This window comes from Buteo buteo, chromosome 4, assembly GCF_964188355.1.
Source record: "Buteo buteo chromosome 4, bButBut1.hap1.1, whole genome shotgun sequence".
Lineage (NCBI taxonomy): Eukaryota > Metazoa > Chordata > Aves > Accipitriformes > Accipitridae > Buteo > Buteo buteo.
The window spans coordinates 50,210,553-50,352,764 of NC_134174.1; the positions used below are offsets into that span (position 1 = coordinate 50,210,553).

The window sequence follows — 142,212 nt, forward strand, 5'->3', positions numbered from 1 at the left end:
TGCACAAACCCCCGCTGGAACTTCTGTGCAGAACATAGTCCACTGGAGTCAGGTACTAGTAAACTCCTGGAAGCAAAAATAGGTAATCACCTCTGGCTGAAAGGTAGAGTGGATAGAGTTGATATCCTGCTGTGAAGCCATTGCTAACTTCTTGGAAACACATGCAACTTCTTTACAATTGAAATCTCAATTCAAAACACTATTTTTCATTGACCCTTCTTTTGCCAGCAGTATAGAAATACCGTATGTGATACAGGCACATTTGAAGCCAACAATGAAATGCTGTATTTGTGTAAAAACATGTATGCTGGATGCTGTGTGTGCAGATGTATATATCACTCTTCTTATTGTATATCCAGTACCTTTTATATATTATGTCCACAGTTCTGTACAGAGCTTACCTTGAGAAATTAGGTATGTTTCCAATGTGCCGTCAAGAAATGAGTAAGACATAGGCTGCTTTGTAAAATACTAAATATTACTAGTAAAAGCCCTTGTATTTCCATCTCTTGCTTTCAAAGGTCTCAGTGTCAGGACAGCAGTAGAACTATAAATAAGAAACTCTTTGTTTAGTAGGCTTGTTATATCCCTTCCTTACAAGGTACTATCACAGTACATCCTCAGCAGCAGTGCTGATGGAAGTTGCCTTTCTGTCTTTGGGCTCACACTTTCAGGATTCGTGAAATCTGGGCTTAGTCACAGAAGCTGCTGCATGCAAGGCAGGTTTCCTGGCAGCACTGCAGACTCTGGAGCAGAGCAGGAAGCAGCTGTGAGCACAGTGAGCTTGCAAGAACGTTAATGCATTTTTCAGTACAGCAAACACATCGATATGTGTAAGTGACATCTGTGCAGGCATTTCCTGAAAATCAAACAATACTTTTGGCTGTGAATTTACACAAAGCATTAGATTTGATTGAGTTGGTTTTGCAACCATGGCCTACACGTGTAAAGAAAAAGAGTTACAAAGGCACGGGGGGGGAGCTCTCCAAATTGACTTAGGTTTAATGCAGCACCTAGGCACAGACTGGAAAGTACAAACTTGCAGGAGTAATACTCCTAAGCCTTTGTTGTCATTGCTGTTATTACTATTAAAGGAGTTAACAGACACCTTACCTTCAATATTAAGACCCATTGATGGTCTCTCTCACAGTAGTAACAACCCCTGCTGCAGGGAAAGCCAAGGAGCACAAGGGAAGAACTAGAAATGGTGACTTCTGTATTCAAACCAGAGAGGGAAGAGGAAACATAAAGAGCCACTCACAGAGCTGAGTGATGGCAACATGGCTGTCAGAAGAAGACACAGCAGCAGCAGGGAGGGGAACTTCCTGGAGTCAGTTGTTAATAGCAATTTTACAAACTAGAACAAATTGCCTGCAAGAGCATCCCTGGGTCTTTCCGCCGGAGCCACAATTTTCTTGGTGCTGACAAAAACATTTGACTCCTTTTCACTGATTGAGACTTTTAATTAATTAACTGTTGGCTCTTTCGTAGCACTTAGAAGAACTTCCACTGAGCCTTTAGATGGGAGTCAGAGGCTCAGCAGGGAAGAACCCACAAACTTCCTGAATGATGGCTTTGTAACTACCCTTTTCTTGTTCATCCTTTTAGGAGGCCCATTCGGGGAAGTTACAAGCTTATGACTGGGGCAGTTCAAAGAAGAACATGGGAAAATACCAACAGGTATATTTTGGTGAAACAGTATTATCACCCTTGGACAACACAGAAGCACACAGGAAGAGAGCAAGGATGTAGTAGGAGACACATTTTCAGAATACAAGTAGATGAAAGTATTACTACTTTCCAGTTTGGAATTCAACAGAGAAAGCATGCAAGCACTAATGGCAATAATAAATTTTTAAAATAAAAAGGAGAGAGAGGGGAAGACCAAAACTTTTCAATTAAATGATCAATAAGAATAAGAGTAAGTAAGGGCAAGAAAGATAGAAAATTAATTTTGAAAAAGAACAGTACATCTAGTAGATAGGACCAAAGAGGCATCTTGCCTACTAATGTGATTGAAACAGTTGCCAATATATGAGAGTTCAGGGAAATATTATTAGTAAGAGGGCAACTGGAGAGCTAGTAGCTAACCCTAGATTCTGTCAGCCAGAGAGAAAAGAACTTTGTCCTCAAGAAGTCCCTGAGGAATCTCTCCTCCATTCAAGACTCTAATCCCATCCTTGACCTTCCTACTCTTTAGGTCTCCACAGCAGCCTATCATTATGAGTTACATGTTTTAATGATGGCTTGCATGAAATGCAACTTCCTTTGGTTTGTCTTGAATTTGCTTGCCCCTGGAAAGTCACTGGATGCCTTCTAGGTTTTGTGCTATGAGAAGTAATGGGATAATTACTTCCTGTGCTCTGTCTTCATACAATTCGTGATTGTATAAGCCTGTCTCCTGTCCCTGCTCTGGCCTCTGTTTTCTGAACTCAGGAGTCCTAAGCTACTTTTCTCCTACAGAAGCCACTCCATGCTCCTTTTCATCCTTTTCCTATGTTTCCTAACTAGACCATATATGTCTTCCGCGACTGACCAGTACTCCAAAAGGACCAAGATGGGGGTTTATCCAGAGGCATCCTGACATTTTCTGTCTTGTTCCAGGTTCTTGCCCTATGAATTCCTCTGAGAGGGCAAAGACCCAACAGTAATTCTTTGTCAACTCAGGAGGCATTTTTCCTTTGGCTGTGCTATCAGATGTGTCACGCCTGCAAGCACAGACAGAAAAGGCAAGCAAAGCGACTTTCTTCGTTTGGTTTAGGCACCTCTACTTCGAACAGTGACAGAAGAAAACCCCAAATGCATGTTTAAAGGTTGCTGTGCTTTCCTGGACATTCATTCCTGTACTGCTTCATGTTTTCCAGGCTACTCCTCCTCTCTACAACATAGAAGAGTTGACTGTACCAACTGCGGTATGGACTGGGGAACAAGACTTGCTCGCAGATCCCAAGGATGCAGCCGTTTTACTGTCTCAGATTAAGAGGCTTATCTATCACAAGAGGATTCCTGAATGGGCACACCTGGATTTCATCTGGGGAGTGGATGCACCTTTGCACATGTACAATGAAATTATTGATCTGATACATAAGTATCCTTAACCCACAACCAGTAGCCATACCTGGTTACAAACAAAACCTTCTTTTGCATCAGATGATAGTTTCTGGTGGTGTTAGAGAAAGGGTTCCTCCTGACACTATTTTCATACCACATGTCACTGCAATGCCTTTTGCATCCTGATGGTGCGCTTCATGTTTTCTGGCAACCTTATGGGTTAGTAATCACTTTTTAATTGATACAGCATAGATTCTGCAATAACCGTACTTTGCTAACAGCAGATAGGGTTCACTTGCAGCGTCCTTTCTTCTTTAGACCCTAACAGTAATGAAAGCACTGACTTTCTCTGGATACAGTCAGTGATCTCAAGATGTTTTCTATTCTTCGTATTATTTCTCTGTTTATTGGGCTGACAGTTTTTGAAAGGCATAGTGTAATCCAAGACTAATTCTAGCAGTTATGATATTGATTAATTTTATTATTAGATGAGACAATGACCAGAAAGTAAAAACTGAGTTCACACAAAAAACTCACTTCTGAAAAGAAGATGGTTTGTCTTCATTTGAAACAGGGCTGCTCACTTTTTTTATGAGGAAGAGCAAGGGAGGGTAGACCCAGCAGAAAATAGTAACCAGTCTAGTGGTTCAAGCATGTCCCTGGAAGATGGGAAACTTGGGTTCAAGACCGCTGCTGAGATAGAGAAATCTTGGCAGACTCAATCTCTGCTGACAATACTTTCAAGATCTCTGTACATGAACTCTCCAGGGTGGGTTTATCATGACTCTGAGGAGCCTCTTTGTGGTTTAAACACTAAAATGAAAAGTACCCAAACATCGCTAGAAAGAATCCATTATCTCTGTCCCATGGATATTTAGAGCACTTTGCCCCCTAGTGGGAAGGGCTGCTTTGAAAACAGGGCTGAAGAAACTGTCATCTTATTTAATTTCCTGGGGGAACTCTGGCTTTACCAGTCTTGTTTCAAATAGGTAGTTATTGCGCAAAGACACTCACTTGAAGGGTAGCCTCCATGGTTATTAGGTTACAGCATTATGGGTCACTGTTCCTCCACAATGAAATGCCTTAGCTTCACTCTGAAAAGAAACAAAGAGCATTTAGGGGTTTCCTTTCAGCGTGACACCCTCATTCTCTGTTTGAATCAAATGTTAATGTGGGCCAAGTCTGGGATGCTAACCAGGGCAGGTACAGCTGTTACACTAGGACAGTTCAATGGTGACACTATATGACCAAAGGGTTGGTGTCTCACTTTGTGAAATGATTCATTAGCCGAACAAATTAACGATGGTTAGCACCACTTCTGTCCCTTTCCCTTCCAAGACAAATAACAGGCCTCTTCTGTCTCCTGAGCCCACTGCTGAAGCCTGTCCTGTTTTCTTGTGCTCCATGAATGTAAGTAGAGCTTTATCCAAACAAAATAGCTCCCCTCCAGACAAGGACATTCCTTACACCCAATACAAACTCCTGGGGACAAATACCTTCCATAGAGTCAGCCCTTCAACTAACTCACTGCTTGTAGGTGAGACACATGAGGACTTGAGACCTACTTTATGAGTTTTCAATACTTACAATGGGAAATGCAATAGTAATATACCTGAAAGAAGCCAGAGCATCCCCTAAATTCAACTATGAAAGAGATTGCAGCTGTGCAGCTGTCTTGCAACCTGGGAGACCATAGAGGAGGCAGGGTGTTGAATTTTCTGGAAAATCAGTAAAAAAAGGTTGGGCAATCAGCATTGGAAACATCATGGGGACTGTTGATCCCACCTTGGGACATGAGGAGGGACTAGACGTCATGTTGCAGAAGCCCTTCTGGGTGATTAAGTTATGGTTTGAAGAAAGTTATTGTCACTTAGAGACATCAGGGCAGCCAAGTTATAATGCTTTTCACTGAGAAATTACCAAATTACCTTTTTCACTATCCCAAACAATGTTCTCTGCTTTGTATGTAAAACAGAACTGTTACTGTGGCTTCACTGACATCCTGTTCTTAGTTCACTCCTTTCCTTTCCCCACCAGCCAAAGGCATTGTACCATTTGGAATGCTGTTCCCAAGAACACATCCCTTTCATCTGGTGTTCTTCTAAATGCTCACCAGTCCATGATAAAACACAAGTTCTTCTGAAGACACTTATGAGTTAATCGGCTGAAAAGGCTGGTCCTTGTGTAGGAGTATTCTACTTTGTTTGTAGCCCAGCTGCCTAAGGACACAGATGTGTCCTTCTGCCCATGGTTGTCAAGCCAATTTCAGTGAGGACTGAGCCCTCAAGCTCACTACAACTAATTCAGCAGTTAGGCAAAGGTCTCCAAAGATTCTGTGTTTTCAGAGTTGATGAAAATGGCCTGGGAGAAGGAAGAACCCTTGTTTGTTCCCTCAGTGGGAGAAGAGTTCTATGATATGTTCAAGCCTTCTTTGACACCAGAGGGTCCTTACAGAAGCCGTGTCAACTCTGAGCACTAATGTAGAATAAGATGGGTTTCATGAGTTATGCTGCTCACTGAAGAACAGACTTAGGACAATTTGTAATGTTAAAGTTAACATAAACCAAATGAAAAGCAATAGCAGAGACAGTGTTCTTGATAAAGTCTGTTAAGAGAAGCTGGACACTTCCTTCTCTTCATCTTAAAAGATTACATTTGGAGCAGTCCCTCAGTTGGGCAACAGTACAGGTCAAGGTCTGCCACAGCCTCAGGGAACTGGAACACCCAGGTCCCAGCTAAACATCCTAACCACTGATTTGTAGGTACTTCTTAAACTCTCCTGCTCCATGGTGCATTTGGGGTTTGTGAATTTAACCAGAATATCTTTTTCATCACAAAGATTTCCCCACTTCTGAAGCACTGCCAAATCAGCGCTTAAATATGCTCTACAAAACATGCTGCCAACTCATGACACTCGCTGCTGCTACTCTGAAGCGTTCACTGCGTTTTTACTTCCTTTTATCGGCACAGGTTTCTGCCAGTGAATCAGTCTGCTAGTGGAGACAGACTGCGGCAGAAGACACAAGCAGGGCAGTCAAAGCAGAGGTAAGGTGCTTGTACATATGTGTTCATGATCTCTTTCTCTGTTGTCTGATGAACATAAAGATTTTCAGTCTTGCTTTTGTGCAGTTGCTTGTAAGAATAGACAGCTTTCTGCCTCTCTGATCTGTAAGCCTATTGCTATGCACAGAAGTGCTTGTTTGCTAAAGTTTGAAGACAAAGAAGTTTGACCTGCACAAAAGGAAGAAAAAGAGCAACTATTTAATTTTCTTCTACTTGTTTTATTCAGTCTGAGAACAAGGGAATGACAGTCCCAGTATTGCAACAGTGTGTGTAAACTGGCCTCCTGCTTTTGCTGTGTAATGCACACGTATGTTTTGTTAGTGAGTAAGGCAGCAGATTGTCATATGCATTTAGTCACAGTTGCTTTTCTGGTTGGTGTGTGTATGCCTTACAGCTTATATGAAATAAATTTTAGGCTGCTTAAAGCACAAGGGTAGATGAATGAATTTCTGAAGGGCTTATATCTTAGTTTCACTAAATCTTAAAGGTACCTAAAGAACTTTCAAGGGCATTTCTCTCTCTGACCTCTTTTCCTTCTAAGTATGTTCTTTTATGACAGTTTATGATGCCCAGTATTTCCTTACAACTTCATCTCACTAGATAAAACAGCTGTTAGCGTCTCCTAATTGTCTTTACTCCTGAAGCTTAGGGGAGCAGTGGCCTGCCAAGACTGATATTACTTAGCCCGCTGTATCTGATTTAAAAGGCAAATACCTGGAAGTCCATGAGCCATGCCAGCTAAGCCAGGTGATCATAGAGTGCATTGAGAAAAGTTTGCCCTAACAGGAGGGATAATTTTGCCTCTGCATTGCCTCAACTAGTCTTGGTAGTGACTTGAAAACAAGCTGAGACATTAGCAGAACTTTTTCTTCCCAAATGAGATTCCCTGTGCAGGGAGAGGGAGGCATATTTTACCCCCATCAGAACAGAGTGAAACAGCAGAAAGCAAAAAAGACTGTTGTGCTGACTGAATATTTAGTTGTGAGGCTTCCTTTTTTGACAGTAAAAATTAAGAAGTATTTGATATCCAAAGGGAATTGAATGAAGTGTGTTTTGATGCCAAGTTTAAAGTTTTGGGTGTTTCCAAACGCTGCTTCATTCCAACTGTGTGGTGACTCATGAGGTTTGACTTCTTTAAATTTGTTCAGTCAAATTTAAATGTTAAACTGAAGATCAGAAAAAGTCAAAACTCCTTCTCCTATAAGGAGATTCAGAATGCAAAAATCTCTTGGTTACCCCTCCCTCAGTCCCACAAATGCTGCTCATTTTCCCCATTACTTGCCAGGGAATACTCTTACTTTCTCTTGATCTGTAGTTCCAAGTCCAAATAAACTTCATGGACCAGCACATCTTGTCATAGCAGACGTCTTATGCCAGAAGCAGACTCCAGAAACATGTGGCTGCATGAGAACCTCTGTTCTTCATTAAAAATTGGATTCTCCATGTCTAGTGGACCTAGCAATGCCTGGTTTCAGAAAGACTTGTTTCCTGAGTCTGCTTAAATGCCTAATGCAAAATATAACATAGGCAGGTGTCCTACCAAATTCTCTCACAAACCTTGATGCCCAGCCTTGCATGCTGTGGCTACTTTGAAGCTACATGGACACTGACTAGTTGGCTAGTTCACTCTTGTTGACTGCTCACCTGGTTGTAGAACATACAACAGCTGCCTTCAGCCTGCCTTCCTGTCAGCAAGGCACTAACCCCGCTGAATAGTCCTCCCCCAGCAAATAGTCCTCAGGAGCTCCTGCAAACCCCACTGCCTTACAGGCTTGTATCTCAGTGCTGAACTTGGCAGATATTTACCAATGACATCAAAAGTTAATTACAGGATGGACAGAAAGGTGAACTAACATAAACACACCGTGGTCATAGAAGAATGCCCTCTTCTTCTGAGGAAACCAAGCCTACAAGAACAGTAATGTCTCCAGTCATTACTGGTGAGGCAATCTTACAAGACGCCTTGACAAGTTGAAGCCTTACATTGCATTACGTGTCCCTTTTGTCCCATCGATTCTATTTTTGAACATTTAGGTAGCCTGCCTGATCTTTATGGTCTTTATCCATATGCAGAATGGCTGCTACTTTTCTCTTCGCAGCCTTCATTCTCTCCTCACACAGGTAGGCACAGCATACAACAACAAATAGATGTATAAGGTCTTTTCCAGAATGTGTAAGCACAGTCCTGAGCTTCATGGATGAATTCTTTTTGTACAGTTGTTCAGATTGGAAAGAAAAATCCCATCCTTCCCATCCTACCTACTTGCAGCTCTCTTGTAAGCAAGGAGCACTGAACATGTCAGCACTTCTCTTGCTCTCTAGTTTTAACTCACATTCCCACACCCAGTAACTTTCAGGGACACAGAACCTGCTCTTCCCTTTTCTAGCAAGCATTTGAGTCAAAATTTCCATGTTGAAAAAAAGGTCTGGGAAGCTCACAGAGAGGAGTGTTCCTGCACTCATTGACTGTGTTCTGGAAAATAAAGACTAAAACCTGGAAGCATATCTACTGTAGGTGGAGTCGGCATAAACTGGTGCTAGATAGACTGTACTCTGCAATTTCTATTCAGAAAAGCTAATCTGGTACCACTACTCAACCAGGAAAGGCCAAGGTCTCACCTCCCCATGACCAAGACAAGATTTGCAGTATGGACAGCCATTTCTAAGAGGTAAAGGAGACAGGCCCTTGGCAACATGAAGGCAGTCTCAGGATCCATCACTGACTGCTCTAAAACCAAATCATTCCATGGTTTCTCAGCTGGTGGCAGACATTGATTTTGAGACACAGAAACTTCGAGCTCAGAAGTAGCAGTAGGAATAATACAATTATCTGGGGATAGCAGAGCAGGTTCTTGGAAGAAGTGGGCAGCAAGGGGATGGTGGAAAAGCCTGAAGGATGGTAAACGGGGACCTAGATGATTCAGTTTCCATCTGAAAGACAAGGTTGACTGGGAACTGACTCATGGGTCTTCCAGGGAGCCACACATGGTCACCTTGTTCACTGCATAGTCCCAGAGGAACTAATTTCAAACAGAACTTGACCCTGGTCTGGGGCACATCACCCCATAGTGAAAGCACAAGCTGGCACTGATTTGGTGCACACATGTTCCCCTAAGCCTGTTACATCTCCTCCCAAAGTCCCTGAATCACTCCTGACTTCTGCACAACCCTTCATGAGCCTCATTGACTGATCCCTCGCCCCGGCACGCCACTGACCAGCACAAAGAATGGTATTTGATCCTAAAGGAGGAGAGGGCAGGTGGAAAGAGAGACCATTCCAAACCTCTCTCACCTCATTCCTGAGGAGACGAGAAACAAACAGTGCTTTCTTCTCCTTTCACCTCTCCTGCTGGCAGAGAAGCAGAGGCAGATAAAGGCAGACAAGCGGGGTGATGGTCATCTCAGGTACTCATGCTTCTTTGTCAAACTTCTGCTAGACTCACACCAGGAGCTGGCCCTATCTACCAACCACAGCTCCCTTGTCATCTGCAGAGTGCTCAGGCATATTCTCGCATAGTATACCCCAGTGTTTTCCTCACCTGTTCTGCAACCCTCCCTGTTACACAGCATGAGCTGTAGACAGTCCCTCCTCACACACATCCTTCTTCTGGCAGCCCCTTGGGGAATAGACCTTGAGCAACCTCCAGGAGACTCCCCACTTGGGTCTTCCTGTGGAATTTCACACCACTCTCTTCCTAACACAGACACCCCTGCATGTGCTCTTTCACACAGCCCCGAGATGTGGTGCCTCCTCGTGCTGTTCTGCTCCCAAGGAATTGCCTTTTCAGCAGGATTCACAACACCCTCCACTCTGAATTCAGACACAAGCCAGCACAGGAAGCCTCGCAACCCTGAATGCTTTATGAATGTCGTAAGTTGGGTCGCTTTCTCTCCCTTTCTTTCTACAGCATCTCTCCCAGTACCACTAACACTGCCCCATCACTAACAGTCCCTGTCAGGAGGCTAAGAAGGGCCCCTTCCACATTTCCCATTTTCCCATCCTGCCTTTTCCAAAACCACTGCATTAGAGTCACTACTGTAATGAGGGCCAGCTCTGAATGTGCCAGAGACAGATGTGACTCTTGCACGTTGCATGAGGACACATAGCACTGCAATGAAGAGTGCTGGCTGCTACTTTTGGCTCCAAGGCCAGGCAACTCCCCAGAGCATCGAGGGGCACTGGAGATCCAGGCTACTGAATTTTGACCCCAGCAACAGGACTCAGCCCTGGACTGTGGCCGGAGCACAGACTACATGCTCCAATCCATACCAACCTGAACAACAGACATTCACTGCCTGCATTTAGAGTGAACCCCAACAAATATATGATGAACATGAGGCTGGGCCATGCCTCATGACGCTTGTTTGCAGTCACCTTTCTCAACACATGTTGGTATTTCGGGCTATTGCACAAAGAAGGGAAGAGTGCAAACCTGGCAAGAGGACAAAGATCCCTCCAGCACTGTATAGGGAGCACCTGCCTAGAAGAACCCTTGATGCTCCTATCCAAACAGTCCATGCTCCCAGAGAGAAATATTCCTTTGCAGTGGAGGCAAAGGCTGGTTTCTTGTCTGAAGGGAAGCAGAGTCCTCCCCTTCTGTAACAACCTGTGTGCTCACTACAGTGGTAAGGGAGGTTGAACCCCTTCTTCAAACAGCAGATTCTCACAACACAAAGTAATCCAAGATGAGATACCTTGCTCTGAATCACCAAAGATTTCCCCACAGTACATGCAAAATCAGGTGTAGGTGGTCTCATGAGTTCCTTAGCGACAAGAGCTCCACCCTTGTTTGCCTTGCCTGCATGGCTTGCCTAATCACACTTTGGCAAGAATGGATTCATTATGGCCCAAAACCCACAGCTTTTGGCACTGGCATATACAGATACTGCTACATATTTAGTCTGTAGAAAGGTATGATCTGTATCAGTCTTACAAAACATGACAAACTATCTCCTAAAAGGTTAGTCACTCAATACAGTTCTGCTTTGTCCCATCATATGGGGCCAAATACCAGACAACTACCACCTAAGCAGGTCTGAAGAAGACTTTGATGCATCTTTGTACAAGACCTGTAATATTTATTCTCAGCCATGGTCCCAGTGGCTTTGCACTACCATCACAGAACAGCCCGCATCCACACTGCTTAGCTTGGTTACCCTCCAAAACAGGACAACTTGCGTGTTAACAAACTCTCCCTTGGCTTCCCACAGAGTGAAATTATCAGATATCATGGATACCCCAGTGAGGAATATCAAGTTACCACGGAGGATGGATACATTCTTGGTCTTTTTAGAATTCCTGCTGGGAGGAACAGCCAAAATACAGGTGTGACACAGTTATAGCACATAAGGAAATTCTGAGAGCCAACTCTTACATGGGGTCCCCACCTTTCCCCTTTGCACATGCAACGGCATGTTCCACAACTTTCCATCTCAGGAAGAGCACCTAGTCAGGTGTGTGGAATGTGGCCTGAATTCTGTATCCATCTGAAGTTCACATATTCAGTGTCTCTGTCCTTATTTCAGACTTTTCTAACAATTTTGTCATATCCCAGTTTTTTTCCCTCATGTGGGCTGGGGGAGGATTTAGTAGACTGGATTTGGGGAGGTTTTGCATTACCACCCTAAGTAATATACATTTAAAATAGAAGCCTGACAACAAAGCCTCTCAGGTTGGGCATATGAATATTAATTCCCAGCCTTCTGAAGGACAGAGTTATTCTTGAGGAAGGTGATAAGAAATCAGATCATCAAAGAAAAGCAAATGCATTTCATCTGTTTCATCACATTTTCTGAATGGAATAAAAATTTCTACCTGGAATTTGAGGTGCCCTGGATACTGCTACTTTGTTTATTACTCCTTGTTAGAATTAGAGAATAATTTGTTTTGGATGCCTCCTCCTATTTGGATCTCCTCCTTCAGAGATCATCTGGACCAGCATCACTCTCAAAGTAAGGTTAACCAAAGTTAGGTCAGGGGCCTCTCAGCCCTGCTCAGTTGGTTACTGAATAGACCTAAACGTAGATATGCTTCTTTGGATAAATTATTCTTTGTCTTCCATACACTATTATGCCTTCAGCAGTTTTCAGCAGTAGGCAAATGGTTTCAATATGGTTTCAAATGGTTTCAACCTGTAAGTTGGCTTTCCAGTGCAAAAGGAAGTGGGGACAGGCCTCCTCATTAAATTCTTTATTTGCCAGTCATGTCATGAAATAGTTACGAAATGTCATGAAATGGTTCCTGCTTGAATGGAACAAATCCCTCAGGTTTCTCAGACCAATATCTATGCATAGTTTTCCTGGGAGCTTCTTGAAGAAGGAAAGATTTAAAACCTCTCACAAACTAAACTCTGCACCCCAATCTTAAATACACATTAACTGCTGCTCCAATGTAAGAATACTTTCATCTTTTCCAGGGCAAAAGCCTGTAGTCTTCCTACAGCATGCTTTTCTAGGAGATGCTACCCACTGGATTTCTAACCTGCCCAACAACAGCTTGGGCTTCCTGCTCGCAGATGCTGGCTATGATGTCTGGATGGGAAACAGCCGAGGGAACACTTGGTCTTTAAAACACAAGACCCTTAATCCCAGCCAGAAAGCGTTCTGGCAGTTCAGGTACTCTGTAGAGGGAGAATTACTTAAGATGGAAACTCCGAGGGGACTAAATAGCTTCAGCCTGATGGTTTTTACCTAAACCAGCATCAGAGCAGGGTCTACACCGACCAACAAGAGTAAAGAACCAGATGAAGAAGGATGCTCACTACTACTCAGAGTTGGGAGCATTGACTGGGGAAGAGATTTCAGACACTGGGAAATGAAAAGGAATGCTGGGGAAAAGGGAGACAGTACTGTGAGAGTGAGAGCAAGAACCTCAGCTGGAACAGGCTGAGCAGCCTTGTCTAGAAATCTCTGATCTCTCACAGCTAAATTCAACCAACCTATGCTAGTGAAAGCACTGATTAAATTCCATTCCCCAAGGGCTGCAAGTGACAGGTGAAACTGGCACCTCCTCTGCAGAAAGCCCAAAGCATCAGGCAGCCTGGCAGTACAGCTGCGTCTCCTCTACCCCTTCCCCAACTCAAGCAAAATGCAGACAAAGCATGCAACCTCGTCTTTCAGTTGGTCCTGCTTGGTGCAATGAACAAAACTGACATTCAGTTACTCACACTGTGATAGCTGAATTATCTGCTAGCTTTTTGTGTTTTTCCCCTGTAGCTTTGATGAAATGGGTAAATACGATATTCCAGCAGAGCTGTACTTCATCATGACTAAAACTGGACAGAAGGATGTATACTATGTTGGTCACTCTGAAGGCACAACAGCAGGTAATGTTAGGACACTCATGGTTCACAACCATTCATGTTCCTACCTGATCAGTAGGTGTTTCTCGCCATTGATCCAGTTGTTTTTCTTGTTTGTGGAGAGCTAGCAAATGTAGAAGTGCCTTCTGACTTGAGATTTGGAAAATATGCAAAACTTTTCTAAAACCAGCTTTGTTTACCCTTAATAAACAAAGAACCCTAATCCAAATGTAGTTCAACTTTTTAAATAATTAGAGACATAAAAAGTGGTTATTTACTGGGCACTTCAGGTACTGGCACTGGGTATTTTTCTTAAATTCTCAGCAACAGGAATTTTCATTAAGTTCATCTTTTGTATTAAAACATACAATTATTTTCCTTGTGAACAGGAAGGAAAAACTAAAAAAGTAAAACAGCACATATAACATATAATTTCAAATAACAGAAGACAAGGAAAAGGAACCTCAACATTACTAAGTCATGTGACTTAATGGCAATCTTACAATTTAAAGCACAGTTCATGAGTGGCTATAACTGGCCATATTACTGTTTAAAAATGTATTACCGGAGACTGAAAATTAGGAAAGAAAAAACATTAGTAACTTATTTTCTCTTAGTGCCAGCCTTTAGCATTAACTCACTTCATGGAGTCTGAATGCAACTAACTTTCTTTTAGCATCAGCTGAAAGTTCCTGATATTTATGGTTTATGTGTAAGACCCATGAACGGTCATTGATTAGAAATGAGCAACTGCCAGTTCATTAGTGTAAACAACCCAGAAAAAAGGGAAGGAAATGTGGGAAAATCATATATTGTCACAGCTCCAGACCTTTTCTTTCTTTTCCTCTCATAAGAGTATTTAAAGACCTCATGGCAAAACAAACTAACCATCTAGGCTTTCTTCAGCTGACTTTGATGCAAACAATCAGTTGAAAACACTGAAAGATGCCAGTATTCAGCTAATTATTCTACAGTTTCATGGAAGCATAAACATACATAGACCTTTAGAGACTATAATCTGAAAAACTCATTTTTTATGAGAGTTTTTTGAACTTTAGTGGGAATTGATTTTATCACAAAAACCTTATTGATATGGTGCCTACAAAAACTGTTCTGATAAAGGCAACGTCCAGACGTGCTCTAAACCTCAGAATGAACTTTGTCTCCCAAATAAAATTTATTTCAGGACTTAGGTTCAACACTTGCCTTCAGTAAAATATGCAGCACAGACAAACATGGACAACAGACAATGGGCTGCAAATCTAGTCTCACTTCTTGTTTGCTACCTGCTGCTGATTTATTTATTTTGTCTGTGAAAGATGTCACCACTAACTCAGGCTGTCCCTTCTGTGTTTGCAGGCTTCATAGCATTTTCTACATACCCTGAGCTGGCTAAACGGGTGAAAATGTTCTGTGCTCTGAGCCCAGTAACCACAGTCTCACATGCTACAAGCCCTCTGATTAAGATAACAAGTGTTCCTGAACCACTGCTCAGGGTATGTTATTTTTCCTTCTAAAAGAGGCCCGATGCCTGACTTGCTTTCACAGGGTTCACTCAACCTCAAATGAAGTGTTCCCAAACAGGTGACATGCTGATACTGAGCTTGGGATGAATCAAGGGCTCTTGAAAAATCTGTTCCCAAACTCTGTGGGGAAAATACTGGAGATATAGGGTTTGTAGCAGCAAGTACGAGACTTGTGAAACTGTCTCATCATAGGACTCTTGCTCTTAACTAATATTTTGCTGGCCTCATGCAGGAAGAACTAAACCAGAGCTGCAATAACAACCATGACAACCTCTGGGACTTCATAAATGAGTGAGCATTGAGGTCACTACACTAGAAATGGGAGGATGGCTTCCTCCAGGATTGATGGCAGTAATATGAAGAAGGAAGGATATGTGATGCACAATGGGGAAGAAAGTGTTTTAAGGGGTACTGGGAGGGCAAGCTCTTTCAGCAATCTTTGAATACTGAGTTAGGAGGCTAGGCTATTAGCAACAGTTTCCTGCATAAAATGCCCCTGTAACAAGAAAAAAAGTGTTGCGCTTTTCCATTCCCTCAGTTAGCATTTGGCTGCAAAGGAACCATGCACCAGATTGGATTTCTGAAAGGACCTGTGACGCAGTTGTGTACAAGCCTGGATAAGTTCTGTGGCCATGTACTCTGTTACATAGCTGGAGGCAATATAAAAAATCTGAACACTGTAAGTATATGCAAGAGCACCTACTCAAAGTAAAACTACAGTGATTTTGGAAGTTACATTTGTGCACTCTATCCTTATCTAGTAACTGTCATGCATGTAAATGTACATAAACCACAATGTAGTTCTCAGCAGATCGAGGGAATGCCAGGGCATTGTGTGGTGCAAACACAGGACTAGAGCTAATGATGGATGGGACCAACAACTAGGCACATTCCAATCCCAGAAAGAAAGGACTGAATTAAGTCTGGAGCTATATTGCATATGTAATAGATGTGCCCTCTTTTGGGGCTAAGCCAACCAGATTTTGGTCATACACAGATGCTCTTTAAAAAGACCCAATGGATGATGGAGTCAGACTTCTTGGTCATACAGTTCCCTGTTTCCTTCCTTAGCATGCAGACACCAAGGTCCTCTGAACACTGGAATAATTAAAAGGCAGGAAAAAGCTCCTTTTCCCTTGCCACTTTTCAGACTACTTCCACCAGAACTTGATCCCAAAGAACTACCATAAGGAGCATTCTCCCATTTTTATTGTCCTTAGAACTGGGCCCAACAGCTCAATCCACAACATGTAGAGCTACAGAAAGTCCTTCCACTGTGCCTGAGGAGTGCAACACAACTACAGTACGATTCACAAAGACTAGTGCCTTAGTCAGTGGGGACAGGAGAGACAAGAGGGTTATCCCTATGCTTGCTGACATATGGGCACTGTAGTGTGTCTTAAATCCCCTTTACAGTGGCCAAAGTATGCAGAAGTTGGCCTGTGTAATGTTTATTACTGCAATATCTGTAAAGTCTGGGGCCTATTCTTCTCCATCTATAACCACTGCAAAAAGCACATACGGGAAAGAAATGAGAATCAAAGGTTCAATGCAAAAGCAATTGGAGGCATTGCGGCCCTTTTGAATTGCAGAGCTAAACCATTAAGGATCTTTCCTGACTTGGGTTAAGTCACAAATGTGGTTCTCAGGGCAAGATACCAAGTCTGAGGAGGAATGCAGGGAGATGGAATTGGAACATCTCCTTAACAGAACTACAAAAACGCAAATAGAAGAAAAATCAATCTGTTTTGTAATCTGCCTTCTTTAGCACTAGGAGTAAAATGAAGATAAAAATAAATCTTCAAAAGACTTCTACATGCATGGGGGTTTGCTGTCAGGTGAGTAATCTACATTGAAAGGACTGGAAGGTTTTTCACAGGATCCCACAGTAGTACTATCTTCATGGAACAGACTAACTTTCATGGAAAAAGTGTGCAGATGCATACTCTTAACCAGCTATCCCTAAGTCTGCTTCTCAGTTTTCTATCTGATATTTGAAGAACATCCTATAAAAATGGGGTTTTAACACAGCAGCAGTATGTTGCTCAGGTCCTTCACAGCTTTATTCTGTCACAGCACTGGATCACTGCCTTTATAACACTTCTGCTTTCTCTCCAGAGCCGGATAGATACCTACGTAGGACATTCCCCTGCTGGAACATCTGTACAGAACATTATTCATTGGCATCAGGTATAACTGTGTACTGATGTGTAAACAGACTCTTACTACTGCTTTTTATGCAACCAACCGCCTACAGGGAATTCCAGAGGCAGTGGATCTGGGAATCTGCCCATCACATCTTCTCACATGCTGCCATGAGCACCTGCCACAGAGGGAGCACTCTTTCCCATGGCTCACCAGACCATCACCCGAATTGCCCCTTTGGTATCAAGCACCGAGATTTCCCCAGGGCATATCAGGCCTCTCTGCATGTTGGGCTCTAATGGCTTCCAGCCTTCATTTTTATTTATGAAGACATTTGCCTTGAAAGCTGCAGAAGTGAGTGCAAGCACAGCCTAGGCACTTGGCAGGCAGTAGGAGGAGAGTGGAAATTGAGCAGCCAGGGGATGAGCTAGACAAAGGAGAGATCCAGGTTAAAGCTTTTCTCCCAGAGTGTTAATTGCAGCCTGGATCACTTCCCAAAGCCAGCTGACTCACACAAACGCTTCTGCTGGCACCAGCGGCAGGTGGGGAACTGCCTCTTCTGCTGGCTTCTTACGTTACTCTCAGATCTAAGCTTGTTCTGCCCGTGCTCCAAATCAGACCAGGGCAAGAGAGCGCCGGCTCAGAAACGCATCACTATATGTGCACAGAATTGTGGCCACTTCTGCCAGCACTTAAATATATGCATGCTCCTGCACACACCCCTGACTAAAATTCCAAGGACCCAGACTGCCAGCACCCAGACCCAGAAAACAGACAAGCTAGCAGATTTCTAGCATATCCTCGGTTACTTAAAGGCTTGGATAAAAAATATGCACACACATTTTCAGTAAGACAGATTCATCTTTTTTTTTTTTCCTTCTAGACAACATCACAGCCTGCTCCCAATAGCCAAACTCTTGTAAGAGGTACAGAGCCTCTGGAAATGTCGCCACTACTGTGAGCCGACCAAACAAAACTGACACACACAAGTCAAGGTGTGTGAGCAGGTATCATTTGTTACACTAGACTAGTAATAGTCCTGACACACCTCTGAGTCACAAACAGGGACCCCAACTTCAGCTAACTAAGATAGTCAAGCAAAATGTTAATGATAAAACATGCCAAGGGTGGCGGCTGAGAATCAGGAGACAATGGTAGCAAGAGGAAAGGCAATGAAGCCACTCACCCTACGATCCATCCTCAGAATCCCTGGAAGCCTGCCCACTGCCTGAGCCTTGGCTTCAATCAAAGGCAAGAAAACACCTCCTGCACTTTGCTCTGTCTCTTAACACTTTCATTTTATCTGTCCTTGTTACAATATTAATAGATAATACGTGCAGACCAATTTCAAGCTTATGACTACGGCTCTAAGGAGAACATGAAGAAATACAACCAGGTAAGGCAATACAGATTTCCAGAGAACTCATCCTTGGGTCCCTGCAAAACTAAGAACAGAAAAATCCAGATTTCAGCACCTGTGAGCGCTAAAGAGGGGGAGAGTGGTCTGAGGTAATGTTTCACCCAAATCTAACACTCATACATGTAAAAGTCTATTCACAGACAAGGCATAGACAGATCCTTGTGGACAACTAACAGAAGTTCGTTTTGCCTCCCCTACTGATGCAGGCATGTGTCCAATGACATGTCAATTTACCTGCCATTCCCAAAAGGCTGAGAGCCACACCCAAGTCCTAGGACTTCATGAGTATGGAGCTCTTTACTTCCCCAAAAATCCTCAAGGTCTGCCTTTCAGTTAAACGCTAGACTGGCCAAAGGGGGAATGGAAAAAAACCACAAACGGGGGTGGGGGGAGAAAAAATGGAAATGCATACCTTGGTTTTGGGAAGCTACTTACCACAAAAATAAAAGAGAAGGGATGATTCAGTACAGCACAGTGGAGACTACTGCTGCGGTGAACTAATATGTCCTGTATGGAAAAAAGGAAACGGACAAAACTTGGTCACTAGGAGCTTTGGTTACCACCTAGTCAACACTCAGAAATGCTGCGGTTCTCCTGCAACACCGATAACTTGCCTGACAGTTTTTTAAGGTTTGATCAGATCAGTTGACATGTTGTGAGCTTTTCTGAGTCAGGGCAGGTTCTTTTATGGGTGGCACGTTATTTTACAGGTGGAGAAGGACTCCAAAGAGTTCTCAGACACCTTCCATCCACACATACGGTCTTTAAATACTGAAGTGTAAAGTTTGGAATGGGCAATGTTGTAGTCCCAGTACTTTGGATGGTTAGGAAACTGCCCCAAAAAACAGTCAATGAGAAAAAGAACAGAACCACCCTTAGATACTAGGGGTCAATTTAAAAGCATCTTGTGCCTGGTCCCTTACCACCCCGTAGGCAAATAATCATCCTGCATTAAGTCATTTGGTTCAGGTCTCAGAAGATCTCCATTCCACTTTTCCGTGTTTCTTTGACTTCCTCTGTGATGACGGACAAGGCAAGTGTGCTCACGGGCTATTACTCCATCAGTAGCAACACTGTGACCTAGAGGGAGTGTCAAGTGAAGTCTGGAACAATACCACTAAATATCTTTCACTCCATGCCCCATAGAAGCATGAAGAGGACTGTATATAAGCCGGAAACGGAACACCCATGAACAACAACTCTGCGGTCCTTGCCTGGTAAACACAGACGCTGCTCTTGCCATATCCCCACCTCTGAAGGGCAGGAGTAGGTGTCAAACTGCAGGACAACTCTTAGCCATGCATTAAGGAAAGACACAGGAATAGGATGGATCAGTTCCTTCCATGGTCAACAGGGAATGGGGTTAGGGCAATAGGCACTAAGAGGGTGGCCTTCATCCTTACAGTTTTACTGTAGTGAGTGCAGAAGGGAAAGAGATGCATGCACAGAATCCTTTCTCTAAACACAACTTCTGATACAACAGCATTCACTCAGGTCTCCTCCCTTTCTTACAGTCTACTCCTCCTGCATACCCAATAGAGAAGATAACCACACCAATTGCTGTTTGGAGCGGTGGATGTGACAAATTTGCAGATCCCAAGGACATGGCAAAGCTACTTCCTCGGATTACTAATCTCATTTACCACGAGCATTTCCCTGCTTGGGGACATCTTGATTTCATCTGGGGCCTTGATGCAACTGAGAAAATGTATTGGAAAATCATTGAACTAATAACAAAATACTTTTGAAAGCACATGCCAAGTGTTGATTCACTCATTAAAACTCTCCAAAATTTCTATTAGGCAATAAGGAGGAAGAGGTAAACACACAGACACACATAATAGTATAGGTAGTATACCAGTATAGGTATTTATCTGCATTTGTTTGTTTCTTGCTTTCCTCATAGTTTGAGGTTTTCCATGGTGTTACTTTGACTGCTGTCTTCCTGAGAATTTTGAAGTGTATAGGAATAAAAGCTGAAAACATGAGTATATTTGAGCACACACTGCAGGGATCACTTAATTTGGACAGCTTTTATTTCTACAAGACTGATTTTTCAAGCCTAGACTCTGTTGTTCTCATGTATATCTTACGTACCCCACAGAAGCATTACCGTGCCCAATTTGCGTCTTCCCGTGAAAACCCAAAAGTGGGATTTGCTCATTTCTCTGTTGAAGTACAACAGACCTTAGTTTAAATTAAATCATTTTTCCACTTGACAGGGAACTTGGCTTTTTTTTCTTTTTCCCTCCTCACATTTACCTACAATGTCGACACAACCAAGAAATCTTCAGACACAAGAAACTGAGCAGTCAATAGATGACTTCCAAACATGAAGGAATCCAACTTCAGAAAAACTCATAGAAGTATTCTCCTGCCCTCCATGCCTACGCATCACCCAAAGGTTTGTCCATGCACTCTAAACCCCCCAACTTCAAAGATGATAGATGGCAGCTGTGGAATGAGTAGATGTAGACCTGTCAGGCAAGCTGCACTCCAAGCAATACAGCTTCCACCCCATGAATTATTCTTGACACTGGCAATGAAGTCGTTGCAAGCATTCTGAGCTGTCAGCTTTGACTTTTACATAACTCTGTGTCTTGACCATTCTTTGTTCAAGCAATTTCTACAGCATGGGAAAGCAGTCAGCTCTTTTCCCTTTCCGGTCTTTAGCCCAAAGAGGTAGCATCTTCATTATCCATGCAAGTGCCTCACCTCTACTCACCTACAAGCTGATCTGGTAGGTAACAGTGTGTGACACCAGAAGTGTTCATTATTGCAGGCTTAGACAGGGTAGCTTTTTTTCCTGCGGTGTTTCTGGGTGGGGCCTCAAGCTCATATTGCCCAACCAAACCCTTTGTAGTTGGAGTCAGCATCCAATAGAATAGTTACACTGAAAAATGTATCTGTGTTCTGCAACACAGGAAAAATACAGCTGTCCATGCACCTAGTCTAGCAGCCGTTAGCAGTGCTGATCATGACATCTATCTTCTGAACTTACGACAGATTACAGGAAATGGCCAAAACTGTCAAGAAAAATAAAGGTCTGTTAGACCAAGAAAGCAAGATACAGCAGCATTTGAAAGGAGATTACCCTTTATTGCTGCATTATTAAATCACAAAGCGCCAGGCCACATTAATACATTGCTTACCACTGCAGGTTTTCTTCTACCTTCACCTATACAAGAGAAGACTCATGAATTTATTATTGTTTTGGTATATGCATCCCTTGCTGCATGCACCACTCTGAAAACCATGGTAATCTGTCCAGTCCCGTGGGAAGGATACATCTGTTTCCCATCAACAGCATTTCATTTATTGATTTTTTTTTTCTTTAGTACACTGCTATATTGGAAATGTAGTCAAGGGACTTGTTTCTGTACCGCACCAAACATATTTTCATTATTATTTCTTAATGCGATAAAGCAACCCGGGAACTGGCTTTCTTTGTGGTCTCCAGCAACTCATTGAATCTCTTTTTGCTGTTTCTTATATGAAAAAAAAAAAGATAATCCTTCCCTTGTAGCAACATACTGAGAATAAGGTGTGTGAAACTTGTAGCAGGGATGGAAGGAGGAAGTGCTAAGCTGAGAGATCTGTTTTCCCAGTCACTCCCATTGTAGGAATAGAAATACTAAGAGGAAGGGTACTAGACTTTGTATAAACTGCTGTGGCATATTGTTCAGTTGTCAGGTGTATCCTCTCTGGGACAAGTAACGCACACTCTAAAGGAAATTTTATTTTTGCATTTGGTTGCCAACCATCAAGTGCAATGTTTAGACTTCCAGAAATATTATAGCTAGCTTTCAAAATCCAGTCTGCGCAAGTCAAGTAATAAACCAGAGGAAGCAGATGAGAAGAGCAATATTTTGAACACTATTGTAATCATTCATGGCTTAGTAAAATCAAATTAATGCCTTTCAGCCCACGTGGCCTTGGGGACAAGTCTCACACAAAATAGTCGAAGTCTGCAGCAATGCATGGGTGGATTTGGACCAAGTCTTTATCAAGTAACAGCCCCCAACGCTCTGCAGGACTCCTGCTGCTGTGCAAGATGCATTGCCAAATGAGGTAATTTTCTGCATGTTCAAGAGTCCTTGATGACTATGAACTTTTCTTTAGCATGCTTTCAATGTTGTGGAACTGCAATCTTCTTGCTATATCTAAGGGAGTCTCCCCATCCTGAAAGACACAGATGAAATATGTTGCAATACGAGAGAGATGGGTCAAGTACAGAGAGCTTTCCCGAATGTGCCACCCAGATGCAGTACTCTCATGCATAAGTTTCACTGTCACATCCTTGCTCTGAAACAAAGGTTTCAGAACGTGCTGGGTCTCATACTACTCTCACTGAACCCAGGGGCAGAGTCATCCCTGCCTCTCCAGTAGTGACAGCCATTCCACTGTTTCCTGGGACTAATGTCCAAAGTCAGTGCAGAGCCAAGCTAAGAGCTGATTTCAAGAGCAACATGGGCAATACATTGCTCACCTCAACTCCGTAATGCAGATACTTCCAGGTCAATGCTTATTTGGACAACATTTGAGCTTTTCTGATGGCAGAAGCAGCTTGACTTAGCCCCTCTCAAAAGAATGCTGTCCAGTGGCCCTAGCGCAGCTCTGAGTTAAGAAGAGGTACTGTGAAGATAGCTAAGAGATCTGCCAATCCAGTGGACATGCAGGCAGCGTTTACTGATGGAAATCCAGCAGTGAAGGACTTGGACTTTGAAGTTGCTCTTGCCAACAAAGGCAATGGAGCAAACGTTGCTTTACACCCCACAGCAAACAAGTCAGCTGCCAGGAAGCCGTGCACCCTTTTTTTAAACTGCTGCACACCAGCTAAGGCCTACAACATACTGATTCACTATCACAATAAGGAAATACAGTTAGCAACTTCACCTTCTTACCTGATTCTTTACAGAAGTGTCTGCGTGAGCTTCAAGCAGTAGAGGAATGACTGCCTGGTTTTTCATTTCACAAGCATAGTGAAGGGCTGTGTTACCAGACTGAAGGGAAACAGAAGCGGATGAATTTTAGTTCTGTTACTTCCTTGGTAGACCTTAGGCAAGTACTACTACCTGTAGCCTTATCAGTTTCCCCTAACAGCTGGATGCAAAAGACATGTATCATTTCCTGTCACAATACACTACGCAGTAAAACAAATACATTGTCATAAGAGCAACAGAAACAAAAAAATCATTCCTTCCCTGGGATGCAGCTCTTAAAACAGGTCTGATACCTTCAGCAGGAAGCCAATAGTTCTTCACTAATTTCAGAGGATTCCCTGATCTTGGTCTCAACAGCTGTGTCTTAAGCAATACTGCTTGATCACACTTCAGTGTTTTAGAATTTGATTGCTGCTAAAATTGGGGTTCTCCTTTTCTACCTTAGAGATTGCCCTCAAATCTGCTCCAGTCGAAGAACTCATAAATGGTGATAAACTCAGACCCTTATATCACTAGAATCTTTATAGGATCAGGTATTTAATACATAACTATCTCAGCCTAGTTTGCCTGGATTCTCTTAAGAGGGCATTGGTCAAAAAGGGAGAATTAGTTGATCAGTGGAGAATTATTTCTGTGTACATTACAAAACTATTGCCTAAACATCAAGGGGAACCACTGAATCCTCCTGGTACATCACAGTCAGTTCAGTTCCTGATCCTACTCTGAAAGCAGGACTATGTTGCTAGAAGATTCTGAAGTCTGGTTTTAGCATTGTTGCATGCATACAAGCCGCATTTGCATTTCTATAAACCCACTTACAAAGTCTGTAGCATTAACATCGGCTCCAGCTCTAAGTAACATCTTGATCAGGTTTTCATTCTGTTTAGTCTTTGAGACCTGTTAGGTGCAAGGGAAAGAGTAACACAGTAAGACAGTTCATCTGCATATAGTACTAAGTAGATTTTGGCTAAATACTGTGTTTTTTCCAAAAAGAAGAGTGTCTGGCTTCTGCAAATGCCAGACTGATGCAGTGTGCATGTGATGCAATTCTAATGCAGTGATACAATTCTGTTCCTTTACCAGCTATATTCACAGCAAAATCCTTGCTTCTATTGCTCTCCATCAGTCCTTGCTTTAAAAAAGCCGTCCATATTCTATACAGGTTCCTGGCCTGAAATACTGCCGTGAGAAAGCTGATAAGGGGAAAGGGAAAGGTACAGGGTCTGTCCTGCTTTCATCCAGACTCACCATGAGAAGATACCCAAGAAGCATAACTGGCATGAGGATTATGATGAGCACATAGTCAAGGAAGGTAAACCGTTTTCTCACAGCATAATGCAGACACGTGCGGTCCTTCTAAACACAAAATAACTCTGTTTAGTACCAGATTTAGCGATCTGATTGTATTTGTTTAATATTGACAATAGCAGACCATTTTATATTTCACAAGCTTTCTTGTGCTACTTGTGTTACTAGAAATATTTCTCTGGTTTTCAAGCAGAAACAGAGAGATGCATTTTGCTTCCTTCAAGTAGAAGCACATATAACACACACAGGACTCATGGAAATTGGGCTACACATACAAGAAGAATATGGGATCCAAAGGATTCCATGTGTATGTCTGCAAAATTGGACAAGGCTGCAGAGAGAAAGACGGCAGAGTGGACATTGCATGTGGCTACTACTGCTGCCCAGCAAGGTCAATGAATGGGAATAGTCCCCGCAGCTCCTCTTCCTATAGAGATGCTGGTTACTGAAGCAAAGACATATGAGTGTTTATGGCATCTCCTTCGGCACATGAGAAACACAGGCAAGCAGCAACACCCCCAGCAGATTCCTAGTGAGAACAGAGTTTAAAAAAATCTTTGAATCTTGAGTGTACCAAAGCAACTAAAGGCCAGAGCTGTAAACTTGTGTGTTAGAGAACACTTGTGTTAAACCTCCTGCAGGTTGTCAAACTGGAGTTTGACAAACTAGCTTACAGTGTTACACTGGGGCCCAAAATAAGGAGAGAAGCCTCTCTGTGCCATCCTCTGCTCCCCATTCTCAGTCCTGAGCACCAGAGTTGAGCTCTGCACCCAAGGGTCTGATTCCACCTGTGAAGGTGAAGCAGAGAGGCATTTAAGCAAGCCAGGCACGGCTAGCAAATGGCTGCTAATGCAATCAAAATGACCTCAATGCAAAATACTGAGCCCTTTCAAAGGGACTTTGAGGTAAGACGGAGACCCTTCTGCATCAAGAACAACAACAGATAGGATAGAATATGCCACTGACCTTATGAACATTTGCTGCCCTCCTATGAAATAAACAAATGCACTGGAAACCAGAGTGTTATGGGTTTGTGTGGCACAGGGTTTCTTGGTAGCAGGGGAGGGACCGCAAGGCCAGCTCCTGTGAGAAGCTGCTTGAAGCTTCTCTGGCTCCAAGCAGGACCTGCCTTGGGCCCAGGATGAGCCCATCAGTGACGGTGGTAGCGCCTCTGGGAGAACAGAGTTAAGAAGGGGAACCTGCAGTGAGTAGGGGGAGTGGGATGTGAGAGGAACCCCTCTACAGACACCGAGGTCAGTGAGGAAGGAGGGGAGGAGGAGCGCCAGGGAGGTGGATGCCCCTGCAGCCTGTGGTGGGACGGCAGGCTGTCCCCCTGCCAGCCCACAGAGGGGAGCGGAGGCCCCCGAAGATGGCCATGACTCCTTGGGAAAGCCCACGCTGGAGCGGTCTGTGGCTGAAGATCGGCCTGTGGAAAGGACCCACGCCAGGGAAGTTTGTGAGGAACTGCAGCCCGCAGAAAGGACTCACGTTGGAGAAGTTCGTGAAGGACTGTCTCCCGTGGGAGGGACCCCACGGTGGAGCAGGGGATGAGTGAGGAGTCCTCCTCCCCCTGAGGAGGAAGGAGCGGCAGAGACAAGGTGTGAGGAACAGACCCCAACCCCGTCCCCTGTTCCCCTGCCCAGCTGGGGGGAGAAGGCAGAGAGAACCAGGAGTGGAGCTGAGGCGGGAAGGAGGGGGGGGGTGGGGGGAAGGTGTTCTCAGGTTTGGTTTTACTGCTCATTATCCTTGTTTTGATTGGCTCAGTAGAAAATTAAATTGATCTTGTTTATTCCCCAAGTTGAGCCTGCCTTTTGCCCGTGACTGTAAGTGGTGAGCGATCCCTCCCTGTCCTTATCTCGACCCACGAGCCTGCCTTTATATTTTCTCCTCATCCCACCATGGCCGGGTGGCGGGGGGTGAGCAAGCGAGCGAGCGGCTGCGTGGTGCATTGTTATCGGCTGCGCTTAAACCACGACGCAGAGATATAAGATAGCCCACAAATGTGTAGGAACGTGCTAAACATTGTCATGGAGTACGAGATGATACAGTAGAATTGACAATGTTGTGGGTTTTTTTCCTGGCTGTTTATCACCCTTAACATCATAAGAATAAATTACTAATGAAGCCAGCACACACATCTTTCAGCTACTTTTTATTTGTAACCTACAAGGAAATCTACCACAAAAACATACTTCCTCATCGCCTTAGGGAAAATAGCCAGTCACAGCTATTGTGCAAAGCAGGTAGTTTTTTTAAAACAGGGAACAGGGAAGAACAGATGGAAGGCTTCCCTCCTTGCCTCCCAGCATGCTATTACATGCCATGCTACTGTTCCGTAACATGACAAAAACAGCTCTGCAGAGGAAATAAGGAAGGTTTTTGTAGAGTCAGTCTCTCAGGGACACATTTGTGGGAGATGGACAGGCTCTCCTGCAGACCTTCCTTTTAACCAGGGTGAAGAAAAAGACAGAGGGAAAGAAAGGCGACAGAAGGGACAGATAAAAGCTGGAGGGCAAGATGAATGCAGAGAGCTGCATGGGTAAGCAGGCAGAACCCACTGGGGACCAGAGCTGGCACGCAGTTTTACCTAAATGGGGAACATGAACACAGGGAGAAATTCAGGTTGGCAATGTTTATTATTTTGTGTGCATTGGCAAATTAGGAAAACAAATGAGGAGACAAACAGAAACATATAGGTTTATCAAATTATAATTTGGGGGTTATACTTATGCCTCAGTTGGAAACAAACCTCAGGTTTGGGTGTGCTTGCCAGAGTCCCCACATATACACACCAAGAATCTGAAAGAACAGTTGCTGCAGAGGAGGAGTCAGTGGCCACTTACCTTGTTTCTGAGGTTGACATCAGCATTTCTGTTTAGAAGATAGCTAACTATCCTGTTGTTTCCCTGTTTACATGCACAAATTAAGGGGGTGTCTCCACCGAAGCTGTCCTGGATGTTCAGATAGTTGCTGTTGCGCTCCAAAAGGAGCTGAACTTCATTGAAATCGTTATTATAAGCTGCCTGACAAATGGGCTGAAGAGAGAAGATAATATTAATCAGCACACGTTTCACTAAGACATCCATACTTCCCATTCTGACTTACTACTTGCACATCCTAAGACACTGCCAAGCACTTCTGACAGGTTGTAGTTCTAGGTGACTTCCAGAAGATGGTGGTAAGAGATACTCCTGCAGCTGCCACACAGCAGCTCTCAGCGCTCAGCCTGAGAAGTCACAGCCCTTGCACAGCAGAACGAAGTTTCTGTTCATTTCGGACGATGTGTCCAAATCCAAGAAATCAATTCAGTTCATTTGCAGCCATTAAAAAACCGGCTTCGAATCTCATAGGAGTTGGTCACCGTATTAAGCAGCAAGCATCGACAAGCCCACACTTCTCTAAGTTCACAACAGGTTTTCCCTCCGGATGAGCACTGCTGAACAAGAGGTACCACTTCTGACTCATCAGTTCCAACAACAGAACAACACTTCAGGTGAAAGTTGAAAAATCAAACCCCCACAATGTTTGTTTTTTAGGGCTTGAAGTTAAACTTCATACCTAAAAAATACATGCATGTATGCCCACAACTGAGATCCTGCTTGGCTTTTGAGAACTGCTTGCTGCTCCAGCCTTTGCCCAGCATTTCTACGCGCCCTTGACCTAACCTGCAATTCCTTTCCTCTCCGGCAGCAAGAACTCAGACTAAGGAGAGGCTGAGAATGACAGGAGTACTACGAGTTTCTAATGGCCTAATACAGGTGGAAAATAACAGTGGGAAGTGTGGCAGGCTGGTAGCATTTGAAGTTCTCCAGCTGACAAGAGAATAAGTTTCTTTCTTTTCTTCTGTCTTTGATACTGAGGGGTTTAGTCACCATTTTCTAAGATAGGCATTTTCTTTAAATATTATCTGCAGTTTCTCCTTCCTGTTCTCCTTTTTTCACATCCTAAATATACTACATGAACAAAATCTAGTCCTGAAGTCTGAGCCCTTTCTTCACTCCCCTTGCAGTTAGCTTTTTTCCCCCCACATCAAAAAGATTCATCTTATTTACACTTTTGTTTTAGACAAACTTTGAGCTACAACACAGGTTTACCTCCAGCATCATTGCTGCTTAGTCTTCTGCACAGTTGCATAAGAGAAGTGATTTTCCTTTCTAAAGAAAGTATTTACATGTTTACTAGACCTTGCACCACTTCTTGTTTTGTTTTTATTGTATCAGACAGAAATCTACAAAGAATACATGCAATATTGTAAGTTTGCATATCTGTCTGCATTCTTATAAAAGCCTACATATACCATTTGCTATTATACACTCCTCCAGAAACAGAACCGTTTTAATGATTTTGAGGCAAACCCCCCTTTTAAATCCCTCTTGGTGTAAGCAACTTGCACACTGGTGCCATGTAAAGGATCAGTTTGCTCTAGAGCCTCACTCTCTGACATGTTGGTGTCTAATACCGTATCTCCATGTCCAGCAAAGAAAAGATCAAGTGGAGTCTGTTTGCACCTCTGATTTCCCTACTATTCTCGCTTTTAAGTATCGCTTTGCTTATTTAAAGATGCAGGAGATTTGCAGTTTGGTTGAACAACTGCTCAAATCCCAGCCATTCTTGCTAGTTCAGCAGCTTGCATCACCAAATGATGTGCTTTTGTATTTTTATTTCTGTATTTCCTCAAAGAGTTTTACTTGCTAGACTATTAAGCCCAAGGCATTTCTGACTGATACTTTCATTGACCCATGGGATCTTTTTCTGAACCTTACACTACTGTTCAACACAATTCTAGAGCCATGAATAATGATGGGGCACTTTACAGTCTCCAAGAGACTACATTATTTGGGACTGAAGTCACGCACAGGGACATCCAAGGCACAGAGAATGTAAGGAAGCAATTCTCATCCACTCTAACAGCTAATACATGGGTAACTGACGTACTTAAAGTATTTTTTAAATTACTATTATTATTATTATTATTATTATTATTATTCCACTGCAGTGGGGGTTCTTTGTAGAATTGATTCTTTCACACATTAATATGTTCTGTTCATATAAAAAAAAAAAAAGAAACATCAAACTTTTTTCCTGGTTTTATGGAACTTTCTTGAGGCCCACTCTGCTGGTTTGCTTTCTAGAAAATGCCTCTTTTCATCAAAGAAAGGCAAAAGGTCGTATAGATCAGACTTGCAATATACTGCCCAAATTGAAAACATGACTCTATGACTGGAGGAGCAAACACAGTAGCAGAATACTTAAGTAAGGAAACAAAGCAATCCAAACAGCTCTACAGGCTCATTGTTTTGTTATCAATAACAATAGGACTTCAGAAAAAATGTGTAGGAAAGAATAAAGAAAAATTACAATTAGGTGGCAATCAGTCACCTGTGTAAGAAAGGCCTCAGAATGAGCAACCAGTGGCAAACGTTATATTAGGCAGTCTTTCTCTCAGAATGAATCAGAAACAGCAACCGGTGGCAAATATTAGGCGGTCTTTCTCACAGAAAGAGAAGGGAGCTGTTACACAAGGCAGTTGACTGGGATAGTGGATAGAGTTCATGCCATCTGGGTCCAAAAATGAGATCAAACTATGGCAGGAGTGTAAAACCTTTACACAACTGAGGAATGTGAAGAGCCTGAAGACAGACTGATTTGCTTAGGTTGGCTAGGAAGAAAAAAGACAGGGCTGTAAGTGTTCCAAAATAAATTAAAGGGTAAGTATTAGAGAAGAAGAGCCAATTAATTTCAATGAACAAGGTAAAAAAGGCAGTATATCTGGCCATGAAGTTTAGCATGAAAATTAGAAAGAAGTTTCCAGCCATGTGGAGAGTAAAGCTCCAAAACAGGCTTCCAGTAGCAGCAGAATGGACACAAAACCTGACTGGTTCCACGTTGGAGCTTGAGAAGTGTGCAAGAGTTTTCAAGCCTCTGCCACAAACCTCTTTTCTACCTCTCACCTTTTTGGGTTACCACTCTGGCAGCTCTAAATTAGGACTAACTGTGCTTAAGACTGTTTTAAACAATTCTCCAAACTTTGCTCAGAAGACAATTAATAGAGTTTCTTACATAAACACAGTTGGACAGCACATGTCTGGAATATCAGCAGTGAGGCCAATTATAGAGTTAGGACAACATTATGTACAAGCAGTAGATTCCGTCCAAACCCCAAGAAAATACATTTCCTTTATGTCTACAGAAAAGCACGGAGGATAAAAGTCTGGAAACCCTCACTCAGTTTTCTACAGTGTTAGAAGACCACCTCAGCAATGATGTAGCTTAACAACCAGCTTCTGATTCGTGTTATGGTTATTCTATTATTGTTATTGACCCATCACACACAAGAGGGAAATAAACCTATGAGGTATGTACTCAGAGTAACTGGGCTCCACATGCAAAACAGAAGCAATATCAGAAGAATGCAAAGTTCATGTCTCAGCATCGGGCTCAGCTGTGGAGGGAAACAGGACTACGAAGTCTCATGGCAGCATAGGACAGCCAGGAGAACCCCTGCAGCTTCCCTCATTAGAGGTGAGCTGGCAATGGGAGCACAGACACAAAGTCTATGGCATCTCCTTTAGGCATGTGTGAGAAACAAAGGCCAGTGCTCCCACAACAAAACACCCTGAAGAAAGCATCAGTGGGAACTGAGCTCACAACTTCTGGAGAGGTTCACAGTCCAAAACACAGAGATCACCAAGTGGCGACTCTCACTTACACCACATTATTTATAACTCTATTGTCCTGACTGCCCCAGACAACTCAAAACAGACTGCAGGGGATTGCCCAAATTACATCAATACTTTGCAGTTGTTTAGACAAAAAGGAGTCACTCCATAAGATTCAGATATTCTGAACCAATCCATAGTCTCTTCCTGTGCACTAAAATTCACCCAAAGGCATGCTACAAACTAAACAGGAAAGTCTAAGTCATGTTTGTGATGCTGAGGAATGCACCAGTATCCAATCCATACTCCTCAGAAAAGGCAACTTAGACTTTCTTATTCGCACTTCTCTAAATTTCTGTCCTGTAAAATGAACCATACTTTACCAAGAAAACTACATCTCACTCAAAATTTTTAAAGATTGTGAACTAAAGTATATGAAAATATTAACTAATAAGCATGGAAGATATGGACAGCATTTGAACATTCTCTAAGCACCACTTTAATTAAACTACATGACACCTGTTTCTTGTACGATACCATCTCAGAGTAGTAGATCTGGAGAGAGGCAGCAAATTCTTTCAGAATAAGGTGCAGTCTACCCAGTCCGTCACCTTATGAATGCACAGATTCAACCTCCCTATAATACTGAAAGAGGAGAAGGTACTTGATTTCTATAGCCTTTTAAAAATAAAAGGGTGGCTTTCAGCATAGAAAGGTAATCTGTTAAAGGAACAGCTATGTAATGCTATCTCCAGAAAAAAGAAACAGCAGTGCAATCCACTGTATTCACAGTCAAAAGGGACTAAGATCCTCATTTGTTCCCAAGTGTACAAGTGGAAAGTTTATAAAATAATGAATAAGTTTAGGTAGCATTTATGCTAAAATCCAGGGGTATGCTAAATGCACCATGGTCTGGGGACAAACCTGCGAAGACAAGAGCTAAAAAACCCCACATTCCTAAAACAATTGTGGGGTGAGGGGAAATGTTTCCTTAGGCATTAGCTTTATTATCTATATTCAACAAAAGCCAAGGAGTTGTTTGCGGTTTGCAAAGTTGTTTGTACTGTACTCAGAATCATTCTGATTTCAAGACAGAACAACAAAAAATGTTGAACAAGTACTTTCTCTGTGAAGTCACAATAATGACACTGGTAATTGCATTTTCTTTACTCCTACAAACAGTATTTCTGTCAATTTGTAATAGCTGAAGTACAACATTTCCAAAGGAAAAGAACTTCCAGATTTGTATAAGCCTGTGTATGGGAGGCTGAGAAGGGAACGAACCAAACCCAGTGAATATCCATATCTTTAATAGCTTCAGTTACTGTGCAGAAAATGGTCACGTACCTCTGAATAGAGTATCCCCATGCCTATTCTTCACTGCTTGAGTGCGTTCTTGTTCACCAGCCCAACAAGTTAACCTGACGTGAAATGCTCTTGAGCTTGTTTGAATCTGGTTAAAATTTAACTTAAAAGTATCACTCTTGTTCAAGCTACATTTCCTTTAAGTGCTTTCTACTTTGTGGCATGAAACAATTGTCTTCAGAAACCCAACCCAGGGCTGCAAACGTGAGAACAGCAGCTTACGGGAGACTGACAGAACAGGTTACAACACAGAAGCATTTTCCTTTGTCATTTTTGCAATAACAGCCTCCAGTTGCCTAAAAAGGAAAGTAGAAAAACAGGCTGAGACGGGGAGGAGGGAGAGAGAGGAAGAAAGTTTCACAAGTGAAGAAAGGAAGGGGGGGGGGGGGGAAGCATGAAACCTAAAACTTAAAACAAGTAACTATGAATGGGAGCTAGTTTGCCACCGAAGCTACTTCTGACTAAAACATATTCCAAAGCCTCTGCAAGAACACCTCAAGATGCCTACCAGGAAAAGGGAAGCAACTAGATGCCATACTTTTAATGAGAGTGTCTCTATCAAATAGGCCAGCCACATTCATCATCTTTTGCTCAGTCTTCTCCCCATAGCCCAGCCCAAACAATGAATATGATTCATGTTTAACCTACTGATTTTATATGTTCATCGCATTAGAGCTTCCTTGGGAAGAAAATTATTGTGGATATCTCCATCCCCTTTGTATGTTCATGTCTCTGAGGATAAGATGCTGATAGTATTTCTGCACTACACTCAGACAGCCTTTCCAAGTAGGGCACGCATATTTCAAGCATCTGCAGACAGCCCAAAATGTCTTTTCCCTTTATAGTTTAAATTCGTTTCCTGTATTTCAAGCATATTTTAAAACAAGTTTTAAAATATATGCATGTAACTGTCCATCTTAAATCCAAGTCATCTACCTTACATTTGAGAACTTTTATTTCCATATAATTTTCATATCCATTGTACAGTGAGGTGGAGGACCATATAAAATAATTTATACTGTATCCTTCTCTGGTTAAAGTCGTACAGCATCACTAACTGCAGCGTTAGTTTGCTGGCACCAGTTCTAACCCTTTCAATGGCTGTTTACCTGAAGAAAATTAGGTTGGCTTGTAACAGAAACATACACTAGACCTGCCTGTGACAAATGTCACTAGGATCCTCCTAACAGATTGAACTTTCAGCCTGTGTTGAATATTCTGTTGGCCTAAAGACACAGAGGAGAGAGTAACACTTCAAAGGTGAAAAGGTATTCCTTGCTAGTATTTCTTCACATCCAGATCCTAAGGAGTGCACATCCTCCTACATTAACTGGCCAGGTTATTGGAATTTATAAACTACAGCTTGTTGAAAGAAACCTCAAATCACTCAGCTGTTACATATAACAATTTCGTAGTTTACTTAATCCTCTCCAAACACCAATATATAAATGCATGGCAACATGGGAAAATATTTTTAAAAAAAACAACCAAAAAACCCCTCCTCCACAAAGCACAGAAATAGCTTCAGGCAACACCTTTGCCAAGATAGTGTAAATTATTATTTAATCCAGCATCACATCTCAGGCCCTCTTGAAAATCACTTAAGTGATGACTACTTTGGTCAGAGCTTCAGTTGGAGAACAGATAAGCACCCCAACCATGATGAGGTATGAGAGTCATGCAAATTTATGTAGTCACAGGTTCACTTCTGCTTCACATATTCCTTTAGTGTTCTTTACCTTGCCTATAAATCAGGATTTTAATCCTGGAAATGTTAATCTTTTTTTTTTGTTGAATAGGTATTTTTTCTCCAAAAGGTGCCACAACTCAATGCATGGGTAAATTGTCACCTATTCAGTCTGTGTAGGAAATGTGATTCTTACTTCCTGAAAGAATTTAACAACACTTCACAAGTTTCCTGTGAGCCAGAAGTGAACTAAGTGTTTGTCAGAATGGCCTTCAAGAGACAAAGAATAAGGGCAACTCATTTTTTAAACTAAATATCAATTAATCTTCAGAACAACACATTCAATAAAAGACATGGAAGATAATTTGTCTCTTTAATTTCCAAGCACTATTATGATATTGCTTTAAATGACATGAGTTACACTACTTTCAGGAAAGAAATCTGTGGCCTGCTGGAGTTGTGTGCATAGAGCCAACCTCAGAAATGCGTATTCCCAAAAAATGCGTTCCTGGAATGGCCAGTATCTGGGCAAGAGGAACACACCCCTTACACTTCCCCTCGGAAGACTGTTAGCTACCCAGACAACATCCTTGTAGCGCTGCAAGGGTCCCTTGCACCTCTGCTTCAGGACAGGATTAACTTAACAGCCCCACCAAGCACAAAGAAGCTCCTCCATGGCACGGACTGGTGCCTGTATTTTATAACACTTTGAGCCAAAGTCAGTGAACCACTGGTGTCACATGAAAAACACAGGACTTCCCAGCCCTCCCCTTGCCTCCTGATGCTCATATGGTCACTACTGGGTAACTTCTGCTACAACCCATCCTGTGGCTAAGGTCCAGCAGCTCATCATTGACACAGGCTGATCCTGGCTTGCCCAAGATCCTGCTCCCCATAATCAGATCATGAGCAATACTGCACAATGATGTGGAACACAACAGTCCTGTAAAAGTCAGTGGGCCTGTACATCTGCACAAACTTGCTGACACGTGTATGCATTTTCACAATCAGTGTTATCCTATATGATAATTCTTAATTTAAAATTGGTCAATTAGCGTAGTGACTGGGCGATGCCTGAGCAGATTGACACATTTGATAAACAGACAGCTTCTTTCCCAAACATGCCTGCTCAAACGACAGGTAATCAGCTGGCAAATGCAAGGAGAAAAATTGATGAGAACCACAAAAGTACTTGGGAAGAGGTATAGGGTTCCAAGACAAAAGGAAGAACATACACAGACCATTTCCTTACATGAACACTGTTTTTGTATTTTACAGGGTTTGCAAAGGAGAAAGGAACACATGTATTCCCCTTTGTTCTCCCCCTCTGAGCCTGCAGATCATCAGGGATGTGTTTAGAGGCACAGGATACCTTGTGGGTACCTGAGAGAGAGTTGGCAAACACTGGGGTTTAAGACATACTTGGGCACCTCAAGCTATGTCCAGCTGTAGGCCAGACCACCTGGGCATTAGAGTTTTCCTCCAGCATTTTCAAAACAGAGTACTTACTATCTCAGCTGGCATGGTTCTCTAAGTAAGGACAGCACATCCTGGGAAGTTTCTGTATACCTTTTAGGTTTTGTGTTTTCTATGCTATTTTTATATGCATTACATTCATTGTCTCTTTTCTCTATTCAAGTGGGTTTACCTATCTTTTGTTCTTCACTCAATTCCTACTAACAATATCAGAAACAATATTATACATCCCATATGATGGCATGAGGTGAAACTAGGTAAAACGTTGCAGATCGTTCCAGGCTGACAATTCTATAAAACAAAATAATGTAATATGGTGTTAGCTGGGAATACAGCAGGGAAAAGTCTTCTGTATCTCTCACTAAGCAGGGGTATCAGACTTGCTAAGCTGTAATGTTTTTCATTGAGAAATCACTTTCTTGGCTTTTCCACAGACTGCACTCTAATTTATAAAGCAGAATCATTTCTGTGGTGACTCACAGGTTCTGTTTACTAACAAAGACTTGCTTCACTCATACAAGACAGCAGATGATTAGCACCCACATTCCAGAGAATTTGCTGCACCAGGGCACCAGGCCAGTTTTGTAAGGACTGAGCCTCCAGGCTGACTACAATTAATTCAGCACTTAGGGAGAGATCTCCAAAGATACCGTGTTTTTACAGAGTTCATGGAAATGGCTTGGAAGAAGCAAGAAATGTTGTTATCATCCTCTCTGAGTCAAAGTTCACACAATGTTTTCAAACGTAATTCAATACCTGAGAATCCCTACAGAAGCAGGCTAATTGAGAGCAAACTGGTCTTTGCATGTTGTGGTGTTCACTGAACAACACATTTAGGAATGTGTGAGTGGTGCTAAATACACACCTTTTGAATAATTTGAATTTTTGTTCTAAGTTTACCTAACAAAGAATTGTCCCCAGGCAATCTGCAAACAGCAGTTCAGAAACCAAATGACAGGTGTGGAACCAGTCACCACACCAGCTTCTGTACAAACCACAGCAGCAGAGAACGTGTTCATTGGTAGAAAATGTTGAGAAAAGCTGGACTCTTCCTCCTCTTCATCCCAAAATAACGTGGTCACAGCACTCCCTGAGACAGGCAGCAGTGCAGATCAAGATCTGCCACAGCCTCAGAGGACAAGAATCCCCCAGGTCCCTGCTAAATATCCTAATCACAGGTTAGACGCCTCTTTACCTCTCCTGCTCCATGGTGCAATTTGGTCTTTCAGAATGTCATGCAATGGTGCTGTTTATCATAAAATAACTCCACTCCTTAACTACTGCCAAATCAGCACTTAAACACTGCTCTGCTATGCATGCAGACATCACTCAGCACTCTACTGCTGCTCCTTTTATCAGTGCAGGTTTCTGCCAGTGAATCAGTCTGCTAGTGGAGACAGACAGACTGGGAACTGCAGCAGAAGTCAAAGGGCAGGGCAGTCAAAGCAGAGGTAAGTTGCTTGTACATATGTGTTCACTGTCTCTTTCTCAGTTGCCTATCTCCATAAAGATGTGCGGTCTCACTTTTGTGCAGTTGCTTGTCAGAGTAGACAGCCTGCATCCTTTCTGATCTGCAAGCCTGATGCTGTGCATCAGAGGGCATGTTTGCTAAAGTTCAGGCAAGGAAGAAGACATTGAAACTGTGCAAATGGGAAAAAGAGTAACAGATGGTTTCATTTTGTTCTACTTGTTGGGTTTTTTTAGCTAAGGATGTCACTGTGGATGCATGAAAATCTTAGTGTCAAAAATGTTTACATAAATTGGACCTTTTGCTCTCGTAGTTCCAAATGCATTAAGCTTTCCTTGTAAGTTCACCAGAATATTCTGACATCTGCTAGCCACATTAATTGCCCTGGTGCCTTTCTGTCCCATTTACAGTGTACGTGAAAAAAATGTTATTACTTTCTCAAGAGAACATTGATGAATTTCTAGAAGGTATAAATCTTATTTTCATTAAATATAAAAAGTCTCCAGAAATGACCTTTTGAATGTATCTTTCAGGTCTCTTCCTCTACTTCTTTTTTTTTTTTTTAGATTAAACATTTCAGTTAATTCCAGTTTGCCATGGTAAATGCCACTCTTTGGCATTGTTTCATTACATAAAAAGACTAGATTACTGTTCAAGGCTCCTACAGTCAAGACTTTGCCGCTGAAATTAATGAGAGTGCATGCCAAGCCTTGAAGTTAATTGGCGCACTCTATCTGATTTACAAAGCATTCATCTGGAAGTGCCTTAAAGCACACCAGCTAAGCCAGGTGACAATATAGTATATATATAAAAAAAGTATACTCTAAGAAGTGCAACAATTTAGCTACCCCATTGCCCCACCTTTAGTAGAAAAACAAACTGTGACTTAAGCTGAACTTCTTAGTTCTTGTTCCCAAATGGTGTTCCACATGAAGAAATAGAGGAACAAGTTTTACTTCTGTTTGAACTGAATAAAACAGCAGAAAGCAGTGGAATATCTGCTATAAAACTGTGCTTGCAGAGCACACAGTGGGAGGATTTCTGTTCTGTTGACAGAAGAATGAAAGTATTCTCCTACAAAGTGGATGGACTAGAGTCAGTTTGGATGCCAATATTATAATTAAGGGTATATCCCAGTTTTGGTTTAATCCAAATGTTCTAGTGACCCAAAGGGTATGATAGATTTAATAAAAAACTAAAAGAACTGTGAACTCCCTTCCTCATGAAGAAGTTCAGAGAAAACAAATCTTTTAGCTATCCTTTCCAGGCTCTCCAAACCTTAAAAATCTTCCCCATGATATGTCAGATAATACACTCTGTTTGTATGACCAGTCTGTTTCTTCTATGCTGATTACAAAGGTGACTACAGCCAAAAAGCAGGGCACTAACTAGATAGACTGCGCTCAATTTCTATTCAGAAAAGCTTCCCTGTGACCATCAGTCAACCCCTAAAAACCATGAAAATGCAGTCTTTCCCCCAGGTGGCCAAGACACAGAATTACAATAGGGAGCACCATATGTGAGAGAAAGGAAGGAACTCGTGGCACAAACCAGCACCGATATCATACAAGCACATTCCCCCAGGTTGGTTCTACATCCTCCTGGAGCCTTTGACTCACTCCTGGCCCCTGTTAAATGGGGTGAGCTGTAGACAGTCCCTCCTCACACATGTCCTTCTTCTGGCAGCCCCTTGGGGAATAGACCTTGAGCAACCTCCAGGAGACTCCCCACTTGGGTCTTCCTGTGGAATTTCACACCACTCTCTTCCTAACACAGACACCCCTGCATGTGCTCTTTCACACAGCCCCGAGATGTGGTGCCTCCTCGTGCTGTTCTGCTCCCAAGGAATTGCCTTTTCAGCAGGATTCACAACACCCTCCACTCTGAATTCAGACACAAGCCAGCACAGGAAGCCTCGCAACCCTGAATGCTTTATGAATGTCGTAAGTTGGGTCGCTTTCTCTCCCTTTCTTTCTACAGCGTCTCTCCCAGTACCACTAACACTGCCCCATCACTAACAATCCCTGTCAGAAGGCTAAAAGTAGTCCCCTTCAAAGGGTTCCCTCCAGCATTGTGATAGGGAGCACCCACCTAGAAGAAACCTTGATGCTCCTACCCAAAAAGTCTGAGCTGCCGGAGAGAAAAATTCCTTTGTGGTGGAGACACAGGCTGGTTTCTATTCTCAAGGGAAGCACAGTCCTCCCCTTTTGTAACAATCTGTTTGCTCAGTACAGTGGCAAAGGAGGATGAATCTCTTATTCAAACTGCAGATTCTCACAACACAAAGTAAAGCAATGGTTGTCATGACCCAGACTGGACAGACCAGGGAGTCATGTTTAATTCAAAATTCCCTCAGGCTAAATTAAGGTGAAACAACACCAAATGATCAGTTAAAGATTTTATTCATGACAGAAGCAAACTGAACCAGGGACGAGTGGTAGCAGGTGGCAGGGTTTCTCACAACAGGAATTGGCATAAGACTACTGCTGTAAACCATGCAACCCAGGGTAACCATATACATCAATTCAGGGAATGAGGAGATCCCCCCCGTTGAGTCACGAGGTTCAGAGCAGACCCCCTTGCTTTCCAGACTCCTCCTCAGAGAAGGGCCCAGGGGCTGCTGGATCCACTCTTAGTCTCAGACTTAGTCAACCGTCTTGAACGAATGAGGTGTAGGGACTGTGGAAAAGGAAAGAGAGAGAAGACAGAGAGAGAAAAAGGAAGAGAGAAAGATTTCACCAGTCCTGGGTCCAGCGTTGGTTCAGTCAGCCGAGGGGTCCAGTCCCGGTGGGCTTGCCTGCCCGGGGCTTCAGTTTCTGTCCTTTTATCATCCTTGCCCCTCCTTCGGGTGGGCACCTGAACTTGTTAGGCTAATGAGCAGTTTGTGAGCCTTCGGACTTGAGGGTCATTTGTGGAGTAGCTTCTCCTTCCCTGCAGACTGGCCATTGTTTGATCTTTGTATCAGAACAGGGAGCTGCCCACCCTCCAGCACGCCCTCCCCCTCCTGTTGCTGATGTCTGAGCTGATGGGCTTTTTACCTTGGCTCCTTGCAGTGCAGGGTTTGTCTTTAAGCAGAACTTGCCCCACCACAATGTTAGAAACATTAACTCTTTCAGTCTCTCACAATGATTTCCTCAGAATAGTGGCAAGAGTGTGATGGGTGGTTCTGTGAATGAGTCTGTAACAGGATATTCACCCTACCTGGCTTGCCTAACCACACTTTGGCAAAAAAGGATTCATTATGGCCCAAAACACACAGCTTTTGCAACTGTCTTATACAGATACTGCTGCATGTTTACTCTCTAGAAAGGTATGATCTGTATCAGCCTTACAAAACATGACAAACTATCTCCCAAAAGGTTAGTCACTCAATACGTTTTTGCTTTGTCCCATCACATGGGGCCAAATACCAGACAACTACCACCTAAGCAGGTCTGAAGAAGACTTTGATGCATCTTTGTACAAGACCTGTAATATTTATTCTCAGCCATGGTCCCAGTGGCCAGGGGCTTTGCACTACCATTACGGAACAGCCCACATCCACACTGCTTAGCTTGGTTACCCTCCAAAGCAGGACAGCTTTATCTGAGCTGTTTAATAGCATCATCCCTGAAGTCTAAAAGAACAAAGATGCATCCAGGAAAAGTGGTGGAGAGCACTGGCATGCTCAGAGAAAAGCTACTTCCAGGACAGTCCTAACACATGACAGCACATACAGCCAAGCTGCAGGTCCCAGGAACAGTCTCATTTACTGCACAGGTGAACTCCGTCATCCTGCCACTCTTAGCCTGTGTAGTGCTTGGGTACCACTGCTACAGCAATTACCACCCAGCCAAAAGCTAAGCAATATGGGGTATGTCAGGAAAGCTCCAAGTATAACTAGGTGCTTCTACCTGAGCAAACACAGCTCTTGGTACTTCAATTTGAGAGATATGGCATTAAAGAGCATACACAAACCACATCACACAAACACAGCTCAACTGCTCTCACTGACATTTGCATCTCCAGCCTCCATGGCTATGTAATAGCCATAAATATCTGGTCATCCCTGAAAGTGAGAGGCATGGGTTGTGTTGATCTGCAGGAATCTCTTTTGGGTCCCTTCCTACCAGTACAACACAGAGCAGTAGAGAAAAAGCCAGTGATATGTTATCACATTCATCTTCCTGGCATGTTCTTGGTTAGCTTTACATTCCTGGACAGAACCAGCCTCTAGACCCCTTCTCCACCCATCTCTACAACATAAATGCATGTTAGCAAACTCTCCTTTGGCTTCCCACAGAGTGAAATTATCAGATATCATGGATACCCCAGTGAGGAATATCAAGTTACCACGGAGGATGGATACATTCTTGAAGTCTTCAGAATTCCTGCTGGGAGGAACAGCCAAAATACAGGTGTGATGCAGTTATAGGTCATAAGGAAATTCTGAGAGCCAACTCTTACATGGGGCCCCCACCTTTCCCCTTTGCACATGCAATGGCATGTTCCACAACTTTCCCTCTCAGCAAGAGCACCTAGTCAGGAATGTGGCCTGAATTCTGTATACAGGTTAAAAAACTCCTGCAAAGCCAGACTTTGCACGCCAGTTTTAACTACACAATACTTACTACCACAGCATAAGAAAACCTGCTTCTTTTTCAGGGAAAAAGCCTGCAGTCTTGCTACACCATGGTACTTTAGCAGATTCTACTTACTGGATTTCTAACCTGCCCAACAACAGCCTAGGCTTCATCCTCGCAGATGCCGGCTATGATGTCTGGATGGGAAACAGCCGAGGGAACACCTGGTCTTTAAAACACAAGACCCTTAAGCCCTGCCAGAAAGAGTTCTGGCAGTACAGGTACTCCATGGAGAAAGAATTACTGAAGAAAGTAACTTTTAGGGGACTAGCAAGATTGGGCAGTTAATATTTGGATGCAGAATCTTTTGCCTTGAAAGTTATATGAAAAAGTATGGTTATATGAAAAAATCCCCTTCTGGATTATATGAAAACCCTACTGGTTTTCACATAATATGACTTCAGGTGGGACATGCAACATCTAAGGAGATTAGACCAACTTTTTTCCGCAGATGTAGCCACTTCTAGGTATGTCAGGGGGGTCATAAGAAGAGTTTGGCTACATGATCTGGACAGGCTCTTCTGGAATCAGCACATACAGAAGCAAAGCTGGAAGTACATAGGACACATTTGTCCATACACAGTGCTGGTTTCCTTGAGGAAAAGACTTCCAAAACTGGGAGGCATCGGTAACCTTGAAGTCTCCCACCAGATACCATGTCCCAAGTGTAGACAGGAAAGGACACTGCTCAGCTCAGCCTAGAAATCTGATCTATCCCAACTGATGTTAACTGAGACAGAAATACCTTTTGCAACTCATGCTGGTGAGAGCAATGATTAAATTAACTTCTGCAAGAGCCTGAGCTAATGGACAAAACTGGCACCTCCTTTGCAGAAAGCCCAAGGCATCAGGCAGCCTGGCAGTACAGCTGCATCTCCCTACCCCCTTACCCAACTCAAGCAAAATGCAGACAAAGTGTGCAACCTCATCTTTCAGTGGGTGCTGCTTGGTGCAATGAACAAAACTGACATTCAGTTACTCACACTGTGATAGCTGAATTATCTGCTAGCTTTTTGTGTTTCTCCCCTGTAGCTTTGATGAGATAGGTAAATACGATATTCCAGCAGAGCTGTACTTCGTCATGAATAAAACTGGACAGAAGGATGTATATTATGTTGGTCACTCAGAAGCTTCAACTGCAGGTAATGTTAGGACTGCCTGGGTACAAAACAGTTATAGTGTTTATGATTTATATATAGATCCATGAGTAGATATTGGGGTTTGTGCCATGGTGTGCCATTGCTCTTTTACAAAAATAAACCCAGAAACAGTCAAGAAAATGGGGGGAAGTGTCATGTGGACACATTCTTAGACAATTATTTTCCTTTCTTCTCATATGTGCATCCTAAGGGTCTTTTTGCAGAACAAATCATTCAGGCCAAGACATCACCTTCTTTGTCTTTAGATACCTATGTTTTAGGCAACCAGTTAAAAGTTCTCACCAAATCCATCAGTGGAGAAATTTAGACATGTTCAGAAAACAGGATGGAATGCACCCTTTTTTTGGTTTTCTTTCCTTCCTTCCTTCCCTCCTTCGTTTGCCATACTCTTCCTTTATGTGTGCATTCACTCTTACCTGAGTTTACACTTAGTTACAAGTAAAAATTCTGCTCTTAATCTTCAGATAATTATTGCATTACTGCATGCCAACATAAACATATACAGTCTTTTAGAGACTGCAAGCTGAAAAACTCATAATTTTATTAGAGTTTGGGGAACTTTAGAGGGAATTCAAGTTAAGAAAATCTGATTAATGCATCTTCTCCCCCAAAAATGGCCTTAACACAAAACTGTCAGTTCTGAGAAAATCAATATCTGGACATACTCAAATGAACCTGTATCTTTAGAATGAACTCTGTCTCCCAAACAAAAGTTTCAAGAATCAAACACTTTCCTTAGGTCTGCAGCACAGAAATGGACAACAGCCAATGGGCTGCTAATCTAGTCTCACTTCTTTGATGCCTACTGCTTTTTAATTTATTTGGTCTGTGGAGATCTCTTCACTAACTTGACTTTTGTCTTCTGTGTTTGCAGGTTTCGTAGCATTTTCTACTTATCCTGAGTTGGCCCAAAGGGTTAAAGTGTTCTTTGCTATGGGACCAGTAGCCACAGCCACATATGCTACCAGTCCTCTGGTAACATTTACACGTCTTCCTCAATCACTGATCAGGGTATGTCATTCCTCTTTGTAAAAGACATAATTATCTGCTTTGTCTCTACTGGACTCACTCAACCTGAACTGATTTTAAGGGGGTGATGAGTTAAGAATGAACTCAGTGTATCAGACTGCTGACAGTGCTGGTAGACTTCAGACTTTCCTCAGAGGTAAGCTGCAAGACTTGACACAGTATCTCTTTTGCAATTTCTTTAAGATAACAGACATACTTTCACCACTATTTGTTTAAATCAAATATTTTTGGAGGAAGTTCACAACTACCAGAATAAAAGGAGCCTAACATTGTCCACTAAATCTAGCCTTAAGCACTAGCAGAAAACTACAAAGAAGATATTTCACATCTTAATTTTATTAGACATGCAGTTCATTTATGCTTGTGAAATATTTACTTGTAAAATGATAAAGGAAACTTAAAGGGAAATATCTATTTCACACCAGAATTTGCCAATTTAATAATTTGCTGGGAATGGTGAAAATCCTGCATCCTATACCTATACCTTCTATACCTTATGTCAAACTGCGGGAGCACATCCTCTTACTCTCCAAGCTGTACCCATTATGTGACTATAGAGCATCCAGCTCTACACCCTTCTCACTTGTCTGTTCCCTCTTTACTTAGTAGCAACACTCACAGTACAGTTTGTGCACCTGCCTGGAAGAAATATGAGGGCAAAAAGGGACTTCCTACACGCTGCAGTCATGAGTGCAGCCAACTGCCCTTTCTCACTGAGGTCAGTGGACTAAAACCAGGTGGATAGTGACCTCCAGCACTCATGTCTAGTAAAAAGAAGCAGGAAGAACATGTGGTGTACGGTTGGGAAGAACACATTTAAAGGATACTGGGATAGTAAGCAGTTTCAGCAATCTGGTTAAGAGGCAAGGCTATTAGAAAAGAGGGAGTGACAGTTTTCTGCATTAAATAATCCTGCAACAAGCTGAAAAAAACCCCAGTTTTGCACTTTTCCTCCCCTCAGTTACTACTTGGCTGCAAAGGAGCTCTTCACCAGAATGAACTGCTGAAAGGGCCTTTAACACGGATCTGCAGATCTCTGGGAAAATTTTGTGGCAGTGTGCTCTACTACATAGCTGGGGGCAGGGTACAAAATGTGAACACGGTAAGCATGTCCCAGAACACCTTAATACAAGTGAAGCTAAAGTAATTTTGAAGGAAAACAATTTTTCTGCCTTATGTCTACGTACAGTTGCAGGGACATAGAGAAATATGTTGGGCTTTTCAAGTACTACCAACTAGGACCTCAGCTAAAGATGAGATGTGCCACCTGACACATTCAAATCACACAAGGAAGAAAGGCTGAATTCAGAATGGTCCTATCTTGCAATGATGTCCCTCAGTGTCCTCTCTTCTGGGGCTAAGACAAAGAAAAGTTGGACAGATACCAAAGCTTTTTAAAAGAGATAACTGGGTAGAGGAAGATCTTTTTTCTTTTGCACAATTCATATTTTCCTTCCTAAATAGAAAGACATCCCCAACATCTGAACGTAAGAGATTGTTTCTTTTTGGTCGTTACACATCAAAACATTTACAGGCAGAACTCAAAGCTGTTTGTTAACATTTCTCTCAACAGCAAGATTTCATTCCTTTACTCTGATTGCTGCCTTTTCTTCTTGTAGACCTTCCACATGTCTATTCTCCAGTGGCCTTTGATCTCTCAGGCTATTTAACAAGTGTTCCCATAAAAAGCTCCCACACATGTAGCCACATTATGCTTAAGCAGACAGTCTATTAACAATCCTCCACTACCTATTAAGCAGAGCACTACGTAAAAGCATCACACAAACTGTAGAAACTGGAGAAAACAGAGACCATATACACTCCTCAATATGACTAAGCACTAATGTGGGAAAGACTCTCCCAAAGGGATAAAATTCTACATACTCATTCCCACTGTAAAAACGCATATTTGTGAGTCTCTCCTCAAATTTCTTTTTGATGCTTAAAGAACATCCTATAAAAATGGGGTTTTAACACAGCAGCAGTATGTTGCTCAGATCCTTCACAGCTTTATTCTGTCACAGCACTGGATCACTGCCTTTATAACACTTCTGCTTTCTCTCCAGAGCCGGATAGATACCTACATAGCACATTACCCTGCTGGAACATCCGTACAGAACGTTATTCATTGGCATCAGGTATAACTGTGTACTGATGTGTAAACAGACTCTTACTACTGCTTTTTATGCAACCAACCGCCTACAGGGAATTCCAGAGGCAGTGGATCTGGGAATCTGCCCATCACATCTTCTCACATGCTGCCATGAGCACCTGCCACAGAGGGAGCACTCTTTCCCATGGCTCACCAGACCATCACCCGAATTGCCCCTTTGGTATCAAGCACCGAGATTTCCCCAGGGCATATCAGGCCTCTCTGCATGTTGGGCTCTAATGGCTTCCAGCCTTCATTTTTATTTATGAAGACATTTGCCTTGAAAGCTGCAGAAGTGAGTGCAAGCACAGCCTAGGCACTTGGCAGGCAGTAGGAGAGTGGAAATTGAGCAGCCAGGGGATGAGCTAGACAAAGGAGAGATCCAGGTTAAAGCTTTTCTCCCAGAGTGTTAATTGCAGCCTGGATCACTTCCCAAAGCCAGCTGACTCACACAAACGCTTCTGCTGGCACCAGCGGCAGGTGGGGAACTGCCTCTTCTGCTGGCTTCTTACGTTACTCTCAGATCTAAGCTTGTTCTGCCCGTGCTCCAAATCAGACCAGGGCAAGAGAGCGCCGGCTCAGAAACGCATCACTGTATGTGCACAGAATTGTGGCCACTTCTGCCAGCACTTAAATATATGCATGCTCCTGCACACACCCCTGACTAAAATTCCAAGGACCCAGACTGCCAGCACCCAGACCCAGAAAACAGACAAGCTAGCAGATTTCTAGCATATCCTCGGTTACTTAAAGGCTTGGATAAAAAATATGCACACACATTTTCAGTAAGACAGATTCATCTTTTTTTTTTTTCCTTCTAGACAACATGCATTCAAGATGACAATATAGTTTAGTGTTAAGCTGATCACAGCCTGCTCCCAATAGCCAAACTCTTGTAAGAGGTACAGAGCCTCTGGAAATGTCGCCACTACTGTGAGCCGACCAGACAAAACTGACACACACAAGTCAAGGTGTGTGAGCAGGTATCATTTGTTACACTAGACTAGTAATAGTCCTGACACACCTCTGAGTCACAAACAGGGACCCCAACTTCAGCTAACTAAGATAGTCAAGCAAAATTTTAATGATAAAACATGCCAAGGGTGGCGGCTGAGAATCAGGAGACAATGGTAGCAAAAGGAAAGGCAATGAAGCCACTCACCCTACGATCCATCCTCAGAATCCCTGGAAGCCTGCCCACTGCCTGAGCCTTGGCTTCAATCAAAGGCAAGAAAACACCTCCTGCACTTTGTTCTGTCTCTTAACACTTTCATTTTATCTGTCCTTGTTACAATATTAACAGGTAATACATGCAGACCAATTTCAAGCTTATGACTACGGCTCTAAGGAGAACATGAAGAAATACAACCAGGTAAGGCAATACAGATTTCCAGAGAACTCATCCTTGGGTCCCGGTAAAACTAAGAACAGAAAAGTCCAGATTTCAGCACCTGTGAGCGCTAAAGAGGGGGAGAGTGGTCTGAGGTAATGTTTCACCCAAATCTAACACTCATACATGTAAAAGTCTATTCACAGACAAGGCATAGACAGATCCTTGTGGACAGCTAACAGAAGTTCGTTTTGCCTCCCCTACTGATGCAGGCATGTGTCCAATGACATGTCAATTTACCTGCCATTCCCAAAAGGCTGAGAGTCACACCCAAGTCCTAGGACTTCATGAGTATGGAGCTCTTCACTTCCCCAAAAATCCTCAAGGTCTGCCTTTCAGTTAAACGCTAGACTGGCCAAAGGGGGAATGGAAAAAAGAAAAACAAATGGGGGTGGGGGGAGAAAAAATGGAAATGCATACCTTGGTTTTGGGAAGCTACTTACCACAAAAATAAAAGAGAAGGGATGATTCAGTACAGCACAGTGGAGACTACTGCTGCGGTGAACTAATATGTCCTGTATGGAAAAAAGGAAACGGACAAAACTTGGTCACTAGGAGCTTTGGTTACCACCTAGTCAACACTCAGAAATGCTGCGGTTCTCCTGCAACACCGATAACTTGCCTGACAGTTTTTTAAGGTTTGATCAGATCAGTTGACATGTTGTGAGCTTTTCTGAGTCAGGGCAGGTTCTTTTATGGGTGGCACGTTATTTTACAGGTGGAGAAGGACTCCAAAGAGTTCTCAGACACCTTCCATCCACACATACGGTCTTTAAATACTGAAGTGTAAAGTTTGGAATGGGCAATGTTGTAGTCCCAGTACTTTGGATGGTTAGGAAACTGCCCCAAAAAACAGTCAATGAGAAAAAGAACAGAACCACCCTTAGATACTAGGGGTCAATTTAAAAGCATCTTGTGCCTGGTCCCTTACCACCCCGTAGGCAAATAATCATCCTGCATTAAGTCATTTGGTTCAGGTCTCAGAAGATCTCCATTCCACTTTTCCGTGTTTCTTTGATTTCCTCTGTGATGACGGACAAGGCAAGTGTGCTCACGGGCTATTACTCCATCAGTAGCAACACTGTGACCTAGAGGGAGTGTCAAGTGAAGTCTGGAACAATACCACTAAATATCTTTCACTCCATGCCCCATAGAAGCATGAAGAGGACTGTATATAAGCCAGAAATGGAACACCCATGAACAACAACTCTGCGGTCCTTGCCTGGTAAACACAGACGCTGCTCTTGCCATATCCCCACCTCTGAAGGGCAGGAGTAGGTGTCAAACTGCAGGACAACTCTTAGCCATGCATTAAGGAAAGACACAGGAATAGGATGGATCAGTTCCTTCCATGGTCAACAGGGAATGGGGTTAGGGCAATAGGCACTAAGAGGGTGGCCTTCGTCCTTACAGTTTTACTGTAGTGAGTGCAGAAGGGAAAGAGATGCATGCACAGAATCCTTTCTCTAAACACAACTTCTGATACAACAGCATTCACTCAGGTCTCCTCCCTTTCTTACAGTCTACTCCTCCTGCATACCCAATAGAGAAGATAACCACACCAATTGCTGTTTGGAGCGGTGGACGTGACAAATTTGCAGATCCCAAGGACATAGCAAAGTTACTTCCTCGGATTACTAATCTCATTTACCACGAGCATTTCCCTGCTTGGGGACATCTTGATTTCGTCTGGGGCCTTGATGCACCTGAGAAAATGTTTCAGAAAATCATTGAACTAATAAGAAAACACCCTTAAATCTTCACGCAGGGAATTTATTCATCCAGTAGATTTTTATTTAGCAGTAGAATATGGGTGTAGGGATTGGTGTAGGGGTTTACAAACCACTGTCAATTGGTTTGCAATGTTTTTACGTTGTTTTCCATGGTGTTGCTCTGGTGACTGCACTCTCTCCGACTAAGTTGCGGTACATGGGGATGACCACTGAAAATACAAACATGTTAGAAGGAATACTTCAGGGATCACTTATTTTGGAAGATTTTAGCTTTTATAGGGCTGATTTTGCTTCAACTAAGGTTTCATTTTCTCTTCCCTTGTAGAACAATGCCACATATTCCACATGACACAGAGGTGTTATCCCATGAAAACCCAAAAATGGGAGATACTAATTTCTCTGTTGATGTATTACTTATCTTTGTTTAAATTAAATCATCTATCCTCTTGATAGAGTGTTTTGCCTGTTTTGTCTCTTTATGTTACCAACAGCAGCAAGCCAGACCCAAAAGACCTCCACCTGTAAGACTACCCTGGCATCTAAGCATACAGTAGTTGGCTTTAATGGCCCAAATGCCAAGGAATCAGACATCAGAAAACCTATGTCAGAGAGAAATCACTTGATTGTTGGACAGATGCAGATACTCGCTTACCCTCACACTAAGTAATAGTTTGTTAACCCCCTTACTACAAAGAACACAACTGTCTTCGTGCTCATAACCTGGCAACTGAGGACTGAGGAGATGCAGACAGAGCAGCAGCCTGCACACATAGGAGGACACCATCCATCTCAAGAAATATTCCTGGCACTGTCAGTAAAGAAGTTGTTTCAACTTCTTCTGGCTTCTCAGTTCACTGTGTTAGTGTGTCCCACTTGCTCACCTACAAGATTATTCCAGGAGGTGAAAGATCATGTTAAAGGGTTCATCATTACAGGCCAAGGCAGGGTAGCTCAGGCACTGTGGGTGTTTCTGGGTGGGAGCTTAAGCCCAGATTCTTCAATCAAGACTTGTGGCAAATGAAACTCATTTGATGATAATCTGAGAGAGAGACATCAATATATGTACACGAAGGGTTGAGATAACGACAAACCTGACCAAAGCTTGTTAAAACAAATTTGTTCTAAGCTTTCATTATGTTGATTTTTCTAAGCTTTCATTATGTTGATTTATGTGTTCTTAGAGTTGTTGCTCTGGTTTTTAAAGCTCTGTTATGTATCACCTCACTTGCTGTATGTAGTTCCTCTTCTGCTGCTTATCATGTTTGTCTCATGCAATATAGAAAACATGCTACGGAGATGACACATCTTCTCTAGCAGCCTGTGGTACCACTGGGAACTGAGCTCACAACTTCTGGAGAGCTTCACAGTCCAAAACACTGATTGCCAAGTGGCTACTCTCACTTACACCACACTATTTATAAACCCCAGTGTCCTGACTGCCCCAGAGAACTGAAAACAGACCTAGCCCACCTCCACAACACAGCAGGGCAGACCTGGCACAGTCACATCAAACATTATACCCAATAAAAACATGAGCTCTGGGTCTGAAGGGAAGAGGAACAGGACCAAGAATTCCAGCTTAGGGAAAAAGGAAGCAACCATCTCTTTGAACTGTCTGGCAGCAAAGCCCTTCACCTCTGCTCTCACTCACACTTCTGCAGCACCACCTAACATTTGGACAAGATGCACATGATGAACCTGCACAAAACTTATGACAGAAGATAGGGAAAACAAAGAATCGCAACACCAAACTCCTTCTGCCCTCACCAGTCCTTTTTCCATGCTGCAGAATCAGGGCTAACCATGAACTAAGATTCTCCATAAACCAGAGCATGTGGCTCTGCCCAGCTGAAGAAAGCAATGGGCAGACACTGGCCACCCCTCCTGGAAGATGAATGAAGGGGGAATCTAGCAGTTCCTCAGAACCTGGTTGTGTGAACACAGGTCTGAGATTAAGCTCACTCAGCTTGGAAGCAGCCACCATGGGGCACTCCAGGACATCAAGTTCAAACTTCCCTAGAGGGCCTTCCCATGCTGTACAAGAAGAACCAGCCACAGACACACCCTGCAAGAGGTTGCAGGGAAGTATTCAGGTCAGTGACCAACACTGCTTGGGAAAGAACACAACATGCATGTCTTCCATACCAAGCACCTAAATCAATATAATGTTTAACCTAACATCACCTCTGACCTAACTGAGTTTTACAAAGGATCACCAAATTCTCTAATGGAAGACAACAGTTTCCAAATGCTCATCAAATAATAGGCTCTCCACTTACCAGAGCTTCCTGCAACCGGATGTTATCTTCTTATTGCCATCCGTCAGGAATGCAGTCCTGGAATGGCCAGTGTCTAGACAACAGGAACACCCATCCCTTACACTTCCCCTTGGAACACTGTTAGCTACCCAGACAACATCCTTGCAGCACTGTAAGGGTCTCTTGCACCTCAGCTTCAGGACAGGATTAACTCAACTCTCTACACTGAGCACAGACAAAGCTCTCCATGGCACGGACTGGAGCCTGTACTTTATAACACTTTGAGCCAAACTTAGCGAACCACTGGTGTTGCATGAAAAATCCAAGATAACAAGGTAAATGTTCAAACAAACAGGATTTTTGTTGCTTGCCCAAATCAGACCCTCCTGTTCTTAAAGCCGGGACCAAGACCTGTTGCCCCACACCACAGCCACTAGCACCAGGAGTGGTACTTCCAGGCTGGGATGCCAAGCAGCCAGAACAGCCACGCGCACAACAAAAGGAAGGAAGGGAAATGCCCTTACCGTCCCTGGGGGTGCAGGATGAGCTAAATACAAGTATCTTAGACCACATCTAGACTTCCCTGTCCAGGTTTCGGCCCCAGGAAAGACATCAATACAATCAATATCTGCTGAGCAACTTCAGCAGAAGGCCACCAAGGAGGTCATCCAAATTCGTCATGGCGCAACTGCTGTGTTGGCTAGACATTCCCAGCAGAGATGTGGGCCAGCCCACAGCACAGCACAGTACTGCACTGCTCTGCCCTGCCCTGCCTCCTCAGAAACCCAGGCTGCCTGCCTGCCTGCCTTCCTCCTGCAGCTCCCTGCCTCCTCTGCCTCAGGGGACCAACTCTCCTCCTCTCCATCGATTCCTCTTCCCAGGTACCACAGCCCCATACTGACCACCACGCCTTCATTTCGACCTTCCTCCTCTTCCTCCTCACCCACAGACACCTTCCTCAGCAGCAGCGCTAACTGGGTTTCCCCTCAGCTCGCCGCACCCGAGGTTTAGATCGGCCCAGGTGCGGCTCGCTTGCCCGCCGGTACCCAAGGAGGCGCGGACTTAACCGAACCGATGGCCGGACTGACACCACCAGGAGCGAGGCAAGCGTGGAGGGGACACACGCCAGGTGAGCGCGGGCCATGCTGCAGCCCCCCTGCCCGCCCCTCCCCTCCGGCCCCCCTGCCCTCGCCGCCGCCGCCTCCCCTCGCCCTCCCGGGCAGCCGCTGGGCTGCAACGGCGGCCCCGAGCGCGCGGCGGCGCCCGCGGCCGTCGGGCTGCAGCGGCGGCGGACCCCGCGGCGCAGAGCGGGCCGCGGCCACGCCGCTCGCCCCGGCGGCGCGCAGGCTCCTCCCTTCGCCCCGCACCGTAACCTGGGCCGGCTGCGGCGGCGCAGGGCGCTCGGCTCGCCTCGGCTCGGCTCGGCTCTCCGCGGCGCCGCCGGCACCTGCCGCGCCGCCCCGCCCCGCCCGCCGCTCCTGCGCGGGGCGCCCGGGGCGCCGAGTGCCGGCGGGGCGAGGCCAGGCGAGGCGAGGCGAGGCCGGGCGGCGGAGGCCCAGGCCCCGGCCCCCCCCACCGCCGCTCCTGCCTCCCCCGCCGCGGCGGGGCGGGCGCCCCTCGCTTTGTCTCCAGGAGCACCGGCCGGCCGGGGCCGCAAGGACCGAGGCGAGATCCGGTAAGCGGCCGCCGCCTTCCCCAGTGTGGGGAGCGCGGGGCAGGGAGCCGGCGGGGCGCTGCCTCCCCGCCTCCATCCCGCCGCTTTGCGCCGGCGGCCCCCGCGGACTGAGGGAGAAAGGGACGGCGCCGCGCCGCGCCGCGCCCCCTCCGCGGCCGCTACGAGCTCCATCAGCTCGGCCGCCCCGGCGAACGCCCCCGGTGCGCGATGGGTGCGGGCCGTCCCCGCCTCGGGTGTCAGGTGCCGCGATCCCAGGAGGCCTGTCGGAAATCACCCTCCTCCGGGCAGGGCGGACCTTTCGGCACGAACGGCCTCAGGCGGGGCGCGCCGCGGGGCACGGAGGAGCGAGGGAGCGGCCGTGGGTGCATGGACGCAGCGCGGGCATCGCGGTGCCACCGGCGACTTGTGGGTGTGCGGGGCGGCGGGGAGCGGCCGGCCCGGGCCGGGCCAAGCTGCCGGCTTCACTGCGCCTACGGAAATGGGCGATTACGGTACAGTGGGTAGCAGAGCTCGGAACGCCGCTGCGTTTCCGAGAGAAAGCGAACTTAGAACAGTACTCTACTCTTAAATAATTTCCGTAGGCACGTGAAAGATTAGCATCGGAACAGAAAGCAAAATCACGTAAAAAAAGAAGAAATTGTGACCGCTGGGCACCCCTCTCAGAGGCTGTTTCTGCTCTTGTACTTCACTTTGTACCTACCTCGTTCAGACCTCTGTAGGACCTGAGGTGCGCCTCAAGCACACCGAGGAACGTAACTCGCTTCTCTCACACGTGGATGCGCTGTCCTCTTTCAGAAGGGTGGCAAAAAGTCTCTTCTGCGGGAATTCCTCTTGGTTTGGAATTCTTTTTATTTAATATGCACATGGTTCTGAACGCTTGTCTCGGAATTCATGGGCGGGAAAAACATCACCCTCTACTGAGAACGGAAAGTGGTGAGATTAGGAGGTCTTGGATGGACTGCAGTTCCCAGGGAGTTCATTCCTCAGGTGAAGACCGGCTTTGAGAAAGTTCTGTCTTCACAGAAGTGGGTTTTCGCCTCGTTGCAGGCTAAAGTGATTGACTGTCCAAAGCTGTAGTTAGCATATATTTGATAAATTGCCTTAGACCATCAGGTCCTAGAAAATAGGATACAGACTCAGAACTTGGTGAAATATTCCCAGGAGAATGGAGTCCAGGTTTGTTGTTGTGGGTGTTGCTGAGGCAATATATTGTGTTACTCTGTAACAGCTGGGTTTCCTGACTGGCTAAATGCATTACTGCCTGGTATATTGCATGCCTAGGTGCTAAAGGTACAAACAACTAAAGCAAAGGCCGGTGCTGACAAGTCCAGAGTTTCATGGATTGCAGGAGAGCGTAGGAAGCATTCCTCCCAAACCCTGTATAATTCTGTAGGTGCAAATTTCATAGTTATGGTTTTTTAATAGTATTTAAAATGGCTATAAGTGCAGAGAGGGGTTCAGTGTCTCGATCAATCCTCCAGTCATGTGTATTAGTGATATTGCTGTGGGCATACTGTGAAGGCATTTCTCATGTGGTTTTCTTTATGTGCGTGAAGTATGCTCAAGGTCAGGCCTTAAGGCATTTCCTGGAAGTTAATCACCACGCTGAGGAAGGGTATAGCTCAAGGTGAGGGGTGTAGTGAAATCTTCAACTCCTGATGGAGTGGCAAGGTGACTTATGCATTAAGACACTGAGCAAGTACTGTATAAAAATAAATATTTGGTCTCTGCTGAACTTGTATGCGTAGTGGTTTTCTTCCTGTTCTTACCTGACTCCTGAGATTTTATTTCTGTGTCAAAGTTTACATTTCCAGTTTGTGTTCTGAAACTTAGTTTGCTGCCGTGTAATGAAAGTCTTTGTCTATATCTTTTTAATAAATATTTAACATTTAGATTGCCATACCAGAAAACATGTTTTCTGGTCATAGTTTCCATTATAAATAGAAGTATCAGTCCATGAAAGCAAACGGTCTTGCTCGTACAGTTCCTGAATGATCCGCGTGTAGTGGCTTAGTTGCATAGGCATCCCTTTTATAAAAACCCAGCATTTTCAGTCTTACATGGATGATGATACTTCATGGTAATGCAGTGAGTCAGGCACCTGCTCAGACACAACCCGTTGCCTACCACTTCCTGCTGGCAGCTCTAGATGACTCACAGTTCAGCAGACAACATATGGAATTGCATTAGGGAAGCTGTGGGCTCAATACATAATCAATGTAGAAAGTATCTTCCTCTTTTAGCATCTCTGAACCACTGTCAAAAGGCCTTCAGAGATGTCTAGCTCTCTCAGTTGATATAGAAAGGAGCTTGGATAGGCTGCAAAGATCATTGGACTCATCCTGAAGAGAAAAGCAAATAATTTGGAAATAGGCTCAAAGATAGCCGGTGCATAACTTCACGGGAATGAATAGCCTGTTGGTCTTCCTGCGTACGAGATGTTAGCCACAAATCATTGTGCTCAGCTTTGATACTTTAGATAATTCGGACGACTTTCAAGCAGCCCTGTGAGCTGACCGTGTTACAGTCAGTGCTGCTATAAAACATGTGTTTGCCATTGTCAATCTTAGCAAACTTACAAAAGAGAAATTAAATATTGTAACTATCCAAGTAGACAAAATGATCTAAAGCACACTGAATTCTTCTTGTGAAGCCAGACATTCCTGGTTTTTGTTTGGTTTGTTTTTTGGTTTGTTTTTTTTTTCCCCTCATCTGCTCATGGTATGAGACATCCTGAATCATCTAGGATAGGGCAGGAGGTCAAAGACTTCATTATGAAATCAACTAACTGTGTTACCTTGATATAAGCATTGTACTGCAGAAACATGGTAGTTATTTTTACTGGTTGACCACGCTCCATCCTGTAGGTAACATCACTATCGGGTTTTTACTTGCACTTTTCTTACCTAACCATTAGTGTACAAAGTAGTCAGAATCCATTGAACTAATGCACCAAATTATTTCTTCAAGATTTAAGGCCACAAGACAAGCTTCATGCTTTATAGATGATTTAATAGACTTCAGATGAACTGTGAATTTATATATCAGAAATGCCAATTAAATTTACTTCTCCTTTTTTTTGGTCACCTACGTTGTGAACAGTACAAAGTAAGACAGAATAGGAATTAATCATCAGATAGAAACAGAAATTGATTGTTGCAACCAGTTACTCACCCAATTAACAAATGTCTGTATTAGAGGTTATGGAGTGTGAAAGTGTTATAAAACCAAGTAGCAAATATTGCCAGAAAAATCGTTGCCTTTTATAGGAAGAACAAGAAGGTTCTTAACCCTTTTATCCTAGTGGGACTTTGCCTCTGAGAGAGATAGGGCTACAGGCAGAAAAATCTGTGAAACCTGAGGATTTGCAAAGAATCATGCTTTCTTTGGTTTTAGAAGTCTAAGAAGTGTTGCAGACCTCTGTGCTGATTTTAGCCTCTCATTTGTTTCCCTTAGCAACACAGCTTCTTGTCTTCATGGTGGAAGTGATGTTATGTATTGCAGGTATCTCTTTTTTCAGTATTTCAGCTGAATCATCAGAGAACAAATTATATAACAACAGCTAATTTTTTATTTCTGTCCTCTTCTGGCTTAATGTGTCCTGGTACACTAATTTTGATGGGAGATTGTTGTGAATTTCGTAAAGGAAGGAAATGGCACTGTTTTTCTACACCATGTCTAGAACATCCTTTTAGTGGGTCACTGGAATGATGCCGTTCTGTGTTGCATAAGTATATTTCAGTGACTGCCTAAGAAGGCTATTGCTTGTAATCCAAGACATTCTAACGATGGTGATACTTTATCCATTATGTTAAAAATGCTTTTCTGCTGAAACTGAATGGTGTTGCCAAAAAAGGGAGGGAGAGGGAGGGAGGGATTTTGTTTTGTTTTGACACAAGAAATCACAAGAGAAAGAACTGTCAGCAGTTCACAGATGCATGTTTCAATGTTCAATATTTCCAGTCTGTTTTTCAGGACATTCTTTTAAAAGTGACTAATATCTTTGTAGACAGAGCATATTAATAAATCTGGTAGCAAGCCATCACCTATGTGTACAGCTCAAATGCATAGGGTTATGCTGTAGTAGCACAAACATACTAGATCTTGACTTCAAAATAGTCTGCATGAAAATGAATAAGAAAATAGGTGAAAATCAGTGATCTCCTCTGTGCTCTGAAGCAATGGGAAAAGCCTGTAGGTTCTATGTTCCTATTCTCTCTAGGGAGTCATGTGGGATGTTATCTGCATATTGTAGTTGTTTATCAGAGTCTTAGCAGACCCAGTAGCAATCTAATTTTATTGATGTAGCTTCTTAATGCAGTAATGTTTGTATCTGTTCCAAAAGGAAAACTGTCCCTAGACAACAGCCAGTCAATGATATTCAAGTAGCTACATTAACTAATTGCAGTCATCCAAATATTTGCAGAACAACTTTTAAAGTCTTCAAATAATTGTTCTAACTTTTTTAACTGTGAGAAAACAGAACCTTGTTTCACTCACATTTTCTTTAGATGAAAATAATGCTCAGTTTTGTGATGTAAGATACAGCACTGAGTGGCATAACCGTATAGGCAAGACTTGGGTTTGGCACACCTGTGCATGGAGAATTTCCACTGCATGGTGATTTCTCCCTCCCAGTACCCAAGCAGGTGAAGCTGCTACTGTCTGCATGTTGCTGACACAGTCTGCAGAGGGACCTCCAGGCAGCCTGCTGGGCAGTGGGTGGGACTGGTCCTTCACAGCAGGTGAAAAAGAGGATATAACCTTGACCCACTTCTAAGAGATTGTATAGCTCAGCAGCTGCCTCTGGGAGATTGTGGGGCTTGGGAGGAGATCTTGGCAGTGCTGTTTAAATGGAGCCATGGAGTTAAGGGGCAGTGTTAAATTAGGAACCATTACTGAGACAGGCTTTTCTAGACCCAAGCCTAGTAGCTCCTACTATGAAGAGCAATTTGTCCATTGAAAGACACGGGCTTCTCAGCAAGCGGTTCCTTGCAGTGCTTCTTTTCACTGAATGGCCATTCTCTTGGTTTTGGTTGACTGGGTTTTTTCTCTGCGCAAGAGAATGATCTTGCCATGACATTCAGTGCTTTGTTGTTTTTTTCCAGAAGAGACTACTTAACTATACTAGCTGAATCACTTGCTGTAACAGTGAACAGTTGTTTCAAAAAACATGTTGACAGATGAACATGCTGTTTCTTTTTGGAGAGAACCAACAGAAGGCAGTTTGCTATTTAGGCTGGTTTTCAGCATATTTTATATCAAACCCAAGTGTGCGTATAAATGATTATGTGCTGTGCCAATACATGGCCTAGCACTTCAAAAAGAGCTGAATGAGTTTGGTTGCCTGTATTTCTAACACATTTTTCACCAAATTCCCTTGAACATCCACTTCAGAGTTGTGGGTGGGTTGACCCTGGCTGGACGCCAGGTGCCCACCAAAGCCATTCTATCACTCCCCCTCTCAGCTGGACAGGGGAGAGAAAATATAACACAGGGCTCGTGGCTTGAGATAAGGACAGGGAGAGATCACTCAACCAATTACCGTCACGGGCAAAACAGACTTGACTTGGGGAAAAATAACTTAATTTATTGCCAATCAACCAGAGTAGGGCAATGAGAAATAAACCCAAATCTCAAAACACCTTCCTTCCACCCCTTTCTTCTTCCCAGGCACAACTTCATTCCCGGATTCTCTTCCTAGCCCCCCTGCCAGCAGCACAGGGGACGGGGAATGGGGGTTATGACCAGTTCATCACATTTTGTTTCTGCCGCTCTATCCTCCTCAGGGGCAGGACTCCTCACACTCTTCCCCTGCTCCAGCATGGGGTCCCTCCCATGGGAGACAGTCCTCTATGAACTTCTCCAACGTGGGTCCTTCCCACGGGCTGCAGTTTTTCACAAACTGCTCCAGTGTGGGTCCTTTCCACAGGGTGCAGTCCTTCAGAAGCACACTGCTCCAGCGTGGGTCCTCCACGGGGTCACAAGTGCTGCCAGAAAACCTGCTCCAGCGTGGGGCTCTTCTCCATGGATCTGCAGGTCCTGCCAGGAGCCTGCTCCAGCGTGGGCTTCCCACGGGGTCACAGCCTCCTTTGGGCACCCACCTGCTCCGGTGTGGGGTCCTCCATGGGCTGCAGGTGGAGATCTGCTCCACCGTGGACCTCCCTGGGCTGCAGGGGGACAGCCTGCCTCACCATGGTCTTCCCCACGGGCTGCAGGGGAATCTCTGCTCCAGTGCCTGGAGCACCTCCTCCCCCTCCTTCATCACTGACCTGGGGGTCTGCAGGGTTGTTTCTCTCGCATGTTCTCACCCTCTCTCCAACTGCCATTTCTGCATCCCAGCAACTTTTTTTCCTTCTTAAATATGTTATCCCAGAGGCGCTGCCACTATCACTGATGGGCTTAGCCTTGGCCAGCGGCGGGTCCATCTCAGAGCCGGCTGGCATTGGCTCTGTTGTACACAGGGGAAGCTTCCAGCAGCTTCTCACAGAAGCCACCCCTGTCACCCCTCCCTTCCCCCCCCCCCCCCCCAAACCTTGCCACACAAACCCAATACAAAAGTACAGAAGTACAAGTATCTGGATCATGCATGACATTGCTATGAAACAGTCCTTTATCTTCATCTGGCAATGACTGAATGTGCCCTATTTCAAGTTTGCTGAGACAATTTAGTTCCATTATGGATAATTAAAAGGTGGGGTTTGCACTTGCTAATTTGGCTATTTTAATGAGAACTGACCCCTTTATTGTTTAAGATGCATCTTTATTCTAGGATTCTATAATCACCACACTTCCTAGTATAGTAAACAGAATATTACTGTTTTAACTCCTCACAACAATACTAAAGTAAGCTTTTTCTTACCATGGGATGAATGCAGAATAGTGCTCTCAGGAATAGTTTGTAAAAAGCAGAACTATGACACGTTTTAGCTCCTATATTAGCAAATATTTCTACATATACTGTAAGGATCCGATCCCAATGAACCAAAGTGAATGATTTTGATGGGAAACACATCTGGGCTTTACATTCCACCAAAATATCAAACAAACGGATGAGTATTTCTGAAATAATCCACTATTAAAAAATATGTAAAGAATAAATCATTGGTAATGCCCCAAGTCCCTGTCATTCTTAACAGAACCTAAGCTTTGAGTGAAAAAAGTGCTTTGGAAAATTTTACCAGTGATCTCTTTAATGCAGCTTTTTAGTAGGACCAATAGTCAAAATATTGACAGATGTTTCTGACAGCAGTGAGGTCAGTGTCTTATGACTAATTCACTTGGAATTTAAAAATATCTTACAAAGGGGAAACTAATGTTTCAAAGTAACTAATAACAATGTTTCAAAGTAACGAATGTTATAAAGTGGAAACTGATGATTAAACTAATGGTTATTGAAGTTAGGCAGTTACTTGTTTAAAAATCTGAAAAGCTCATTCAGCATTTAAAAACCTCTTCTGAAGAAGGAAAAGCAGCCTCAAGATGATGGTAAGGAGCTGAAATTCAGTCCTCATGCTCTGCAGTCAGCTAGTTTCTGGGAGGTACTGGTACTCTGAGCTCTGTGGCTGTGTCTTCTCCAGAAAGTCTGAGCAGTGCAACTCCCGCTGGGGTACCACCAGTCCCTGTGTGCATCCTTTGGCAGAGTATGGTCCTGCTTGGCTTCGTTGTCTTTGCTGGTACAGTCACCTCACTGTAGTTGGGTGAAGGACATGCCATACTAAATAGACATTTTGGAGCCAGTCATAGGAATGCATGAAGACTGATACAAGCTCTTTCTGCCCAGACTGTGAGCTGGCTCCACACAAGGCATTGTAAACACAAACTGTGTAACTTAAATAGTTCATACTGCGCTTGAGCTAATAAGTCTTGCTGTGCAGCCATGTGTGCCACCTTTCGCTTTCACAGAGCACCGTTACATAGCTTGCAAACTTAGCTGGGTCATGCCTCCCGGGCTCTGAGCACAGGCAGAGGGGCTCTTGTTTGTCCACATCCATCCATCCCAGCAATTGAAACATGCCAGCATGCAGTGAACTGTGAGGACATTGGGGAATTTGTGATGAATTATGATATTATACCTCTCGGAAAACTATGAGAGTTTGTGTATGCATTCTCCAGATCTTCTTATACCACCTCTGCCTTACTAGCCTACTCTTGAGGTACTTGATGTATCTTGATATACTTATTCTATCTTCATGTACTACTATTTGCCTATACTTTTAAGTTGAAATTGCTCTCTCTGCTTTTCACTTCCCTGGTACTTGGCACCACGGTCTGTAGCCTGAACAGAAAGAATGACTTTCAATGCCATTAAAATGCTTATTTTCTCACTTTGCTCTATTTCCTGTGGCTGAAGACCTTCAATTTAATAAAGCTGGATTTTACAGAGGATTAATGCATAGTATAATAAGCTGGATCGTATAGGAAAACAAGTGGGTTTTGAGGAGGAAATGGGATTTGGTAAGGAGTGCCGTTACCAATGAAATCAAGAAAAGTTTCTTAACTGTTGAGTGAATTCTTATATTCTGATAATGACTTTCAGAATATTCATCATTAGAAAAAGCTTGATTTCATGCTAAATGTCCAAACGTTTCTTCTTAATCAAACATTACCTAAGTCCATCTAAGTTAGTTGGAGTGCCCAAAATTGTAAAGCAGAAAAATGCATCTTTACTCTTAGAATTTAGAGCACTTTACACTCTAATAAACTAATGCATCTTTACTCTTAGAATTTAGAGAACTTTACACTCTAATAAACTAAGACAGCTCCAAGCTAGCATTGCTACTTATCCCTGGTGGTTGGGGTTGGATTGTTGTTCACTGTATTAACATAACGATGTTGAATATTTAAATATAATTAGTTTCAGTTACACAGGGAGGTTTGATATTTGAATTTCTCTTTGCTCTTGTAGAGTGAAATATAAGTGTATTTCCAGAAGACAAAGAGTCACTCATCAGGACTGGGCAATTCTTATAGGTGCTGTACTAGCCCTTAGGGTGCGTTTTCAAAGACAGCTCATATCAGTCTAGGACAGCACTGCCTTGGAAAGGGGCAAGTCTGTCTGTTTTGCTGGCTTCATGTTTCTGCATCCTCCCTTGCATTCAGAGTTTGAGAAGGAAGTAATTAATTTTAAAAGTCCATTTGATTTTAATTTAGATCAGCTACAACTCGCCTTGAAGTCACTGATGCCAACAAAGTGGAAGTACAAAGAAGTATGGTGGGGGTGAGGGGAGCCCCTTGGCAGTGTCATGGCCTTGGACCAGCTGAAGGTGATTGTGGAGCTGCACCATGAGGAACATTATGCACAGAGACATTCCAGGAAACTGGCAGACATGCCTGTGGTGGTGTTTTTAGTAAAGCTTAACTTTCTGCATTTTAATTGCTTACAATTCTGGCCGGTGTGTCCACATGTTAAGGATAATATATTAGAGTGCAGTCATAAGACAGCCCATGTTCTTTTTAGAATTTTCTTTTTTTTTTAATTACACTGCCACCTGTAATAGCTACTATAGTTGAGTCTCATTTGACATTTTTGTAGAATTGATACAAATTCATCCTAGTAGTTCTTTATTTACAGCGTCTGGGTTTTAATGTGCTCCTGAAGCCAAATTTAAAAAGTCAGTTTCCTCTTTCATTTGTAGCGATTCTTCTGCTAAGCTCTTGCACTGTGGCTTGACTTGTGCTCTCTGCAGAGCTTCTTCATCCTTTCAAAGCTCTGACAAAATTTTGAGGAAGTGTCAGTTTCTGCTGTTACCAGATGTCTTCTCTTTAAAATACCTGGTATTAGACATTTTTTTTCTTATTTTTAATGCTTCTTTAGGTTAAAAAAAAAAATTAAAAAATCACTGAATTAGCTTAAAGATAACTTTATCTTTCTTAGAGGCAACCAAGATGAGAAATGTTTGCAAGTAAAGGATTCCATGATGTCTTCCTGTGCCAGTTCCAAAGAGATTTTGGCTGGGGGATACCATAGGCTTCTTTAACAAAGACCTCTTTGAGAATACTGCCCCCCTCAAAACCAAACCAAAACACCAGTTAGTGGCTTTTGTGTTTCCACTTGCTGCACTAACATTTTCCACTTCCCTACCAGCTAGGCTGAAAGGTCTTTAAGGTGTGGTAATAGTTGAAAGAAGCATATGATCCATATTCCATGTCCTCCCTAGGGAAGCATCTCAAGAGCTTTCTCTAAAGTGTCCGTTTCCTCACTAGATTTTGGAGAAAGTCTGTAAGGGAGAAAGTGTTTGAAAAGCAGTTTTCTTGCTCAATGGCTGCTAACTGAAATAGGGAATTGAATAGAAATACATTTCTGCACGCTTTACTTTTGAACAATATTTTTTTTGATAAATTGGATGATGAGAATATTTTGCAGTTTGTCATACTTGGATGCATACTTTAGACCAAAATCAGCCTTTGATTCAGCTATCGTAGATCTCCCAGTTGCTTGTAGGGGAAATTAAAAACCAAAACAACACAAAACAAAACCACAAGTGATGGATAAGTGAGTAAATAAATGGTTTTAAAATACATGCTTTTTAGCTCTCAGCTGTTTTTTTTAAAATGTTATTCCTGAGCCACACAGAGCATCGGAATGCAGAGTCTCTTACTGAAGATTTTATTTCTGCTTGGAATCTGAGCTGCAGGGGCAGAAGACTGACATGATCTCTGTGCTGGCCAAGCTTTTAGCCCTCTTCTTTCACAGTCCACCACATCTACAGTGGTCCAGCTGAAGAAGGGTTTCAGGTGGAACAAGCCATAAGGCAGTATGTTTCTTGCTGTAGGCTAAAGCAAAAATATTTAATTATTGTTGTCCCACAGGGCCTTTCTGCAGTCTGTGAATAGGCAATGAATAGGCTGTCTGGCCAAGCTGATCATTTACATGAGAGCTCCATGTATGTACAATTAAATCATTTAGAGAACTGTTTCCGTTAGCGCTGCAACCACAACTAATGTTGATGTCTTGGGTGTACAAGCCATGCTCCATTTTTTTTGTCACAAATTGTGCAAGCATTTTGAATACCTTAATTTGAAAAATGCAGGTCTTGAAATTGAATTCACAGACCTGTGACATACCTGATGATGAGAATAAAAATCTTGAAAATGGAAAACATGGATATAAAGTTAAGCCAGAACACATTCATTGAGATTGGGAGGTCATACGTAAAAGCAGAGTAAGATTGAATTAATAAGGTGGAATAAATACACCAGTAAGGGCTTTTGCACGTAAAACAGGATGATTCTGATTATTTTAAAGAAAGTGTATTACTTAAATGAATTTAATCTCTCCTGTAATACTTGCACTAATTGTTAAAATTAAAGACTGACCTAATAGACACTGTTAATTTTTGGAAAAAAATGAGGAAGACCCAAATATGGAAATCAATACTTGAGAAATGCAGCCAGCTAAAAATACATTAGGGTTGTTTTTCTCTAACCCAGAGTCCTCTGGCCTCTAGAGAGAGCTGTGCATAGAAAATATCTTTGCCGAACACACTCTTTATGCTTTTACAAAAGCATAAAGCATATTCATTGCAATATATAAAGTACCTTCAACATTCAGGATCAAATCTGTGTAGATTGAGTGCACAGAAGTGAAAAAACACATTAGGAGCGTCATTTTCATATTTCCAGTGCAATTTAAATAATCCATTTCCCTTTCAGGGGTTTGTTGGGGTTTGGGGTTTTTTTGCTTATGACCAAAACATGTCTAAATATTTGTCTTTACTTGTTTAAAGCTGTGCAAGAAGCAATTACTATCAGTTGATTCATCAGAGTTCATTGTATTCTGAGTGGTGTTGAAGTCAGCAAGCTGTGCAGGTGGAACATGTGGTGCTTGAAATATTTTCTCTGCTTTATATTACTGATATGAGTTCACGTGATAAATTTTATTTTTAATTATAGGCTTAGCAGGAAAAAAGATGCCAGATTCACACTGTTGATAAATATTTTTGTCAAAACATATGCTCAAGGAAACATAAATTCTGTGATTAGTCTTTGACCTTTGAGTTTTTCACTTAATGCTTGAAAATTGGGGTTTTTTGAAGTTGCTGTAAAAATTGTAAAAATAATTTGTTATATTGTGTTTAAATCCACTGTAATAACATTAGAACAGGTCAGCTAGATGCCTGGTAAATTTTAGACTATTATTAAATATATAAGTACTATGATAGCGAAGTAATGAGTGGGTGCAGGCATGCAAACTTATGTAATGTTTGAATGTATTTCTAATCTGAATGACTTGTCATATTTTTTCCAGCACAAGACCACGATCAACATATCTATGTTCAAGTTTCCCTTGGGTTAATAACCCCTGAGACAGCTGGCTGCAAATCTTGAGCACGGGATTGATACTGCCCTTAGCAGTCAGATGGAGACTTTGGAGGAAAAGAGCGATCTCCTTGGTTTGCAGACAGAGAACAACATGGAACAACCATTCACTGTTAGCTCATTGGTATGTATTACAAAGAAATGCTTTAATGGCTTAGCGCTCTTTCAAATAAGAAACAATTCAAGAGGGCTGTTTAGCAGTGTTGGCTGTTAGCCACAAGGGTCTCTTCCTGCATGTTGCCGGTTCCTTGCACATTCTGCCTCATGGTTTTGTTGGAATTTATTTTATTTCTATATATGTGCTTTATGGGGGTTTAGCTTGTTTTGGTGATCAGGTTTTTAAGAAGTTGAAGTGAACATTTTGAATAGGAAGAGTAAAAATTTTCATCAAAGCAGGAGGAAACAACTTGTTGCAGCCCTTATTTAGCCACCTAACAGGAAGGTAATGACTATAATAAGCAGCTGTGCTTCTTCTTCAGTAGAATTAGTTCTAACTTCTTAGACTTTAACTGCCTTGTTAGAAAGTGGAAATGAACATTTGAAGTGAACTGTTGACTGACCAGGGAAACTTACTGCTCTCTCTTAGCTGAACTATACCCAGCAGTCATACCCTATACGTCATGTAATAGGAGTCTGAGTATTCAGGCCCTCCACCAATTATCTCAATAACTTAAGGCAGAATCTTATAGGAATGGGGGGGGAGAGGGGGGATTCTAAAGAGGACAACCTTTATATTGCCTTTGGTAATTTCTACAGAGTTTTACTTAATTTTATCTTCTTTTTTTTTTTTTTTTCTTTCCCCCTAGGATTTTTCTGTAGTTTGAAGATTTGGGGAGGAGATAGATCACTTCTTATTTGTAATTGCAATCGCTATTTATTTGCAATTGAGAAACATGTTGGAATGTTTCAACTGTGGCTAGCGATGGGGAAACCAATGCCCATTTTGAGAAAAAAGCTGATGATTTCCCTTGAGTTTCTTGAATTAGATCACTTACTGAAAGTGAAACATAATATCTGGTTCTCTTTGCTAATCTCTCTGTTCTTTCTTAGAAAAAGCTCGTAGCTATTCCTGACCATACAGACATCTCTGTGACCCCAGAAGAGAGAGTACGTGCCTTAAGCAAACTTGGCAGCAATATCACAATCAATGAAGATATCACTCCACGTCGTTACTTTAGATCTGGAGTAGAGATGGAGCGAATGGCATCAGTATATATGGAGGAGGGAAACCTGGAGAATGCTTTTGTTTTTTATAATAAGTTTATAACGTAAGAAGCCATTTGTAGTCATTACAACTTATAATTCTGAGTAAACCAAAATGAAGAGTTGCAATGAAAAAGGGCACCCCTTTAGATTAGGAGAAAAATGTTTTGTGTTTTCTTGCAGAATAGCTTTGCTCTCTGGAGATCTTTACTCTAACCACAGGCTTTGTTATAAATTCATCTCAACTGTTAGTCTAGTAGTCCTGTCTATCGACTGCCAGGCTAATATACAGAGGTTTAAGTTTACTGTACCAGGCTATACTATGAGCATTGTTTCCCACAGATTATTCTGTATCTATCAGCATGTTGGTTAAATACAGCGTGTGGCTTAAAAAGCAATGTTTAGATAAGATTTCTGAGCCTTTAATAGTTACGCTCTATGAGCTTCTGCTGATCTTAAAGATGGTAGTATTGCACAACACTTAAAAAAAATGAAAAAATGGCTTTTTGCCTCTTTTTACTTTTCTTCCCCAAAAGGATTAAGTATAATTTATTGCTTCTTACAGGAGTAAATGCAAAATTCACTGTATATGTTCATTATATGACTATTCTCCCCACCCAGAAAAAAACAAAACTGGGCAGCTTTCATTACAACTCTCAAAATAGCCAGCTGAAAAATACATCAGTGGCAGATTTAAACTTTTTAACTGGCTAGTTTTGCTGTAGGATTGATCGGTTTGTTTAATTACTTCTGAAAGGGTTGGGGGTTTTATATGCATATTTTAAAATTTTTATAACAGGAGACCTCCTTCCCACCCACCTTATTTTCCTCATACTCTGAAAACTAGACCAAATCTTTCTGATTCCACTGAATTTTAAATGTATGTATCTCTATAAAAAGAAGGTCTGGAGGCGAACATTGCACAAATTGCTGAAAGAATGATAGCAGCTGTGTATTCCAAACTCTTTGCAGCTGAGTGTTGCCATAATTTAGATGTCTGGGTAGGTTAATAATACTGCAGTTGGCTGTGCAGCTTGGTCTGGTAAAAATAACTGCTTTAATGGTAGTCGCTGCTGCATTCTGGACTTCCCATTTAAGATGCAGCATTTCAGCTAAGGACAGATAAAGACAGTAGAAATAGGATTTATTAACTCTGGCTAGGGTGGAGGGTGCTTATGAGGGCTGTTTTTAAGTGCTGTCTGCTAGTTAGTCCTTTTTTTCACCCAACCCACTACTAATGAAAATGAAAATATATTCAGATGTAGAAAATAATATCCTGTCATTACCATATGTGTCCCATACAAGTCTATACAAGAATGTCAGTGTTAGTTTAAACAAATGTGCAGAAACCTGCTCCAAGTCATCTGGAATTCAGTCTTTAACAGTTACGTGAAACTTATTTTTCTGCCAACATAAAAGCTATTGTGGATATTCCTCTGGCTACTGAGGCGAATACATGCATGTTTAATTTTCTAGGTTGTTTGTAGAAAAGCTGCCCAGTCACCGAGACTATCATCAATGTGCAGTACCAGAAAAACAAGATATTATTAAGGTAGGGTTGTGGTTTCCTAGCCTTTAAGAAATATTTCCCCCAGAATCTGTCCATTCTTTCCTAGCACTCCTCTTCTCCCAGTACACACGTAGCCCACAGCAACCACCACAGCTTCAATTTCTGATACCTCTCTGCACTAGTCATTCATGTTTTATTTTGGTTTAATCACTTGATCATTACTGGAAATGAAATTATTGTTCTAAAAGGTGAACAAGAATGGTCTCTGCATAAGTTGGTAGACTTTTGGAAACATAGGTACAGCTACTTCTGAAAGTTTACATATTAAACATACACGAATTTAACAACACTTAAGAGTTTGATTCTGGTCCCAATTATGTGAGTGTCTAATGGTCCGAACTGACTATTGCAAACAGAGGAAAAGAGAGATATGTGGCACTACTGGTGTCTGTGCATTATTTAATTACCCTGCTAAATAATCAAAGTATATTTTTGCTTTCTTTATTACCAAATAATATATTTACTTAGTTCTTACAAGATTTTTTTTTTTCTACTTGTATACAAAATAGTTTCACTTTTTTTTTCCCCCTGAAAGAGAAATTTCAAATACAGCCTTATACTGAGCTTAAAACATCTGGAATTGCCCAATGAGAATTATTAGAATAAGCATAAGTGTCTCTTGCTTCACGCTGCCATATTCACATACTTTCTCTACTGTTACAGCTTAGTAAAGTTATATTCAAAGCCAAAATGCTTCATGCCAAAGTTTTGACTGGGCCACAATCTAGGGAAACATCCCTGTTGAGAAAGGGCATCTAACATATGTTCCCTCCTATGGCACTTAGTAGGATTAAGCACATGGTCTCTCTCCCTCCCTTACCTACAGCCTCTAAATTATTTTGTAGTAGCCTCTGCATCAGTAGAAAACATTGGGCATTGTTTTTGCTTTACAAAAGAAAACTGTTTTGTCTGCCAGGGCTGTCACAGGAAGCTGTATTTGTAGCTATCTCTGCAAATAAACATACCCCCCCCCACACACACACACACCCCAGAAATGGGCATATTCAGTCATATTTCTGTCCAGGGAGTCCCAGAGAAAAATGTGATGATCCTACTTGAAACATTGAAAGTTGGATTTAGCTTTTTTTTTTTTTTTAATAAATTACACCTACAACAAAAATGTTAGTCATCACACAGCTATTAAACAAAACAGAGATAACAGATTGCTAGAAAAAGGACTAATCTTTCCTTGAGATAAGAAGTACTCGTATCACACCTTTCACTGACATAAATTAATATAGCTTTATTGAGATCAGTGTACTATAGAAGTTTCATAAGCTGATGATTTAGTGTGTATTTCCCTTTCTTTCCTGGGAGAAGAGCAGTATTTTTTTTTATTTTGTATTTTTTGAAATCCGTATTACAGATGAGTTTCTTTTCCAGGTAGTTCTTTTAAAAAGTGAAAAATAAACTTATTTGTCTTTCTTCCCCACCCCAAAGAAATTGAAGGAGGTTGCATTTCCACGGACAGATGAATTGAAGAGAGATCTTTTAAAAAAATATAACTTAGAATATCAAGAATACATGCAAAACAAAGTAAGTTTTATATGGTTATTAAATCTTTGATACGAATATTTTTTCTGTCCTATGAATCTTCTTAGAAATTAAGCAGTAAAATGCCAGTTCTACAAGAACGTAATCATTTCACGGGCTGCTTAGAATACTTCTCACTTCTCATGATCTAATTGGTTGGTCATTTGAAAATAAGTAATAAAAGTGTGTGCTTGGAAACAAACATGCTGTGATATTTATGTAATATCGGTGTATGAATATCTGAATAGTCCTGGGTACACTCTGATTGTGTTTTATAAAGAGAATACTGTTCAGACACTTGCATGAGTATGTGGAAAAAGTCTCTTGGCTCCGAATGTGCTCAGGTTTGAAGCGATCCTCTTTGAGTCTTTAAGTAACCGTAAATACTTGCATCTTGTGTATTGAAGTCACTGAAAACAAGACCTGTAGTTTTAAAAACTTGTCTTGGAAAAAGCATCTGAGAAGAAACACCTTTTCTTTTCTTGCCTTGAAATGGACCTAAAGAATTAAGAAGAAAACAAAAAAACCACAATCCAACCCAATGCCCACACCTGTCACTGACTGGTTTGAGGTTTTCTTTCCTGTTCTATTTTGTTCATGACATTTAAGAAATTACTTTGCTCTGGTTTTTTTCCTTTGTTTCTGGAGATGCTTGATGCTCTCCTTTACCAGGGAGCAGGAAGGGCTGTTGAAACCTGAAGCTTCTCTTGCAGTCTGTGAGACAGCAGGTGGCTTGGAGGCAAGGGGGCATAGACCAGAGTGGGGAAGGCAGCTCCTGTGTCTGAGGCTAGGCACCAAAGCCAGGTTAAGCAATCCAGGGAAAGCTGAGGAAAGAAAGTGGCAGAAGAAAGTCAACAAACCTATCCAAACAGCAGCGACAAGCAACAAAACCAGATAACAACATGGATTATGAAATCTACCCAGAAACCCCACGTGCTTATGGATCTGCTGTTGCATTGAAAATTGTAAGGGCTTACACTTGTGTCTAGTCTCTTTACCATCACTGTTCTGAAAAGCCTTTTTCTAATGACTTTATTATAATGGCCAAATGAGGCCAGCACTATTCAGTACTGAAGTAAAAACACAAAGCACTGCAGGTGTGCAGATTGGAAGCTTTGTGATAGGAATTCCTTACTTACGGTATTTCCTTCCATATCATAGTACTTTTGGGGATATAGTTGTATTTGCCAGTTGAGCAAATGGGTTCCAAAAGGCTTAATTTTTAATGACAGGATTTAATGGTTTTATTAAACAATTAGATTCTTTCTTTCCCTTCATTTTTGTAGCTTTTTTTAGTGTTCTGAGAATGTCACTCTTTTGCATATGTTTCAGAACAAATGTAAAACGGAATTTCTGAAGAAACTAGAGCATCAAAAGCTAATAGAGGCAGAGAAGAAACGAATCGCACATATGCGGCAACAGCAGCTTGAATCAGAACAGTTTCAATTCTTTGAGGATCAACTAAAGAAGCAAGAACTAGCTCGAGATCAGAAAACCAAAGAGGGCATGGTTATGTCTGAACAGATAGATGGAAGTATGCTATCTTGTATTTCTGTACCGCAGAACAGTTCCTTATCATCTACTGCCCTGCTAGAGAAAAAGGAGAGGAGCGGCATATCTGGCTGCACTGGACATTCACCTCCAGTAAACCGGGTCTTAAAGCCAGCAGCTACTTTAAGTGCTGTTCAGAGTAAGTGCAGAGATCTCTTTTTTTTCCTTTTTTGCAGCCTCTTTGCTGCTTATAGGAGTCCACATATTGCATATACATATGAATATGAACAGGTTGATGTACACACAACAGTTCCATATAGTCTCTTCATTTTAAGGGAGGAGATTAGGTGCATAGTTTCATGTTTTCCAGTTGAGTACCAATAGATGGATCTAGAGATTGAGCCTTAGTGATCCTGTGGAATGAAATCTGAATCTTGCTGTGGACTTCAAGGGAACAGAAGCAGAACCTGCAGTGGTTCACCCTGGAAAGCCCTGGCCTGGGAGATGGCATCAGCTCACTGCCACCTCAGGGGCAGGCTACTGAGTGTATCTTATCTTACGGGCTGGTGACCTCAGTTTAGGGTGAAGTGCTTGTGCTGTAGATTTATTCTCATTAGAAATCTGTGATGTGGTAAGTATAATTCTTTCACTTTTAGTAATTTTCTGTAACCGTGTATATTTTCTTATTTTAGGGAACTTCACTGTGTAAGCTGCAAATGTCTTTTTACCTCTTTCTCCTTTTTTTGTTTGTTTGTTTGTTGGTTTTTTTGTTAGCTCAATTGGCCGAAGCACTCAGAGGCGTCATTTTGCCCAGGGATCTCTGTCACAAATTTCTGCTGCTAGCAGAGGCAAATACAGTAAGAGGAATAGAGACATGTGGAATTCTCTGTGGAAAACTGGTACAGTTTAACCCTCACATTTGTATGGGGAAGACATATTTGATAGTGCTGTATTTTCCTGTAACGTATCAATTTCAGAGCAAAAGCAGATCTAAACAATTAGTCTTTAATGTAATTAACTTCATATTATAACCCGAGTGGTCACTTCAGCAGTGTGGGCTTGCCTTACTGGGGAAACATCTGATCAAAATACACTGCTGTCATTATAAAATGTAGCAGGTTTTTCAGCATGCTGTACAATACAGGCTTTTTCGAGTACTTTCTCTGGCATTCATCTAAGGTAAGTGAGGTTTAGTTACAGGACAATGAAATATAAAGACTGTTAGAATCTACTGGAGTCATCAAATTCATAATGGCACAACAAAAAAAGAAGAAGAAAATCCCCCCATCAAGCTGCAGAACATCTGATTTTCAGGCTGTTTTTTTCCTTTGACCCAGATAACACTTCATGTCCTTTCAGAGCAGGGAAAGATGTCATGGCTGATGCTGGCATACAAAGAATGTTAAAGATGGTGTCCAAGTGTATTTGAATTGCATGAAGAGAAAGAATAGCAAAAGTAGTGATGTTCCAAGTTTCACAGAAAGTAGCTATAGTATTATCAAACCTCTTTTTTCATGTTTTCAATTATTTTAAAGGACAACCTTTTCACACTGCTCTCCAAGAACATTTCAATACAACAATCCATGTTATTACTAATACTACCCTGTATGTTTCAATGATAAAATGTTAAGGCATATTTTCAGGTGCAGTCAGTCAGTATAGCTGCACTAGAATCAGTGGAGTTACACTGCTTTGTTTTAGCTGATAGGATGACATCTTTCAGATTCTGATTCAGCATTTATTCACTAGATCATTTGTTCCACTCTAAGTCAATGTTTGTTTTACAGACACATAATGAATTTACTATTACCCATGTAGTAGTGCCAAAGCAATCTGCGGGACCAGATTACTGCGACATGGAGAATGTGGAAGAATTGTTTGGTATTCAGGATCAGTATGATCTCCTCACTTTGGGTTGGATCCATGTACGTATGGCTCATAGATTCTGGCTTTTCTATATCGGTTCTGCATACTATGTGAAAAAAAAGCCAACCTGGAAATAACAAAGAAATAACTGGAATAATCCAAATTAACTTGCTTACTTAATTCTAATTGTTGTGATGTAAATGAGCACTAATGTTCACCACAGATGAGTATTTCTTAATGCAGTTGAGGCATCCTGTTGACACAATGTGCCTTCTTTTGCCAGTGCAACTTTTGTTTATGTCGATTTAGAGGTATTTTATTACTTTGTAATGCTATTTATTTTTCTACTGTATTCAAAATGTGGGGGGAAGGTATTGTGTTGTTTAAACTTTATATTAATTTATTTCACTCTTAGGGATTTTGGACAATCAAGTCATTTCCCTTTGTCTTGTGCTTCTTCATTCCACCCTTTCCCCCCACCCCGATCAGAAAATTGCTTGTACATCTGGTTGTGAATGTGACCCCATAAACCTTGTACTGAAAAGCCCCCCTAACAATGTAGAATCTGGGTTAGCAGGAACTTAAGAAACCAACCTGGGGAAGTACTGATGCTTCACTTGTTACAAATTATTGTTCCTTCTTGAATGTATGTCGACCTTGATTTGTAAGAAATATTTCATGATGTTGAGTTTTCCCTTTCTTTTTGTAGACACATCCAACACAAACTGCATTCTTATCCAGTGTTGACCTTCATACTCATTGTTCTTATCAGCTAATGTTGCCAGAGGCCATTGCAATTGTTTGTTCACCAAAGCATAATGAGTGAGTTCTGATTTTTCTAAGTAATATTTAGATATTTTCCCCTGCTCCTTATTGTAAAATTTGATCAAACGCAAACAGCACATGTGAACTGGGATGAAGGGCAGGAATATTGTATTGTAAGTTTGTTTTCTTTAAGCTGTTTAGACTTGCATTCCAGTCAGTCTTTATGTACAGTATTGTTTCTGGCTTCTCTCTCCCCCTCCCTTCTCAGCCTCAGGTTTTAAATTTTATTTATTTTTATACTTTGCTTAACCAAGTAGTAATGACAGGAGCTGTTCTTCTGGAGAAGTCATTGCCAGTGGCCTACTACAGCCCTATCTTCATTCTGTCTGATGAAGGAAGTGGAGAGGTTAGATGTATTTCTCTAGCATGATATAAAAATTGCAGTTTGGGGAGTAGAGGGAGAAAGATCATTTTTTGATAATAAGGTCCCAATTTTGTATTTCATAAAATGCAAACAATAAGTATCTGGAAAAAAACTGGAACTGTGTAAGTATTAATGCGAAGGTTTATAATGGAACAGGTTACATTCTACATTCTTGGAGATATTTAAAACCTGACTGGACAGGGTCCTGGGCAACCTGCTCAAGGTGATTCTGCTGGAGCAGGGGCATTGGACTAGACAATCTTCAGAGATTCCTTCCAACCTCAACACTTTTGTGATTCTGCTTTGATGTGCCTGGCATTTCAAGGCTGCAGAGCTAACTCCATAGTTTAGACTGTGCATTTCTTCAGCCTTTCTTTCTGGCCTTCCACCACCATGGGCGACTTCTGTGAATCCCATTCTGGTTGCCTAAGTTCCTGTATGGGTCATTCAGGTAGCACAGCTGTAAATACAGGCTGAGTGGCAAGTTCACAAGCGCTAGGCTTTGTAACCTAGAGCACGTCTGCATACCTTTTCAAATCTCTGGTCGTCTTTCATAGTTTATGCTGATACCCTGTAACTAACTCTAACTCTGTTACACCTATCTGTAACATTTATTAATCAGGTGCTGTTCTGTAGTAATTAGGTATTAATGTTCTTTACAGAAGAGTGATTTTTCTAAAGTTTTATTCAATGCTCAAAGTGTTAGATCATACATACGGAGCAGTGCATTTTTCTAGTGCTTTGTATTACTTGATTACTTAAGAGTGTGGAGGATGGGTACTCTCACTAGTCACTTACACAGCTAGTTTAAAGACTGTTCTCTTTAAGTTGCCCCTCTAGAGTTCAATGAGTGAAATACAATCCAGAACATCTTAAGTTTCTGGTTTGTATCTGTTGCTGTATGAACTAGCCTCGGCCTTTAGTAGGCTAACCTGCCTAATGGGAATAGCACCAGTACTGTGATTTTTCTCTCCCTTTCCTCTCAGCATCCCTTCCTTTACAGGAATACAACTCCCCTTGATTTTAAATACCTTTAAGAATCCAACTCAGCCTTGGCTCCTGTGTATCAAAGGTCCCTGAGTACCATTCTGTTGTCCATCTGTTAAGATAAGCCAAGTCATTTCTATGTGGAACCTTGGACTGGTATTATGGAAGCAGTATGTAACAGGAGTTTCACCTTTTGCTTTCCAGCACTGGCATCTTCAGACTTACTAATGCTGGTATGCTAGAAGTTTCTGCTTGTAAAAAGAAGGGATTCCATCCACATACAAAGGACCCTAGGTTATTTAACGTGAGTATATAATCCAACATGGTTTTGACTATTCAAATTCTTGCCCGTGGTTCTGCTGCAAGCAGAGATTGTATGTACTTCAGATTATATTTCTTTCTAATTTTCCCCCCATTTTAATAATTTATTACCCTCCTTCAGTGACCAAGGTAAACATCAGGAGTCTACTTAAGGAGTCAACAGCAGTCTTGAGTGTTACACACTGCCATTCAAATGGGGGCTAACCAGAGGCAGTTACCATCAGTCACCACTTTTACCTGCTTTCAGAAGAAGCAAAAGCCACAGTTTCAAATAACTACTCCTGAGCATTTCAGTTTTTAAACAGAGAATTCAGTTTGTGTCCCAAAAGAACATTCTAGCTGCTAAAAAGTGCAGCTATGAGTAGATTAAGCCCCATTTCCTTCATTGCCCATGATTTTCCCCGGCTTCTCATAAGCCTTTCTCAGTAACTACCTTATCTCCACCATATCTTTTGATGTTTCAATAGAATAGTATGCTATATGTATGGCTGAACAGTATAGTCAGTCAGAATTATCAGAAATGTCAATGTATGTAGAAGACAACAATCTTTACCTTTGAATAATTAAGTTTGGTTTTTTTAAATGGGTCTCACTTCAGATACAGAGCATCTCATATAGCTCAAAATAAAATGATCAAATGCAGAGAAGTAATAAAGGAAGACATTGGAAATTACTTCTTTGTTGCAGGACTCTCAGAATGTCAGTATTACTCCTCAAAGGAGAGGGTGGGGGTTCTTTGTTTTGTTCTGTTCTTTTATCATTGACTGTAGGGATAATGAGAAGGTAGTCCAACTCTGAAAAATTTTAAGACTTTTGTTCCAGATGGGTTCTTTTCAGTGGTCCTGTGCAGACTTAGTTCATTAATGAAGTTACTGGCTACTTGAGCTCATTTATAATCATTAGACACACTGCTGCTATCACAGATCAAACAAATATCCTTTCAAGTACAATCCCCAAGCCACATTGATCTTCCAGCAAAAACAGTTAGATCACAGCCTCATTTCCAGGGGTGATCTGGTAAAAACTCTTCTCCGCCATCCCAGTATAAGCTGTTACTTAGTGATGACTGTGTCTAAAGACACAAATCTAGTCTTAAATGCTTAAAAAAAAAATCCATCATGCAGGCAGACACATCTGAAACCACTGCAGGAAGAGAACAGAGTTCACGCTATCCTTGCTGCTGTCCCCCATGCACCTGTTCTAATGCAGCACACACCAGCTTCTTTCTCCATTTCAGGCATCCCATGCTGTGATACATAAAGGATAGCACAGAACTATAATCTGTTTCACAGGCTAAGCACTAAACAATATCCTCTTTAGAAATTTATTTCGGATTGGATGTTGTAGTCCTTGCTTTATTCAGCAGTCTATACCTGTGCCAGTCATATTTGCCTGTGAACAGGCACAGTGACAGGCACACACAAAGTTGGATAGATAGGCATAGTATTAAGCAGGCTCAGAAAAATAAAAGGAAACAATAGCCCTCATATGCTATTTTACTGAAACTGATTTCTGTGAGTAATGGGTTGACTTCTTCTGCAGCCATGTACCCACGTGGTCGGGAAAGACATAAAGATAATTGTGCTGGATCTAAGGTGACACGGATGGATGATAGCGATGTTACTATTCAAATGGCCAAAACAGAAAAATGGATTCCTGTTTTTCCTACATTTTCAGAAAGTACTTTTATATTTATACATTTTAGATTGAATGGTTTGATATTTATTGCTCTAGCCTGTTTTGGAGTTATTTTGTTGCTCTGACAAGATGGAGTTCAGTGGCATTACCCCTGAATCTGTAAAACAAATCTCACCTATAAAACACAACAATAAAATGAACTTCAAACAACAGTAACTGTGTTGAAATAAGTAATGTTTCTTTTGTCACTTGTTGGCCTTAATTGCTTTCTGAGAATTAGAGATTTTTAGCAGTGGTTGGCTTTTTGTGACTTCCAGCTATGTACCACTGTTCACTGCTTCTATAAATTTACATGATACATAGTAGAGGTAAATACATCAGTTTGGGTGATTTTTCTTTCATCCTTTTCCCCATTCCATCCCTGTATAACTCAAGTGCTGGCTAAGTTATTATGCAGAAAACACTTAGGAAAACACAAGTCCTTTACCTGAGAGCTGACCCTCATCACATCTTGGAATAGCAGAGATTCATCAGCGTCTCTTGGAGAAAAGTGTCTCCTCCAGCAACCATCCAGTAGAAACTTTTATTTGAAATCAAGTTCTTATCCTGAAAGGGATTCCCTGGATCTATCTAGAGTTAGATAAAAAGATCTAGATAGATAGAGTTAGAAGGAAGAACCATACAAAGTTATTTGCTCTTACAAGAGTTTATTTAGTGTCTGTTCCAAGAACCTAGATGACCTATACTTTAAATAATAAGGTTAGTACAAAAAAGTTTGGAACATGTGCTAACAGTCAGAAGCTGGACAAGATCTGGAACCCAGGGGTTACACAGACATGGTAAATAACAGGTGGTGCTGCAAAGAGCTTACAGTTTGAAAGATAACAAGTAACAGGCGAGTGAGGTAAACTATCGAGTTTAGACAGGAAAATAGGTAACAAAAATAAATAGCATCCTCTATCCTGAACTCCAACGAATACAGATTGCAGCAAGTTCCTTAGAACTGACCTTTTCTAGGTCTGTCTTGGTGAATTCTTTATTCATATATATACTTTTAAGACAGTATTACTGGCTTCAGCCTATATGCCTATACTTCTAGTTGAATATCAGTTCTGATGTATTTAAGACTATAAATGGAATCAGAAAAATCACAGAAAAAGAAAGCTGTCTAAATTATTTTATCTACTTTGATTACATCCCCCCCCCAAAAAAAACAGTTCTGAAAAGAAAGTGTATTAAGCCAGCTTAATTACCCTTTAGACCTTGCCAGAAATCACAACATAAAAATAATAGGCTGCACTCATCCTGAGGGCATATGATAGGAAAGTCATATGTTCAAGTGTAATATTAGTGTTTAGTTATGCTCCCAAAGGAACAGGTCTCGTTTCTTTAAAGAAAACACAAAGAATTGTGGTAGTACACATCATACACCTCCGGGTCACACACTGTAAGAAATTAGCTTTTCCAGCATGACAGCTGTGAATTAAGAAGTGATGTGGATAGATACTATTTCTGGATAGAGCAGATGCAAAGCACAGTGCACATGCTCATCCTGATATCGAACAGACACTATGCTCCTTTGGTACTGCCCAGAACTTTGGAAGAATCAAGACTGGCTCTGTTTGTTTGCTAACTAAAATGTTTTCTGAGGCTAAACTTTGGCAACGTGCACCCTGATAGCTGAGCATTTTCTAGCATCCGTATCATTGAGCAAAAAGTACCACTTCTTCTAAGCTCAGTATAGTGTAGTTACAAATTCAGGCCACAAGATGGAGCTTCAAACCAGCTGTAACGGTACCTCCACAAATGCATGTTGGTGGTGTTTTTTTTTTTAAATAGGAGCAGCAATTTCATAGCATATTTAAAATTTATCAAAAAAAATACACAGTATCCAATTAATTAGAGTAATTACGATGAAGGATTTATGGAATGAAATTATAAGAATGTATTTTCCTGAATACATTCACAGTAATACACTAAGGAGACATATAAAGAAATTTAAAAGCATTTGCGGTGAACAATAGATGGGCCAGCTTCATCATATTCCTGTTTGCTGATCCACATCTGCTGGAAAGTAGACAGGGAGGCAAGAATAGAGCCTCCGATCCAGACAGAGTACTTGCGTTCAGGAGGAGCAATGATCTGTTTAAGAAATAAAAGCATTAAGTACAACAGTCTACTGTGAATAAAATACATTTGTTGTAAAAATATATCAAAGCAGTGATATCTGATATTAACAAAAACATTGTATCTATGTGCTAGTGTTATCCCTGGCATTACAGTAAGCCATCGCTACAAGCAGTAAAGTCAAAGTCTGAGCCTAAATCCTCAATTTCTCTGCCTGAGTTAGTCTGCCCAGTAAAAGTAGTGCATTTATGTATTCATGGATGCCTATGAGAAAAGGGGAGATAATTGCTCTGGAAACATATAATGATAGCCCAGGAGGGCTTGGAAAAACAAGTGACCTCTGGAGCACTCTTATTGGTATAGCTGATAAAATGTTTGTAAAGCAAGGAACAGAAGACTTGAAACAGCAGAAGGAAGATTGGCTTGTCAGAGGCTCTTTTCTGAACTTGTGGGCCAATGACAAAACCAGCATTTTCTCTCTCCCAATTCCATCAGCCAAAAAGGGCTGAAAAAGCTCACATGTAGCCCCAGAGGAAAATTTATGCTGCTGGGTCCACGTTATTCTTCTTTGGCCATGTTAGGGCAGTTTGCAGAATTCACCACGAACAAGAAAATGAGAGGACAGAAGGCTCTCTTCCTCCAGCAACAAAGTTACCAGGTGGTAATTATTGGCTAGAAGGTACAGACATGATTCAACATATGTACAAAGCACTTACTTTGTAAAGTGTTGCTATGTTTCACTAGGTTTTTGAGGACTTTGTAGATGCCAACTCAAATAATCTACAAGATTGCACCATACCTTGATCTTCATAGTGCTGGGAGCCAGAGCAGTTATTTCCTTCTGCATCCTATCTGCAATACCCGGGTACATTGTAGTGCCTCCAGACAGCACATTGTTGGCATAAAGATCCTTTCTGATGTCTATGTCACACTTCATGATGCTGTTGTAAGTGGTTTCATGAATGCCAGCAGATTCCATGCCTGGGGAAGGGTACAGAAGAACACCGAGGAAGCAACTCCATAAAAAGAGTTAAAATTGTTAACACAAAACTGACAACATGAACTTCAGTATCTCTTTGGAAGACAGCAGTCTTCAGAGCTGTGGAAATCTGGTAAGTCATTCTGTAGCTGCCTAAATTATTTGCTTAGGAGTTCCTTGGTGTACAACCCTCCTCTCCCCCTTACACACAGAACTCATCCTTAAAAAGAAAGCTTGGGGGGTGGAATAGTAAAGTTTCCACTAGGCTTTTGCAGGCAATCTCAAATGTCCTAAGAATTCCTTATATGGTCTTGGAATCTTTTTTTTTTTTTTTTTTTTTTAAATCAAGCCAGCTCAGAGCCAGAACAGTCAAAATATGTCCTAATACCTCTAAGTATGCAACTACTTTATCTATTTCTGAGCTGAAATTCTGCCGATTGGCAGAACCAACACTGGATTTCTGTGTGACCTCATTGCAAGTCTGCCTTCATGGCTGTTGATTAGCATGGCATTGTCTTGGCTTTGCTCTGCAAATGTGATGAGCCACGGATTCAGGACTTGGAGCAGTCTTTTTGAAAAATAGAAGTAGTGCTTCCTCTCATCTGTCCGTCGTCCCCCCTCCACCTCCCTGCAAAAACATTCAAACTACAATCCTCACACTATTTATAAAAGTGACTTTGCGGCTACACTTCTTGTAGTAGCCAACTGTATAACATATAAAAAAATGGCATGGGTCCAATGCCAGAAGCCAGGAATAAACATTCAGGGTTTATTTGGGGAAAGCATTTTGCCTTATTGTTTGACATGAGGTTCCTCCCACCATACTATCACTAAAAGATTATTTCATAATGGGTGCTAGGACATACTAGGTCTGAACGAGTTTGCAATGGGACACAATCAAAAGAAAATGGGGGCTTGATATTTATGTGCAGTTTACCAAGGCAGAACAATCATTCAACTTACCAATGAAAGATGGCTGGAAGAGGGTCTCTGGGCAGCGGAAGCGTTCATTTCCAATGGTGATCACCTGACCATCAGGAAGCTCATAGCTTTTTTCCAGAGAGGAGGAAGAGGCAGCAGTAGCCATCTCATTTTCAAAGTCCAGGGCCACATAACACAGCTTCTCCTTGATGTCACGGACAATTTCACGCTCCGCTGTAAAGAGGATTCAGTCTTTAGAATGGCATTCAGGAAGGACCCAGACATGTTGATAGGTTGTTCCCTTACATCCTCCAACACCCTCCCCATTTTTTAAACAAGTCCTCTGCTAGTCTTGCAGGGGACTTGCCTGTTGGATTCCTTCTTGTGTCTATTCAACTGCAGAACCACTGCTAATTCTTCTAAGGCCACTAGAAACATTGCACATTAAACAACTCTCCTCCTCAGTCAGCAGCGTGTCCTTACCAGTGGTCACAAAGGAGTAGCCACGTTCCGTCAGGATTTTCATGAGGTAGTCTGTCAGGTCACGGCCAGCCAGGTCCAGACGCATTATGGCATGTGGCAGGGCGTAGCCTTCATAAATTGGCACATTGTGGGTGACACCATCTCCAGAGTCAAGCACAATCCCTTTGAGAAGATAACACACAATTCATTCCCAGGTGCACATCAACACACTTAACAATTTCAAACATCTATGCCATGTTCCCCAGAGGCCTACCTGTGGTACGTCCAGAAGCATAGAGGGACAGAACAGCTTGAATAGCTACATACATGGCTGGCACATTGAAAGTCTCGAACATAATCTGAAATGCAATGAAAATAATTGCCTTAACACTAGGGGTTTTAGCTTAGTTGAAGCAATTTACTGAAAGAGGAAGACAAGATTTTCATGTTTATTGATGGTTGGTAATAACAAGGAAGGAAAATACAAAATCTAAATCAAAAAATATTTGGTCTATAAGACCTGTCCCTGTATCTGGCCTATATCCTTAATGTATGTATATAGACACATGCTCATATTAAAGATAATTTTGTAATAGGCCTGGGCATAAAACCAGATTAAGACATCATAAAGCTTGCACAGACTGAAGTACTCACATTCAAAGCGGATACACTGATTTTCTGAAGTAAATATGATAATACGCAAATATGATAGGTGGCCACTATGCACTTTCCATCTTCCATAACTGAGAGAGATAGACTACTGGACAGCATGACTAACTGAAATGATGAAGTTCACATCCTGTTGAATTCACAAAGCTGGAATTATTCCATAGCTTTAGTGTGAGCTTACCTGAGTCATTTTCTCTCGGTTGGCTTTGGGATTCAGTGGTGCTTCAGTCAGCAGAGTTGGGTGTTCTTCAGGTGCAACACGGAGCTCATTATAGAAAGAGTGATGCCAGATCTGAGGACAGTGAGAGAAGCCAAAGGGAACACCATCATCCAACAGCTCAGAATCACTTCCAGACAGGTACTGTGCTCCAGCACTCTGCTTACAGGCCTAGAGATGGGCTAGTAATGTTTCTTATGCAGTTGTTCTTACTCCCTTCATAGAGATTACCAAAGTAACTTAGAAATAAAAGCACTATCCTCAGGTTTTACTGCTAGTAATATATGACTTATTTTAAGGACACTTAAGTTAATGAAAATAAATATATTATTCTTACAGTAGAAGAGACAGAGGAGGACAGACTTGGTTCCAGCAACACTATTTCAATAATGACTGAAAGTGAACCAGTTCCAGACCAGCTCTAGAACATATGCAGACCTATGTAGTAGAGTTCAATAGATAACGGGTCTTGAAGACAGTTTCATCATTTGGTTTGCAGAGGCCAGCCCAAGAATTCATAAAAAGAAAGGAAGGCGCATGGCTTGTGAGGCTGAAAGCCAACTAGTATTCATCACCTTCACATGACACATTCCTACCAGCTATAAAAATCTGAGGCCAAGTGGACAGCAATGAGGAGGTTAATACACCAGTAAGAAGTAAAACCACCAGAGACTTTCTAAAGGCCAAGAGTTTTTTTCTAAGCTTGTTTTCAAGCTGGTGGTGATTAGGGACTTGTTGATATGTTAGGCATCTGAAAGGTTCTGCGTCCAAGTAAAACCTACAATGTTATGAGTGTCAGTAAGTTCTGTGTGACTCCACACACTTGCAGTGTATTGTGATGTCCTGACTCTTCCAAATAGCCCTATTTCCACAGCATGACATTAAATAGAAATACCATCTTAGAAATTATATCAACCATACACACTATAACTATAAACATGATTCTAGAACCTTTTCATCCAAATACTGGCTCTGAAATGGATGCATTACACTGCAATATTGCTAATCTTTCAAGCAGTAAAAAGTAAGTGTGTAAACAGTTCCCTTCACATCAGAATTACATGCTTTGCATTTTTGCAGAAACAGATACCTTCTTAAATTCCATCTCCTTACTAGCAAATTGAGGATATTCCTTTTCTTTCCTTTTTTTTCTCCCCCTCCAGTAATTAGCAAGATTTATAGATCAGGCTGGAGTAAAAGAACTCCCAATAACTATTTTTATGTACTCCTAGTGATACTTCAGCTTTAGATGCAAGTTAACCTGTTAACAAGCTTCTCATTAAACCATACTTGATAGCATGATGTTTTCATCTAAAATTTAGTGGGTATTCTGTAAACATTTGGTTCAATTAGTTCTGTTTACCAGCAATATACATGAACTTTCAAAGCTGCAATACCTTCTCCATGTCATCCCAGTTTGTAATGATGCCGTGTTCTATGGGGTATTTCAAGGTCAGGATTCCCCTCTTGCTTTGAGCTTCATCACCTACGTAGCTGTCTTTTTGACCCATACCAACCATCACACCCTATAAAATAACGCAAATGGAGTTAGTCCCTCAGGGAGAGGTGTCACAAAGTAGATAGAACATTAGCTCGGAAATAAACCCAGTTGCCAGTTATACTAGTTACAAAATACGAATACCAATGAATGGAGAATTACTCATTGCTCTTTAATTGCCAAAATTAAATGTTTAAGTCACTTAAATCTCTGGAGTTCATGTTTCCACTACAGTTTAAGTAAACAGGACAAGTACAACATTAAATGCATCAAGATAAAGTGGAAAAACAGGGTTGTTTTAATGTTTGTTATTATTTAGGGATGAACTGTCTGCTGAACTATAATAAAGTGGAGTAAAAGCAGAAAATGATGTGCCATCTAAGGGTGAAAACAGAGCAATATACACTTTACATTTCCCAAAGCTTAAATTTCAACATTTTTTAATGTTCTTTTTGAACACTATAATACTGTCATTAGAGACAATTTAAAATCTACTGGTACAGGCTTCTTTTTAGGTATTTTCATGGATCCTGTAGAAATGGTCCATGGACCAGAAGCTGGAAACTACTCTTGATATACACTAGTCTCTATGTTAAAGTCAGAAGTACTGGAAAAAAATAGTATATAGTAGGATGTTTTGAGTGCATAACACTCTTACCAGAACTTAGTCATTACAGACTCCAAACCTTGGCATTTCTAACTCCCTGTCTTAAAAATATGCAACATGGATTTGCAACTTTTGATGGGATGATCCTTCCTCCAGGGGACTAATACTATCTGTGATATGTGATCAGGAAAGAAAGGCTCTAGAAGTCTGTATTTGTTTCCACTGTGACTGTATGGCTTGGTTTTGAGCAATTAGTACCCTTCACACTATCTACAGAAGCTGGCATTTGAATATATTTTTTTAATTATGGTAATGCCCAGAGGCCTCAATTAGACCTCCAGCCCTAGCTGCTATACTGAAAGGGAGACATTTCTCCAGCCCTGAAGAACTTCAGATGCATTTGCTGGGTATATAAAGTGCCACATATTACAACCAGTTTACTTCTTTCCACTTCGTCAGGGCCTCGGATGACACAGAAGCAATTAGGTGGATCTGCTAATTATGTGGATTAGTTTGTCGTGGTCTAGCCAAGCTGCTCTAGTTCATGCTAATGAGGATCTGGCTCAGAAACTCTCTAATTTAACAGCTCAGATAATAAATGTATTTTGCAAACTATTAAAATTGAGTGGAATGCATCATATACTCAAATGTAAACCTTGAAGCTAAAGAAACTAAACCCTAGACAGGTGCCCATTTGTGATACAACTAAATGAATAAAGTCAGGAAGGTTAAAAGGAAGCTGACTGAGAACTTCTCCTTCCTTTTTTAGTTTTCCACACATCACCTATCATCAGCTTTTAGGGCAGTCAAAATTTCCAGATACTTCTGCGTTGGGCTTTTTTGTTTTGTGTTTTTTAAACTAGCTTTACTCACCAAAGTTCTCTGGGTGATCCAAAATTAAGGGGCAGGGGAAAGAGGGCATAGAAAGGAGTGACGAATTTTAGAAGGATTCTTCTCACAAGACAAGAGACCTGCTTTGACTCAGGTGAGTGCACTGCTGGACTCATTTTGCCTGGAAATACTGTGTTACCCAGGGCTGGGCTAACCCCAGACACAGGAAAAGGTGGCTCTGGGGTGGAAAGCTGGGTATGGGGCAGCAAAGCCTTCTACAAGCCCAGTATGGAACAACCAAAGCAGTTCATCACCTGGTGCCTGGGACGACCCACAATGGAAGGGAATACTGCTCTTGGAGCATCATCCCCAGCAAAGCCGGCTTTACAGAGCCCTGACCCATTGTCACAAACAAGGGCAGTGCTGTCCTCTTCCTCGCACATCTTCTACGTCAATGTCCTCAGGCCCTCCAGACAGAAAACGGCCCTATGAAACAGCAGGAAAGAATTTAAAAAAACAACAAAACAAGACCAAAAACCACACTCAGGTAGTAGACCCACCCTTGAAGACAGAGATGGCTGTATGAAAGCAACCAGGACCAGCAAAGAGATGTATGGGACCGGTTTGGCAATCACAGAGCCATACAAGGGAAGAGGCTTCCTTTTGAAAACACAAGAGGTTTCAACCACGTTTGCCGGAGGCCTGTATGTACCAGAGATTACCCCTGGGACTCCAGAGGAGAATTCCAGTCCTGCAGCATGGGCAGACAGATCAGGGAGCAGCAAACGTTTATCTAAATTTGGTCACAGAAATCCATGGCTGGGGATGGGTGGGAGATAAAAGAGAATGCTAGACTGACAGCTGCAAAAACAAAGATCCATTTGCGTTGGATTCAGCACAACTTCCCCCACTTTTCTATCACCCTGACAAAATCCTGACACGTGGAAAGCTGTCAAAGGTAAGAGCAGTTCAGTCTTCCCCATTCAGTCTTGGGCTTCCCAAAACCTAAGCACGTTAAATGCGATGCATGTACCAGGGGTGTTCTCCTGATGCAGATATTAACCCACTGGGGGGAAGGGGGGAAGCCTTTTCCAGCCCTCCCTTAGTCACTCAGAAGAAATAACCCACATTTAAAACGAAGTCAGGAACAGTATGTGTTTTAAAAACAGGCCATAGCATAATGCTCTATCATCATTTCAAAGCAGCTAATAAACTCAATTTTTAGAGTGGCAGAGTAATTTATGTTGGCTCCTTGTCTCAGTAAAAAGAAACTGTTTTCCTCCTCTGACAACAGGAAGATAATATGGGTAATAAAAATGCTTTGAAGGCTTTGTATTAAAGTGAATTACAGAAACAAGCACTGAATACCAGGACTTGAGAAGAACTATTTGCTCGTAATTTATAGCGTAGCAGGGAATCACTTGGCTAGCTCTGAGCTCCGGCTTTCACGCAGAGTTCAACAAATTGCAATGTGTTAACAGCTAAAGGAGACAGCTGTCATCCACAGACCAGCTGGCTCCACATGCAGTCTCCAAAACCTTCTGCCACAGGAATACTGGAAGCACAGGACGAAGTGGGAATGGGGTCAGCGAGAGCCATGGCTGATGAGCAAGGGAGCCCACAATCCGTTTAGCCTCTACAACGGATGGAACAAGCATGGACAGTTCTCCCAAATCCTTCATTTGAGATCCTCTATTGCTCCCCAGCCAGGCAGCCACGAGACATGGCTGCAGCCCCGCTCCGGCTGCATGGGCATAGCTCCCAGGAGAAGACAAGGATAGGGAAATCCAAACTTGATATACTCCAAATGTTTTACCATTATTATTGGAAAAGGAAAGTAGGTTGCAATTTTTGCGTTTATTAAACTCCTGGGAAAACAGGCTCTTTATCTTCAAGCATTTACTGAATGGAGTACAATTGCCATCTCACATGAATGAACAGGCTGGTTTGGACAAACCATTTCCTAATTAGGAAATAGGCTTTTCAACCGCCTGTTTTTGGAACAGAGTTCGAGGTCAGGGGGTTTGCTCAAACCCATGCAGCTAATGCAATGCCAAAAATCACTTGGGGGAGGGGAAAGAAGGGGGCAGGAAAGGCTACATTTCTGAGCTTAGTGGACTAAATGAAAACCATATTTAGTAATAAAGCACAAAAAGTTGAAAAATCAAAGCTGAATGATTTCAGACAGGGCGCTCTGCTGCCAACCAGTGAGTTACAGCTCAGGACTGCCATGGCATGCAGTAGCAACATCTTACAGCAGCAAATGTCACTCAGTACTGTGGAAGAAAGGAAATTTTCCTCCCAAGTAATTAACAGAGTATTTAGCCTCTTTCTTCTACCTGCTTTACACCTAAAGATAAACAATCACCTCACCAATCTCCACAACAAGCTACTAAGAGAACTCCAGCCCCACAAGAAATACTGTGTGTAGCCTGTTCCTTAATGAAATGTTTGGCATTTTACAGAACAGTACTTTCATATACATAGAGACAAGGATGAATACACACACATCCTCATTGTATCCTATTAGACACTGCTAATTTGCCCACTTCCAGCTCTTCTTACAGTCACATTCCCCAAAACACTCACGTCACCTTACACAGGGTTAACAGCACTGAAGCAAACCTGCTGAGAAACGCTACCACACACCCCTTCAGGAACTTTGTTCTGTTCCAAACTAACACCCCAAGGTCACATGGGTTCATTTAAGCACGAATATAGCTGTAATTCCAGCTGTGGCATTACACAGACTGTGTCTTTATACAATTGCTGGAGAGCTGGTGGAATCAGGAAAATCATCAGGTAGAACTTTTCCTTCCCTTTCAGAAGTGCTATAAAATAAAGACAACTCAGTATAGATATTACAAGCATTTTATCAGTTCAATTCTAATAAGTAAGTTTGCTTAAGCAAACTACAGTACACCAGTGCATCCTCCTGAATTTGCTTCCATTTGACATTTATTTACTTTAAGTCCTCCAGCAATCTGTAAATCATGCTATTGGTTCAGTGCCACTTACCCTGACAGTGCTTGGCTGGGGATAGCTGCTCTGAGATGGTGCACTCTGTATCTGAAAGCTCTGAGGTTATATAGCCCCTTCAGCTCTTCTCCTCCCACTAGCTTCCCAAACAAGGAGCAGAGACAGACAGAGACAGAGCTGAAGTCTCTAACAAAACCATATAGGGACCTTATTACAAAAACCTCTAATCTGGGTGGCCACAGGCCCTGGGTCTCTTCCACTGCATTCCAGTGTAGAGCTCATGAAACAGGAGGAGACTTTCAGCTGTGTAAGGTAAACACTTTAAAACTTCAGGAGAGTTGCTAAAATACAGAGAGACAGAGTATGCCCACAATAGACACCCTCTGGCAGGAGGAGCATGTGTTCAAACAAGAGAGGTCTGGGCCTCCAAAGTAACATCGAAGAGGCAGAATGAGAAATTGGAAGAGCAGTCATTTATAATAGGGAAGGCGTTTTTAAAGAAACACTTTGCTTTCATTAAATATTTTGATAAAAACAATGAAAATGTTTCTGGCAAGCTAAACAGCTGCTGAATTTTGCTACAAAGTCTCTTTAAAAGCTTGGCATTTTGCTTGTATGCTAAATAGTGCCCATAGGCTTAAGGGTAGTGAAAAAATTATCTGCTGTTGTATAGGGTTCACAGTGAATTCTTTGAAGGTTGTGAAAATGTTCTGTTAAAAGATTGTTATGATCCCCCTCCGGACTGCGATGGGTTAGAATCCATCCTGTTTCTCTGTCAGCTTATTTTCAAAATCCTAGGACTTGCGGGCCAACTTTGCCCTAGTGCTACTCCACTGATGGCCACGAGTCTGGACTGTCATAAACTCACATCTCAAATTGTTCATCATAAAGTTGTTGAATTTTATAACTCCAGCTAGCTTTTCTGTTGAACATATTTTTAGCAAACAAAGCAAGGGTTCTCACTGTACAAGTTATTTTCAGCACAGGACTGGATTTTTACAGCTGTAGCCAGCTGTTCTCTGGACAGGCTGATTCTAGCGAAGCAGCCCTTTCATAGTCAACAATATTTTGTCATTAAGTTTGTACTAAAGACCAGAAACCAGCACCTCTAAACTCCAATACTAAACCATGACAAATTCAAAACTGCTTTATGCACACAAGCCAAGAAAGATGTAAGAATCCAACTGAGATCCTTGCTTTGTGGGTCTTGTTACAATGGGGAGGGGCTTCATGTGTTTGCTTACAGAGTGTTTGCTGCCTAATTGAGTAGTCATAATGCAAGAAAATCTCCCATAAAACCGCAGCAGGAGTTTTTCTGATGTGGAGATTTAAGGATTAGGCCACTAGTAGAGTTAGCAGATAGGCAGAATTATGGATTGAAGACCAAAAGGAATTTAACTTTTAAGGAAAGGAACTTTTAAGGAATGTAACTGCCTTTGAGGGTCAGAAACAGAAGCTAACAAGTGTTGGAACATGAGCCCCACAAAAGCTATTTATTTTTTCACTTCCAGCATCGGGGCAAAAGATACTTATTTTTTAAAAAAAGGGGGGAGGGGGGAACCCCACCAAGGTAAGTAACATAAAACAGAGGATATAAACAGATCCTTTTTTGCATATCTCCAACTGACACTCAAAGGACAGCCAAAACCAAATTCTTTGTTTTCAAACAACACTCAGAAAACACAGCTGAGAAAAATTACGTACCTCGTATAGAACGTATAGTATTAGATCAGGGAACTCAGGTCAAGGGGAAGGAGAATTTCACACAGCAGAACCCTTCACTGCAGTATCATGTCTGATTTTGATACAAACATCAATTACCTCCTAGATTGGAGGAAACATAATCCAAGGTTTTCAGAAGCATCATCTACTACTACTCCTTGGAAATACCAAGACTGGGACAAAGATCCAAAAGAATCCAAAATCTTCACCTTAATGAGAAGAGGTTCGTACTCCCAAAAAATCTTACTGGTGATGATGCTGTAGTGGATACAGCACGGCAGACCCAAGTCAACAACCCTTCAGTAGAACTGGTATATCATTCACACTGCACCTAAGCATAGCTAGAAATACAGGCAACAGTTTTCTACAAGAAGCCTCTGTGGATATTATAGGAGGCAGTGGCCACGCAGATACCACAGACACCTTTGTATCTCTGTTAAGCTTCATCACAATTCCTGTAAACTTAGCTTGGTACGTACCACAATTACCAGTGGTGGCAATGATAGCAGCAAGCAACCCCTTGGCTGCTATGACTAATGGTTGTTTGTGTGGGGATCACACGTCACCTTGCCTGTCATGGGCTCCAGATGTGGGAATCTTAGCTTTCAGGGTGCTCATCAAAAAGACACAGCTGACACAGAGTCTTATTCAGAGCAGGCAGTTGTTGATACAGCGATAAAGAGGAAACACACTGAGAAGAGTTGTTCGGAGGTATCTACCATATGAATGATATGTGTTAGAGGCAGGGTTATGCAGACTAGAAGAGAGAAGTAAGCCCAGAGGCTGACTGAGCAGTAGTGATGGATACACAGGAACAGCACAGGAAAAATGTAAAGTTGTTACACAGCCGAGCCTCCAGCGCACAATGGAGAGCCAGCGCTTAACAGGCAGCTCATCTCTGGGGAGTTACATTATGGAAGGTCCTGGGGCAGGAAGGAAGGCAGGCAAACAGGTGAACTATGCAAGGAAATTAGGTCACTCTGGCTCAAGGGACATTATAGAATAAAGGTATTTCTTTTCTTTTTAGTGATTCCATGCTCGAATTGTGATCACACAGATATTACTATAGATAAAAACACACAGTGAAAAAAAAAAAAAAATAAAATTAGTAGTTTACACCTTTCTTCTCAGCAACATAGGTCACTTCCAGAGGGGTAGGGGGGAGGTGGAGAACGTACTTGGCATGAGACAGGAATAAGAACCTAAAGAGAACTGAACAGAACAAGTCTTCTGAGGACCAAGTCTAAATGCTGGGGATTAAACCTCTGAACCCTCCTCTGTAGCTACAGACACGTACCAGCTTCGCCCAAATATATAAATAATTTTTTTGCAAGAAAAAGAACATAACACCATTCCTGAAAGTAGTTTATCTTCCACCTTGGAGGCCAGTTCCATCACCACTTTCTGCTGCCTATCTTTCAGTACTTATCCCACTCATTTGTATAAAAATGGCCACAGCGCAATCTGCCCAGTGTGTCTATACCCCGAAGTTCCTGTTCTTTCATTGTATCCATAGCCAAACCCCATGGTTTTTATTTGTCTTCCCCTGAGAACTTCTCTGTCCATGCTAAACCCTTTTTCAGTCTCCATCACAGGAGCGTGTCTGGAGTACAATCAGAAGAAGGACAATAAGTGGAAAAAATAATTTTGGCTCTTTCTTTCATACCCTTTTTCCTGATCTCTTTATAGTGATACTAGCAAAGCTCCCATCCACATCATGAACTTCCTTATTGACTTAAAGCATCTTCCAAGATGTAGCTAAGAGTTTCCCCTGACATGTTCCTTAAATTCTTTGCTTTTCAGTAACTTCTGCAGATTGTCATATGGACACAAAATGTGCTTGGGACTCCACAGCAGCGGGAGCTGCATAGACACCACGCCTAGGAAATGGGCTTCAGCTGACCTGAAGAATGCCAGCTCAGAGGCCACGCACCAGTAGATGCCATACTTTTTTGGTAAAGGAGGGCAGAAGCTGCAGTCTTATCCCAACTGCTATAGAAAACTGGGAATAAAGTAACCCCTTTGCTCTTAACATTACAAGCCATTACTTTATAAGGGAAAACAACTTCTGAGACGTACGTGGAGACCTTCCTGCCTACATCCAATTGGCTGTTTAGGAATGAGGCTCTGCTAAATATGTCTCTGGCTCCTTTTTATTTGGGGATTCCTTTCATCTTCATAGCATTAGCAGAATCTCTCAATGTTTTAATTTGTCTGGCTTCATGCCCTCTCCTCTATCTCATTGATAGGCTTTACACTTCCCCCACACCCTGTTTTGAGAAAGGCAGGAATAAATAAGCTTTAGGGAGCAGAAAGTCCCTCTAATAACCCGATTCATTGCAGCTGTCACACAGTATGCATCTGTAAAGCGTCAGATCAACCACAAGCTGTCAGACCCATAGACTAGCTTTCTCTATGATTGTCAGGTTCTTGCACTGGTCTCTCTCTAACAACTAAGACAAAATAGCTCTAATCATTCTCAAATATGGCAGCTTTCAACCTACAAAGTTTGGAAGACAGTTTTGTCAGTGCTGTTCAAGAGCTCGAGGATACAGTGTTTGCCTCCTGGGCCTCTTGAGCAGGGTGATGAAGTGTATTAATTCATAACCTTCCTTCTTCTTCTTGACCAGGTATCTTCCTCCATGGTCATGTGGTAAAGTTATCATTCAAGGAACGTATTCAAAGTAAAAATGACCTAATGGCTCCCTCCACACCCTTCTTAGATAAATAAATAGAGTATAAGAATGAGCCCTGCTGGGTCAGGCTGATATCCATCTAGCTCAGTATCCTGTCTCTGAGATTTCCTGATAGCAGATGCTTAGGAAAGAAATGGGACGCCTACAGTGATAATTTTCTTCCTATATCCTTTCTGCTTCCTTATGTGCAGCATAAGGATTTCTTGAGACAGGAGTTTGCACCTTTATCTTCATGCATAATAGACAGATTTTTTCCTCCATAAATTTGCCTTATTTAAACACATAGTTTTGGAGATAGAGTGCCCTCCATGATTTTTTTGTGGAAATAAGCTCTACATTTTATCTGCAAGGCAGCACCCATAGCTGACACTCCAGCTGGTGTAGACATGCCTGATGTTAGAAAGAAAATATCAAATATATCAGAAGCATAGTCAAAGGAACACTATCTTTATACCAAGAGCTGCAAATCCACCAGAGATCCTGGATGAGGCCTCAGGCCACTGGCCCAGGCTGAGCCCACCCCACTGTGCATGAACTCTTAGCAGCACCTCAGTAGCTTGTTCACAGTTCATGCAGACATATCTGTCCTAAATGACATTGTAGACAAGGCTTCATGATAATGTTGTATTGGCACATCTCCTAAGAGCTAAGAGGGAACAAATTCCCCCAGACGATTATAGGAACCTCTCCAGTGACATCCTATCTAAATTTGTCAAAACGTAAATGAAATCTTCCCACCATATCACTGCAAAAACCAAGCCCTGTACTCCTAAGGAAGTCGGACCCACACAGTGTGTGTGTGGGGCAGGCAGAGCACAGGGGTCCTTCCTCCACAATAACTTCCAAGCTCCCCAACCAACATATTCCCAGACTGACAGCAACAAGGAGACTGAGTTCCCACCACGTTTTTGGAAGCTGATGCCCTGTTATTATCTCACCAAAAGAAAGGTTTCAAGGTGAGCTTGCACATTATGAGAAATCAGATCATTCCCATCTCAATTCTCAAACTGAGAAATTTGCTGGAAGTGGGTTTCATAAGGCTATTACTTACAGATTAAACCTGTGGACTCTGCATGCCTACTCCTATCACACGGCTTCACAAGCTCAAGTGCCTGTATCAGCCAATTTGGCTGGCACTCCAGCAAACAGTGAGGAAAAGGACGTCTGCAGGTAATTTCTTTCACTACCAAACTTAACAGTTTTCTGTAGGGCCAGAGTTTCACTTTTTCTGACCAACACAGCTTCTTTGCCCATGGGCTCTGGATGATGACAAACTGTGGAGTCCCTCTCACCACAAATGTCAACAAGTGGGTACCTGCCTCTCCAGCTGGCCCAGCCCTGGTCTCCAGGCCCCTTCTCCTGGTGCCTGGGCTGGGTGCACTCGGAGCAGTTAGGTGTTGCTGCAAGGCGGGACAAGGAGACATAGCCCTGCTGCAACTTCCTCATCTTCTGTATGAGCCACGCAGCACAACCTGTAAACAAACAACTCCTGAGAGCACAGATGAACTCTTTTTTTAAATCTACATGAGAACCACTGTGTCACAGCGAAGCAATGAGCGTTACATGGCAATAAACTGAAGAACATACAAAAAATACAAGGGGAAATCTACAACCTGTGTGACAAAAAAGTGAACACATACTTTTAAAAATAACTTAGGATAAAAAGGAAACATATTGCTGCAATTGGCATGCTATTATATGGAAATATATGCTGTTTTATGGAATTGTCAAAAATAACGTGGCAAATGCAAACATATTTAATACACATGCATTTTCTGTACCAGGAAAAAGTCAGATGTCAATTCAAAGTATTGCAAAACACTTTGGGGTTTTCTATTTCAACTCCATTGCAGGAGGGTGCTAAAAGAGCCAGCAGTAAAGTTGTGCATGCAGCAGGTCTGGAGAGCCTGCATCCATCCAAGTGTTCCAGAGAACAGGCCAAGGTGCCTCCAGAACAATTAACACTTATTTTCATTAGTCCTTAAAAATGCTTAAGGGGCTTTCCCGAAACAGGAAGAAAGGCAGTTTAACAAAAATTTCAAGCACGTAATGGTGAGAAGTAGCTAATTACAAACTTGCCAGATAAACACACCGCTGTAAGTCAAACTATCACAGCTGCCAATATAGCATCCAAATAATAAAAAAATAAAAGGAGATAATATAATAAATGGTGATGAATAAGGCTTTATAAAAATGACTTCTTGTCAGAATATTTTTGAGAAATATTACAAATGTAATAGCCCTCTAAAGCCTTTTGCTTTCTAAAACATGCAATAATTAAAAATAAGGCAAATGCAGAACCATGGAGACTAGCATGAGAACTGTCTAGCAGAAGTCTCACAGCACAGCAGCACAGGGAAATACTGCTGAGTGGGTGCGATTCTGTGGGACTTTCCCTACCCATCATTGGCTGTGCACCTTAATGCCTTTATCAGTGATCTGAACAATAATATAAGTTACAGATAAATGCCACAGATAAAGTGTGTATGTATTTTTATAACTTGCTACAATCTACATTATAGATCTAGAATAAAAGAGTCCTCCCCAGCAGAATCCTGTTTATAATACAAAGCCTTTAGAAAACTCTTTGCATCTCTGACCTGTGCAAAAGGATCTCCACCCCCATACATCACACTTTTGCTGGATGTAATTCTGGTTGATGAAAACAAGGTGCAAACACACCCAGCAAAGTGGTGCCTAACTCACCACAGGTTGCAGAAAGGACAGGACTTCACTGGTGCTCTCCTCTGCCCTGTGTCCAGTCTCAACCTGCCTCTGTCACACCTTCCTGCATGCATCCCGAATGCTGCTTGGGCTTGGAAGACCCTCCTGTTATCTACTGTGGTGCTCAAGGAGACTGACAGCTGATGATGCTTGGTCACTAGCCAGGAGGAACTTAGCACACAGCTATTACTCATGCTCTAGCACATTCAGTTTATAAACCTCTCCCCGAATGATGCTCAGGTCTCACAAGAAGACTGAAACAGGCAGGTTTTTCGCCTTTGCTTTGCAAATGCATCTTAGTTACGTAAGGCAGTTTCTTCTTCCTCTTTCTTACAGACAGTCACAAGAACTATGGAAAAGTACAGATAACTTGCTATTTTTGTTTAACAATTTGGTTGGTTTTCTGAAAGTGCTCCAGCATTTTCCAGCCAAATGTAGGGGTTTTTTCTCTCTTCCACTAAATGGGTTTTACGTGTCCACCTTTAACTGTTTCCTCAAATTCCCTATCAGACCAAAGAGCAATGCTTTGTTCTTTTCTTTTTATAACTGTAAGAGAGACTTAGACACACATTTCTGAAATAAACATAACCACCCCTCAGAAATAAGGAAAAATACAGAATCCTGCAAAGCTTTTGGTCATTCCAGCCCATTTCAAGACCAACTGTTGTACCGCTGGCCTTGTGGGGGATGAAGACTGTCAGGACTCAGGTCTACAGCTGGAGATTTCTCAGCTGTGTTTTGATCCATTCCTTAACCAGGATAAGATCACAGATACTGTCCTGTATTGCATATACACATTTAGTGTGCCCACAGGGACCGGTACAGACACAGCTCTCGCTGCACACAGCTCTCCATTCCATAGACGGAAGGCTAACATCTGCCTGGTTTCACTGCAGTTTTCAGGACTTCAAGAATAACCCAAGTACCTACAGGCAGAAAATGCTAGAGCCAGCTGGTTCGTGTTCTGTTCTTCTTGCAAGTCAGTAACAGCGCTAAATAAAAGACAAGGTTTTGTATATTCTGTCTCAGAATTATAGTTTCTACCGTGTTGTCATTTCTGTAAGTACTTCCCAGGTTTCTCTTTCTTTCAGTTCTTGCTAGTAACTTCTTGAATAGACATAGTAACTCCTTTCACTGCTGCAGAACACTGGTGCCCAAGGATCTTGAAAATGCCTGGATAGTTTCCACCTTAGGATACCAGAACTACATGCAACTCTTTCAGCTTCCTAATTAGAGCCTGTTACTTACTGCAGCATATTTAGCTGTCTCTGGGAATTCATTTACAAGGTCAAACACTCAGACCTCTTCAGCATAATATAAATCATTCCCCTGCACTCTGATTAGTCTGTGTTACACAGTGTGAACACGCTGTTTAATAAAAGGAGAAAATTATGCAATTAGGACAGCTGCAGCATAAACACATCCTTTCTGAATCACATTTAAATAAAACAGTGTTGCTATAGTATTTTATAGCATTAAAAACTCAGCGCCACATGCACTGCAAATGGCCAGGCCTTCCCAGAAAAACAGGCTGGGGGGAACAGGGGACCACCACACTCGGGAGAAAGGGCTAACATCTGTTTTCTTTCTTCTGCTTACACAATACAAGGCACTGTTTTCATGAGGGCTAAACCTTCCCTATTACCTTGATTTTAATAATTTATAGTCATTCTTCCATAGACCTGTTTTTGTCAGATCCTGTTTTTCAGGTACGCCCCCTGAAAAGAAAACTTGTGGGGTTTGTACCAGGTCACTCAGGAATAGTGGAACAGTAGCTGGGGGAGCAGGGAACAAGCTCCCCGTAGCAACAGCCCTGCACTGCACCAAGCTGAGATGCTCCAGGCTCTGCCACGTGGCAAGTGCAGGGCAGACCAGGCTGCCCCTTCGGGGGGCTGATGGAGAACGGGCTGGCGGCCAGCCCTGCCTCCCAGAGGGAGAGAAGTCCCCAGTTGCCAACACAACGTATCTTTACATCCGCTTTATGCACGTGTAGTGAAATCTTAGCTTCACTCAAAACAACATCAAAATTACCATTGATCTCAAGTAAAATCACGGCTCACTGAAGTGATATAATGCAAGCTGAGAATGCAGTCCAAAACCTCTACTTTAAGAAGGTAAGAGAATTTCCTTACACTATTGCAGCAAAGGGGTGCGAGCCCCTCTTCATTTCTCACACAAAACTGAGGAACTGCTCTCCTCTCAGCAGGCTACCTCCAGGCAGGGGGGTTTCTGAGCACCTCTGAGCTGGGAGAAATGCATGGGAAACCTGCGGCTGTTAAAGCTGCAGCCTGCGCTGGCACCAGACTCTCCTGCCCATCCCAGGGAACCAGAAATGCACGTTCTGCTGTTCATCCCTCTGCGGTCCCCCATCCGGTCTCCCGTTCTTGTGTGTGAGCTGGCTGACAGCAGAGAGGCAGCTACTGTGCAGTGTGGAAAGGAAGCCTCTTCCAAAATACTTGGCTTCCAAGAAGTATTGAAAGAAATGATTCAGCTGAAAAATATCACTAATGTCTTATCTGGGAACTTAAAAGACTACTTCAGACAGCAAACATCAGGGTATCCCCCCTTGTTATGACCACCCCTGGAGATGCACAGCTTTCTAAGCCCATCATTTAATTGCTGATGAGAACCACCGACAGAAAACAAAACTGCATTTTGATAGAAATATAAATTAATCTGTACTACATACTCATTTCATTTGCTTCATGCTCATAAAAGCTTGACTATGCAGTGGGCTGTGCAGCTGAACAGAGAAGATATGACTCACTCCTGTAACTGCATGTGCTACCCAGGCCTCTTGCCTGTTTGTGCAGATGTGTGGTAGAAGTGGGCGAGTAGGTAAAGGCAGGGAAAAGCGACAGCCCCACCACCTCCAAACCTTGCTCCTACCACAACAGCCCCTCTCTACCAGAATTTAGCTCTTGATCATCTACCTGAAGCACAAGCCTTGGTTAAAAGCGCACAGCAGTGCCCAGGAGACAAACATTCAGAGCGAGATCACTGCATCCTGTTCTCGCTCTGAAGAACATTTGATGTTGCAGAGGATGCCAAACTGCATCTGAGACATTAGTGGGAGGAATAAAACTTTTCACATCACTGTCCGCCCCCCCCAAGAATTTCAAAGGTTAAGCGATATCCAAAAAAACCCCCGAGAGAGTTTGGAGTCTCAGCCACAAGGCATTGCTTTATCTAAGCGTGCTAGTCTCACTTGTTAGATGACTTCCCAGAAAGAGGAGCATGACAGAGCAAAGCAAAATGGTGGAACTAAATCCCAAAAGACATAATATTTCTTAGTTTCAGAAATTCTGATCAACTTACAGTATGCTAAGATCTTTTAAAATCCTTCCTTTAGCTTCTCCCCCCCCCCTTAATAAAATTTGTCTTAGTTAACCTTAAAATTATTATGAAAATTTTTTTCCTTGAAGGGTGGCTGTTTGGGTGTCACTTGACATCAGAAATAAAGCCATCTGGTGCGCCTGTTACTGCCATCTTCAGATCAAGGGTTAAAAGCAGAACTAAAGACCTCCTTTTACTTGCATTTACCTTTTAACTCCAGACATTTCTCTACAGATCTTTCCTGTCTCATCCTCAGTAGGAGGATTCAGCCTTGGATTTAACTCACAAATGCAGGAAACTACTACTACTCTCACACTAAATCAGCTGTGCTCTGTCCAGGCAGTGCCTGAAGGGAAAAGGTTTGAAGACTTCCTCACTCACCTCTGGAGAACATCTAGCCTCCCTAGCACATTATCTCAAGAGCTTTTACAGTTCATCCATTACACATTTGACAGTTAGTATTTGTTGTACACCAAGCTTTGCAAATATAAAGCATAATCTTAGTAATACCATCATTAAAAACCAACCAAGAGCAAATAGCCTGAAAAAAGAGAAAAGAACATCAGCCAACCTCTGAAGCTAAGTTGCCTGCTGCAAGTTCTGGATGGAAACAGAGCTCTGCAAAACATTTAAAAAGAGATGCATTTACAATATATCAAGGCACAAGTCAAATTTTAAGAGAGTGCGTGTGATGTGCAAGATATTTGCTAAATAATGCAGCATTCAGGATCTCAGCACTCACTAGTAGAGTGCACACACAGAGGACTGGGACAGAATGGTCCCATGGCTAAAACAAAGTCAATAATCAACCCTAAGATAGAAACACATCTACATTTATGGTAAGGTTATAGTGATTGGTTGTAGGAGCCACTAGGCATCCAGCCAATCTGCTTTTCCAGTCTAAGGAAATGCTCGGTTTGTTTGAAAAATGATATTTTTTCCCTGCTGTGAAGAATGCATTGACGTCATCAAGCTGGGTCTGTTGAACAAAAGCACAGATCCAGGGTTGTGGCAAGAAGTTGAGTTACAAGAGAAAGAACACACATCTGTTTCAGCTTTCTTTTAGAGTGACAGAGACTATTCCGTATTCTCCTTTATCACCTTCTCCAGAGGAGAACTGCTAAAGGGGGCAAGTGACTTGCTATGAGTTTTGTTTTCCAATCTGTTTTGTTCCACTCTGTTTTGTTTGTAGTGTGGGGTTTTTTTAGATAAACACTAGCATCTATGGCTCCACAGGCCTGTGTATCAGATCACTATTACTTCTAATAGGAACATGCTGCATGCCAGAACTCCCTGATCTGATTTGATGTAACACCATGCAGCACCCTTACAAAAAAACCCCACAGGTTGTTCATAAACCTCTCTGATCACACACTGCTCTCCCACTTCTATGCTGTCATATCAGCTTCTCCACCCACAGAATGGGGTGTTTGGGCCAATGAAGTGCTTTGCTACCACATCCTCTGACCAAGAACTTTTCACTATACCACTAACCCATGTGACTATAAGTACTATCTTAGAAAGTGAGAAGGATAACCTTGAATTGTCAGAATCCAGCCATATCACACTGCAAAAAAAATAGCCAATAATTACGGTAGTTATAGATCATTTCTGGTTCACAAGACCATAGATCAAAGGGTGCAGCTGGTGCGTGGAACAAGGTCACCAGTTTAATGTTTCTTTAAGGACTGATGCCACTTCAGTCATTTCCCAGTAGGGTTATCTGATGCTTGTAAAAAGAATCACAGAATGGAACAGGTTTGGACCAAGGATGAAGGAGATGCAACAGAGCTGCATGAGTAATGGATTACTCAGTCTAGTACTTGAACCAAAAGCCCAAATTACGTTGTTCTGAACATACATGAAGGTGGGGAGAGGCAAAACAGAAAAGCAAAATAAAACAAAATGCAGACAGAAATTACTCTACTTTGGGCCCAATTATTAAGTGTTTGAGCTTTATCCCCCTTCCCTTTAAACTTCAGGTTATTTAGAAAACCGGAATCACATAACAAAACATTCATTAATTATCTCCAAAACGTATATTCTGTATTCTCTCCTATTTTCCTCCTGTTGCAGCCAAATCAAGTTGTCCAAATACAACAGTTGTGTCAATTAATCTACATTTTAACGCAAACTTACTATCTACTAAAAGACAGGTGAATAAGTAAACATATACAAGACAAGAAAATGCAAAGCTAACAAGAAGACAATTGTAGTGAGGAGCTCATAACTCTTCTCAAATTCAACAGCTCCTACATTTATGATATTAAGGTATCCCAGTGTAAGTCTTCCGTGCAACAATAATCTTCTAATGTGTGTTGTAGGTCAAAAGAGAATTTAGGTCAAAAGAGACTTTAAGTTTGATGGAACTACTTTGGTTAAGTTACACTACATTAATTTAATTGCCCAATCTTAGTACAGAAGAACTGCTAAATAATTACCAATATGCCAAAACAAATCTAAACCAAGTATTTAAAAAACCCCCACAGTATATTTAAATGAAAAAAAGTCTGTAACAATTTAGCAAAGAAAGAAGTAGTAGAAAGCAAGTCAGATCTTATGCTTCCCCCCCTGTTATTTTCCCCCTGGAATATAAATATGGCTTCAACATTCTGAGATGAGACCAATACAATGCACAGGCCTCTGGGCCCTCAGTCATGTTTTATTTCACCTTAACAAATTTCTCTTCACCTGGAGAGACTAATTAAGCTAGCCTTCTCAAAAACTTAGCAATTCATAAGGTCATAATACCCCGATGGAGTCAGTTTCTCTAGGTGCAAGTAGGCTTCTGGAGAGGGAAGAAAAGGTTTGATGCCAGTTAAGGCATGAATACAGATTCCAACTCAGTGACTCTCAGAGCCAGAACATTGCAGTCGTGTGTGTCCAAAATTATTCCTTGGGTGTTTTTACAGCTATCTTGAACAGAATTTCCTATGACCAGTGCACACATGTGGACGTAGAACAACAATAACAAGGAAAAAAAAAACCAAACAAAACACAAAAATTAAAACAGCACAGTAAAAAAACCAAAAAACCAAACTTCACTTTAATTCCAAAACCTTACATTTTTAAAGCTGGAATTGCAAAGGCACTAACAAGTCAGTCTCCTGTGTGTTGGCTCTTCCTGGAGTTTGATCCTGCCACTGTCTGATCCCTCTTCACACATTAGGAAAGGCGCAAGGCCACCTGCTGGAAGAAAAAACAGTGCAGTGTCTTGTACTCCTGAATTAAGCTTTAGGTGAAGGGTGAGTAAATAAAGTAGACAAGGCTGCCACTTTTACCAGCCCCCAAAAAGCTGCTGCAACCCAAGGAACAGTGAAAAGATGAAAACACTGACCTTACAGTGCTGACCGATACCAGCTCAGGATAGTTAAACAACAAACAAAAACACATTGCTGCCTCTCGGTTTGTATCCATTATATATATAAAAAAACCCCAAACGGCTATGCTTATTAACTACACGAGGTATGACTCCAAGTCATATGCAGACACTTGTTTTGACAAGAATCCGGTGGCTTCTCAATGTCTCTCAAAACTCCCTACCAAGACAGAAAACACTCCACCACAAAACAGATAACCTGCATGCAGTCATCACACCTCCGTGGGGGTGGGGAAGAGTGTAAAACACATGCGCCTAATAGACCTTAGCTACATTAGTGGAGGATATTGGGTAACTAGAGCAAGAAGCACACCAAGGTGTTACTGAACGCTAAGCGATGCCTGCTGAGGGTCCAGTCATGTCAGGTTTTGGTTTTAGGAAAAATAACAATCCCCCAAGTGATGAATTTGGAAACTGAGCTTTCTGCTGCAGCAGCCATCCAGATTCGGACAACGCTGCTCACAGTCCCTACTCCACCCCATCTGCACGCAAATTTCCGCTAAAATTAACAGCCTTGGGTAAACACTGATTTGGGTTTGCCCAGTAGGAACTACAGACGTGTAACACAGGCACTGCACCCAAGAGAGAAGCCTCTCGTTTGTCATACTTGGTACTGCCACTGGAAAGGCAAAAAGTTGGTTGTTAAAGGATACTCCAGAGGCAGCACCTCTAAAAATGTGTCAGCAGTACGTTTTGTTTTATCCGGAAGTGGTTAAAAAGCCTGAAATATTTAAAACAGCAGCTATTTTTTGATGATGTTATGAACCCAACTCATCTGTATGGCAGCTAAGAGCCATACAGGCAGAAAATCTGAAGGGTTTCTGAAAATCTGAGTCATAAGCCACTGAAAAATGGTGTTTAAAATGAAAACACCAGCTCAATTGCAACCAAGGTCTTCCAAGGCAACGGCATCATGTCAAAACCTGAAAGACCAAAACACGTATTGATAACTGACACCATCACCCTATTTCTAACGCGACAAAGGAGGCCAGACTACCAGCATCTCAAACCACTGAAAGCTTACAGGAAAAACACAAGGAGTGGCTGGAAATAGCCACGAAATAGAGGTCACAGGCTCGAGCAATCTTTTTGATAGGACGGCAAAAGGCAGTATCTTCTGGTGCAGTGAATTTAGCCTGTTCGGAATGACTGCTCCACCCCTACGGGTTCAGGCTCCCGGCCCCGGGCCTGTCCTTACCAAAACTGCCGAGTTGTGGAGTTTCTGCCCTCGGTGGGGAGGCAATTGCTCCCCCCAGCAGCTGAAGTGCACGAAGCAAACGCCTCATGCCCAGCCCAAAGTCTGTTAGCACTTCGCTTCATCGCCTCGGGGCCGCGCCTGGCATTCTCAACCTGCCAAGCGGGTGCCCCCACGCCCGTACAGCCCCGAGACCTAAGATGCCCGTGGGGAGCGTGGACACCCAAAAGGAGCCGGCGTGCCCTTGCCTCCCTTCCGCAGAGCGGAGCTCAGCGCGGAGAGCGCCGGACCGCCCGCCCCATGCCTGCGGGGTCATCATTCGGGGGCGGAAGCCCCCGCCCGCCGCCGGCTCCCGAAGCCGCGGGGCGGGGAAGGAGCGGCCCTGCCCGCTGCCGGCCCCTCCGCGGGCCCCCCTCGGCGCGGCGCCGGGCCGGGGCCGGGGCCGGGGCCGGGCCCGGGCCCGCCCCGTGTTTACCAACATGGGAGGAGCCGGGCGCGGGCAGGGTGCAGGGTGCAGGCTGCCGGCGGCCGCGGCGGGTCGGGCCGCTTTCGCTTTGCCGGAGGGTGCGGGACAGCGCTGGGCAGCGGCGGCATGGCCCGGGGACTCCTTCCCCTGCTTCCCGTAAGTGTCTGCCCGAGCGGGTGGGGGAGCGGAGCGGGGCGGGCGGCGGGGCCAGCCGGAGCCGGGCGGGGACGCGGGGTGCTGCGGCAGGCGGGGCCAGAAGCGCTGCCCGGCTTCGGGTCGCCGCCGGCCTCGGCGAACTTTTTTTCCCGAGATTTCAGGTAATTCATTTAGGCGATTTTTTTTTTTTTTTTGTCTCCCCTTAAAAAACCGCCACCTTCAATTTCAGGCACTTTATGATTTTACAGTCCCTTCTTAGGGTGCCAGGTGAAGGGAAGCGGGCCTTGTGGAAAAGCAGAAGGAAAGAATAGGGGAGATGGATGCAGGTGGCTGTCAGGGACACCAGGTCGTGTGCCATAGCTGGGGGCGACCCAGGGACAGCTGGTGTTGGCCTCGGTCCGCAGCCACCCAGAGCCGGCCAGAGGCGCCGGCGAGGCAGGTTCAGCATCCGCGTGTAGACAGGATGGTTAGATCTGTGGCTGGGTATCTGCCCGGGCAAAGACCCCGTTAGTGAAAGCCAGCTTGCACTGCACCTCGGGGATCTGTAACAAAGTGATCTGGTAAGGCAACATAAAAGGCAATACCTGTGGCAGAGGAGTTTTGAACCACTACCGACAGTGACCCAGGAAAAGCTGGAGCAATAGTCTGAGTCTGGTGGCATGAAGTGCAGCATTTACTGGAAGTAAGGGCAGGGCCTTCCTTACTTGCCTTAATCATGCCCTATGCACAGTACCAGCCTCTGCAGCTTCAGAGCTTAGGTCATGTGTCTAACTGTCATCAGAAAAGTTACCGTCACAAACACTCATTTTGAAGGGCTACTGCCAACAAGGAAGGTAAGGAAGTGTTTCAGTGTCTGCAGCACAGGGATCTCCACTGCTACAGGTACATTAGGCCAAAGAGCTGTAGTGGCAACAAGCTCCTGCACGGGAGACATAGGCACGGGCGGGCGCAGATGCACTGGCTCTGTCTACACGCTGGCACAGCTGCCCCGAGGCAGCCCTGCCCTGAGAGCCCAGAGGTAGGATAGTGGGGATTAGGCAGGTGGCAGTAAGCCCTGCTGCGTGGTAGAACCGTGACCCTCCTGGAAGTGTGGATGCAATATACATTGCTTACCCAACCCCAATTCTCACCTGTTTCGGAGAGAACTTACTGGAGTTCACATTCAAAATGTCTTCACGGTGCAGTTACAGTGCTAATGAATGCAGTTTGCTTTGAGGTTTGGCAGGTTAAAATCAGGTGTTAAGGTAAAAACTGCTCAAATTCTGATCTGATTTACTATATAGCAGGTAGTAAACTATTTAAAGTGATTCAGAGGGTTATATCCATGCCCCTGCACAAAGCACCAGAGCACAGTTAAATACAAAGAGGGGTGTTCATATGCTGATGGAAGTGTGTACTATCTATTCCTGTACAGGAGCAGCAAACAACTGGCAGAAATGTCAGTCTAGCTCAGTATCTTGGAATTATTCAGAATATAAATTAAGATTAAAAATTACTTTCTCTTATCACACTGCTCCCAGAGAATAAATATAATTTCTACTCCTATTTTCCACTTGTTTACAAATTTCAGTATCCGTTAGACTATAGCACTCCCACATACTTTCTGTTTTAAAAAAATTAGGGCTTTTTTTTTTTTATTAGCATGTTGTTCCACTATTTGTAAATCAGTAAACCTGGGCAGTATTTGACATACTGCTTTGAGTAAACCAGAACATTAAAGTAGTTTGTTGAATGAGACCTCAATTTTGCAAGGAGCTCTGTGTTGCACTAAAGTAGAAGCAGTTGCAGGGATAGTCATGCGAAATAGCAATGGCCTACGTAGTTAGAAAACATTTAACTTTACTGTGTAAAACAAGCCGCAAAACCACATACTACTCGGAGGCACACTCTAAAGTAATAGGCCATCTTAAGAGAGTGAAGTGTTACCTAAATATTTTGTAATTGTCTGATATGACTACAGAGCAGGCAGTTTTCTGGAAATTTAGAAGAGGTACCTTTGAAAACAGGACTCCTATGTTGCCACGCTGACCCTTCTTTCTCATTTCCCAGGCAACTAATGCACGCATTTAAATGTATATGTGTAAACAGCCATAAAGTCATGGGATGACCCAAGACAAGTGAAAACTATTAGGACCCCAATTCTGGAAACATTTGTCTGCTCACATTTCCACAATTAACTGCCTTTATCTTTGAAGCAACTCACTGAACAAAGAGAAAGTGCCAACAATAAAACTGTATTGTGTTACAAAAGGAAAAGGAAAGAGTTCCTAAATTTCTATGCTGTCCAGCTCTTATTCATGCTTAGCCGCAACATCATCAAAGTGAGGTGGGAGCTGTTAATATTGCTCCAACTCTCCCAAACTGTATGGTATTTATTAGGTGTTCACTAGTACAGTACTCCTAAAAGCCAAAAAACAAAACCCCAAACAAAATGACCAATGATACAACCCCCACCCCCCAATATATTACAATAATTTGCATGTGAGCCAGCTAAGATGTGAAATAGTAATGGATTGAATTTGGACAGCAACTGTTTTAAAACACTAGACAGCAACTGAAACGTCTTACTCTCACAGGCACTGAACACATGCAGCTCACTTGAAATTTAAGCAGCTCAGGATGCTTCTAGTTGTAAGGAAATACCAGCTCCCATTGCTGGGCTTCAGAAAATGAACCTGGATTCTTTTTGTCTTTCTCATAAAAGATTTTAGAACTCAAAATACTATTTTTAGTGGTTATTTTGGTGCTATCAACTTCTGCCTTGGGGGGGGGGGGGCAAAGAGATGGGGGAAAAATGATACTGGAGGTATTGGAAGCAGAAATTACTTACTATAGTAAAAGAATTGGAGTAGAGGATCCTCTTAACAAGCAGTGTGAAATTACTTAACCTTTGAAAAAACCATCCTTGCAGGGCTGATGCAAGGGAGATTAATTACATAGAAAACTGTATTGAATGGATGTAACTCTAGCAACCATTTGTAAAAAGTACCAGAAGCAAAAACTCAGAAAATGAGTTGAAGTTTTTCTCAGCTCCCACTAGGCAAAAAAGCAAGACCACACCACCCTCCCCCCCCCCCTTTTTAAACACTTAGCCCCCGATGAGCTCATGCATGTTGCCCCATGTAACAAACGTGGAGTGGAAGAAAAAGGCCACCAAGTTCTGAGGGCATCAGCCTTCTCATCTATAAGCATCTATGGATAAGAAATGGGAGAAGTGGTTTGCTAGAATGTATTATAAAGATAACAGGAGAAAGCAGAGACAATTTTTTTAAAAAATTAAAAGTTGTAAAGCTTTAAAAAGTCCTGTATGCAAATAACATGTTCACACACTTCCAAAGCTGAGGTTACATCCCCATAAGGTAGGGCTGCTGAAACTTTTCAGTTGAAGGAAGTGGACCCGTTGCAAAGAATACTCTGATGCAGGAAGGATTGGAAGCCTGAGAATCTCAAAATGACATGAGTTTTCAAAGAAACTAAAGTTCATGTTACTCTGCCTTCAGAACACAGATGAAAATAGGTTTTGTAAGTCTCCTTAGCAGATGCCTGTTGGTGAAAGCATTTTGGAGGACTCTGTAGGAGTGAAGGAGAGGGAGGAGGTAGAAAGCTTTCTTAAATGCCTGGGCAATGCAAAAAGAGAGAAACTAAAAAATTTGGGCTTGTGATTGTTTTTATGAATTCTGCTAAGGTTAGATATCCCTGATTTTATTCCTATTGACTGCTTAGTTGAATCTAAGTCTTAAGTTTAGATGACAACTATTTGTTAGGCTTAAGATGAGAAAGATAGAAGAGAGCCTCTGTGAGTCATTTTAGCCTGAAAACATACAACCGCTGTTTGAAAGTACGCATCATAAAAAAGCACCTAGCACCCCTGCCTGTGTAAAAGCCCCTAAAGTGCTTCCTTTCCACTATTAGCGCTCACTGATCAGTGGCAAGGAAAGCAATTAAGGTGTGCACAGGAAGCTAAATGACTATTGACTTTTTTTTTTTCCTATAAAACACACCAAAATTTTTATATAGCAAATGCATTGCTTTTAAGAGGGTGCAAATCCAGGAGGAGAAGAAAAGTTTGAAAAAATTAGGGTGTTGCTTTGAAAAATCTCCACGGTTTTCTCATTATTCCTTGTACTGGAAGGCAGTGTAAGACGTCCCTGTGAGCAGAACTGATGTAGGTGTTTGGTGCTGCTTAAATGTCAAATTCTGAGAAGTGATCCCCACTTCTCGTAAGTGTACCAGGAAGTTCATCACTGTGAGCGACAGTGGAGGGCTTCCATCAAAAAGCATTATATTTCTGTGGGTCCGTCGTCCCCCCCCACTGTATCAGCATAGCTCATTTGTATAAAAGCATAAGCAGGAGATGGAGAGGTTTGTTCACTTGAGGGAGGGCTGTGTCTGCACACACACTGTGATTGCAGGCATCCAGTAAACACACACACACACAAATCAGGTTAAGTGTTACTGTTAGTCATTTAGAAAGATGTTTCCTTCTTTCATTATATCTCATTTTCTGCACGACTCTCTGGACGTTTTCTTTCTTTCTTTGTGTGTGCTCTGTGCTTCACCCGTGCTCTTCAGTTTCCCTGCTGTGCCCAGGTACCGTTTGTGGGTGCGTTAGGGCTGTGGTAATCTTCTCTCTCCCTCTTCTCTTTACTGTTGCCCAGGGTCTTCCCCCCGCCAAAAAAAAAAAACAAACAAAAAGGCTTGACTTCTCCGGTCTAAAAAGGGGAGATCTGGGTGCCGAAATCGGGATGCAAGGCGTCCCTGTGGGTGCAGAGTTTCGCCGGGTGTGGCTGTGAGGGCAGGCGAGGCGGCGGGAGCGGGGCCCTCACAGCGGGGCGGGCGCCGCTGAGCCAGGGCAGGTTAGTCAGAGCATGGGCTGCGGTGGGGTTCAAGCGCGGCAGGGAGCAGGCTGAGTCACGGTTCCTCCGTCAGCGTGGGGAGGTGAAGGAGTCACTGCCCCACCAACTTCCTCTCGCCACGAGCGGTGTTTGCGCTGGCCCGCCACGTGCCCCAGCCGCGGCGCCTGCCTTCGGGACTGGAAGCCTTCTGGCACCATCAGCTTTCCTGGGGCGACCAAAGATCTACGGTGCCGCCTCAGGGCCTCCCCGCCCCGGCGACTGCCTCGCTTCCGGACCCTTCTGCTGGCCGAGGCCTCACGGCAGGCAGGCGGGTCGGGGCGTCACGATCCTCCAGCTCCCAGAGCCGTGGCAACGCACGTCCCCCAGTGTTGTCCTGTGGCCGTCCCCTCCCTCAGCCCAGTCCAACATGTGATAGAGGAGCGATGGAGGTACAGGTCTTCACCCTGCTTCGGGGAGAGCCAGACTAGACTGCACACACGTCCCCGACTACATTTTAGTAATCATTTTTCAATCAAACTTGCTATCCCAGTTTTTAGTAAGACAGTTCTCCCAGGCAAAAGGGAAACAAATCACACTAATTTGGCATATCCATTCGACAGCTTCTGGTAAGGCCTAACGCTAACTTTAGGCTTTTAACACCATTACACTGGGATTCGGAGAAGAGCACCCCCAAAGCTTTGGCAGCAAAGGAATTAATTTAATTTTAATTTTTAATTTTTAATTTTAATTTTTAATTTTAATTTATTTTAATTTGGTCCTGGATATTTGAAAGAGGTTAATTCTCAACCCTCGAGGTTCCACGGTGGGCGCCAGAAAGGACTGTCGTGGTTTCAGCCCGGCCGGTAACAGAGGACCACGCGGCCACTCGCTCACTCCTTCCGGCCCCTCCGGTGGGATGGGGGGAAGACGGAGGAGAGGAAAGAAAAAAAAAACCTGGAACCTCGAGGGCTGAGATAAAGGCAGTTTACTGGGACAACACAAAGGAATTACAACAACAACAACGGTACTAATGAACGAGTATACAAGAAGAGTGATGCACAGTGCAACTGCTCACCACCCGGGACCCGACGCTCCGCCACTTCCCCCACCGAAAGAAGAGACCACCCCCCGGCCCGCTCCCTATATATATACTGAGCCTGATGGCACATGGTATGGAATAGCTCCTCGGCTAGTTCAGGTCAGCTGCCCCGGCTATGCCCCCCACCTCCCAGGTTCCTGTAAAAATTAACTCTATCCCAGCTGAACCCAGGACACCTGCACAATAATATTTCTAGGAGGGAATCTAGTTCTCCAGCCAACAAGCATTACATAGTTCCATGTATATAGACATCTCATACTTAGTGCATGCAGAGTATATACACAAACCATTGCCAAGAAGGCAGCAAACTATAGCAGATCTACCCTTCTCATTTTCTTGCCTTACTCCTAACACAGAAAAAAAGAATGGTTTGGCCTCCAGTGCACAGTGCTTTCTTATTACCATGAAAAGAGGCAGGACAGTGACAGCTAGTAATGTTACTACTAGCAGGACAAAAATAAAAAAGCAAGCGCTATGCAATTTAACTTGACAGTGCATTCAAAGAAATTGATCAGGGTGTAAATTAATTTGAAAGGAGAGTGATACATCTTTCCAGAATATATAGGCATCATCTACTAAGAAGAAAAACAAATGAATTGGAAAACAAACTGAGAACAAGATCATTTTATAAATCAGGTATTTTTGGCCAAGATTAAAACATTAGATTTTTTTTTTTTCTTCAAAGATGCATTAACACTGTTCAGTTTGCAAGCAACAGTAGGATGGCAAGAAATTAAGAAAGATATAATTTGAATTTAGGAAGATCTGTATGGAAGATTATTATTAGTGGCTAAGAAAGGGCAGATTTAGGCCCAGTAATCTGAGGCAGAGAGAGGTCTTCCAGAAAATAATGAGAGTTCCGTTGCTTTGCACTATAATTAGTCATATGAGGTCATCTGTTACAACTCAGATGTATGGGCCTGTTCTAAAGCATTAATGTTCAAATGATCAGTACCTGTAGCGGCAGGGTTGATAGCATTAAATCTAATGTGTGTCCTCTTTGTCCATTAACTCTTCTGAAGTAATGAACAACTTTAATAAGGGGGTGAATATCAATATGTTTAGCAATAGAGTAACAGCACTGATTTAACTCTGTGTAGTAAAACACACCTACAGTCCTTGACAGTTTGTTGGGTTTTTTTATAACTTGCTGTTTTTCTCTCCTAGGTGGTTGTCTTAATTATTGAAACACAGTGCAAAAATGATACAGAAGCTCTAATACACAGACCGTACAATAAACTAATTACAAGGAGGATCATTGCTAAGAGGGAAATTAAGTGTAACCTGGATGAGTACAATTTAGGTGTTCAGTGTTGCAAGAAATGTGAACGTGGTAAGTATCATTTTAAGACTGTGTTGAAAAGTCATTAAGAGTGGAAACCACAACATGCACAATTGCTTTCTACTGGGATAGCTAAGCAGTATGCTGTGATTTCCTGGATGCAATGCTTCATTCTAGCTGTATCTTTCTATTACAGGACATCGGACACTTAAAAAGTATGTCTTGAGCTCAATACACCAATAATTTTTCACTATAGATAGTAGTTCTCACATAACATGCTTGTCACAAAAGAGCCAAGAACTACATACACATCTTTGAAAGAGGTTAAAAAAGTGCAAGCATAGGCTTTTGCCTACAATACTCCATATATTCATGGGTTTTCCGATTTTGCATGTACCGTTTTGCTTGAGTCCTAAATTGGAGGAAGAGGGGGGGATAATTCAACCTTATGTATACTACATTCCTGAAGACCATATACGTATGTGTAAAGAATATAGATTCTGTCCATATTTGTAAATCAAAAAAGTATTAAAGATTAAAAAGTCTGATATAGGTCTTAGAGCTGATGGCTTCTGTCCAAAGGTATTGCAAATCTTAATTCTTGTTTTTCTGTCTGTACAGGTTTTGTTAAAAATACCAGCTGCCCAACAGATGTTAGCAAAGACTGTGTTCCATGTAAAAATGGAAAGGAGTACATAGATCATGTCAATGATTTGGACAAGTGTTTGAGATGCTATTCATGTGACAGCATATTTGGTATGTCTATAGAAATAGGAATTCTAGCAGTGACTTTTTTTGATACAGGATTTGACTGAAAATTCTCCACAATCCCTGAATAGTGGGTAGCATGCAGATTAAAGTTTTTTAGTGGTAGTACATGGAAGAATTTATAACAAAGTCATAAGTTTATCCTCCAGTTCCCTTTCATCAAGCACAAAGTAGAAAGAAGAACAAGCTATGTTGGTCCATTATTTCCCCTTATATCTGCCTTTGCTCAGCCAAAGCAGTCCTTGCAAAGCAGACCTTATACAAACTGGTTAGAATCAAGGAAGAAAAGCACTCTCTCTTCTTCACCCTCTATTTAAAAGAAGGGTGTTGTAAGAAGCAGGGATGGGAGAATTCCCAATGGTTCCTTCTGTAGTCTTTCATGTCATTAATAATATTATTTAAAATTGCTAGAGCTGATAGAGTGATGTCTTTCATGCATTCAAGATGCTGTGTGGGATATAGGGTCAAATTATGAGACTGTGAGGCATGCCCTACTGGGTCAGACCAGTGGTCCGCCTACCCCAGTATTCTGCATTCAGCAGCAGAGGCAAGAGATGCTATTTAGAGAAAACACAAAACCATCTACTTCTGTGGTCTGTCCCCTGCAAAGTCTACCACCATCCACAGTTGCGGGAAAGGGTGTTAGAAGGTACATCTCTACCTAGTCATTTTAGTATCTATTTATGAGCCCTTTGTGCATGAACCTGCTGGGAGACACCAGGTTCCAGAAATTCACTACCTGTTGCATGAATACCCATCACAGATTTTTTTTTTTCTTCTTAAATCCATTAAGCTGATCTCCTACAAGTTCCACCAGGTGTCCTGTAGTTCTAGTATACTTGGGTTTACGGAATGATAGTTCTGCATTCCTTGTATCCAAAATCGAGCTTGGTGAGCGGAGAAACAGCTTTTAACTCCGATATGGTTGTACTCAGATCACCTGCTGGACTATCAATCTTTAGTACTTTTCCCTTCCTGCAACACCTCCACATGCATAGAAAATTTTCCACTCATTAGCTACTATAATAAGCATTTTTGGATGGGTAATGAAGTTGAGTACAACAAAACAATTCAGTATTTTGTACAGTACCACAAAGGAAACTATTAGTTAAACTGAATGGGGAAAAAAGGGTAATGGGATGACTAGTCACATTATCCCGTGGACAATAATGTAGTTGAAGAGAAGTCAGTAGAAAACATTAGGCAGGAGGAAAATTACCACTGAAGTTCCACAAGAACCATTCTTAGCATCATTCCGGTTTAATATTTCCATGACTGGCTTCAGCACTGGTTTCACAGTAGAGCTTCATCAAATTCTGAAAGATAACAGGGTTTCCCATTACAGCAGGGCACTGAATGTGGTAACTCAAAAATTCATTTCAAGTCCTCCTATATGCCTATGAAAATAGCTTTCATAGTAGGTAGATACTTAGAGTAATTTTTAATGCAGAAATAATATTTCATAGATGGAGATAGCTTCATCATATACACTGAGTATAGGAGAAAATTAATTCACTTGTTTTGATACTTAAGCAGGGAATATGTTAGCTAAAAAGAGGCAGTGGAATTCCTCACCACTGGAGGTCCTCAAGAAGAGATAAAACTTGTTGTCTGTTAGGGAGAGTAAAGACCCCGTCTCTGACATCAAGCAGGGAGATGGGCTACATGATCTTCCAAGTTTCCTTCTGGCCTTACACTTCTGAATGGGAAAAAGAAGCTGACAACATTTGGCAGTGCTAAATGACTCCTCTTCTAGCAAGTACTTTATGGCGTGATCAGTTGTTTGAGGGCTTGGCCAGCAGAGGTCTCTTTGTCATCTCCATATTTCCAGTACTCCAGGAGCAGGGCTCCTTGTAAAAGCTATGTTGTTGTGAAAATTAAGCCTCACCAGTGCCAGCAGTGGTAGAGCTAAAAGCACGTAAGTCTCAGGACAAGACCATGTGAGCAGAGACTTGCTTTTAAGGCCTACTTTTTCAAACTAACAAACTTTAAGAAATTTATTTTAGGTTTGGAGGTTGCAAAAAACTGTACCCCAGCACAGAACACAGAATGCACCTGTGCAAAGGACCATTTTTGCAATTCTTCTGTGCCATGTAGGCATTGTGATCCATGTACCATGTAAGTTTATGCCTTCATCCTTAAGTATGAAATTTTTAATATCGTATGTTATCACACTTTTTTCCAGACAGTTTCAAGACAGAGGCTAACGTAACGTATAACCTGAGGGAAAACATACTAGTTTTCCTTTGCACTTAGCTTGTTGAGCTGACTTAGCTCAGTCAACTTAACTTGCATCCGTGCAGGCTTTCCAAAGGCATGCAGAAAAACTTGTATACATCCACCACATCTGTATATACTTTTCAAAAAATGTAATGAAGTATCTGAGCTTTCTTGTTGTCTTTGTGTGATCTGTTACATCTAGAAAACCATTTCCACACCTTTTTCCACTCTCATACCTTTCCATACCATTTTCATACCTATTAAATTCCAAACTCCAACATCTTGATATATGAAATATTTAGCTGATAAAAAATGTTAGAAGATTTTGATTTGCTCTCTCGACAGAGTTTATAAAGAGAGAAACAAATCCCATAATAATTTTTGTTCATGTTTTCTGCAGATGTAAAAGTGGCGTAATTGAAAAACAATGTACTTCAACTTCAGACACTGTGTGTGGAACGAGAGGTACTGTTTTAAAATCTAGCATGGTCTAGCATCTGCTGTATTTTTAGTGGCTATTGCAATTGCACTGTCCTACACAATGGCCCATAGTGATTCCTGACAGCTAAGGGCATCATATCTACTGGCCCTGTACAGAACTGCAGAGCATGATTGCTCTTTTCCCTTGATCACTGTGCAGATGTAGGAACTATTACTCCTTTTCTAGGGGAGACTCACAATAGGTAAGACTTTAACAGAGGTAGCTTCTGCCATTAGGAGACAATGAAAAAGCTTTTATTGTCTGACACAATCTTGTTTAAAATTTAGTGTGATGCTGTATTGCATTTCTTGACTTAACTTTCATGTAACGTTTCTAATGTTCCAACATAAACAGGACCACTTTGGTTGGCCATTGCTTTGATAATTGCGTTAGCACTACTAGCAATAGCTGGAGCAACATTCTGGTGTAAGTGATTCCCTATTCCTTATTCCTATCATACTCTGAATAAGATATTCAGCTGCTTAATTAGGTGTAATTTTATATTATTGGAGTCCAGAGGAGTGATACACTGTCCTGGATTTTAAAAATGCTTTTTTGTTTCAGACAGGAGAAAACAGAAGGGTCGTACTAGCAAGGAGAACCTAGGTGAAGTAGTCCCCAAAGCAGAGGCTTCTTATGTAAGTATTGTTGCTTAGATCACAAAAAACTCCGCTTCATGCAAGGAACTTTGTTCCAGTTAAATTACACTGGGACTCCCCAAGCATGTGCATGCCTGTCTTCTATGACATTAACAAAGTAAATTTCACCATGAAGACTCTTTGGGGAGAAGTAAGAGATACCTTGTATCTTCAGGATTTGTTGACACGTTTCCTAAGTTACATGACCAAGATCAAAGCTTCATAAATCATCAGGCCTCCACTGACCCAGGGTACCTGTCCCCATGCATACTTATTGGCCGTATCAATTGTGAAGTGATTCCCCAAGCTTACCCAAGTCAAAAGAGGTCTGTCTGTCCAATCCGATTCCCTCACTCTTAAAACAGGGGAATCATGGAGAATACTAAATGAAAATTACAGAAGTCAAGCGTCATGAAATGTGTTTATCCCATTATACAAGGTTGGTATTTTACAATACTTTTTTCTACTCATTTCTCTCTTGCTTCTCTTTTCAGGAGAATGTACCTCTCATATACACAGGTAAGAGACAAGTACTTTCTCAAAATTCAGTAGAAGGAAAAAAAATATAGACCTGTAAATCCTACACTAGAAAAAGGGTATTTTTGTGTAGACTTTGCCACTGCCTAGAACTGTCATTCTAGCACAACAGTGAACACTTATTAAAGAAATGCCAGTTCACGTTGTGCTTATCAAGGCATTTAGTGGTATCATGAAAGTTTTGCCTCAAGAGGAATTTCTGTCTTACAGGAAGCAATTACTAGTTGACAACAGGTGAATTTCTGTTCTGCATGTGGTACAGACACTAGCAGGCAGCAAGCTGGGTTTCTAGAATCATGGATAATTATGATAATGGAGTAGTCCCACACCCAGCAGTGGGATCACAGAAACACAAACCTACCTTATGTTCAAGGGCAAATCCACAGTAGTAACACACAATAGCAAAAGACCATAAGCTCCAAGGCTGTATCACAACAAAAGACCTGTCCTGTTCCAGGACCTTTCCCAACATTATTTTGAGCAAAACAGGTACCTGAAGGATGACCAGACTTTAATGATAGAGGACAGAGTAGGTTACAGAGGGAACTGAGATTCTATTTCAAGTGGTAGAAAGCAATATGGATGCAACCTCAAATACTTGAATTACCTAGCATTTGGTAGGAACATGTGGAAGCAGACCCGCTGTATATTGTAAAAAAATCACACATAAAACATATTGAGTCATGAATACCTGAAACTTAATCTATTTTGGATAGGAAAAGTATCAACTCTGAGCACAGGTGATAAAAAACAGTAAGATAAAAGTGCGAAGAGCATTAATTTCCCTTTATGCTTCTAGATGTTGACCTGAGCAGCCATGTTGCTGGTATTGTGGAGGAGATGACGCTCCAAGAAGTCAAGACATTTGTTCGTAATCACAAAGTACCAGAACCTGTCATAGATCAAACTGTTCGGGATTATTTTAGCGATACATCTGAACAGAAGATTAAGCTATTTCAAGTCTGGTATCAAAGGCATGGGATAAAAGGAGCCTATGGAACCCTAATAAGCAGTCTGAGAGACTTTAAAATGTGCACTGCAGCTGATAAAATTGAGGAAAAACTGAAGGCAGCTGTTTCCAGCTGTCAGGAAGGGGGACAGTCTTACAATGATGACACTGAGCAAAGCAAAACCTGCACTCAGGAATGTAGAAACTCTTCCAATGGTACTGCTGAACTAAGTAAAACCTATTCTGGTAGTTTGGAAGAGACATAGCACAGAGTCATTTGAAACTTATTTCTGACCGAACTAGTATTTTTATAATAATATAAATAACAAAGCTTTTAAATGCCATTTTCATTGGCAGTTCTGACTGATTCAAAGAAGTTTTAATATGAATGAGGAATAATTATAATTTTTATAGCAGTATCTTTCCTTTAAAAAGAGTTTTAGCTTTTTTGTTGTTGTTAAGTGGGAAGAGAAGTTTTATGGCTCATTTACAAAAAGGTACAATATATGAGTCCAGCTATAGGATTCACTACAAGAAGAAAAGTAGTCATTATTTGAAGAAAAGGTTTACTCTATATGTATGGTCCTGCATTACTTAATCAAAGTAGTGTTTTGCATACATTAAAATTGTGGGATGTTGCATTTTTCAAAGTGAAAACTCTGGTGTTAAGAGTCTATGAAGTGTACCAGGAAGAAGACTTGAACAACAACAACAAATATATATATAATATATACCTAATTAATTTTGAATATAGGTGTTACTGTGTAATTAAATTCTACTCTGTTATAAATGGGATTTCTCTCTTGTATAAAAGCACCTTTGTGTGTGTACAGTTCTGTGTGTGTATATATGTGCAAGTTTTCTATGCAAAAGCTCCCAGTGCTAAGTAAAAATTATTATTTCCCTTGTTCTCCACAATGATTGCAAGCCTTTTCTAATGTTAAAACCCTTCAAAGAAGCAGCAGCTGAAGCAGCACAGCAGAACCATGATTTTTGGAAGGCCATCTGCAGAAGCTATTAAGTCCTCACAAGCAAGTGTGCAACACTAGCTTTTCTAATGCAGGAACCGATACAATGAAAACATCATTGTCCTTAAAAAAAAATAATGCACATAGTGGATGACTTCTGTCTTTCATTCTTATCATGCAACCTATAGATGTCATGTTTAGGTTTTCTTTTACTCAGGTTAGTAAATCGCAAAAAGGGAGATCACTCTCCTGAAAAAAAAAACCCACCTTACCTTTCTTCCATCACAGGACTCAGCTCCTAAATTCAAAGGACCAGTAGCGCTGGCTGCTTTGCAGCAAGGCTTTTCCCACTTACGCACCTGTTTATGCAAAGACTCACAAAATCTTTCAACAGAAGAGGAAACTTAAGTGGAAAGGTTTGATTTTTCCAGGTCATGCAGTAAGCAGGGTGACTTTCTTCTCTAGCTGCCATCAGTTCCCTAGAGAGACTCTCCAGCCAGTGTCAAGACTCAGCCAAAACATGAGGAGACCTGCCCGGGCTTGTTGCCACCTGCCAGCCAGGGTGTACCCCTGTGTGGGATCGGTTCCAATTGCTGCCACCTGGCCCCAGGGGTGTGGAAAGAGCAGGGCAGGTCTGGCAGCAGGGTGCCAGGCACCCACAGCTGTGTGGGGTTGCTCCCAAAGGTCATGTTGCTAGAAGTGAGGTATCTGGGAGGGCAGTGTGTGGCCCTTGAAAACAGCTAGAAATCTGTGTATGGCATTAAGCAGGAGTCTGAAAGGAAAGGCAGGGCTTAGATTAGCTTCAAAAACTAAGCCTTTCATAGACTTGACCCGTCGAAGGTCTGAAGGACACACGGCATGTTTTGTTCCTAAGCCCAGGCCCAATTTAGGCTGTGCAGTTCTTCCCCAGGTCTCAAGCACCACATAGATGTTAAGTGATCAGAAAAACCTTCCACCCCACTTTGGAGCCTCTCACCTCTAACCTTTTTGCATTTTCTAAGCATCTAATCAATCAGCTTACCACTACTATACTGCAAAAATTGCCACACTGTGATGCTTTTCAAAGGAAAACCTTGAGGCGGCTGTAGCTGGATGGTTTAATAGCCATGCACCGGAGTTGTGCACCTATGGACTGATTAAGGCACAGCACTGTATAACTGACTTGTGTCAGTGCTATCCATGTACAGATCTGACGTGCTGTGGCAGTGTGTTGCTCATTGCCATGTTTTGGCTAGGCTCCACATATATAGAAGAATAAAATGTCTGCCTTTCAGAAAAGTAGCGTGGCAGTGGTGGTGGCTATGCCATCTTTCCTAGGTTACAGTTATGCAGAAGCACAGCCAAGACAGGAAGAAAGGAAAGCTCCACGTTCTCACAAGCCCTGGTAGACAGGCTGCTCCCTGTACCATGTCCCACACAGGAAGGCATAAATGTAGTTTAAAGGTATGTTGCCAGGTGCTTGGCTTAAACTTTGGCTTTTCTTGGCTTCCAGCTTTATCTCTCAGAGTGAGGCATCTGGCCACTAGAAACTAAGGTTGTACACCTCTCAGGGATTCGGTGGGTTAGTTAGTATAACTGATCTGAACTAGGCAGATCATAACATGGAGGCACCAAACCTCATAAATTTGTGGCAGTGAAACAGAATGTGACATTTTTTTCATCACACTGGAATCCCCCAACCTTAGTATAATGGGGATGGTTAAAAATAAAAAAAGTCCCTGAGCAATGAGTCATATTCTCCTTAGGAGATGTCTGCAAGGCTGAACCCAGGCTGCCATTAATTCTAGTGGTTAGCATACATCATATTTTTTTTCTTAACTTGAACACTGTGCATCAAAGAAGAGGATTGATTATATTGTGCAGTTGGTTTTCCAAAGGAGTGCGTATGTGTCTACATTGCAGTCAGCAGAGCAGCGTAGAGCTATCAGATTGAGCTTAACAGGAACAGGGACCAGAAGTGATGTAGTTCTGCAGACCCACAGTAGCACACCCAGCTTTCCATTGCCTCCTGCTTCTGGCCTCATTTTCAAATCAGGGCTGCACAGGAAAATCATACCAAGCAGGTTATATTAGCACTGTTTCATCTTTTGCTCCCACCTTTCATTCTCAGAAGGAAAGTCCATGCAGACTCTTGTGCTGATAAGCAAGACGACTGCCACCACCTTAGCTGCTCACTGAAATACAGTTCTGATATCTTTATGCTCTGCACCTCGCACACTTGCCATGACCAGCCTCTTTCTCCCAAACAACAAGGCTGTGTTGTGAGTAGGGTAAAGTAACTTTTCTCAGCATTAGGTAGGGGAAAAGAATAAAAAAGAAAAAAAGAAAGCAACAGAAATTACTTTGAAAACAGAAACTCTCCTGTTTTATGGAAACCCAGCATCAGAAAAGCAAGTGGAAACTGAAACAGAAACTTGCCCAGGGAATGACTTAGCACATTTTGGAATGCAGATTACAAAGGGGAAGGTCCCTTTTCAGGAAGCTGAAACTTTGCAAAACACTTGCATTTGTTATTTAATAGGAAAACCTGAACAATTGTTATTTAAAAATAAGAATAGAAGAACAGGAACATAGAAATAAAAGGCCAGAAGGATGATCTTACTTCAGTCCCCTGCAAACCGAAAGTGACCACACGAGCAAAGGGTCTGTTCAGAAATTCCACCAGCTGTTTTGCGGTGCGCACCCACCCCATCTGCTCACCCACGCTGCAAGCTGTAGTATAGTTCCTGCTACCCCGCAAGCAAACCAAACACCTGCGAGAAGACAGAAACAAGACCACTGTATCAGTGTGGCACTAGTAGAAAGCAGGAGCGGTTCAAGACAGCTCCAGTATGCAGTATTGCTGCAATATGAAATGAATTATTTTTAAAGTTATCCTGCAGGCTGCCAGTTCTTGAAAAGACGTGGCTGAGAAACAAAGTGCTGAGTACAAAGAGTCTGAAATGTTTCTGTACAGATAGCATGACAAGCATATTAAAGTGTGAGAGAGCCGTAGGCTTGTTTCCTGTACAGAGTAAAGTAAAATGATGCAAACAAATTTTTGAGAAGAACTGTATTGGGAAAAGCCTTGGAGTTGCTACAGTTTTCTTGTTTTGAGGGAAGATACAACCTCAAAACTCACATTCCTCTCTTACTGTTTGTCAGTACTTTGATTTTGGACTTGAAAGGGAAGCTTGCATTCCTACTATCCCACTGCTAGCAAGAGGAAAAATGCCCACCATGTGCATCTAGCCTCTAGTATGGAGCTGCGGTTGAGAATTACGAGGGATGTGGGAACAATCACAAGATTTAACGTACAGTCAGTGTTTTCTGGATAGCTTTTCGATGGTTTTAGTTCAAGTTCCTTTCCAAACCTTTTAAGGCAGACAGAATGCTAGGGGGCCCTTTCCCATAGCTTTCTTTACACAGAGATCTCTCACTCCCCCAATCAACCAGCAGCTGTGACAAAGTGCTATCTTCATAGCAGGCAACCTAGCAGGGAATCAGCAAAAAATGGCTGTGATCGCAGGGATGCTGAAAAGAGGGTCCTGAACAAACACAGGGGAGGAGTTAGTGATGGAAAGCACTGGCAGGAGAGGCCCGAAGGTGCAGTCCTTGGAGGGACAGTACTCAGCCTCCCGTGCCCTGGGGGCATGCAGCACACGGAGGTCACTGACCCTGCCTCCCATACATCTTCCAGCAGTGGTGTCCATACCACTGGCTGCCCCCATATGTGTGTCATTGGGATATGAACAAGAAATGATAGTACCCAGGTTCATTTCCTGCATATTTATCCTACAGTCACTAATGGGATTGATAGGTTTTCCAGATTATCAGTATCTGAAGATTTACATTCTCTTTCTTGGTCTTTTCCTGGTCCTTCCTTCATCCCATATGAAGGTCCCTCCCCCGACATACCTCTGGGATAGCTGAAGCTGCAGGGAACATTTTACACCACTCCTCAAATTGCTCTGATGCATAGTCAGGCTTCTGGCAAGCCAGCCCCCGTCCCCGCTGGGGCTGGCTGTGCCCTGGCACCTCCGCTCTTCTGGGTGGGGACCGCAGTTGTCACTGCAGTTCGTAGGGAAAGATGGCCGTGATCTGGGCTGATCTCAGAGCGTTTTGAGGTTCAAGGTCTGTCTCTAAGACGTGAGGACGACACCTGTACTTTGGGGCACAGAGGGGCAACTAAGTTTATACCAGGCAGTGCCCCCTCATTTATCCAAGAATGGGTAGCGGTCGCTAAATGATTGAGTATTTTGGAACCTCTCAGTCAAATCTCTTCAGATTTAAATTTCTTCAACTTGTTTAAACTTCACACAACCACCCCGGGGGGCGCGGGGGGGTCGTTCCTGGGGGGAGAAGGCAGCTACCAGCCAGTGCCTGCCTCACGGTCGGTCGGTCGGTCGGTCACAGAAGGCAGGCACCAGGCGCTGCAGGCTGCCTTTCCCTGCCCCTGCTCAGCAGGGGGCACCCTGGGTCCGCGCAGGCCCACGCGTGTCCCATCCTCCCGGTCCCCGTGCACACCCCCGGGCTGGCTCGGCGAGGACCGACAGCCTGCAAGAGCTCCGTCCCCGCCGCGCCTCCCCTCGCTCCTTCCCAGGCCCGCCGGCTGCCTCGCTCTCTGGGGGACGTGTTATCCTCACAGGGAAAGGACATTTTACACCCGAGCTCGCACACGAAGCAAGCAGCGGACTGGCTATGAGGGGAAGGCACAAAGCCTTGCCCTGGTAGAGCTGAGCCGGTCCCAACTCCAGCTTTACATGCCATCCCTCATGTTCCACAAGGCTTAAAATGACACCTACAACATCATAGAAGGGGGTGTGACAGCTTTTGTGACGCTCCTCAGGTTTGAGGATGAGCACAGCCTGGCTCTCTTCAACCAGCCCTAGGATTAGGCAGCTCAGGAAAGTCCCACGCTGCAATGCCAAACTGCTGCAGCACAGCGGATGACTTGGCATCACCAGTTTTAAGTTTAATACCACATAGAAAAAACTCTGTCATAACAAAACATTTCGGCTGCAAACTCAGCACTCCGAATTGGCACTGTTACTGAAGTACGTGCAGCATTACCTGTGCCAACATGAATATGCATTGCAGTAAAGTCTTAATAAATGTTCACATATAAAATAAAACAGTTGAGAATTAGACATTCGCTTGATCGTTACTTATGCAACTGCCAAGATACCAGTCAAAGGTAGGCGTTAGCAGTGGCTGAGAAAGTTGAGGAAAGACAGGATGGTTGTCCTGAAATTTGGCCCTCTGAAGGGTAGTCTTTGTATCACCATAATGAAGTGAAAAAGCAACTGGTGAAGATGGGGGAGGAGAAGGGGTGGGTGGTGACAGAGGCTTTCTGGAGGAACTGGGTTATGAATAATATCCTTAATTGCTACAACATGCTATTGTAAATGATCTTGTCTTCTTTCTCTTCCAGGCTTTTAAGTTAGCCTATCATTTTAAATGACTACAGAGTAAATGCAGTTTTTACTTCTGTTCTAGCTATAGAAATGTTGGGAATAACCACCTCAGAAAGCTTGCTGCCAAGATTTTTTTTTAATCTTACAAAATCTATGGCTGTTGCTTCCATCAGAAAAACTGGAACGACTATGAGTGCTTGAAAATATATAATCCTGTACCATGAGACATCAGGGCTTGCAAAGTACTCCATGTATTATGCTTTTTGTTAGCTCTATTTATCTATCTTTAGCAAACAGCAAATCAGCAACTAGCTCTGCAAGGTACACATCTCCTTTACTGAGATGTCTCTCCTGAGAAAGCACCTTATTGTAGGGGCTTTATTCAGATCTCCCTACAGCACTCAAAAGCCTTTCCCTGACATCAGGCACACTGGTGTAAAGAACTTCCAAAGAGCAGCCCATAAAGATGCTATAAGGAAAGTAATGAGCAATGTTACTCAGTACAACTTAAATAATAGGTTACATGGTCAGGTCTCTTAGGCACCCTTTAGGCGGCCTGGGTTAAGTGGTTTGTTGAACAGTTACACTAACATGTGCTTCCAAGAATTCCTGAGTTGTGGCCCCACTGCAAGGTACTTGGGGCTCAATGCCTATGGACTGCAGGACAGAGTTACCTTTACCTGGTGACCCAGGGAGTATACACTGCAGGGGGGATCCAAGGAGATGCATAGAAAATTCACAGGGTTATTTGTCCTCACATCATTGCTTGTCTTTACAACTCTAAGACTCAATTAACCTGCTGTCAGTGCAACAGTTTAGGCTCTCTTTTTATTTGTAAATGAAAACAGATGAATAAATTCATGAGCTGGAATTTGGGGGCTGGACACAAGATAAAAGCTCTGTTCTGTTTAAGGGCTGGAGTCAAACAGTCTTTCAGAGACCTGCTTCCTCCTCCCTCGTCCAAAGGGATTCCTACATACATCACAATAAAAATGCACAGATCCTCCAAGAAATGCTGTTTTCAACATCCCCTAACTCATCCAAGTCCAAACCAACTACCAACAGAACGTGCAAAAGCATTTCTCAGAAAGAAATGTTTTACTACTTTCTTCTCTCAGCTGTGGACCTATTCCAAGAAAAGATAGTCATGTATTCATTTTTTACTTAAATGGAGGAAATGGTTCTTCCAAATGTGACTGAAAATATTGTTGGTCAAATTAAATCAATACATTATGTTTGGACAGCAACCAGGTCCAGAAAATTTCAGCAAAGAAAAGAAAGCCTTAGAAGCTGTAAGTAGGTCAAAATAGGACTTCAGGTGAAATCCTGCTCTACTTGAATCCAAGTTAGCAATTGGGATCAAAGAGGCAAACTGTTATCACTAGAAAGCGAGAAGAGTTTTTCTTTTCTAGGCAGCATTCCACCTGCGGATCTAATCAGTCATGAGCTTATACTCACTACCTAACAAATCTGGCCAGACTTACAGACAACCTTTGTATAGATAAGACTATAGGGAAGTCCATGACAGAGCCAAAAAGCAAAGCAGACTTTTTAAATCTAAAAATACTAGAACAGGTTTCTTGGAGCTGAAGGCATGACTTAAAATGGTATGATGCCTACCTCTTTCGTGTCTTGCCACACTATCAAACACAGAAATGCAAGTCAGATGTTCTTCCTCCTTCTTCCACTCTAACCCCATACTGATTGGCACAGTAAATGTGAACATTCACATGAGATGTGGCAGAACCTGGCTGGAATCCCCTTCTCTGCTCTGGAGCAGAAAATTGCATGCAAGCCTCTCGCCTCCCAGAAGCAGGAGTCTGGGGTATTTGAGGACAGCTTTTTCCTGAAAACTCTTGCTGAAGCTGTTCCACTATGTGTAATTAAACTTCCATTACCATGTAAGTTTGCCCCCCTCTCTCTGTTCCAGGGGATGCCTAAACTATTAGGTTATTCACATTAGTTATCTAGTGGACCTCATGCCCCAGGAAAGGCAGCCAAGGAGTCGTCCAGTTTGTGAACCCAACTAACGCACAGGGGCTCAGCAGCTCAGCACTGAGAACTCACTTGTAGACAGTGGCATTTACTGAGATATTAGGTACTTAAATTCTTCTGTGAGACTAATTTGGGTTAGATTGCAGGAGGTAGCAAGAGCAAATAACATGCTGTGAAGGCAATGTTACACTATAAATTTTTTTACTTTGTCACACTACACTGTCCTTTGGGATTTTTTTTTTTAATTCTTTTTTTCCTAATAAGGTATCTGGGAGTTTCTTCTTTGAGAATACAGTACTGTTTATGATATCAAACAGGAAATTGAGTCTTCTAGCTAAGGTGAAACCCAGGAATTTTTCCCATTGAACAATAGACTCCAGAGAGAGTTCCTATTTAAAAAGAAATGGCTGGAAATTCCAGCCACCTTAAAATAGATGCACGTAGTCCTTCTGCTTTAAAAGCTACTGGTTACTTTTTGAGACTCATTAGACTAGAAGGGACTTTGAAAGGTCATTTACTCTAGTCCTTTGCCCTGAGGCAGGATTAACTAAAATGTTTTTATCCTATCTCAGAGATGGAGACTCCAAAACTCTCTAGGTAATTCATACTGATGCTTCACAATCTCTACTCTTAAAAACTTTGTCTTAATATCAAAATGAACCGTTGATTTGTTTTCAGTCCTCTACATCTTGCCATACGCACTATGGCATAGAGAAAAGATTGATCCCTTCCTTTTTGCAATAGCCTTTTACGTACTTGAACGTCATTATCATGCATCCCATCTCATCTTTTTTGCTCCTTTAAGCTACACAGCACCAGTTTGTTCAGCCTTTCATTGAAGGGCACATCTTCTCACAATGACAAGCACACAAAAATGAAAAGAACATTTTTTTCTGCATGATCACATTAGCATGATTAAGCATGCTAACTCAGTTACCCTTGAATTTCCCTTTGGTTATCTATCTTTGAAACTTGCTAATTAGTCCCCAAAGTAGGAGTGTATTTTTAGATGCATACATTTCTGTGTAGATTGCAATCCAGAATTAAACAAGTAGGGAATTCTGACTCTCCCTCATGTGGCAGTATATATGCTTAGGGGTATATAATGTCTAATCCAGGATTCTTTTTGAAAATCTTATGTTCAAAAAATTTCAGTCTAGTTCTGCTAAATCTCTCGTATTCATTACCACCTCAGCAAAGGAAGCAGAATTTATGCAGTTAGTACTTTAGTTCCACAAATAGTTGGCAAAAATATAATGGCTGAAATGAATTTCCTTGGCCCCTAACCAGGCACCTTTTGCAAGTGTGAAGGTATTTTACACATGACCAAGTTTGCGGTCACAACCAGACCTTGGCCTATTCTGGCTCTTTTTCACATATCCTCTAAATATTGCTCTGTGACAAGCCCCATGGGGTTGGGCGCTGTACAAAATCATTGGGTATTACAATGCTTTGGATTTCATTTCCAGGGGAAACATTGCTTTCATCAGGATGAAGTCTGTATTCACCTACTTTAGATATATGATCTAAAAGAGCTCTGTGCATCTGTTTCCTTTATTCTGCTGTCACGCTAAAGGTCTGCTGAGGAATTCTGTCTTTCCTGCCTCATCCTTATTGTAATAAGGCCACAAACATGCAGTTTATTTCTTTTAATGGATGGCTTTTTCTCTTATTGTCTCAGGTCCTAAATGCATTTCTTAACTTTTATGGAATCATTAAATCACTGGAAATGTTAGGAGTTATGACTTTAAAATTACAAGAATGAGATGTTAACATTTTGTGCTAACCAGAGTCCCTTAACCCCTGCCCTTGTGGTGACAGCTTTGCTGCTTTACACATACTCTCAATATTTAGTTACAAGATACAGCCAGAGCATTACCAGAAAAATTAGTTGTGACTTGTCTAAAATCAGTTCTTTCCCGGAATTGTCTTCAAACTTTAATTTCAACATTACTTTTATGCTCTTTGTGACTGAAGCTCTTTCTGAATCGCTGTAATGACTTTCTGAATCATTATAATTAATCAGCTCCTCCTCCGCTGTTGGGACATTGCAGGCAGTCAAAAAAGGTGCCAACTCGTTCTTTTAAGACATAACTCCTGGTGCACCCTACCTCAGCTGCTGTCCCCACAGGGTAGCCAACACACCATGCTCCACCATATATCATTACTCTGCTGGCAACAACGCAGCAACAGTAGTTACAGACAACAGTAATAAAAAAGACAGAAGAACAAATGAAATAAACACAAATATCTTTAGATTAAAAATTAAAGTTTTTTCTTGAGGACCAGTAACAAATGGTCAATCTCCTAGGAAAGGACCCCTTCCCTAAACACACAAATTCAGGCACTGTTGTTCAAAGCGGTTTTCAGATGTGTGTAGATAGGAACTCCAGCAAGAACGCTGCTCAATGCCAGAGGAAACTCTTTTTAAAATACTTTATCACTGAAATAAAATCTTAATCTAAATTAGATAATTGGATATCAATAATGCTAAACATATTAAACTAAGCAAGGTAAATAAGTACTTCTATCCCTAACTCAAAGGCATCACTTCGTATATAGTTATATTCTAAATGGGTTATGAGAGCACATGCGATAATCTAGATGAACAAAATAAAGGTGGTGGCTACTAGGAAACAGGCATTGTGTACCCTAAAACTCACATATTCATGTATCCTGCATGCCATCCATTACTGGTGGGATTCCTTTCACGTCAGGGGTTTGTCAACATTGTTGGTGTATTGATTACACAACTAAGACCCTACAGATGTAATTATCTTGTGGTCTCTCTCTGCCCTGAAGAACACCAGTTGTCAGCTGACACTAGTGAACCAGTTTGTTCCCAGTATAACTTTGGATTCCAAATAATTTTTGGAGCTTGAACCTAGTGTGGTGCGTTGACCCTGGCTGGACGCCAGGTGTCCACCAAAGCCATTCTATCACTCCCCCTCCTCAGCTGGACAGGGGAGAGAAAAATATAACAAAGAGCCTGTGGGTCGAGATAAGGACAGGAGAGATCACTCACCAACTACCGTCACGGGCAAAACAGACTCAGGTTGGGGAAAATTAACTCAATTTATTACAAATCAACCAGAGTAGGGTAATAAGAAATAAAACCAAATCTCAGAACACCTTCCCTCCACCCCTCCCTTCTTCCCGGGAACAACTTCACTCCCAGATTCTCTACCAACCTCCCCCCCAGCAGCACAGGGGGACGGAGATGGGGTTTATGATCATCACACGTTATTTTCTGTCGCTTCATCCTCCTCAGGGGGAGGGCTCATCACACTCTTCCCCTGCTCCAGCGTGGGGTCCCACCCACAGGAGACAGTCCTCCACAAATTTCTCCAACGGTGGTCCTTCCCACAGGCTGCAGTTCTTCACGAACTGCTCCAGCATGGGTCCCTTCCACGGCGTGCAGTCCTTCAGGAGCACACTGCTCCAGCGTCGGTCCCCCGCAGGGTCACAAGTCCTGCCAGAAAACCTGCTCCAATGTGGGATCCTCTCTCCACAGATCCGCAGGTCCTGCCAGGAACCTGCTCCAGCGTGGGCTTCCCACGGGGTCACAGCCTCCTTTGGGAACCCACCTGCTCCGGCCTGGGGTCCTCCCCGGGCTGCAGGTGGAGATCTGCTCCACCGTGGACCTCCCTGGGCTGCAGGGGGACAGCCTGCCTCACCAGGGTCTTCCCCACGGGCTGCAGGGGAATCTCTGCTCCGGTGCCTGGAGCACCTCCTCCCCCTCCTTCTGCACTGACCTGGGGGTCTGCAGGGTTGTTTCTCTTACATGTTCTCAGTCCTCTCTTTGGCGGCTGTTTCCATCTGTCTCAACTTTTTTTCCTTCTTAAAAATGTTATCACAGAGGCATTACCAGTATCGCTGATTGGCTCGGCTTTGGCCAGCGGCGGGCCCATCTCAGAGCCGGCTGGCATTGGCTCTGTTGAACACAGGGGAAGCTTCCAGCAGCTTCTTACAGAAGCCACCCCTGTAACCTCCCCCCCCACCAAAACCTTGCCACACAAAGACAATACACCTAGGCAGGGATCTAATCTGCCATTTGGATCTACATCCTTAGAGATGCTAAGTGACTCATCAGCGTGGGGGCAAGCTCTGTGATCCAAGCTGGGCACTGGCTCCTTTGGCACCTTTCCCTACACCAGCAGTCAGCCTTGCTGCATTCTGATGAAGTGAGGAGGAAAAGAAAAAGAAATATGGAAAATGTTTAACACAAAGCCCATTTAAATGCAAATAAAGCAAACAGCATGTGCCACAGCAACAGAAAAATGTTTGGAAGAACACAGTGCTAGAGGGCTGCCAGTGATTACATGGCTAAAACAGTTCCAAGATCTGGAACACCAGTCACAATGTTTATCATAAGCCAAAACACAGCCTGATCAGCAAAACAGTCAAGCACTGAATGTGGCCAACATCTAAAAAGTCATTCTGAGGACTCACAGGTGTGTTGCAGTTTTAGATATGCTAGCGTTTGACAGAAGTTCATCTTAGCAGCCTCTCCACACACCCATTAACCTGCCAAAGGTCTACATTTGTAGTGGCACTTAAACATCCGTGTTAAAATACGCAGAGCATGACTGTAAATGCACTGTAACTGCAGACATATAGATGTGTCATATTTTGTCCTTTACAAACAATCGCTATATGTGGCCACAGTGGTACAGATGTCCAGAACATAAGCAACACATGTCAAAATTCACTTTCTGCTTCTAGAAATCTGTTTTTCTTTTTCCATCTGCATATCTGTTACTTTTAATTATGCCAGATAACAAAAAGCTTGGGCCACCTCTAGAAGGAAAGCAACAATGATGATGGTGCATCACAGATGGAAACACTGCCACTGGCACCACACCACCAACCTAATGCCTTCCCACCTCTCCCTGGGATTAGCAGCATTGGTGACAGCCAGGCAGACAGACAGCAAGTTTCTCTTTGGGTGTTCAAGATTGCATTATTATAGAGCAGATATAGGATAGACTGTAGGGAGACAGTCCTAATAAATAGAAAGAACTGTAAATACATGGTAGGGACCAGCTAGAAATCACAGCTGATTACATACGGGATGCAAGCAGGAACCTAAGATGAAGCGGGAAAGGACCTGGCCAGAAACCCGGCTGAGAAGGAGACAGATACAGGAGAGGGAATTCTCAATAGATTCCCCAAACAGGCCTGTATCTTCATGGGAACACAAACTGCTATTGCTTGCAGATTGGAAGTGCTGACTAAACAGAACCATGAGTTTGTGCAGGCACCATGCTACAGCCCCACGCCAGACCAGCACCCCAAATTCACTGATGGACATTACCCAACTTTACCTTAATATCAGAGCCAGACAACAGCAATTCGACCTCCGCTGGGAAAGTTGCCAATGTATCTACACTACTACCTTCCCCAAGGCGAGTATGAGGATTGCCTTGAGCATTGTGTTATTTGGGTCCTTACAGCTAAGTGACAGATTTCGGGATCTCAAGGCCTTCCTTGTTCATCAGTGCACTGGGCGAGTACTCAGAGCTTTACTGTAACTGCAGACACCATCAGGCTGACTCTGCAATAAGGTGGACTTTTTCGCATCCTAATTATGGCAGCACTACACGCACCAGTCTCATTACACTTTAGTATGTCCTAGGGAGGCTCCACGTGGAGTGTCAAGAGGGTGAAGAGGAGTAGTTACCCTGCCAGGAGGAGTTAGAGACAAGCAGGTCATCTGGATAGTGAAGTAGGTCAGGGATCAGAGTCTAGCAGCTTGAAGATGTGGCAGAAAATTGCAGATATTGCTGGAGGCTCCATGTGCTGGTATCTGATCCATGGGAATATGGAGGCTGTGTGAGAAGAAAAGCATAGGTAAGTAGGTAAATTATTTAAAAAAAAAAGAAGTAACTGTAAATTAGAGGAAGAAAGTAAAGGATGCTACTGAAGCACAAAACAAAACAGGTCTTACAGCTACATGTATACTTGACATTTTTCCTCCCTTGGCCTGACCAATGTCAGTATAAGGCGTTTCCCATGCCATTGCTGTGGGTAATGCAGCTGATTTTGGATATCTAGCTATAGTCAGAGAAAGTGCTTCCTTGTTTACAATAGGCACTAAATCAAGCCTAAGCTTAGTAGAAGGAAGAGTCCCTTGGAAATTAATAGATTGGATTGTCCTCACATTTAGATGGCTGGCATAATTCATTCACTTCAATAGAATTACTTTTAATTTCTAACAGTGTAAGTTAGAGCGGAATTGTAATAGGATGATGTGTCCTTACCACAGGACTCAAACTAAATCTTCCAGACAGCTAGTAGCACCTAATGACTGCCCATGGCATTATGCAATGGCTGCAGAAATTTTCAGTTCCATCCATGTGTGGAAAGAATAAAAATAGAGAACTGAAGATGACTGGTTTTGAGACATGTAGGAAAAAGCCCAAACCAAGGGCTACAGTGTGTTGCATCATAGTAAACGACAGGAAGAAAACTTCCTATCACCTAATATAGAAGCAGAAATGAAAAGGAAATATAATACATACAATTTTGATACTTAAATGAGATGTTGACCCAAAATAATTCCAGGACCTAAATTTAAATAGAAAGGTATATTTGGGATTTGCTTTTATTAATCGGATAAATGTCAATATTCAGTTTTCCCATTTTTTAAGTTTAAAAAAGAAAAAGAAACAGCATAAAGATTTTACTGTCTTTCAGAAAGCTCGACTGTTTAAACAGCTGCAGTAATACCACTTCAAGTGGAAGATAAAACTTTTGCATGACAAACAACATGACAGTGGCTCCACATAGGCTACCACTGCAAAAATTTGGTTTTCCTCCTTCACTGTTAAATGACGGTGTCAAAAACAGTAGCCAAACTGCATATATGGCCACATACCTTTCTCCCTATCCTTCACCTACCTTTTTTTAAACATCAGGCTATCTCTTTTCTTGGGTTGTACTTAAATTTCTGTCATGGCCTTTAGCATCCCCAGTGTTGAGGACAGAAATGCACCAGAACATCTAAGCTTTTTCAGTCAATGTTACTTAGGGGTCATCAATTCAGTTGTAGCTTAAAACCCACAAAGTCCTATGCTAGCCTTTGCCTTCTCCCTACGGTGCAGCTGCCTAGTCCTCAGTTTCCTTGCCACATCTGTCTTGGGGGAGTGGGATCGAGGGCCCTGTATGTCACTGAGTAGCAGTGCAGTGCCCAGCTGGTTCCCTTAGCCCCCTCCAGTAAGCCAGGTACACAGCTCTCCTTTGTCACACGACTGCATCAGCTGCACTTTGAACAGTACAGCCTATTTCTGCAGGAACTGCGGGTCTGCTGCTATTGCAGAAAACTGGATTTGTTGCACACACATATACAGACTGGTTGTGTAATGCACACACGGCCAACATGATGCTCCTTGAAAGCACTGGAGCTACTGTTTGGGCATGGTGCAGCCACCCAGCGAAGTGTGTGCATGCTCAGGGAGGACACCAGCAAGGAACAGGCTGCCACTGCCAGAATAATTGGTGCAAGCTACTGCTAGCCACCTTCTTCCTCAGGAGTAACCTGAGAATGCACAGGGACTGAGCCAAAGAATTGTTCTGGCAACAGAAATATCTTGAACCTGGACACCTTGAGCTCCTCAGCCCCTCCTATCCAATATATGCCCATCTTTCTATCTTGGAAACCACTATGTGCAGTTCAGGATGACAGACAAGGAGGCAGTTCCCAGCTTTGTTCCCAGAACCTGCTAATACATACCTGGGGCAAACAGGGAGAAGAATGTTGGATGCTTTGCCTGGTCTCGAGGGCATCTGCTTCTCACCTGGCACTGGTGCATCCTTGCCAAGGGTCCTGTTCCTCACAGAAACTTTCCACTGATCCTGCAAGACTGCCCCTGGAAGACTAATCTTATCAGCCTTTCCTTGAGGTTCTACATTTTCTCTCCTCTGTAACAGGAATATTCTAGGACAGTAAATAGGACAGAAAAGCTGTGGGCTTGGTAGAAAATATACTTCTACCAAGCCCACAGCTTTTCTGTCCTGGTTAGCAGAAGGGATCAGAAGTCCTGCCTTTCAGGACACATTGCTTCCAGCACTTTCTTCCTCCCATAACACCCACCCTTACCAAGGGAAACAGCCCAGATTTCAAGCACCTTTATGGAGCATTTCTAGATGTTTGCTTTTCCACTGTGACAGCCTAGTGTGCCTCTTTGCTCTCTCCTGCCAGGGAAAGGCAGTGACTCTCTGTGCCTGGCAAATTTACCATGACATATGCCACCAATGCATGTCCCAAAAAACACTCCACAAAAAGAGCTTATTCCCAGCACTGTTGTCCAGAGGGAGTTTGCTGGAGAAGAAACAATAAGCTGTTTCCACAGTGTCATAACTACCTTGTTTCCTGCCTTGTCAGTAAAGCAGTCTTAAGAGGTCTAAGTCGGAGCAACAAAGCTAACACCAGTGAGATGAAATAAAAGACAGGATATGTCTATAGAGCAGCTGAAGTTGATGGCATCGGCTGAAACAGGGACAGAGCAAGCATGCTGGAGACAGAGATTGGGAGAAAATTAGGTGAGTAAACAGCAAAAAAAGACTGATTGTGTCATGTTTCTGTGGCAGTAGCTAACAGAGGTGCTGTAGAAATGGATAGGCCACTGCAGAAAGGAGGATCAGCTATATCCCTTGACTGGGGCAATTCTAGTGTATGTAGACTGCTCTGCCGTCCTGGCAAAAAACTCTGGGATGCTGTGTGTTCTCGTTTTGCCAACAAGATGCAGTGTTCACCCATTAAGCATCAGTGCCAGGCATGTTTATCCTGCTTCCATCATTATTTCATGACAGGGGAAGATATGGATCTCAGCTCAAGCTCTTGCACTGCCCATCTGACCCAGCAGCACATCTTCCCCTTCCTTAAAAAGATGCAAGAAGGATCTTCCCCCTCTGCCCCTTAAAAACCAAACATCTGATCACTCTAACCAGAGCTAGCTAAGTCCTTCCATCCTCCCACTCCACCACTTCTCACTTCCCCTCTGGAGCAGGGTTTTATAATTGTCTGTGTTCCACAGCGCTGGTGGTACAGGCTCTTCTGCCCCCAGATATTCCACTTGATGTGGCTGAAAAGGAAAGAGAAGTAAGACGTGACACATGGAGTCAATGTGTGAAAGTCTTATGCGCTGCCTCTTCCTCCGAACTTGGCATGATGCACTGGCAACAGTTTCCAGGAGTGTTTACATGGAAGTGGTTTGGTTTTGTCCGGCTGCTTGCTTGTCATTTGCTTGCTCTGTCTGTTTTCTCCACTCTAAATTCTCATCCTAAGCAGAAGTTTTATTGCAGTGGTGTGCAAATCTTTTTCTGCCCACGGTAAAACCATGCACAGTCTGCATCCCTTTCCTCCCTAGTCTGAGCTCTCCTAAAGCCAGGTGCAAATGCTAACATTAACACACTGCAGTAGAGTGTCATCTCAACGTTAAGGGAAGTTTTTTTTTGTTTTGTTTTGGTTTGGTTTGTTTTTTTTTAAAACTGACCTTGCATAAGGCCATTCAAAATCAGGGAACAGTTGCTTTATTTCCTGCCACCACATGCTAAACAAGACTTCTTCTTTCATCTTCTTGCAGGGCGTGCCAGCTCCCTGCCCCTGCATGCTGTGCCTCCAGAGATGCTGCTGGAGCCCCTGGCATGGCAAGCCCTGCACAAGGCTGCTCACCACAAAGGTGCCGGGCACCGGCCTGGCACTGCCGCACCCACACAGCTCTGGTTCAGTGACTCAGCAAGGAGCTGCCAACAAAAGCCCACACCACGGACGCCATTTCTACCAAGTCCCTCTAGCTTTCCTTGAACTTCAGGCTGGAGTTGTCCTCCCACCAGAAACTGGGGTACCAACACCTCCCCGAGGAGCATGGACAGCCGCTGTGTGCCTTAAAGCACAGCTTTTTCCCTCACTGACCTGGAGGGTCTGTGGCTGCCAATGGGGCAGTGAACCTACATCTGTATGTACAGAATGTGGAAGAACAAAATTATATAGACATCACTGAAAAAAAAAAATCATACTTAGCAATTACAAAAGTAATTACTTATATGCAAATTTTACTCTCATTTGTAGTTTGAGCTCATAGTGAAATCACTAAGACTTTCCCAGAAATCAAGAGCAGAAGTAAGCCCAAAACCAATTCAAAGTTTTTAAAATTCAGAAGAATCTAGATTCCCAGCTGGTTAAATGGGAGAAGCTCTGCTGAATTCAATACATCCACATTGATGGACGAGAAAACTTGCTGCCTATATTGCTTAAACCTGTGGGCTGGCACCTATCTAAATCATCAGAACCTAAATGTAAATTTTCTGTCCGGCCACTGCTGAGAACATTCTAGTTCTTAACACCATGATGAACAGATCAAACCCTGTGATCCCTACAAAAGCTGCCACAAGCAGTCATGGGGGCTTGGGCCTTCACATTGTAGAGGTATTTTTCTATCTCAGAGACTCTCTTAAGAACAATTTTTGGTGGTGTGTTAATGTCACGATTTTTGTTTGTTGATTAATGTAGCAATTCATCTTCTGTGCTATTTTTTTCTTTCCTATGAAACTCATACAGAGTAAGAACAGTCCCTGAGGGGGGGAAAAAACCCAACCAAACAACAAAAAACCCAAACATAATCTTTGTTGCAAGGACAGTACCATCTGAAATAATACTGTGTCTGCTTACTGTTAATAAGGAAACTATTAGAACATTTGGTCAAAGGTCAGAAAGCAGCAGGGGCTACTTAGGAACTTTTCCATAGCAAATTAATAGATTCAGATGGAAATTTGACTGGAAAATGTTTTTTATGTATCTCAAATAAAATCACCTGACCAGGAAGTCTCATCAGAAACAAAAGTATTCTACACTCTGAAACAAACAGCCAGGCGAGTCTGATCTTGTAGACACTGAATTCAATGGAAGTAATTCCAGTAGGTTCCCTCAAAGTAGAAATAGATAAAATCTACCCTGACTAATTATAAGCAAAAATAAATCTTTTTTAGTGAAGAATCATTGCTTTAATAGAATACCCTAGATTTTACTAATTTTCACGAAACATTCAAAAGCCTATGGAAGAGAAATTTTCGTCTCAGCTACCTTGCAAAAAGGCAAAAAAACTTCCCAGGTTTGCATTGGTGAGGATTCCCTCAGCGCTGGCTCCTTGGAGCATAGCGATAGGGTAGGGAAGTCCATTTGCACAGCAGACAATACAATGAAATGCCCGGGTTTTATTCTGAGCCATAAATCAGTCACCCCTTACATAAACATCCAGTTCCACTGAATTAGGTTACCTAAGTCTCCTCCACCTCCCAGAAGAGCATGAATGGGGCTTACACAGCCCACAGCTCACTGAGCCTGAAGCTTTGTATTGCATTCTTGAGAGGCACAGCCCAGAACTTTACCTTTAGACCTTCCTGAAGCTCTTGTGCAGCCAGGATCATTTAAGAGTCTGCCAATGTTAGTGCAGGTAACAGGATGCCCCTAGTTGGCAGAATCCTTAATTTTTAGTCTTGCATACTTTTCAAGATTTTGTCTCAGCAAGTCACTCTGGACATACCATTCAGATTATAATAAGAGCCTCAAGTATTTTACTTCAAAGATGCCCTTAATGCTGTCTAACTTAGCTGGCAACAACATTAATAATGTTATGTAAGGGTGATACAGCTGCCTATTTGCCAACACAATATTCATTAGGCATTAGCCATTGTTCTGACACCAAATGGTGAAACTTCTCCTCAATTTCTATTCAGCCTTTCTGAAGGGAATGTGCCTGTGGTCTTGGCAGGTGCTCTGTGTGCTGGTCCTGCTCCATGGAGATCTCCACGGATCTGCTGCGCATATAAATGGACAGTTATAAGACAAGGAGCTATAGTTCATGTGGCAGAGAAGCAAACAGATACTAAAAAAACCTACTTAAAAATATTTGTGGAATAGGAAATAATTTCTGCATATCGCATTGCTTTTTCAGTTACCACCACCAGAAAACTTTTTATCATTTTTACTGTGTTTCATTTTTACTAATCTCACACATGCACAATAAGCCACACAGAGGATTGGAACCAGTTTTGAAGAGAAGCCAGCAGAGTCTCTATGGATACAGAGTTGTCCCCAAGGCTAGGCTAGAGTTATATAAAAGGATGAAGTCTGGCTTCTTCCACTCTACCCAAATTAAATCCAGCCAAATACCAGCAATAGCACTTTAATCTCAAAGGAAAACATCAAGGCATAAGAGAGAACAGACATTCAGAATGACTGTGCTTACACTGCTCACAAAGGGCTTGATCCTGTGGCTGCATTCCCAAGGCAAGAGTGTCAGGGGATGGAGAAATTCCATGGAGTGACCTTTAAGTTCTTGATTCCTGGAAAGCAATAGAGGGAAAAGTCAGCTGACTCTTCCAACATCAATGTTCAAAGTTCTCTCCTCTTTATAGCAACAAAGATTTAAAGGTTCCTGCTCTTCTGCAGTTGAGAGCTTTTCAGTACTCGGAGGCCTCCCCAGAAGCAGAAAGGCAGAATACCCTGTGCCACTTGCATGGCCAGGGCAGCTGCTCCCACAGCCCATAGCTGCAACCCACCCGGGAGGTGTATGGTAAGGTCTACGCAGCCATTGCCACAGTTAGGCAGCTCACAAATGCCGCTGTCTGCTTTGGTGGAAAAAGCTATCCAAAGCAGGCTTTGCATGGACTAGAGAATTCCCCTGCATCACTTCCTCTGTTCCACTCTGCCTCCCTTTCCTCCCATCACAGGGCAGTAAAACTGTCACATTCATCACAGAGGTTTATATGATCACTCTGCCAGTGTATGGCAGTTTGTCTGTCTTTCATGCTGTTGCCTCCTTTTCCCAATGGCTTTACACTCTCTGACCAATTTCAAGCAAATCTGACCATAAGATACCAGCCAAAGAAGACGTTCTCCAGGTTGCAGAAAAACAGACAAGGAGAAGGGACATTTTATAATGACGAAAGGGCTACAGTGTTGCTGCCACTTAGATTAGACATTGGGGAATCCGGGCACAAGCCATGACTCTGCAAGACCAGCATGCCATTAACTCTGCTGCTTGTGCAATACTTTGGCAGCCATGCCCGCGGAAGCATTCAGTCCTTTGGTTATTTATCCAGGGAAAGTGGGTACGTCAGCAGTACAGGAAGTAAAAATCAGTTATTAACTGCATGGTGTTTTCACACCTGGAGAAACTTGCTGTCTTGAAGATTATTACTGCACCATCAAATTTACTTGACAGTAGCCAAAGGCTGGGTAGGAAGATGTTGGGAAAAGGGAGCGAATAGATAACAGACAACTGTATTAGTCACTAACTTAATTCTGTTTAGACAAGGATTACCGAAATATAACAAAAGTAATTGGTAAAAAGTAAAGCTGCTTCTAGAAGTGTTTACTTATGAAGCAGCTTCTGTAAACACAGGGCTTTCTCAGAACCTGACTATAATGAAGATCATAAAATTTTCAGGGCAGTACAATTCTTTTATGCAAGCAGATTATTCAAGAGTTCTCTGTTTTAAACATGATAGTATTAGTGAAAAGTCATACATCGTATGAGAAATCTTGGATTGCACCCTGTAGAAAACTTCTTTCTGTTTGTCAGGCTCCTGTCTTCCTCTACATTTTCTGCTTTGCCATTCAGCAACTAATCAAATGTAAAATCAGCTTTTTTGTGCCTGTAAGTCTATATGAAGGAGAAAGGTTATTATACTGATTTAGTAAAAACAGAGAAGCAGTGTGGTTATCCACCACCACGTCATGGTCATTCTGGCATCTGTAGGAAAATTCATATTATGGATTTGTAACACAAGGTTTTGGTATCAAGAGTGCCTTAAAGTAGTCCTGCTCAGGCCTGTCAGCCACTTACTCCTGGCACACTGGCCTTCTCCACCATGCCAGACCATATCGAGGAACAGATTTGACTTTAAAAAAAATAAACTAAAGATGACCCTTTTTCTTTTTTGCTCAGAGTTGTTTTTCCAGGGCAGATCAACTTCCTGAGGCAGCTCACAGGATAGCTGGGCAAACACTTGGACCAGTGCTCCTGAAAGAACAGCAACACGCCGCAGGTGCCTGGGGTGTGGAGTTGGAACAAGAACATCTTTGCTGATACAACATTCAGGCCTTCCTGCTGTAAAACTACAGCCTCAGGCTCCGTCTCAACTATATGCAAAAGCCAGCTGTGGCCTTCTGTTGCCAGATTGGGCATGCCATGGGCAGATCAAACAAACTGTTGATCCTTTCTAGAAATGTCCCAACATCTCCAAAAAGTTTTGCCAGTTTGCAGCTGTGCCCCCAGGATTTATGGTAGCAGGTGCTGCCTGTGTAGCCAGGGGCTACCCTGCATGTATTTCCACCAACCCATTCTTTCCCTCTGGTGTCTTCTGCTCTTCTTTAAACACAGGTTTATGCTCTGTGTTTTCCATTTCAATTTTTCACCCAATTTCTAGTTGTTTCACCTGGGTCTTGACCTCAAATTTCTTCTTCGACTGTGACTTTATGTGCTACTTGCCTCAGTCCCTCTCCAGCCCCTGGTTTTGTGTCCAGCATGCTGTGTGACAGCCTAATACCAGCGCCAAACTGGAACCTCTCCCTCTGCACTGCAGAGGCTTATCCTTCTGCTGGATCTCATCCCACACCACGAGCCACGCATGGGAAGCCGGTGGAGCCGGCAGACCTGCTAGCGCTGTGGCAGGACACCTCGGGGTGGCTGGGGACCTCAGCGAGAGGTAGTGCCACACAGGTGGCTCAGCATGTGCTCCAAAGGGGGCCGGCAGAGAGCAGAGCCCAAGGTGGGCTCGGGGTGCAGGACAGCATGGGATGGCAGGGACGGCTACACATAGGGGAAGGCATCTTGCCCATACCCCTGGGAGCTTATCCACATCCTGAGTGGGACCGTATGTCCTGAAGAGGCCCCAAGGACCCAAGGACAGGAGAATCCTAGGGCTTTCCTGCACTCAGGGATAGTTTGTCTACCTAGGAGGAGGGGGAAGAATTTATGGGGGAGAATTGGGAGGGAGGGAGAAATCCCTCACAGATAAAGACAGGGCTTTTGGGAGTCAGAATAACCTCAGTTCCCCAGTAACTCAGGAGATAGCTGCTACCTAGCTAGCAAAAAGCTTGTCCTTCCCACCTATTTCTGTTTCTCATTACTTTCTAGCTTTACGGCTGGAAACAGCTCACACAGAGAGTGCTGCTGCTGCCCTCCCCTAGCCTACTCTGGCCTGAGCCTCTTTGCCTCTGTGCCTGCTCAGCCTCTGGAGCAGTGCCACATCCTCCTCCATGACAACTCCCCACCTGACCTTGCAACCCTCTCTGGTCCAGGATTTCACTTCTGCCCCACCTCTGGAGCAGGTCCCAGAGCCACACCTCTCACCATGCCTTCCCAGCAGCCTTCCTCCCTGCCGCACGCACATACTCCTCCAGTCGCATGCTGCTGCCTTCCACTGCCAGTTGGATTACCTTTTTTGGGAAGAGATGCAGGCACAACACAGACACGGCCCCAGCAATAGCTTACTGAGCAGTAGTTTATGACGAGGGTGCAGTATACACCAGGACACCAGGCTTCCTCATTAACCCTCTGGGGACACTTTTCCCTGTTCACATGGCTTGGACACACTTGCTCTTGTCTTGGGCAAGTCCTGACATGGATGAGTGCTGTATTAAGCTAGCCTGCAAAAAGATACTTGTGGAACTTTCTTTCTCCATTACATCTGACTCCCCTACTCCTTGGATCCCATTTTATCAGGCTATCTTGCTGATACAAGAGGTCCAGGCCAAGGATCACAGTACTGCTGAAGCTACAATGAAACCATGCATGTTCCAGAAAAGCAGCATTCACTTTCCCCCAGACATACTCTGCATGGGATCAGCACTGCTTAGGACAGTTCACTAAGTGCCAACCACCTCAAAAGATGGTCCAAGTAGAGAACTGCAGCACTTTGAGCAAATTAGTAGAATGAAGACCTGATGGAGAGAAAATGACAGGTTTTATTTTCTCACTTCAGGAGTACTGACATCTTCACCCAAAGCTGGATGGCCACTAGTAGCTAATCTACAGCCACAGAGCCCAGGCACAGAGAATTGACTGGAAGCCACCCTGAGGGACTACGATGTGGATTGAATCATTCTGTGGCTGCCATGAATCAGAACCACATGACAAGTGCCCTTATGTCTTGCACACAAGCATCGAATAAGAGCAGCATGGGTCAAGACAATGTTGAAGGCTGTGTGAGGTGTAGTGCAGTGACAAGACGACCCCTGGAGCTGTCACCTCTTCACCTCTCCCAGACCTGTACTTATCTCTGCTCCATGGGTCCAACCCCTCCAGCACACACTCTAACACAACAGGATCCGTGATCTGGTGGACCAACAGCAGGCCACAAGACATACCTTGTGTCTGAGCATCAGCAAGACTCCATCTGTGATTTAGTCCAGCACTGTAGCTCTGCAATCTCTCTATATTGCATAAAGCCTAACACTGAAGGAAGCCAACGGCTAGCAACATATTTAGCTCTGTGCAGAGGCTGGCAGAAGCTTAGCCAAGC

The 142,212-nt window shown here is 42.7% G+C and overlaps 6 protein-coding genes, 2 long non-coding RNA genes and 1 pseudogene across 14 annotated transcripts; 5 read left to right on the top strand and 4 right to left on the bottom strand.

The window, feature by feature from the left end:
* LOC142030653 (lipase member M-like) overlaps nt 1–3,098 on the top strand; it is a 10,319-nt pseudogene extending 7,221 nt beyond the window's left edge.
* A 2,856-nt stretch (nt 3,099–5,954) lies between these two features.
* LOC142030211 (lysosomal acid lipase/cholesteryl ester hydrolase-like) lies at nt 5,955–21,383 on the top strand. Of its 3 annotated transcripts, XM_075026005.1 has the most exons (12): nt 5,955–6,096; nt 9,847–9,985; nt 11,326–11,440; nt 11,983–12,066; nt 12,531–12,729; nt 13,330–13,439; nt 14,775–14,911; nt 15,480–15,620; nt 17,060–17,131; nt 18,414–18,482; nt 19,653–19,723; nt 20,021–20,260. In XM_075026005.1, the coding sequence occupies exons 2-11, from the start codon at nt 9,854–9,856 to the stop codon at nt 19,674–19,676; spliced, it is 1,083 nt and encodes a 360-aa protein (XP_074882106.1). In that variant the 5' UTR covers nt 5,955–6,096; nt 9,847–9,853; the 3' UTR covers nt 19,677–19,723; nt 20,021–20,260. The 3 variants fall into 3 exon arrangements, with proteins under 3 accessions (XP_074882106.1, XP_074882104.1, XP_074882105.1); XM_075026003.1 differs by lacking the exon at nt 19,653–19,723 and having other exon boundaries at nt 20,021–21,383; XM_075026004.1 differs by lacking the exons at nt 11,983–12,066; nt 19,653–19,723 and having other exon boundaries at nt 20,021–21,383.
* Nucleotides 21,384–21,621: 238 nt separating this feature from the next.
* ANKRD22 (ankyrin repeat domain 22) lies at nt 21,622–33,008 on the bottom strand. 3 transcript variants are annotated; one of them, XM_075026008.1, is made up of 6 exons: nt 32,764–33,008; nt 27,601–27,792; nt 24,698–24,805; nt 24,269–24,346; nt 23,411–23,509; nt 21,883–22,688 (listed from the first exon to the last, which is right to left on the bottom strand). In XM_075026008.1, the coding sequence occupies exons 1-6, from the start codon at nt 32,782–32,784 to the stop codon at nt 22,611–22,613; spliced, it is 576 nt and encodes a 191-aa protein (XP_074882109.1). In that variant the 5' UTR covers nt 32,785–33,008; the 3' UTR covers nt 21,883–22,610. The 3 variants fall into 3 exon arrangements, with proteins under 3 accessions (XP_074882108.1, XP_074882109.1, XP_074882110.1); XM_075026007.1 differs by lacking the exon at nt 32,764–33,008 and having other exon boundaries at nt 21,622–22,688; nt 27,601–27,852; XM_075026009.1 differs by lacking the exon at nt 24,698–24,805.
* A 4,296-nt stretch (nt 33,009–37,304) lies between these two features.
* LOC142030212 (lysosomal acid lipase/cholesteryl ester hydrolase-like) lies at nt 37,305–50,140 on the top strand. Its single transcript, XM_075026006.1, has 10 exons — nt 37,305–37,395; nt 39,217–39,355; nt 41,695–41,809; nt 42,057–42,255; nt 43,067–43,176; nt 44,069–44,205; nt 45,185–45,325; nt 46,290–46,361; nt 47,679–47,747; nt 49,288–50,140. Exons 2-10 carry the CDS (start codon nt 39,224–39,226, stop codon nt 49,519–49,521), a joined length of 1,209 nt encoding a protein of 402 aa, XP_074882107.1. The 5' UTR covers nt 37,305–37,395; nt 39,217–39,223; the 3' UTR covers nt 49,522–50,140.
* A 2,988-nt stretch (nt 50,141–53,128) lies between these two features.
* STAMBPL1 (STAM binding protein like 1) lies at nt 53,129–77,756 on the top strand. 2 transcript variants are annotated; one of them, XM_075026010.1, is made up of 11 exons: nt 53,129–53,431; nt 65,682–65,876; nt 66,803–67,020; nt 68,432–68,507; nt 69,966–70,061; nt 71,391–71,748; nt 72,324–72,448; nt 73,337–73,474; nt 74,125–74,237; nt 75,796–75,895; nt 77,455–77,756. In XM_075026010.1, exons 2-11 carry the CDS (start codon nt 65,793–65,795, stop codon nt 77,509–77,511), a joined length of 1,365 nt encoding a protein of 454 aa, XP_074882111.1. In that variant the 5' UTR covers nt 53,129–53,431; nt 65,682–65,792; the 3' UTR covers nt 77,512–77,756. The 2 variants fall into 2 exon arrangements, with proteins under 2 accessions (XP_074882111.1, XP_074882112.1); XM_075026011.1 differs by lacking the exon at nt 53,129–53,431 and adding an exon at nt 64,171–64,188.
* Nucleotides 77,757–78,245: 489 nt separating this feature from the next.
* Nucleotides 78,246–88,990, bottom strand: ACTA2 (actin alpha 2, smooth muscle). Its single transcript, XM_075026013.1, has 9 exons — nt 88,880–88,990; nt 86,176–86,347; nt 84,323–84,451; nt 82,890–83,000; nt 82,314–82,398; nt 82,061–82,222; nt 81,620–81,811; nt 80,477–80,658; nt 78,246–79,692 (listed from the first exon to the last, which is right to left on the bottom strand). Exons 2-9 carry the CDS (start codon nt 86,302–86,304, stop codon nt 79,549–79,551), a joined length of 1,134 nt encoding a protein of 377 aa, XP_074882114.1. The 5' UTR covers nt 86,305–86,347; nt 88,880–88,990; the 3' UTR covers nt 78,246–79,548.
* Nucleotides 88,991–104,359: 15,369 nt separating this feature from the next.
* On the top strand, nt 104,360–118,241 carry FAS (Fas cell surface death receptor). 2 transcript variants are annotated; one of them, XM_075026014.1, is made up of 9 exons: nt 104,360–104,514; nt 111,616–111,781; nt 112,352–112,486; nt 114,505–114,616; nt 115,119–115,183; nt 115,554–115,625; nt 115,764–115,837; nt 116,332–116,356; nt 117,174–118,241. In XM_075026014.1, the coding sequence occupies exons 1-9, from the start codon at nt 104,485–104,487 to the stop codon at nt 117,587–117,589; spliced, it is 1,095 nt and encodes a 364-aa protein (XP_074882115.1). In that variant the 5' UTR covers nt 104,360–104,484; the 3' UTR covers nt 117,590–118,241. The 2 variants fall into 2 exon arrangements, with proteins under 2 accessions (XP_074882115.1, XP_074882116.1); XM_075026015.1 differs by lacking the exon at nt 115,554–115,625 and having other exon boundaries at nt 104,361–104,514.
* LOC142030218 (uncharacterized) lies at nt 107,681–121,445 on the bottom strand. The gene is made up of 3 exons (XR_012650122.1): nt 118,564–121,445; nt 113,718–113,814; nt 107,681–109,813 (listed from the first exon to the last, which is right to left on the bottom strand). It is a non-coding gene; the product is annotated as an uncharacterized LOC142030218 (long non-coding RNA).
* Nucleotides 121,446–128,748: 7,303 nt separating this feature from the next.
* On the bottom strand, nt 128,749–133,494 carry LOC142030654 (uncharacterized). The gene is made up of 3 exons (XR_012650232.1): nt 133,418–133,494; nt 131,366–131,513; nt 128,749–129,858 (listed from the first exon to the last, which is right to left on the bottom strand). It is a non-coding gene; the product is annotated as an uncharacterized LOC142030654 (long non-coding RNA).
* Between the last annotated feature and the right edge of the window lie 8,718 nt (nt 133,495–142,212).

Bases quoted from the DNA above. Each gene is read 5' to 3' on its own strand.
- LOC142030211 (XM_075026003.1), top strand. From the start codon at position 9,854: ATGTGGTGCCTCCTCGTGCTGTTCTGCTCCCAAGGAATTGCCTTTTCA. The intron at 9,986-11,325 runs GTAAGTTGGGTC...GGCTTCCCACAG, and splicing joins CTGAATGCTTTATGAATGTC to AGTGAAATTATCAGATATCA. The intron at 17,132-18,413 runs GTATAACTGTGT...CAATATTAATAG, and splicing joins ACATTATTCATTGGCATCAG to ATAATACGTGCAGACCAATT.
- ANKRD22 (XM_075026007.1), bottom strand. From the start codon at position 27,852: ATGGGAAGTATGGATGTCTTAGTGAAACGTGTGCTGATTAATATTATC. The intron at 23,510-24,268 runs GTAAGTGGGTTT...GTTTCCCTTCAG, and splicing joins ATGTTAATGCTACAGACTTT to TCTGGTAACACAGCCCTTCA. The intron at 22,689-23,410 runs GTAAGAAGGTGA...TGTGTCTTTCAG, and splicing joins ACACTTCTGTAAAGAATCAG to GATGGGGAGACTCCCTTAGA.
- LOC142030212 (XM_075026006.1), top strand. From the start codon at position 39,224: ATGTGGTGCCTCCTCGTGCTGTTCTGCTCCCAAGGAATTGCCTTTTCA. The intron at 42,256-43,066 runs GTACTCCATGGA...TCTCCCCTGTAG, and splicing joins AAAGAGTTCTGGCAGTACAG to CTTTGATGAGATAGGTAAAT. The intron at 46,362-47,678 runs GTATAACTGTGT...CAATATTAACAG, and splicing joins ACGTTATTCATTGGCATCAG to GTAATACATGCAGACCAATT.
- STAMBPL1 (XM_075026010.1), top strand. From the start codon at position 65,793: ATGGAGACTTTGGAGGAAAAGAGCGATCTCCTTGGTTTGCAGACAGAG. The intron at 68,508-69,965 runs GTAGGGTTGTGG...CCCACCCCAAAG, and splicing joins AAAAACAAGATATTATTAAG to AAATTGAAGGAGGTTGCATT. The intron at 71,749-72,323 runs GTAAGTGCAGAG...TTTTTTTGTTAG, and splicing joins TACTTTAAGTGCTGTTCAGA to CTCAATTGGCCGAAGCACTC.
- ACTA2 (XM_075026013.1), bottom strand. From the start codon at position 86,304: ATGTGCGAGGAAGAGGACAGCACTGCCCTTGTTTGTGACAATGGGTCA. The intron at 82,223-82,313 runs GTAGGCCTCTGG...ATCTTCTCAAAG, and splicing joins TGCTTCTGGACGTACCACAG to GGATTGTGCTTGACTCTGGA. The intron at 81,812-82,060 runs GTAAGGACACGC...TCCTCTTTACAG, and splicing joins CTACTCCTTTGTGACCACTG to CGGAGCGTGAAATTGTCCGT.
- FAS (XM_075026014.1), top strand. From the start codon at position 104,485: ATGGCCCGGGGACTCCTTCCCCTGCTTCCC. The intron at 111,782-112,351 runs GTAAGTATCATT...CTGTCTGTACAG, and splicing joins TTGCAAGAAATGTGAACGTG to GTTTTGTTAAAAATACCAGC. The intron at 115,838-116,331 runs GTAAGTATTGTT...TTCTCTTTTCAG, and splicing joins CCAAAGCAGAGGCTTCTTAT to GAGAATGTACCTCTCATATA.